At 43.0% G+C, this 144,179-nt stretch overlaps 4 protein-coding genes across 6 annotated transcripts; 2 read left to right on the forward strand and 2 right to left on the reverse strand.

Moving 5' to 3' along the window:
* Window positions 1–14,907: 14,907 nt before the first annotated feature.
* BIRC2 (baculoviral IAP repeat containing 2) lies at window positions 14,908–30,206 on the forward strand. Of its 2 annotated transcripts, none has more exons than XM_048843835.2 (9): window positions 14,908–15,044; window positions 19,245–21,343; window positions 21,455–21,554; window positions 22,573–22,651; window positions 23,558–23,606; window positions 24,760–25,002; window positions 26,884–27,138; window positions 27,677–27,718; window positions 29,432–30,206. In XM_048843835.2, exons 2-9 carry the CDS (start codon window positions 20,470–20,472, stop codon window positions 29,623–29,625), a joined length of 1,836 nt encoding a protein of 611 aa, XP_048699792.1. In that variant the 5' UTR covers window positions 14,908–15,044; window positions 19,245–20,469; the 3' UTR covers window positions 29,626–30,206. The 2 variants fall into 2 exon arrangements, with proteins under 2 accessions (XP_048699792.1, XP_048699800.1); XM_048843843.2 differs by lacking the exon at window positions 14,908–15,044 and adding an exon at window positions 15,275–15,404.
* A 21,292-nt stretch (window positions 30,207–51,498) lies between these two features.
* TMEM123 (transmembrane protein 123) lies at window positions 51,499–84,571 on the reverse strand. 2 transcript variants are annotated; one of them, XM_048844000.2, is made up of 6 exons: window positions 84,282–84,568; window positions 74,496–74,558; window positions 70,148–70,177; window positions 62,841–62,987; window positions 60,054–60,207; window positions 51,499–54,294 (listed from the first exon to the last, which is right to left on the reverse strand). In XM_048844000.2, the coding sequence occupies exons 1-6, from the start codon at window positions 84,358–84,360 to the stop codon at window positions 54,270–54,272; spliced, it is 498 nt and encodes a 165-aa protein (XP_048699957.2). In that variant the 5' UTR covers window positions 84,361–84,568; the 3' UTR covers window positions 51,499–54,269. The 2 variants fall into 2 exon arrangements, with proteins under 2 accessions (XP_048699957.2, XP_048699967.1); XM_048844010.2 differs by lacking the exon at window positions 74,496–74,558 and having other exon boundaries at window positions 84,282–84,571.
* Window positions 84,572–109,622: 25,051 nt separating this feature from the next.
* Window positions 109,623–122,796, forward strand: LOC125625499 (maestro heat-like repeat-containing protein family member 2B). Its single transcript, XM_075118661.1, has 7 exons — window positions 109,623–109,671; window positions 111,160–111,373; window positions 111,583–111,694; window positions 114,747–114,929; window positions 118,453–118,587; window positions 120,966–121,184; window positions 122,687–122,796. The coding sequence occupies exons 1-6, from the start codon at window positions 109,623–109,625 to the stop codon at window positions 121,026–121,028; spliced, it is 756 nt and encodes a 251-aa protein (XP_074974762.1). The 3' UTR covers window positions 121,029–121,184; window positions 122,687–122,796.
* Window positions 122,797–128,030: 5,234 nt separating this feature from the next.
* Window positions 128,031–134,441, reverse strand: MMP7 (matrix metallopeptidase 7). The gene is made up of 6 exons (XM_048816961.2): window positions 134,301–134,441; window positions 132,028–132,251; window positions 131,778–131,926; window positions 129,512–129,637; window positions 128,896–129,057; window positions 128,031–128,235 (listed from the first exon to the last, which is right to left on the reverse strand). The coding sequence occupies exons 1-6, from the start codon at window positions 134,406–134,408 to the stop codon at window positions 128,213–128,215; spliced, it is 792 nt and encodes a 263-aa protein (XP_048672918.1). The 5' UTR covers window positions 134,409–134,441; the 3' UTR covers window positions 128,031–128,212.
* Window positions 134,442–144,179: the final 9,738 nt, after the last annotated feature.

Genomic DNA, 144,179 nt, shown 5'->3' on the forward strand with positions numbered 1-144,179 from the left:
CTGATACATGTACCTATCAAGAATAGGCCTGCTGAGGATGGTGCTGATCTGTGCTAAGAAGGCCTGGCCCAAATCTTCTAAGGCTAATGTTTGAAGGCCCCTGCTCAGGCATTCTTGACTTCTCTTTTAATATTGTTGTCATCCACGCTGTATAATTTTGCCAACAAATCAATGACCTGGACAGGATGTAATGATGAATATCTAAACAGAAGATCAAATAGGATGAAGAACCAGAAAGAGAAAGCAACAGCTCATCAGTTCTGAATTTCTTTTTTAGATGTGGAAAGTTTGCATCGTAGTAGTTGGTTTTATTTCACTGCAGTGCTGCATAATCCTGCCCTGTGTGAAATGAAAGTGAAAATGAATAGAGATTATACAAGGCAAATATAGCACACAGGATCAGCAAACTTTCCTTGGGGGCAGGTTATTCCATAACAGCCTTTTGCAAGGTTTCTTCCCCTTTCTCTGAAGCAGCTGGCAACTGTCAGAGAAAAGATATTGGATTAGACAGGCCACTGGTCTAATGCAGCATACCAATTGCTAGGTTTCTCATTTTCTTTTAATCATCCTGAGAAGTAAACTGTATATTCAAAAGCATTTAGAGTCTTTATTAGACTTTATCCTAACATATAAAGAGGAATTGATCATACAACTGAAAAACAGTGGTCGCTTAAAGTATAGGTGATTGTGACTTGATCATAATCATAATGTACAAGTAAAATAAAGTCCATGCAAATAATATATGTAGTTGGTACTTTATTTCACAAAGCTGAAAATAATTATAAGCCAAATCAGCTGGGAGGAAGAATTTTATCACGAAAAAATGTGAATGATAATTGGGGATCACTTAAGAATATCTTAGCAGATGCCCAGAAAACCACAATTGAGAAAAGGCCATCCTGCTTTAAAAAAAAAAAAAAAAAGGAGCTGGTGTGGGGAAGAAAAGGCAGTTATAAAAATATATATAAACAAATGGAAGAAAGGGGAAATTGATAGTAATGAATAAAAATCAGAAGTTGGGTTTTATAGAAAATTGTTAAGGGAAGCAAAGGGACACAAAGAAAAACATATGGCCAGCAGAATTAAGGATGATAAGGAGGAGTTTTTTAAGTATATTAGGAACAAAAAGAATCTTGACAATGATATTGATCCATTACTGGATGGAATTGGTAGAATAAACAATAACACAGAAAAGGTAGATGTGTTCAATAAATATTTCTGTTTTGCATTTGAGAAAAAACAGATGATGTATTCCTATCATTTGATAACACACTTTCTTTTCCAGTATTATCTCAGGAGGATGAGAAACAGCAGCTACTAAAAATCAGACATTTTAAAATCAGCAGATCCAGATAACTTGCGTCCAAGAGTTTTAAAAGAGCTGGCGTAGGAGCTCACTGGACCATAAATGCTGATTTTCAATAAGTCTTGGAAAACTGGGGAACTTCCATAAGAATGAAAGAAAGCTAATATTGTGCTAATATTTTAAAAGGGCAATCTGGATGACCCTGGTAGTTATAGGCCTGTGGTCTAACATTGATCCTGGGCAAAATAATGGAGCATCTGAAATGGGACTAGATTAATAAAAAAAGTAAAGGAGGGTAATTTAAGTAATGTCAATCAACATGGGTTTATGCTAAATAGAGCCTGTCAAACTAACCTGTTATTTTTTTTATGCGATTACAAGTTTGGTTGATAAAAGGTTATAACGTAGACGTAATATATTCAGACTCAGAAAAAAAAAAAAAGAGGGTGCCCAGCACCCATCAACCACAGCTGTTCAGCAGCACCCCGGATCAGGTGATTGGTGGTGCTGCCAAGCAGCTGATCGGTGCTCGGAGAGGGGTTTGGGGGAGGGTGATTAGCAGTGAGAGGGCCGGGGGCCTTGGGGGAAAGGGTGGAGTGGGGGTGGAGCATCCCCAGGGACAAATAAAAGTCAGTGCCTATGTTTAGACTTCCATAAGGCATTTGATTTGGTATCACATGACATTTTGTTTAAAAAACTAGACTGATATAAAATTAGTGTGACACTCATTTAATAGATTAAAAAAAATGACAGGCCTCAAAACAATTGTAAACAGAGAATCATCAGCAAGTGGGCATGGTTGCGGTGAGGTCCTGCAGGGATCGGTTCTTGGCCCTACACTATTTAACATTTTTAGCAATGACCTGGAAAAAAACAAAATCATCACTGGTACAGTTTGCAGATGACACACAAATTGGGGGAGTGGTAAATAATGAAAAGGACAGGTTACTAATTCAAAGTGCTCTGGATCTCTTAGTAAACTGGGCGCAAGCAAACAATACACTTTTCAATGTGGCTAATTGTAAATGTACACATCTAGGAACAAAAAATGGAGTCCATACTTCAGGGGCGCCAGAACAGGGAAGCCAGGAGGCCATGGTCCCGTCACTTTTAAGGGCCAGCGACGGGGGGCGGAGCTACTATTTGGGCACCCGTGGCTCTCCCCACTTTTAGCAAGCTTCTGTCACTCCTGCCATATTTACAGGATAAGGGACATGAGCTTCCCAGTGTGATGCTGTAGTCAAAAGAACTAATACAATCCTGGGGTGGATAACCAGGTAAATCTTGACAGGTTTCAGAGTAGCAGGTAAAACTTGTGCAGGTGTAGAGAGATTATTGTACCTCTGTATTTGGCACTGGTGCAACTGCAGCTGGAATACTGTGTCTAGTTCTGGGGCCACAATTTAAGAAGGATATTCATAAACTGGAGAGAGTTGAGAGAAGAACCATGAGAATGGTTGAAAGATTAGAAAATCTGCCTTAAAGTGATAAGCTAAACATATTGTGCTCCTTGATTCTAACAAAGAGAAGGTTAAGGTGTTACTTGATTACAGTCTATAAGTATCTACATGGTGAACGAATATTTAATAACGAGTTCTTCGGTTGAGCAGAGAAAGTTAACATGATCCAATGGCTAGAAATTGAAGCTACACAAATTCAGACTGGAAATAAGGTATACTTTTTTGACAGTGGGGGTAATTAACCATTGGAAAAATCTACCAACGATCATGGTGGATTCTGCATTACTGACAATTTTTAAATCAAGATTGGATCTGCTCTTGGAATTATGTTAGGAAAGTTCTAGGGCCTGTGTAATACAGGCTATCCAACCAGGTGATCACAATGATCCTTTCTGGCCTTGGAGTCTGTGACTATACAGATCATACAGCCGGAAGGGACCATTCTGATCACCTAGTCCAGAGGTGGGCAAAGTATGGCCCGTTGTCCTCCTCCCCCCAACCCCCCGCAGCCACGTTGGCAGCGTGGCTTGCATCCGCCCACCTCCCAAGCTTTCCAGTAAGCCTGTCCTGCTGCTCTGAGCAGCATGGTGAGGGGGTGGGGGGAGGGGGGTTGGATAAGGGGCAGGAGGTCGTGGGGGGCAGACAGGGGGCAGTTGGATGGGGTGGAGGTTTGGGTGGGGGACGATCAGGAGACAGGGAGCAGGGGGGGTTGGATAGGGGGTGGGGTGTCAGGGAGTTCTGGGAGGGGACAGGGAGCAGGGGGGGTTGGATAGGGGGTGGGGTCCTGGGGGGGCAGTTAGGGACGGGGGTCCTGGGAGGGGGTGGTCAGGGGACAAGGAGTGGGGGCGGGGTTGGATGGGTTGGGGGTCCCGGGGGGCCTGTCAGGGGGCAGGGGTGTGGATAGGGGTCAGGGCAGTCAGGGAGCAGGGGGGGTTGGATAGGGGGGTGGTTGGGGCTGGGGGTCCCGGGAGGGGGCGGTCAGGGGACAAGAAGCAGGAGGGGATTGGACAGGTCAGGGGTTCTGAGGGGGGCTGTTAGGGGGCAGATAGTGGGAGGGGGCAGGGGCCAGGCTGTTTGGGGAGGCACAGCCTTCCCTACCCGGCCCTTCATACCGTTTTGCAATCCCGATGTGGCCCTTGGGCCAAAAAGCTTGCCCACCCCTGATCTAGTCTGACCTCCTGGATAACACAGGCCCTAGGACTTCCTTGAATTAATTCCCATTTAAACCAGAGCACAGCTTTTAGAAAACATTTACAGGTGCTGGTTATATAGCATCAGTTTATTTTTTCTTTGCCCTATTAACTACCTCACATTATGTTTGCATGTGTACAATTACAGGGCCCAATCCTGGAACAGCCCAGGCTAAAATCTTTTCTATTGAGTGCTTTGCTATTTGAACTGACTTTTCTGTTGAACCCATCTGAATGTGCCTAACCGTAGTTTGACAGATTGTGTTGAACAGATATCCCAGAGAGCTTTTCAAATGAGATACTTGCTGACCAGGGATGACTGTTAACTCATCATTCTGCTACATATAACTCGAAACTGCTATGCCTCTGTTTTCTGTGTGTTAGCCAGTTTCCTAAGAACTCTGCTGGTCAGCAGAGACAGCAGGGTTTTTTTCCCTCCCAGAGTTGCGGCACCACTTTGCTGTCCAGCCTAGGTTTTTCTATAGCACTCATCATCATAGAAACACACTGAGTTCTCATGGAGACTGTATTTCTGTTCTTTCTTATTCTTATGTAAACCATTTTAGACCAAGAGTATGTGGGTCTTCTTTGTCTATGGGAAAACATAAGGATTCTGGGGTTTGGGCAAATTTGTATGGGGATTAGTGAGATCTTGAAATTTGTCAGCTGGAGACTACCTTTGTATTACAGCAAGCGGGGGGAAAAACAGGCAATGTTGAAGGAAGGATATTGCCTACAGCTGCTAGGATGGTTTTCTGAGTAGTGTACAAACGGTTAACGGTGGATACAAGCTCAAGTTTCAAAGGAAGGAATGAGGGGAAAGTGCAGGACAGAGAAGCAAGGACATAATGCTTTCAAGCTATATCTATCACAGTCTGCACTGCCAAGGCAAGCTCACTCCTATTTTGGGTGTATTAGGAGCATGCTGCTTGATGTGTGCAGCATTTCATCTTCAAAATATTTTGAGTACTAATCCATAAGGGTTAGTCTCTTCCCCTGAACTAATTCTCGAGCTACATCAATGTTATACCAAAGACATTTAGGAATCTCACGCAGCTGGAGTTCCTCTTGTGTATTCTATTTTCTGTGGCTATAGTTGCCATTTTCTCACTTGGATTCAATTGTAGCATTCATGTCAAGCCAGACCATGAGACTGCTGGCTCTGAGTATGCATTTCTCAAAACCCAGATGCGTGCACTATAAGTTTTGTATAGCATTTCAGACCTCAGGATATTTAATACCATGACACCAGTGTATCCTTTGTACATATCTTACATATTGCAATTTCATCATTATCCACAGATGATTGAATTCATTGCAATACCTTGGATTTTTCTCTTAGCCATCATGCTAGTTTCTTAAGATGATATAGTTTTATTTCAGAGCAGGATAGTACTTGAACCGTCTTCATTTCAAATGTTTTCTTCCTTTCACTCTCTATAAACATCATTTATTTGCATTACCAGAAAGCCTAACAGGCCAAGTCATAGACATGAATCCAATTGCACTAGAAGCTCTACAAACAGGACAAAAACACTCCTTGCCCCAAACAGCTTACATTCTATAAATAAGATAAGAGACAACAGATGGATAGTACAAATGGACAATGAAACAATACAGATCAGCATGACAGACTGTGGACCAGCAGCTTAACTGTTGCCAATTTCTTTTCTAAGCAGCATGTTGTAGGAGAGCGAGCGAGCGAGCCTGGAGCACTGGGCTGATGTGAGACCTGAACCATAGTCAGCGAAGTCAGGCCATGTATTCAAGCAGATGCTCACAGGCTTATTGTCCAATACATGACCTTGGCAAAGGTACTGCTGGTGGTGCTAAAACACAGGCACTCCTAAGACGCAGCAGAAAGTGAGTATGTGTGTGAATACGCTCCAAAAGATTAGCCCAGGTACATCCTGACCTAACACAAGATAAGAGGGTTTGAAAAAGTGAACAGGGATGTTTTCCTAAAGCCACCTTGAGCAAGACACAAGGGGAGGTAACAAACGGATGTCATGAAACACGTAAGGTGGTACGCAAGTTGTTTCTCAGTCTATAAATGTCAGGATACCTCGCCTTTAACTTTTTTCTGGCTGAGAGGGCAGGGGAAAGTCCAGCTGCTGAATGAACTGGTCCATTATAATGGGCATACATGTGTTAGTGTCCCTGTAGAGTCTGTGGGGTGCTAGCACCAGGCTTCATGGACAATAAACCTGGCTGAGCATCTTCACTACTGAACTGAGCCTGTGGTCTTTCTGGGCAGTAGTATCGAGATCTGCAGGGCTGGTACAGCATTTACAGAGAGAGCACAAATGCACGCCAGTTGACAACGCATAGCAAAGCAGAGTTTTGAGCAGGGTTTTGAAGGAGGATAATGAATTCGTTTTGTGACTGTTTATGGGGAGCTTCTCCAGGGCATGAGGGACAGCAAGGGAGAAAGCGTAAAGGTGCTTTTTCAAAATTTAACACAGTGGAGATGGAGGAAGACCTCATGGGCTGACTGAGGGAAGACATCCTCTGTTTGTGTCTTCCAACCAGAGTTTCATGCCTTCCTCTTGGGGAAGTTGATTAGTCTGAGACTTCCAGTCATGCCCTCTTCTCTTCCTTGTGGCCCTGTGTAGAGGACGGGGCAACCAAACTGCAAGTTAACCTTCTGTTTGCCAGTGGTGGTGGTGGTGTCCCTGCCACACAAAGTTGTTTAAGCAGGGAACAGATCTAGTTAAAGAAGTTTAAGATTCAAGTTGTAGGTAATGGATTTTTAGAAAGTAAAGAACCCCCCCCCCCATCTCTGAACAGCAAGCACCTACTAAAATTGTACTAAAAATAATTAGGGGACATCCTTCTCCCCCCCCCCACCCCATTAATGCTATTGGGGGGTGGGGGAAATCAAGAGCAAGAGATTCCATTACTTTTTCAAATGGAAAAAGTATTTGCTGTGCCAGCATTCAAGACTGTAAGGACTAGTTATACATTTAACAAGATATTAGATTGTTTTAGGAGTCCAAGGATCAAGCCCTTTAGCCACACTAGGTATGACTGCACTGTACTTTACCCCGTGAGCATTATTGCTATAACGATTTTAAAAGACCATTCCTTCATACAAAAGTTTCTTGTTTATCACATTTCAGGTAGGGGGTAAAGTTTTCAAAAGTGGCTAATGTCCCATTTTCAAAGGTGACAATGGCAATATTACAAACCTAAGTCACATTGACTTTCAATGAGATTTAGGCTCTTAAGGCCCCAGATTCTCAAAGGGTATTTAGGCACTTAATTCTCATTGCAATCAATAGGAATTAGGCAACTACATACCTTTGAAAATCTGGGCCCTAAATGCCCAAGTCATTTTTGAAAGTGGGACTTAAGTAACATATCAGCCTAGAAACTTACAAAAATGTTACCCAGTGTCTTAGGTCACTTACTCTGTTGCATTTGCATTAGCAGAAAGGTAACTTAACTCAGCAGCAGTGACAGCAATCTTCACACACTCCACCATAGGTTTACCCCAGGGTACTTTATCTACAATGTCTTATTCAATTTCATTGCCCACCAATTTAAGGCATTTCCCAAGCTTCAACTTATACCTTAGGCACCAGGGGAGGGAAATCTTACTTCTCTGAAAGCCTGAGCTTTTTAGTCCTTCCTTCCAGCCTTCCCCTCTCTCCCTTCCTGTCTCCCATTTTACAGTCCTCAGCTGATGACCTGACTCCCTTTACTAACTAGTTAATCACCCAGTTCTAATAAATTATCCCCCAATGTGGCTCATGCAGGGATGGGGTGGGGGGAGAAGCTTATATATTAAGAGCATTCTTGATTCTTCCCCAGGGCTGGCCTAAGGGAAAATGGTGCCCTGGCCACTGTGTATGCCCCCCATTACCCCAATCCTTGCACTCCCACCTTTGCCCCTAACTACTGCACTGTGCCCTCTTGGCCCCTACCCCTGCACTCCCTTCCTGTGCCCCAACCCCTGAACTCTCCTCTTCACCCCTGCACCCCCCTTCTGTGCCTTCAACCCCTGCACATTCCTCCTGGGCCCCACTCTCTGCCCCCTCCTGTGCCCCAACCCCTGCACTGTGCTTCCTTTGCCCCAGCCCTTGCACTCCCCCTTCATCCTTACACCGCCCTCCTGTGCCCCCAACCCCTGCCCCCTCCTGTGCCCCTAATCCTTGCACTGAGCCCCCTACACCTCCCCTCTTGCACCCATGTGGGAAAACTGACCTGGATTCATGGAGCAGCTGGCATTGCTGCTCACTCTCACCCTCCAACACTGCTCCTCTGGGCACCCCTAGGGAGGAGCGACATCAGAGCTCCCTTCATCCAGGTCACTTTCCCCCCCTGGGTTGCATAAGGGTAGGGCAGGAGAGCAGCAGCTGCTGATGCTCACCTCACAGCACAGCCCAGTGGGGGAAAGTGACCTGGATGCATAGAGCACTTGGTGTTGCTCCTTGCTCCCCCGGCTTACAGCCCCCAAGGGGGACATGGAGGAATGTTGGGGGGGCCAGCAGTATCTGTGTGCCACTGCTCTCCCCATCTCCCTTTCCTCTGCCAGGAGGAAGCAGGGAGAAATCTGAGTGCCCCCCCATGTCAACAGTTTGACACTTCACCTGCAGCGCACACCTCTGTGCTGCCGCACAGTGCCCCCTTGACCATTGGGCGCCCTGGGTGGCCACCAGGTGGCCCACCCCTAAGGTTGGCCCTGTTCCCCAAAACAAGCATGCATTAATGCTCCAATACTGGTGAGATGTCATGCAGTCAAACTAGTCCCATGAGCACTGTGCTCCCACATACCACAGGCAATCAGATCCTACAGTCACAACCACAGTTTAAGTAAATACATAGACAACAGACACAGAGCTGCTTGACTGATACCCCAGTACATGCAGATGCTTCCCTTTGTGCTGCTGCCAGGATCTTGCCAGTCCCTCTCCCTGCACTGAGGTCAGGCAGGAGACATGGGTAAGTGCCCCCCACTCCCTTCTCTACTGGCCCAAACCTGCTCTCGCTGAAGTCAGTGGAAAGATTTACACTGTCAGTGAGAGTTGGAGCAGGCCTTAGGGCAGCACAAGGATAGATGTTGGTGCACAGAAGTAGGTGACTGGTAGACAGTCAGCTCTGTGGGAGGGACCAAGAGCCTGGAACTCAGTTTTGAAACAAGCTGATTTAATTGAATACCAGTCTCCTCAGGGACACACTCCGTGCCTCCTTCCATCCAACTTTGGCCCTTTTTTGAGGAGAGAAGGGTGCTCGTCTCTTTGCTGCATTGGCCCCCGATTTAGCAATAGAGCTTTCTTCTTGCTGCCTTTACTGCTTATGATATCATCAGCAGAGTGAAGATTGTGGTCTTAGAAACAGGGAAACAGAAAAACTATTAGCAGATTGGCAAGTTACCAAATCTATTAAAGGAATTAAAATAAAAATAGGCCAAGATTGGTCTGTAACTCATTCTAGCCCCTTTTTCAAAGTGAGTATTTGTGAGTGAGGCTAGTCTCTGACAAAACAGCCTCAGCTCGTCCTTGTGATGTGATATGTTTTCGATTCTAATCTAACTACTGCTCTTAACATTTGGAGCAATTCCCCCACAAGCAATGAGGGGAGGAAAAAACCAGCCAACAACAAAACCCACAAGATTTACTTAAACTTTAACATTTGTCCCTGTGGCTCGTTTGTGTAGGCAGATAGGTAAAACTGAGTTTCATCTGGCTTGCAAAGACAGTGGAAATTCTACGGACTTTGCGTTTTCTGACCTTCATCACAGAATTGTAAAACACACCTTTCTGCTTACGTATTTGTGAGGTTATGCAATATGACTCGTGTGGAATCTTTTTTTTCTAATGATGGGTCAAGAGTGCTTGTCTTCTGTGGACCATGTATGTCATGGTCCCAAATGCCACAACAAATAGGATAATTAAAAATAATTAAATTAATAGAGATACTCTGATACTCTCTGATCAGACACAAATGAATCAGCTTGAATTCACAGAGACTTTTGGGTCACAGTCCATCAAATTTCCCCACATGATATAAGAGGTCATTTCCCTCCTTTCTGGGACTGGTAATACAAACATGACAGCTTAAGCTAAGCTTTATATTCTTTCTCTCTAAATGTACCTGCCCCTAAATCTTCCCTCAAAATCTCTCTATTTCCCATTATCTGTGGCCAACAGGTCTTCCATTTTATATTATGGTGGAGTTAACAAACCACATCTGCCAGAATCAGTCACCAGAATTTACTCATCAGCTTTATGCATGATTCCAACTTTTGCCTCAAGGTAGATCAACAGAAGAGACCTACACTCTTATGTGAGGTTGTAGATCCAGCCAGTGTGCTGAGTGGCTACTATTATTCAATAATTCAAGGTGGGTTGCATCAGCATGACTCCTAGACCATGCCAGTTAGAAATGTTTTAATGCCCTCTTTCCCCTTCTCTAAACCTGATAAATGTGGGAACCAGGAAATGATCTTTGTTCTTATGGGGATGTAGGTGATAAATGGGCATCAGTCTTAACTAGCCTTTTTATCAAGCAGGCTATAGGTCCACTATGATTAACCATCTCGGGAGTACTTTATCTTTATGGGACTGAATGTTTGTAGAAAATAACAAATGAATTTGGGAGTTCTGTTGTTCATTAAAATTATGGATAGAAAAAACATTTTAAATTGCATAGGGTATTTGTATCTAGTTATATACAATACAGGCACACTAATGAATTGCTACATATATACAGTGAAATATGTGCAGGTACAGTTAAATCTACAGAAACCATTAGAGTTAAAAGTCACTGATAATCTTCATGCATGGCAAGACTGGGTTTTGTTAAGATTGAACCCTAACTAAATATTGAAACTGATCATTTCTAGCTGAGTGGAAGTGGAAAAAAGGGTTTCCTCCAAGATTTCACAGAGGAGGGGGTTTAAAGAAGGCACACCAGTGTGCACCCTTATGACTGGGAGATATTTGGAAATGTATTGCAAAGAGAAACAATTTATGCTGTATATTTTACCACTATGGACTAAGGGAACCTAGGGAGGGGGGAAGGCCTTCAGAGATGGGACAGCATGAGGAAAGAAAATTAAAGTGTAGTGGAGCTGACATGCTTAGATCTTTTGGGAAAGTCCTTAGAAACTCACAATTATTTCTGTAATTTACTTTTGTTTGAGGTAGGAGAAGGGAAATCTAAATTCTAAAACTGGGTCCGTCCATCTGTCTGTCAGCGCATGGTATTTTTCATGTATTTCCCCTGTAGTAAAGTGGTTCTCAAACTTTAATACCTAGCATACTACATTTAAACCTCAAAAGTGTTTGGTGTGCTACTTTTGTAATTTGAATTCGGATAGTTAAAATGAATATTTACTCTGCCAAATCAACCATTCACCATCTGATGGGGTCAGCATAAAGACATGTTGTCAACTTGTGTGATTTTATCGCAAGACTTGTGATGTGAGGTGTTAACTGGGGAGTTGGGGACAAGTTGGAAATTTGGTGGCACTTTGTAAAAATTGTGCAATTTGACCTCTGTTGGGTCTTCCAGTGAGAACTCCTGCAGTGGGTGACAAAATCACCTTACTCTATAAATTTGGGATTGGACAACTCTGTAATTAACTCAGACATGCACTAGAGGTGGGCTAGAGCAGTTCAAAAATCAAAAGATAGGCAAAAATGAGTAAATATATACACATATACATATATATTTAAAAAAAATCTCATGATTTTTGGGCTAATTTTGATGTGGGGGTTGATAGATTATTTTTAAACTTTGTGGGCTGGCAATATTGCTAACCACACTTTTTCAATATTCAATAACTCCACTACCTCTTTTTAATTCTTAAATTAATAAATTGATTGGGGTTTTTTTCGCCTTTGTTTCCACCTCCGGAATTCTGCTCCTGCTGCCTCTACCTAGAATTGGACACAGAGAGGAAGAACTCAGGATCCCAGGAGGAGGCTAATTTGGAACAGTCCAATTGCATATGTGCCTGATCCTGCAAAAAGTTGAAAGCCTCCTGGGAGGTTCCAATTACTGTACGCACAGCTAATAGAGAGATGGGCAGCATTATAAAACAATAAGGTAGATAAAAAAAACCCAACTGAAGTCTATAGTTTTCAATGGTGCTCAGCACCTGGCAGGATTGGCCCAAAGTATTAAATATTTCTGCTTCTCTGCCAGGATCCAACTTGGGGATGCTGAGAGGAGTTGCCTGGCCTGGCTTGCAGGCTAGGGGACTTTGCAGGGAAGCATGTGATCTGGGCCTAGCAAGTCAGTCAACATACAGACAGCCTACAGTAGGTTGGAGTGAGTTAGGCCTCTATGCCCACAGGGAGCAGCCTGTTTTATCTTTCCCTGTTTTGGGGCTTTTATGTGTTATCATTCTGAATTCTAAGAAATAAAGCAGTGTTGTGTTGCAATCTTCCAGCAAGCGTATGTATTTTATTTTATTTCTCTTTGTGTGTGCCATGAACCATAATATGTGAAAAGCTGGAGACATAGCACTAAATGTAATGACAAAGAAGCTGACCAAATCTGGCATGTTTCCTTTTAACACTGATGACAAATTACATTCTACCTTAACAGGAAATGTCAGAGAGAGATTGAGTAAACGGGCTGATAGGGTCTTTTATAAATGCATTTTACTGGAACCTCTTGCTATAAAAAGTTAGCCATGGTGTCATAATATACAATTCAGTTTTGCTTCCTATATTGCACACCTTCAGTTCCTAATTGCAAAAACACCCCCACCCCTCATCCCTCCTTGAAAAAAAAAAAACCCATAGTGGGGCTTTTTCATCTTGTATTTATTCTGTCCCAGGAAAGAGAAGGTAATACCATGATTGTGTTGGGAGATTTTGAACCTCAATAGTCAGTGTTGGGGGGGGGTCTCTTGTGGAATTTTTTCAAATTCCTGTGTGGAGATTCAATCTGAAACCAGTCTGATAGAAATTTGACTGCATTCCATTCTGTATCCTCTTTCTGTTTCTCTTTTCCCCCCTGACATTTTACAGTCTTTTCTTTAAAGTTTTGAAAGTTTGATGAACACAATTGCCCCCTTCTTATACCTCCTGCTATAGGTCCACTCTATAGATGTTCTGGTGATATCTGTCCCAGCACCAGTAAGAGAGAAGGAAATTTCACAACACTGCCAGAAAGAAGCTCGTCCTCCTCCCCAGCTCAGGGAGACAGAGTCAGTATTGCCAACTCCCAATGTTCAAAAATCATGAATCCGATTCACCAAAAATCATGAGACTGGCTTTAAATGAAATTATGTAATGAGATTTACATGATTATGTAAAAAATAATAGATTTGGTATTCTTATTTGCCTTCTGCTTTTTGAGCCTTTAGGGTGCACTGGGGTCACATTTTGAAGCTTTCTACACAGCCACAAGGGCTAGAAACTTACTTTTTGTTTAACTGAGGCTGAAATAATCACATATGCACTCGACTCCAGGAGCTGGGGCTTTAAGGAAAACAATAATTATCATGAGACTCATGACAAAATCGTGAGAGCAGGCAACATTGCGAGGGCCGGAGAAATGGGGCTGATTGTTAGTGACAGATCTCAGAAGGGGGGATGGTGGTGGCACATAATGAGGAGCTGCTGACAAGAGACCAGAAGATTGCTAAAACCCTCATGTGTTAGGGCAGTTTACTCTGTCTACTTATTCTGTTTCCCTTTTTCTCTGTGGCATTTCCCCTTAAGGAGTGATGCATGGCTGTGATCAGGATAAAAGGGAGGGATCAAAATCACACCCACACATAAAAGCAGGAAGTAGTTCAGGCCTTTGGAATTCCCCCAGCAGTGGGGGGTAGGGGAAACACACACACACAGACACACACACAGACACACATATTTCTGCAGGGTTTCCCCTAGAAAGAGGAAAGTACCTAATGTTCCTCTTAACTTTGGTGGGAACAGGAGCAGGCCCTTATTCAGTGTGATTATGTGAATAAGCAAGAGGCAAAGGGGTAGGGGGGGGAAACCCAGAAGGAAAGTCTCAGGCATTTGGGTCCTGATCCTGGACCATTTGAGTCAGTGGGAGTTTTGGCACTGACTTTAGTGGAAGTGGGATTGGACCCTTAGAGAGAAATATGCTTTTAGTTTGGATTTACCCACAAAAAGGGTGTTTTGTTGTTTTTTCTTAACTGGGCATTTGTGAAGAAGGATTTTCCTGTTAATTTCCAAGGAGATATTTAAAATTGCCCTAAAGGAGATTACAGGTTCCATTTTTCATCCATTGATATGGACAGGAGTTTTGATCAAAGGGCCTGATTCTGCTCTTTAATCCCTCCCTCCCCTTTTCCTTCCCTTCCTTGCTTACTGAGAAAGCAACATTTCATTCAGAAGCCCTGGGGGCCCTGAAGAGCTGTTATGTGGTCAGCCCCCTAAGCATTTCCCTAAAAGCTGGCTCTACCTGATTCCTTACCATTTTGATCCCAAGTCCCCAAATTGTACATCAAACTAGAGAGCAAGTCTAGCTGTTCCTACTGCACTGACCAACCCAAACCCCAATTTATATGCTTGAGCACCACATAAACCTGGATCTGGTAAGCAGGTATCTAGTGGATCCTGCTATTTTTTGGCCCCACTCCCAATAATGTACTGCCAAAATAGAGAATGCAGGGGGCTGCTCCTACTTGACCCCTGATCTGGGGCTCAAGATGCCAAAGGTCCAGGTTTGGTCAGGGCTTGAACACTGGGCTGCAGGGGGAGCTGAAGTGTTTGGGGGCAGTTGTAATGAGTTTGCTCGTTCTCTCCTCATGCCATAGACCGCGGGTTGGATGGGGGCAGGATTCAGGCTGTGAGGGCGTCTCGAGATCGCCCTGGCGCGCAGCCCGGCAGAGGGAGGGGGCCGGCTCCGGGACCCGAGCGCCAGCCACACACTGGCAGCCCCGTTCGCGCATGCGCAGTAAGTCCGGCCGGGGACTTTCCCCAGCGCGGGGCCCCAGACTTTGTCTGACAGGATAGGCGGGGCGGGGGGCGGAGGTAGGAGTTTCCGCTAGGCGGGGATGGCGCCCTCGGCGGAACCCGGGCCGGCGGGCCGTGCTATATATAGCGTGTGACAGCGGCGCGGCAGTTGAGCACTGCGTGCGGTCCAGCCCTGGTGAGTATCGCCGCTGGGGGGCAATTCTGGCGCTCAGCAGTGGGGGCTGGGGACGGGCGGCTCGACCCTCAGCCGAGAGGCTGGGAGCGCGCGGACGCCGCGGTGGGTACGTGCCGGGGTGACCGCTGTGTGCGGGCGCTGCCTGCGTCGATGCAAATCTCGCGATAACGGGGAACGGCGTTCGCCCGCGAGGCGGGGCGCGTGCGGTGAGCGTTGCGGCGGTGGGCCCGCGGGAGGGCTGTGCGCGGGAGCTGCGGGCAGAGGGTGGGATTGAGCGGAGCAGGCCGGGGCCCGGCACGTCGTCCTCCGTCAACCGGCCGTGTGTGGCGGTGGGGAGGTCGCGCCAGCCCCGAGCGTGAGGTGAGGCCCTCAAAATGTGATGGGTTTTAAAAATAACTATTCGGGTTTGTCTGAGGTGACGTTTGGATTGCCCCCCCCCCCCCCCGCCCCGCTTGCAGGCTGCACCGAGGTCACCATGTCTCCAAGTTTCAGAGTAGCCGCCGTGTTAGTTTCAGAGTAGCCGCAAAAAGAACAGGAGGACTTGTGGCATCTTAGAGACTGACTAATTTATTAGAGTATAAGCTTTCGTGGGCTACAGCCCACTTCATCGGATGCATAGAATGGAACCTATAGTAAGATGATTTTTTTATATATATATATAAATTGGAAGTTGCAAACTGTGAGAGGCAAATTAGTTAAGATGAGCTATTATCCGCAGGAGAAAAAAACGTTTGTAGTGGTAATCAAGATGGCCCATTTAGACAGTTCACAAGCAGGTGTGAGGATACTTAACTTAGGGAAGGTTTCAGAGTAGCAGCCCTGTTAGTCTGTATTCGCAAAAAGAAAAGGAGGACTTGTGGCATCTTAGAGACTAACAAATTTATTTGAGCATTGAATAGTGGAATGAAACAATGGGTGTTACCATACACACTGTAAGGAGAGTGATCACTTAAGATGAGCTGTTACTGTTCCTGAGATGTTCTTGTCAATTACTGGAAACGGCCCACCTTGATTATCACTACAAAAGGTCTCCACCCCACCCCACCCCCCAATAGCTCATCTTAAGTGATCACTCTCCTTAGTGTGTATGGTAACACCCATTGTTTCATGTTCTCTGTGTATATAAATCTCTCCACTGTATTTTCCACTGAATGCATCCGATGAAGTGAGCTGTAGCTCACGAAAGCTTATGCTCAAATAAATTGGTTAGCCTCTAAGGTGCCACAAGTCTTCCTTTTCTTTTAACTTAGGGAAATAGATCCAAGCTGTCTGTGACCCTGAGGGCCAGGAACGGTTATTTTAAAAATGGAAGCTGAGGTTCTTATGTAACTGCTGGTCTTCAAGAGTAAATAGTATGAAACTTGGGATCAAGTTGTGATAACTGGCAACATTACTTCAGCCAACCAGGGGTATGGCTATGGCTAGGCTTGCCTAGTGTGGCTGGTGCTGCATGAAACTTGAGTTTAAGGAGGGTGGGTGGATGAATAAGTATGGGGTGACTGTGTGTGGGAGCTGGTGGTGAATTGTTTGCTCTGATTACCCCTTTCTTGCTTTAACTGAAAAGAAGGCTTAACATTTCAGAAACTGCAAGAGGGATTACAAATTAGTTTAAGCATACGGTTAATTTTAAGCTTTATGAAAAGCAAAAAGCTAGGTTATGGGAATATGCACATTTGAGATGCGCTTAACTTTACACACTGCAAGTAGGTCCCATTGAAGTAAATGAGACCATTCACTGTGGAAAGTTAAGCATGTGCGGTCATTGTAGGATATGATAGACTAATGTTTGTACAGTACAAACTGCAAAAAATCATAAATGCAAAAGCTGAGGTCTTTTCAGTGTAAGTAAAGCTATAATGGGCCCATTGAAGTACTAAGGTTAGTCAAGTCTAGAGATGACTGAGGAACTTAAGGGGGACTTAACCAAACTTGGTGAATGGACAAGATGTTGCTTGATGAAAGCAAAGTAATGCTTACTGGAGGGGAAAACTCAAATTATTTATGTACCGTCGAGTACCTTCCATTAAATTTATGATCTCAACTCATTTATATGCCATAATATAAATTGATGGTATGGCCTCATCTGGAATACTGTGTGCACCACTGGTCACCCCATCTCAAAGGGATACTACAGAAGTAGAGGGGATTCAGAGAGGGGCAGTGGGAATGATCAAGGGCCTGGAAAAATACATGAAGAGAGATTGACCCCCTGTAGACATGTCCTAAAATAAACAATCCCAGTCTTGTCACTCAGGAAAGTTAAGGCAAATCAACTGCAAGTGTGACGTCAATGCGCCTAAATTAAAGTGTGTGAAACCCCTATGTGATATTCTTCAACGAGGATTTGGTAACAGGGAACTAAGACCACTTCATTCCTGAATGAAAGCATCCACATGATGAATTAACCCACTTATGCACATTGTCTTCATACCTAACTTTCCTGATTGCTCCTGTGTGTGTAGGCATGCCCTTAGAAGGGAGATGAATAAGAAGTGATGTTGAAGTTAGACTGAGGCATCTGTTCTCTATTTCACAGCACAAGAACAAGGGAATATTTAAAAAAAAAATTGGTGGCAAATTGAAAATTGATTAAAGGAAATACTTTTTTTACTCAGTGTGTGATTAGACTGTGGAACTCACTGCCACAGCATACTATGGAGACCAAAAATTTAACATGATTCAAAGATTGGATGATTATATGGATTACAAGGATATCCGGAGTTAAAATAATAGTTAATGCTAAATGAAAAGATTTGGAAGAGATATAAAACCTCATGCTCTGGGCATAAACCAGCCTCCAAATATTAGAGATTAGGATTTGACCCTTATGAGAGGCGTACTGTCCCACATCTGTATACTGTGGGGTTTCATGTACTTCCTCTGAGGCATCTGGTGTTGGCAGCTATCAGAGACTGAATACTGGACTAGCTGGACCATAGTTCTGATCTAGTGTGGCAATTCCTGTTTTCCTAGAAGCAGTATTTAACACTTGAATTACTTGACTTCTTATTGTGTAACCTTGCAAAACTTTTTGTTGTTGCATTTAATATCCTTCATTAAGAAACTAGCCAGAGTTAGCATGACCATCTGAGGCACAACCAGAATTTTGCTGAAGTGGGAACCCAGATTAATAGTCTGGTTGCACTCATATTTGAATGGCGTTGCAGCCATGTGGTCCAAGTCAAAATGCCACTCACTCAAACTTGGCCCAGCTGCCCACTTGACACATGGAGTTGCAGTGCCACTAAAATTTGGCCTAGCTTCCCTGTCCCCTCCCATCATGTTGAAGGGGCAGCTGGGTTACTCCACCCAGCTATGATTAGGAGCTGGGGGGACAGGACAAAAGGGAGAAGAGAAGGCTGGTCTCCTGCTTCCCCCACTCACTGTGCCTAATGATCATTTAAATACCATGGTATCAATGAGCCATCACGAATCTGAAATGAGTGGAGAGTACTCTGCTGCTGCTGTTTGCTTGGAGACCCTTTCTGTAGGGGGTGTATGCCACCCTGGCAGCAGCATATTTGTGTTGACTGTATTTTCAATAGGAAGAAGTGTTGTGTGTATTTTAATGAAAGCGTGGAACACTTCAGAAAACTTGAAACACAGCAAAAAAAAAAAAAAAAAAGATTTGGTTGATTTCTATCCCCTGCTCTCACCTGGAATTTTTGGTTGTTTTTTGTGGGCTTGGGATTTTTCCTTTTGTCTAGAAGTCATTGGACAACTCCTGAGTTTAAACAAGTCCTTGTTTAACTTAAATTGGTTTAGGTTAATTGGTGCAACTTTTGTGTATGCTGTTCTATACCGGTTTAAACCTGGCTTGTATGTTTAGGTTGCACCTCTAGACTAAATCTATGTAAAATAACACTGTTAGTCATATCAGTACAACTTTGTATGTAGACCAGGCCACTAATCTATTGTCTGTATCTGCCAAATATTTGACAATTTGTGAAATGAAATCATTCACTTTTCCAAATTTTTCGGTACAGATTAACAAGGTGGGAATAGGATTTGATGTCAGTGTTTATGGAAGTGACCTTTATTAACTATCCTGAAACCTGCTGGCCAACAATTAAAAAAACTAGCTTTGAGATTCTAGTGTTCAACAGGTTTATAATTTGAGCAATACTGTAGGTGACAGCTACAACAAATACGCCTAATTTATCTTGTTTTATAAGAAAAATGTCTTTTTCTTCTTTACAGGTTTTGGCAGCACAAAGGAATTGGATGTTTCAGACTATAGATATCTAGAATTTCTTCTTGTGAACTACAAATCTCAGTATGGAGGCCTAAGCCCTTTAAAAGGGACTTCAGTCTGAAATCTGGGAGGTAGTTTTGTGCACAAATAAAGAAACTAAAGTTAACAAAATATATTTCTGTATTGACCAGTGTAAGTTCTGTTTGCTTTCTGAACATGGCCTACAGAGATCTTTTAATTAATCCATATAAAATACTAGACTATTCTGACATAAAGCCATATATTTGTATTAAATGTTATAAGAGTGCAATTGTACCCAAGCAACCTGGCTAAGTTTATGATGCCTAGTGTTGAAAGTGTCATGGAAGAAAACACACTGGGTCTGTTCCAAGTCAGTGGGTATATGTGACAAGTTGTCACTGCTATAGGCAAGAATCATTCTTTCCAGAACTATAGCTCTGCTATATGTAAGGCAGTTGAGTATAACCTTAAATTTTGTTTGTAGTGTCTTGCATATCTTTTGGTGAGGATTGCTAAAACAAAGGGTATTTTGTTTTGGCAGTCTAATGACATACAAATACACCTTCAGAAGTTTTGGGGCTGTTCTGTTTGTGCCTCTAAATGTCTCAGGTTAGAATTTCAACATAAGCATGCGAAACTCTTATCAAAACAATCTTTACAGATGTATAAAAGCTGCATTCGTATTGGCTATGTAGGATGAAATAAACACTTAATTTTATATTGGAGCATGATATTAAGATGCAGTGTCTTCAATTTTACCCATTTTAGTTTCTTTATTGGGGTGGATTTTGATCACCCTTACATGTTTTTCTGTACCTCTTCCACCCAACCCCCATCTGCACCAAAGTGCCATTCTCTGTAAGATGAGAAGTGTAGTATACTAAGGAAAATGTGATGTATTGTGACAGGAAAGTCCAGTTGACATCCTTTCTGTACCTCCTAGAGTGTTGAGGTTGTGTAACTTCTCCATTGATGAAGAATGATTAATCCATTGTGCAGATTAAAATAAAAGAAGGACTTCCCATATATATCAAGTCTGTTTATGAATCATAATTCATTCCTTTCACATGCATTCAGTGTTACAAACCAAAATGTTTCACTTTCAGGTCCTTACTTTTTTATATGGCCTGGGAGTTATTCAAAATCACCTCCATGCACAAAACTACCTCCCAGAGAAAGACTTGTCCCATTTGTCCATAATATTTCATTATGAACATAGTGGAAAGCAGCTCGTTCCTGGCTAATCTGATGAATAACAGCACTGTGTGTGAACTGAAGTACGATTTGTCATGTGAACTCTACCGAATGTCTACCTTTTCTACTTTCCCTCTCAACGTGCCAGTGTCTGAAAGGAGTCTTGCTCGAGCTGGGTTTTATTACACTGGTATGAAAGATAAAGTTAGATGCTTCAGTTGTGGCTTGATGTTGGATAACTGGAAACAAGGCGACAGTGCTCTGGAAAAACATAAACAGCTCTATCCTAGCTGCAGCTTTATTCAGAATTTGCTTTCAGTTAGTAATCTTGGATCATCCTCTCATTCAGCCTTTTCACCTCCAGCCACAATAAACAATTTTTCACAATCTTTGCATTCCATAACTGTTGCTCCGAGCTTGGAACAAATTGGCTTTTTCAGTGCTAATTTCTCCAGTTTTCCTCAAGCACCAGTAACTTCTAGGGCAGTTGAGGACCCATCGCGCCTGCGACTTAACTATTATAATCCTGCAATGAGCACAGAAGATGCTAGACTATGTACTTTTGAGACATGGCCCCTGACATTTCTATCACCAGCAGATGTGGCAAAAGCTGGATTTTACTATACTGGGCCAGGAGACAAAGTTGCTTGCTTTACCTGTGGGGGGCAACTAAGCAACTGGGAACCGAAGGATAATGCCATGTCAGAGCATCGGAGATACTTTCCTAACTGCCCTTTTGTGGAAAATAAAACTAGAGACCAACCAATATTCAGCATTTCTAACCAGAGCATGCAAACCCACATGGCTCGTGTTAAAACATTCATAAACTGGCCAACAAGAATTCCAGTTCGACCTGAACAACTTGCAAATGCTGGGTTTTATTATGTAGGTAAGGAAAGTTAGCCTATCTAATGTCTTCATTTATATTTATATATTAGAATTTGCTAAGCAATGGCTTGTGTGAACACTTGTTGAATACTTTGTAAACTTGCTTTTAAAGGTCGTAATGATGATGTCAAATGTTTTTGCTGTGATGGTGGATTAAGGTGTTGGGAGTCTGGAGATGATCCATGGATTGAGCATGCTAAATGGTTTCCAAGGTAACTATATTTAAAAAGCTCTAAGTGGAAGAATTAGGCCAGTGCAGAGCACTTTCAGACCTTCCCCTATAATTTTTACCTTGAAATTTCTAAGTGGGAGCAGAGTTAGGCCAATCTGAGTGCTTTTGAAATTGTCACTGTACAAGAGGTTTTTTCTGTTCCAGATGGAAAGAATTGAGTGAACATCTCTACTGCTGAATAATAAAATGTGATTACTTCCTAATGGGGAAATAATGATGCTAATAACTGGGGGAGATTTTCAAAGACGTCAGTAAGACACGTAACTGCTATTTGTACCTTTGAAAATCTCCCCTTACAGTAATGATTTTTAAATAGCTTTCATGAAGTTTCAGAACAGTACAGGAAAAATAGCTCTTCAAATTGGACAGTTTTGTATGCTAATCTTTGACACATCGTTTAATAGGTGATGGTAAACTAAGTTCAACATCCAACTTTTGCTTAGCTTCTTGTTCATCTACCCCATTAACTTTATCAGTGGAATTTTTATCTTGAGTAAAGTTTAAATTGCTTTACTAATGCAAAGTGTAGACTAATTTAAACCTTTAATTTTTTTATATCCATTTCATTGTGGGGTTTTGTTTTGTTTTTTAAATTAGACTAGTTTGTAGACACTGAGCGATTTGGTGCGGGCTGAGGAGTATTGGCTGAGTTTAAAAGCTGTTGAGGCTATACACTAAAAGGTATCCATTACTGAATGCTTTGGTATTGATGAGATCACATTTATATCTGATACATACAGGAATTAGGCCATATTAAGATGATTCAGCAAAGCATCCCTCTTCAGTAAGGATACTTAAGTGTGTGCTAAAGTTCCATTGAAGTCACTGGGACTTACTTAAAAGTTAAGCACATGATTATGTGTGTAAGTGCATCCCTGAATTGGGGTCTAACTGAGCACAGTATTGTAGGCTTCTTATTCTGCATGGCTCTTAACTAGTCATATATGAGAAACAAATATTGTAACTTGACAAACATTTATATTCTGTTAATATTTTAGATGCGAGTATCTGCTGCGAATAAAAGGGCGAGAGTTTGTCAATCAAATTCAGGCAAGATTCCCACATCTCCTTGAACAGGTAAACTAGAATTTTTATATAACTTTATGTACCATCTAATGCTGATATTAGCAACCAGAAAGTACATAACTTTTTTTCCATACCCACTTTCCAGTTGTTCTAAGTTTGACAGGTATGCGTTTTAAGTTTGATAGTTCATGAATGGACAGCTTTACATGAAAATGAGATGAATCAATTCTAATGGATGGTCTTCAAAACTGACTCTTTGCACAGCTTCCATGAGCAGTTTTTGTATTGTATGAGAATTTATATTGAAAATAGATCTGGTAGCATTGGGACTTGAGTATTTGAGGAGCACCACAGCCATTTACAGTCAAACCTTGTGACACTTGGTGTGAGGCAGTGAGAGCTCTAGACTTTGAATATTAAGAAGTGAAGTTCTGATTTCACAAGGCTTAGTGACTAATTCAGATTAGTAAATGCTAGTACGGAAACTGGTTCTGGGTGCCTCACTTGTGGGACTTTTTTTTATTTAAACTAAGCTGTTTGTAACAAGATATTTTTGCATAAACAAAAGGCATAGTGAATAACTTCATTTAGAAGAGAAGTTAGTGTTGGGGTAAATCCAGGCAGTTTATACCAATAAACATTTGCAATACGAATTGTTGTAAGACTTCTATAATCCTATCTACAAAGATAGTCACTTGGCTATCTGAGTTAAAATTCTTAATTGCAGGTCTTTGGGTGGGGTGTGGCTGGACAATGACTAGCACAATGGGGTCCTGGCCCATGATTAGGGCTCTTAAATGCTACAATAACTTCTTTATTTGTACCAAGTTCTTCCTTTAGTCTTTTGTGGAAAAGAATGCACTGGAATTATCAGTGTTGTATGCAAAGAGAAAAGATGCTGACTTTGGTTTTTTGTTGTGTTTGTTTTTTTACATGCTGTTCCTTTGCATTTCATAGCTCTTGTCAACTTCAGATACCCCTGTGGATGAAAGTGCCAATCCACCAAGTATGTACATTTTAGTTTTTCAAGCTACATAGTAATAAGACTTTCAGCACACATACAAACTTAATGTAAATATAAATAGAACTTTTGTATGGATGCTTTCCAAAATTCGCTTGCTAAGCAATTCATAGCATTTTAGAAAGCAGCAGCATTGGAATGCTTCCCAGCAAGTCAGTTTTTTTTTTCTTTTTGACAGTTGTATAGTGTACTTAAAATGTCAGTTAGGTGTCTGTGAAATTTTATACTACAATATTCCCTTCAAGTTTGTTAGAAGAAATTTCTCATCCCTTCATAATTTCCCCAATACTAGGGATTTGTATACATACTGTATATTGTTTCTGAAGAGTTTGCCTTTGCTTGTTCTCCAGCTGGACTCAGTGGGCTCATTGTTGGTCACACCAGCTTCTGCTAGAGTAACGCAGGCTATAGACCACCCTGATATCAGAGCTCGTTAGAGGGTGTTGTTATTACACAAGATACCTACAGCCCTACCCTGCTGGGGGCCTGCAGCTATGTCAGTACCTTCAAAAGTGGGTAGTCATATCCAGCTTGGGGACATACTGAAGTGCAGCCTTCCAGACAAGAGGCTGTAAAGCTGCTCTTCAGTGGAATACCCAAGTATGATGACAATGCTGCCTGACTTCTCTGGGGGTGAATTCCCCATAGTGGCAGTGGCCCCTGCTGATGCAGTGAGATGAGTCAGATTTCCAACTATTATGCTTAGTTAGCTAAGTGCCAGGAAAAGGATGACCAATAGTAGAACTGTAACCATTCTATTAACGCAGATGGGACTCAAGAACTTGGTATACTATATGAAAGGGAGGTATTTCCATAACTAACTTTTTACCATTCTTTTTCACTTCTAATCTAATGACGCTATTCAACAATGGAGTGACCTCTGGGTTTTCCCTGCTTTTGCTGCTTTAATTTGGATCTTTGTTACTGTAACACAGCTTTTCTTGTTTAAATCCAGTCTAATAAAATTCTAAACAAGAGTTCTAAATAAAAATATTTTGGTTTTAAAAAGTGAGGCCCATGTCATTAAATTTTTTTACCCCAAACCTCATTTATATGCCAAAGATGCTAAAAATATCTAAAGTTTTCAAATCTAAAGTATCTTCTATTTTTTTTCCCCCTCCCCTTTTTTTATGAATAGCTATTCATTCTGAACCTGGAGAAAGCCATTCAGAAGATGCAATCATGATGAACACCCCTGTGATTAAAGCAGCTTTGGAGATGGGATTTAGTAGAAGACTAATAAAGCAGACAGTTCAGAGTAAAATCTTAGCAACTGAGGAAAATTACAAGACCGTTAATGATCTTGTGTCTGATCTGCTTACTGCAGAAGATGAAAAGAGGGAAGAGGAGAAGGAGAGACAATCTGAAGAAGTGGCATCAGGTATGCATAAGGCACTAGTAATACACTTATCTTTGTTCCATTGTAATGTGTTTGCTTTTTGGTCTAATTCTGGGGACACTGGTATTCATGAGCTTTGGTAATGTGTGTGTGTGTGCTTTTTTTTTTTTTTAAAAAAGGTAAATATAAAGGATTAACGCTGTATCATCTGGATATCAGTGTGGAGTTTAGGCCTCAATCCTGGAATTGTCCTTACAGTGATGCATCCCATACTTCATTGGGGCTTGCTATGCTCTGAATCCACCTCCACAATACTCTGCAGCGTCAAGACCATATTTTTGTCCATATGCCTATATGCATTGATAGGTCCATCATATAAACCAAAGAACTGACTTCTCTATATAGTAAAACGTCTACCACATAGAAATGATTATAAATATAATTTTGGTCTCCTGAAGTTACTACTGGTCAGCTCTGTTTCTTCTGTGATTTCTCAGCAATAATAAAAACATGGAGATTAATGTACTAGAGATCAGATTTTTTTTTAATTGATATTCCTTAAAGTTAGATGTAGTTAAGTAAGCAGGGTCTGACAAAATTCACCCCTTGGGTGCTTCAGCTAATTCCTTATGCTAATCTTAAAACTATTAGTTCTCTTCAAGAGCTCATGGTGGACAGAGGAGCAAAGAAGAAAACTACTATGTTTGCCCACCTTAGGACCTGGGGAATTATAGACCGGTGGGCCTAACTTCAATACCTGGAAAGATACTGGAACAAGTTAAACAATCATTTTGTAAGCTCCTAGAGGATAATAGGGTGATAAGTAATAGTCAACATGGTTTTGTCAAGAACAAATCATGCCAAACCAACCTAATTTCCTTCTTTGGTAGGGTTATTGGCCCAGTGGCTTGGGGTGGGAGGGGTAGATATGGTAGATTTGGTTGGTTGGTTTTTAAAGTAAGGCTTTTGACACAATGCCATATGACATTCTTATCAGGAAACTAGGGAGATGTGGTCTAGGTTAGTGACTTTCAACCTTTGTTCATTTGTGGGCCCTTAAACTTCAAATGGGGGTACAGACCCCTTTGGAAATCCTAGATGTAATCTGTGGACCCCAGGGGTCTGCAGACCACAGGTTGAAAACCATTGCTCTAGGTGAAATGACTATAAGGCAGGTGGACTGGCTGAAAGACCATATTCAGCGTAGTTATCAGTGATTTGCTATCAAATTGAGAGGATGTATCTAGTGAGGTCCCACAGGGGTCAGTCCTGGGTCCAGTGCTAGTCAATATTTTCATCAATGACTTGGATAATGGACTGGAGAGTATACTTATAAAATTTGCAGGTGACACCAAGCTGGGAAGGATTGCAAGCACTTTTGGAGGATATTAGAAGTCAAAATGACCTTAACAGACTGGAGAACAGATCTAAAAATCTACAAAATGAAGTATAATAAAGACGTGTGCACTTAGGAAGGAAAAAGTGAAATTCCCAATTATGAAATGGGAAATAAGTAGCTAAGTAGAAAAACTGCAGAAAAGGATCTGGGGGTTAGAGGGTCACAGATTGAATGAGTCAACAATGTGGTGCAGTTGTGAAAAAGGCTAATAGAATTTTAGTTTTGTTTTTTTTTAAACTTGATTAATGAGGAAAGTCGGGAAACAATGTATAAGGTGGCCTCACTGCTCTGGAGGAGAAGGGGGACTGTGTAAAACTTCACAATACTCAAACTACTTATCTGCCTCTCATGTGATATGTGAGGTCTGTAGTAATTATTTAATAGTGTGTATTACTGATATGGAGTGGGAAGTGAAATGAAGAATGAAAAGAATCAAGGCATCTCTTATAATAGCACACATCAGTTCCTAGTAACAATGCAACTTAAAATCTTGTAACTTACTGAATTTTCCCCTTGAATTTAAGATGACCTGTCTTTAATCCGGAAGAATCGAATGGCTTTGTTTCAGCATTTGACATGTGTGCGTCCTATCCTGGAGAGTTTACTGTCAGCCAAAGCGATAACTGAACTTGAACGTGATGTTATTAAACAAAAAACACAAACGCCATTGCAAGCAAGGGAACTGATTGATACAATTTTAGTGAAAGGAAATGCAGCAGCCCACATATTCCGAAACTGCCTGCGAGAGTATGATCCTATGTTGTACAAAGATTTATTTGGTGAGTTTGACTGACAGATGTACTCCTTTTTTTTCCTTTTCCCCAAAAGATTGATAAATTGATTTTCTAAGTGTAACCATCTTTATTTTCTTGGTAATACAAATTTTGTATCCGCGCAGGGCTCTGTAGAGCTGCAGGGTTCTATCAGGAACCACAATGGTGAAAGCTGCAGCATGTCGGGCCGCCGCTCCTAGGAGCGAGCTTCTCCAGCGTGGCTGTACCTCCCCCAGCCTTACCCACTGGGGTGGGCACCAGCAGCTGTCCCTGATTGCACTAGTTTGTGCAAGTGGCTCACACGCTCCCAGACAAGAGTCCCTTTCATGCAGCGATCTGCCACTCCTGGGTTCTGCGAGCAGCAGCCTGACATTCTGCTGCTTTCACCACGGTGGTTCCTAGTAGAGCTCTGCAGATATAAATTTTGTATCCACACAGGGCTCTAGTAATACAGTCTGAGGTATAGTAGTAAACCAGTAGTTAAAAATTCTACTGGAATATAGATAATTCCAATGACTAAAATGTTCCTTTTTTGTCATTTTAGTTGAAAAAAACGTGAAGTATGTCCCCACAGAAGACACTTCAGGTACATTTTCAGTTTTATTCATTTGAGTGGTCTGGCCAATAACTGAGGTTCTCAAAACAAATTTTTCTCTGACACTGTCACGTTCTGGGGTGTAATCCAAACTAGTGAAGTGTTGTCATCCCCTGCCCTGTGACCTTGAGTGCCTCCGAATGCTTTGCTGTTGTAGCTCCTAACTTGTGCTGCTCATAAACAGCCTACCAGCATGCAAGTTACTGAGTGTGTATAGCTACAGTCCTGGTTTGGTGGCTCTGACTCCAGCAGCCTGTTAGCAACACTCCTGTCACACTTTGGCTTCCACCAGCCTTGGTTACTACTTGCAGAGTGACCTCAACACAATCTCAGTCCCAGATTTTCCACAAACTGTGTGTGCTGCATTGTGCAGCCCTTTCCTGGGCAGTTGAGATATTAAAGTTTCGTTGCCCCTGCAAAGGGTCAATATTTAACAGTTTGCTACTTTAACTAGTTACCAAATAGTTCAGTTTAAACAACACTGTTTTATTCTTTAATTCAAACTAAACCAAGTGTATTTAACTAAAGAGATCTTAAGGGACTACAACTATAAGGCATTAAAGTCAGAAATAGTTACAAGAGAAATAAAAATACTCACTTTCTAGTAGCTAAAACTTAACAAGCTAGACTGGATTCAAAGTAAAATCCTTACACATGATCCCAGCAACATGGCTGACCAAATTCTCAGGTCAGGGTCTCCCCCCACTAAAGTCAAAAGGGTGGTTCCTTTCTCTTAGAATGAGATTGGTGTGTTTTTTGTCCCTCACTTTTGTAGTTCAGTCACCCTTTGAATTGCATTTTCCTGAAGGTTACCCCTAGATAAAGTTCATTCCAGCTCTGAGATGGAGACCTGAGATCTCCTAGTGAAAACGGTTCCATGTTGTTGCTTGCTGAAATGCAGATAAGTTTGTTCCTGCACCCCTTCATTGTCAAATGACCATTCTTTGGCAGGTGTTTGTCCGTCAACTTTTACCTCTGGCACAAGGCATCAGCTTGTCCTTTGTCTATCAGAAACTGGTTTACCCCCTCCCCAGACTTATGTGGTAAACACATTTTAGTAATTGATTTCTGTAACTCCTAATATGCACTTCTGACATACATTACACGAGAATATTAATGATCAGTATGGTGTTCATTTTTAAATGATCTCACAAGGCATATTTTGTACAAAGATTATTCATACCCTGCACACTATTGTAATTACAGGGGCACTTTTGGTCACAGACACCTATTAGTTATATATGCTTTCTAAATCAAAATTAGGTATGAGGGACACATTCTGTTTGTAGTCAGTTAACGTAAACCACTTCCCTCGTGCTTGAGTACTGAAAATGGCTACCACCAACTACAGGATGTCCCAAGTGCAGTGTGCTTCTAAAATCCATACTGTATAATCACTTTGAGGCATAAACATTGGACAAACTCGAACTATAGCTTTCCATCTCTGCTGGCTACTCATTGCCTGCCTGTGCTTCCCACTTCTGTCTTGCCAGTCATTTCACTGTATCTCCCAACTTCCTGGCTTGGGAAAATGTACTTCCTTTTCTGTCTCTCCATCTATCTCTCTATGTAGTGATCTTATAGACTGGAAATACTGGGTGGCAGTCATACTGAATTTTTTTGCTTTCCCACCTCTAATCAGTTCTGCCATTTGAAGATCTCTTTGTGGTGTTAAGTTTGTTTGTTTGTTTTCTCTCTTGTTAGGGTTACCCATGGAAGAACAACTTAGAAGATTACAGGAGGAAAGAACCTGTAAAGTTTGCATGGACAAAGAAGTTTCTATTGTATTTATTCCATGTGGTCACTTAGTGGTGTGCAAAGAGTGTGCACCATCTCTAAGAAAATGCCCTATTTGCAGGGGGACAATAAAGGGTACCGTTCGTACATTTCTTTCATGAGGAGAGGAAACCTGCAAACTCCTGCTCCTGTGTATCCTAGTTGTGCTCGAGACTAACCCAGTGATTTGATAAGAATGGAAAACTATAGTAAAGAAGATAATGGATAAATTACTTGCCTAATGTGGCTTATGGGGTAATCGTGGACTGTTGTGTGACCATGCTAGACCTTAAGCTGCCAAAGATCTTTTTTTGAAACCTGTGTTAGTAATTAGTAAAAAATGATGGAAAAATAAGACCTATCATTTTTTTGGTGAAGTAACTTTTTCAGAAAGTCTTAATAAATGAGGAAGAGATCGCATAAACATGCCTTACCTTAATTTGAAAAGAAATCATTTACTAGTGAAACCTGTTTTAATACGTTTAATTTTAAAGCTGAATCTTAAATAACTAAAGCATTTTCATGAGACTTGCCTAGAAATGACACTTATAAGACTACAGGATCCTCTACTTCAGCTGTTCTGGTTGCATCCAGACTAAAAAAAGACTACAAAAAGACCTTATAAAAGTCTGACGTTCTGTTACTTGTGTATAATTGATATTTAATTACATGAAAACAGCATTAAAATGTTTTCAGTAAACTATTTTAGAAGTGAAAATTTTTATTTAATACAAAATGTTCCCAAAGTTAGCTTAAATTTTTGTATAGGTTGCAGTGACAATGGAGAAGTGTGTGTTAGCTGTATTAGTCTATACTGTGTGTGTTGCTGATTTTCCTCTTAGCACAGCCCTTTTTTAATAACACTTTTCCTAGCAAAATTAATCTGCTTTAGTTTCCTCCTTATTCAGAGTAGATAGGGTGACTGACTACTGCATTAGAGGTAGACAAATAATGCAGGTATTACACACACACACACACACACCCCATAATAGTGACCAGTGGAACTTAAGCAGAGGGAATATTGGTGAATGTATTGTGATTCACACTGCTCCTGGAACAAAGTGCCATCTGAGCAGCCTCCCATGAAAACAAAAGGGACATCCATTCAACTTCATCCCTTCTGTCTGCCTCTCCCTCATGAAGAAGAAAATGCTCCTAACAGAGGAGCAGCCCCTAGTACTCACTGCTGTGTTGGCCTTGGGAAGGAATCCAAGTCCTGGTGTAGGACTTGCACTCATGACCTTAGAAACCAGGTAGCTGGATAGTAGTGGTAGTAGCCTTTTAAGATGACGAAATCAGTTAAGGTAAGTAAAGGTTCTTCAAGATGTGTGGTCCCTATCTATATTCCACAGAGGACTATATGCATGTGCCTGGTGCCAGGGCTTTTGAAAGTAGTACTGTTGGGTAGTCCATGCATGCTCCCTTGTCCAGCCTTGTGGTCTTGCCCCAGGTGATAAAGGGTGCGTTGGGCTGCCAGCGTTTCCAGTTCCTTCTCTACCACAGAGCAGTAGAGGGGAAGGAGGGTGAGTTTGGAATACAGATAGGGATCACACATTCCCTAAGAACCTTCAGTTACAGGTAAGCAACCTCTTTTTTTCTTCGAGTGATGGTCCTTATTAGCCATCTTGGTCCCTATTCCAGGGAGGGTGATTAACATGCAGTACCTATGTGGGAGGATGGTGCAAGGAGACTGGAATGGAGGTCTGCTGCTCCAAACAAAGCATCTGTCATGGAATTATGAAAAAGGCGTGTACCAAACTCCACATGGCTGCCTTGCATATGTCTGCAAGGGCACATTGTGGAGTATGGCTGTAGTAGATGATTGTGCTCTCGTGGAATGGGCCCAAATCCCTTCTGGCAGGGATCATCCCGATAATTGATAAAAGTACATAATGTACTGAGATCCACTTGAAGATTATCTGGATTAAAATGATTTGTTCTTTCATTCTCTCTGCTATGGCAACAAAGCCTGGGAGATTTCTGAAAGGGCTTTGTTCTGTCAAGATAAAAAGCCAGTGCCCTTCAAACATCTGACTGAAGCCTTCTTTCCTCATTTGAGGTTTGGGGAAGAAGGTAGGTAAATGTATGGGTGGAATTGGGAAACCACCTTGGATAGGAACTTGGGGTGGAATTTGTTGTATTCTTGGGGCAGCAGTTTTAGGAAGAAATCATTTGAGACAGAGTTGTAAACCTTAAAAGCAGCCATTTAATACCACACACTGAAGTAACCAAAACCAGCCAAAACTGGCTCGGCTGTCCCCTAATAATCTAACTCAGTTGCCATAGCAGCAACAAGGGTCTATTACTTTGACAACCAAATACAAAACATATTCCTCCCTCCTTAATAAGAACATCCTCTAAATAAAACAAACACTAAACTAGATAGTTCCTGTGACTTGGTAGAACCACCATATGGAAGTAGGCATCTTGAAAGGTCCAGAGCAGCCAATCAGTCATTCTGGGACAAAGCAGGGATGATAGCTGACAGTGACCATGCAGAACCTCATGTATTTGATGAACTTGTTGAGTCTGTGGAGGTTGAGTATGAGCCCTCATCCCACCCTTGGATTTCTGTATCAGGAAATAACTGGAGTAGAACCCAAGACCACGGTGTTCTTGCAGAACCACCTCCTCCTTCTCCACCACTTCCAGTACTATCAGAGAACTGACCTGCTTGAAGAGTAGTATCTCATGAGAGGGGTCCCTGAAGAGGGATGAGGAGGGGGCATTCAGAGGAACTGGATGGCATAGCCCAATCTGACAGTGTCTAGGGCCCAGCTGTCAGACATCTTAGAAATCCATGCATTGTAAAAGCAAGCCAGCCTGTCCCCAAAGGAATAGGGAATGATGGAGGAAGAACAACAACTGGCTCAGTGCTGTGGTTCAGTGAGGCAAAATGAGCACTTAGTAGGCGTCAAAGGAGGGTGTGCCGAGTGGCTAGGCCCTGAGCTCAAGTGCTTCTTCCTGGGATAGTCGTGCTGTCTTGGGGGGATGGGGTGCTGTGGCTGAGCCCCATAATAGCGTATCTGTGCCGGTGACATATACACCCCCCAGAGACCATAAGGTAGCCCTCAAATCCTTGAAGGAATGGAGGGTTTCCTCATTCTTGTCTGAAAACATCGAATGGCAAGTCCTCAATAGCTTGCTGAGCATCCAGAGCAATCCATGAGTTTTGGAGCCAGCAAGTCCTCATAGTAATTGCCAGGGCCATCACCCTGGCCAAAGTGTATGCAATCTGCCCTGGATGCGGCAAAGACGTTTCTTCCACCAAGCAGCTCTCAGAGACAAATGAGTGGGTGGGTGAGATTCTGTGGCCTGCATTGTGAAGGAGGTCAGACTAGATGATCCTAATGGTCCCTTCTGACCTTAATATCTATGAATCTATAGAGAAGGTGGGTAGACTGCCTCCATTCCCAGCTAAACTCTGGGGATTTTTTGCCCCGTAACTGTGGGTTCGTCCTAGCTAAAGATCCAGCCATGGAGGAGGCCTTCCGCCTCCAGGCGGACTTCTGGTGGTGTTGCACCCGAAAGTGTCTTGGGAGCAGGCCTGACGATGGGCTCAGTGTTCATAGTGCGAATGGGTGAGAATGTATCCGCTCCATCCAGGCAGGGGGCTAGCTCAGCTGTCAGCAGTAATGGAGGGGGACAGTCAGGAACAGGTGACTCTTGATTTGGTGTCTTGCCAGAAGTGGTGAAGTCGGGTAGCTCAACTGAAGATGTGTCTGAGGACTGGTATGACCTGGCAACAGCTGATCTACATGTTGCCACCAAGTGAGATCCTCTGCAGTCCGGACTGTGTAGGAAATGGGTTCTGTTCGAGCGATGACAGTAGCAGGGACCCATTTAGCTCCAGAAGTATAATTCAGAGCCAAAACTGGCTGTCCTGGGCTAAAGGTTTGGTCTTTAGCTCTGGGTGCACACCTGATGACTTGATCTTGCTGCTGACGTTGCACAATTTGTCAGGGTTCAGAAGGTTTCAGCAGGTCAAAGCAAGTGCTCAGCTGTGGTTGTCCTGTCATTAGAAAGGCCGGCGATGCCTTGGTTGTAGCATGAGGTGTGTTTCTGTAGGCTAGTAAAAAGGTGTCCAGATGCTTTTGAATGGGTAATTGTCCCCTTGCTGATTTCAAAGCTTGTTTCATTGTCTGCACAAATCTTTCAGCTAATCCAGTGGTGGATGGATGATATGGTGCTTAAGTGATGTGGTGTATCCCATTTGCCTTCATAAAATTTTGAAACTCCTGAGAGACTAACTGTGGTCCGTTGTCACTCTCAAATTGTTCTGGCAGACCGAAATGACTAAAGAATCCTGTAGTTTTTGGATAGGGGTGCCCACTGGGGTGCATTTCTCACACCCTGACATGACATACAAGCTCTTACCTTCTCTTCAATAGCACTGTCCAATCCAGGCCACCAAAAATAGCGTTGTACGATTTCCTTCATGGTCACTATTCCACAGTGACCGGAATATAGCTGTTCTAACATCTGTGATCTCAGTGGTGGTGGGATAATGACATGACATGTCTCCCCCACAACAACCAACCAGATTGGATCGATAACTCCATCCTTCTGGACATTGTAAGTAACAAGGTCGGGTGAGACGGGAGAGGTTCGTCGAGATGTTCCATGCATCACCAGGTCCATAACTTGGGACAGTACTGGGTCAACGCAAATTGCCTTCTTTACCTGAGTAGCAGTGATGGGTGTATTCTCTACCTGTTCAAAGTAAAAGATTTCCTTCTGGGCAATATCTTGATGTTTGACTGGTAAAGGCAACCTTGAGAGACTATCTGCATCGCCATGCAGAGTGGATTTCCAGTATTTGATTTCATGTGTGTGCGCTGAAAGCAACAATGCCCAACGTTGCATTCGACTAGCAGCTATTGGGGGAATGCTTGTGTGGGGTACAAAAATTGAAGTCAGAGGTGGATGGTCTGTGAGAAGAGTAAATTTCCACCTGAACAGGTACTGATGAAACTTCTGAATTCTGAAATCTATTCCCAATGCCTCATGTTCAATCTGGGCATAGCTAGTTTCAGCTTTGCTTAGAGTGTGAAGCAAAAGCAATAGGTCTCCCTTCCCCCAAAGGCATAATGTGTGATATGACCGCTCCCACTCCATAAGGGGAGGCATCGCAGGCCAACTGTAGGGGTAAGGATGGACCAAAGTGCATCAGAACTTCAGAATTTAGCAATGCACCCTTAGCTTTGTTAAATGCAACATCACAGGCTTCAGTCCACTTCCAGGCCTTGTTCTGCCCAAGGAGTTCGTGAAGTGGTTTTAGCAGTATGGCTAACAGATGAACTTTCCATAATAGTTCAATAGTCCTAGAAACGAGCGAACCTGGCTAACATTTTGAGGAGGGGGAGCCTCCACAATAGCCTTAACTTTTGCAGGGGCTTTATGAAGACCCGTAGCATCAATGATGTGTCCCAAATATTAAACAGAGGGCTGGAAGAATTCACACTTGTCTTTGCGGACTCCTAGGCCATACTCTTCCAGTCTTTGTAGGGTAGTCTCTAAATTCTTTAGGTGATCCTCCTCATTCTTTCCAGTGACCAGGATGTCATCCAGATTGCACTGGACTCCTGGCAAGCCACACAAGATCTGGTCCATAGCCCTCTGGAACAGGGCAGGAGTAGATTTTATTCTAAAAAGTAGGCGACAGTATAAATAAAGCCCTTTATGCATCACAATAGTCAACAGCTCTTGGGACTTTTCATCAACATGCATCTGTAAATACGCTTCACTCAGATCAATCTTACTGAACTCTTGTCCCCCAGCCAGGTCCGCAAAGAGGTCATCGATGCGGGGAAGCGGGTATTGCTCTGCACACAACACCGGGTTGACAGTAACTTTAAAATCACCGCAAATCCAGAGGGAGCCATCTTTCTTCACTATTGGAATGATAGGAGTTGCCCATGGGCTATAGGTAACTGGTATTAGGACTCCATTGTGACCAGGCGCTCCAGGTCCGCTTCAACTTTCAGCCTGATGGCATATGGCACAGTTCTGGCTTTCAGATATTTTGGTTGACTGTCAAGTTTAATGTTCAATGTCACAATGATTCCCTTCATACTTCCCAGATCCTCTCCAAAAACAGCAGCATGTTTCCTTAGTTTTGCGGTCAGACTGGTTTCTTCTTTAGTTATTCGGTGCACTTCTGCCCAGTTCACCTGAATCTTCCGAAGCCAAGACCTACCTATTAAGACTGGGTAATTACCTTTCACCACAAACAGTGGCAATTTAGCAGCCTGTCCATTGAGCTCCACCTTAACATCAATAGTACCCAACATGGGCACAGCTTCTCTCGTATACGTCTTCAGAACAGTTTTTGTTGCCTTAAGCGGAAGATGCTGTAGCTTTTCTTTATACACAGTCTCGGAGACAAGTGAGACGGCTGCACCGGTGTCCAGTTCTATGCATATAGGTTTGCCGTCCAACAACCGGGTTACCCAGTATTCATGGGAGCCCACTGCCAAAGACAAAATGTGCAGTGGCACATCTTACGATGAGGTGTCTCCTTGGTCATCCTGGGTCTGCAGGTTTCCCTTTTTGGTTGGCCAGACCACAGGCCTCTTTCTTCTGTTTACAGGCACACTCAGTGTGTCCCTTGTTGACACACCAGGTCCTTACCCCAGCATTCTGATGCCTGGTGACCCGGCTTACCACAACGGTAACATTCTTGACTCTCCACAGTTTTTTGTGGGTAGATTCTTATGCACCCTAGGGGCTGCACCGATGTATTGCACCTCCTCTGTAGCCAGTGCCATGGAGACTGCAATATCAACTGCCTTCTTTAAGGTAAACTGAGCCTCTATCAATAGGCGCTTCTGTATAGCTTCACTGTGCAGGCCACACACTAACCTGTCGCGCAGGGCATCATTTAACATCTCCTTAAACTCAGTGTTCCACAAGCCTTTTCAAAGTTGCTGCAAATTGTACAACTGTTTCATTTTCTCTTTGGTCTCTTTTGTGGAACCTATATCTTTCAGCTTTTACTAGTGGTTTTGGAGAAAAATGGGACCCTAGGATTTCCACAATGTCATTGTAAGATTTGGTCTCAAGCTTAAGCTTAACAGGGTGTAAGTAAGACTGCTCCCTGCTACGCAGCTTAGCCCCTACAACACTTAAGAGTACTGGCACCTTCTTCTCTTCTGTAATGTCATTTGCAATAACAAAAAGCTCAAAACTCTCAGTATATACATGCTATTGCACTAGAGTCTCCTCAAAAAGTTCCAGCGGCCCTGTAAGTGTAGCCATGGTTTTAGTTTCAGGTTGCACAGTCAGTGCAAACAAGCCAGTTCTCACCGCCTTCCAACAGCAAAAAGGTTTTGTTTTTGTACCTTGACTTCTACTTCTACTTTCTGTTGCTGGGGCAGCACAAGAATCCTACCCACATCACCACTTTGTTGTATCCTTGGAGGCAGCAGTTTTAGGAAGAAATCACTTGAGACACAGAGAGCTGTAAACCTTAAAAGCAGCCATTTATTGTCACACGCTGAACTAACCAAAACCAGATAAAACTGGCTAGGCTATAATCTAACTCAGTTGCCATAGCAACAACAAAGTTCTATTACCATGACAACCAAATACACAACAGAATTGTTAAGGGACCTTGTCTCTATAGAAAGGGGGGGGTTAGCCATCATGGCCCCAATTTCACCAACCCTCCTAACCAATGTAATGGTGACAAGGAAGGCAACTTTCATGGAAAGGAGAGATAGTGAGCATGAGACCATAGGTCATCAGTGAGGTGAAGACTAAGTTAAGGTCAGTTGAATAGGAGGTTTATTTTTGAAGGAGGCAAAACTGCAGAGTTAACAGGTGGATAAAAATTGAATGACTATCCAGCAGTGGGTGGAAGGTGCTAATGGCAGCTGCATGCACCTCAGTGGAACTGAGGGTCAGCAATGCATCCTTCAGATTAAAGGAAACATTCAAGGAGTACCAGGATGTGCATGGCTTCAGGGACAAGGTTCTGTCTGGTAGCCTAGAAAGTGAAATGTTTTTACTTGGCTTGATATGAGCATCTTGTAAACGCTTTCCTGCTGTTTGAGGCCATCCTCTACTGTCGGAGACTATTCTTGCACTAGTGTAGGTGTCCATCCAATAATCAAGCTGTCAGGTGAAGAGAGTGTGGGGTTGGGGTACCTGAGTCCGCTGTTGTGTTGGGCCAGCACCTCTGGGAATGTTTTTGAAGCGTGATTCTGGGGGAAAGGGGGGTACTTCAACATGCAGAGGAGGAGCAGAATACAAGATTGGTGAGGCCAGAATGCGACTATGAGGATGGTTGTTGCCTTCTCCCATCTGATCGTGTGGATCACTCGAGGTAAGTGGGGGAGGGTGAAAGCATAACTTGTCCAGTCTGACCAATTGAGGATTAGGGCATCCCCGTATGATTGAGTTCCAGCTCCCCCCCTCAAACAATATTAGGGTGCATTTGGTATTGGTGTGGGATGCAAAAAGATCTGTCACTGAGGGTCCCCATTGGCCAAAATTGTCTGCAATTAGTCATGCAACTCCCATTCATGGTCAGTTGCAAAGTTTCTACTGAGAGCATAGGCAATCATGGGTTCTAGGTTCCTGGTAGGTAGGCTGCTGTCTAAAGAATATAGTGTGTGATGCACCATTCCCACCCATAGGTCTTGGGGTTTTGTTTATGTAGAAGATGGTGGTGGTGTCTGACATGAAAAACGTGTTGGTTTTGGATAGTTGCCAGGAAGGCCTGGTAAGCTTTTTGTACTGCCTGCAGTTCCAATATGTTTGTGCATCCTGGACTTATCTTGCTGTCTTAATTGAAGAAGAAATAAATGGGCTCAACAAGATCTGTGAAGAGCGTCTATAGACATAGGGTTATTCAGTGGCCAGCCCATAGGCTGGACAAGTTGACAAGGATGGGTCTGTGACTTAATGCATGCTGTACTGTTGATCTATAAACCCAGAACAGGACCCATAATTGTACAGCACCACACATACACTCCTTAACAAACCAGTTCTATGCAGATAGACAACATCAGTACATTGTAGGCATCTAAAATGCCAGTTGACCTTAAGTCCTATGAAGATGGGACCTTGAAGTGAGGTGTGGAATCAACTGTACTAGTATAGCTTAAACCACGGGTCTCAAAGTCCCGGCCTGAGGCCCATCTGCGTCCCGAGAACCTCCCCACTGTGGCCCACGGAGGAGAGATGCATGCAGCCATGCTGCTGGCTCTGTCTCCTGCAGGCGCTGCCCCCCACAGTTCCCATTGGTTGGGGGAGAGGGACAGAGATACCATCACTAGTTGGTGGGCAGTGTCAGCCATGGGGGCAGAGTCACTGTTTTCCACAATGAATATAAGCAAGTCAAAATACCAAACACAACTAGCTGATGCCCACCTTGGTGCAATCCTGAAGGTTTCAACTGCTCAGTCACTGAGGCCAAACATCAACAAACTGACAGACCTGAAGTGTTGCCAGGTGTCTGGTAAACACTAAAAACTCTCCGGCAGGCGAAGAATTGTATAAAGTTGTATGACAGTTTTATTATTTCTAAGAAATTCAAAATAAATACAATAGAAACATTTTCTTTTCTGAACACCATCTTCAGTGACTTTATTGGCCCGCTGGGAGGATTTGGGGACTGGCACTGACCCAAAAGTAAATTGAGCACGAGAGCGCTCGATTAAACTCAGCCGTGGCTAAACCAGGTTATAGTATTGTTTGGTTGCCTAACACAGAAACACGACTTCAAATGAGGCTGTTTACCTGGCCTAAAAGGAGATTTATAACCTGACTTTAGCTTTCTCATCCCTAGTTAAGTAGATGTATAAACCAATTTGACTACAACTGAGATTAAGCCATGGATAAATACATGGCTGCCTAACTTGGTGGGAGCTCAGCTTGGGCAAGTGGCCTGGAGCTGGGGCATTTTGGCCGGGGCTCCTCTGGCTGCGAGAGGGCTCAGAGCGCTGGTGGGCCAGGGCCTCCAGCAGAAGGGCCGCCACCGGGGGGGGCTAGCCTTCCCAAGGGGGTGTTTACATGTTGGCCATGAGCATAAGAGTTACCATACGTCCGGTTTTCCCAGCCATTTCCTCTTGTTTGATCCGCCACACTCTAGGTTGATTTTTCAAAAAAAGAGGAACCGTTGGGGATTTTTACAGAGCAGATGTTGTATTTCAGAAAGAGCTGGCCCAGAGGCCTGATCAGTCCCTTCCCTGCAGCCCCAGGGCTCAGATCCTGCCTGTGTAATGCAGGGGGTGAGACTAAAAAGAAAAGGAGTTCTTGTGGCATCTTAGAGACTAACCAATTTATTTGAGCATAAGCTTTTGTGAGTTACAGCTCACTTCATCAGATGCATACTGTGGAAAGTGTAGAAGATCTTTTTATACACACAAAGCATGAAAAAATACCTCTCCCCACCCCACTCTCCTGCTGGTAATAGCTTATCTAAAGTGATCACTCTCCTTACAATGTGTATGATAATCAAGGTGGGCCATTTCCAGCACAAATCCAGGGTTTAACAAGAACGTCTGGGGGGGGGGGGGGGGAGTAGGAAAAAACAAGGGGAAATAGGTTACCTTGCATAATGACTTAGCCACTCCCAGTCTCTATTCAAGCCTAAGTTGATTGTATCCAATTTGCAAATGAATTCCAATTCAGCAGTCTCTCGCTGGAGTCTGGATTTGAAGTTTTTTTGTTGTAATATCGCAACTTCCATGTCTGTAATCGCGTGACCAGAGAGATTGAAGTGTTCTCTGACTGTTTTATGAATGTTATAATTCTTGACATCTGATTTGTGTCCATTTACTCTTTTACGTAGAGACTGTCCAGTTTGACCAATGTACATGGCAGAGGGGCATTGCTGGCACATGATGGCATATATCACATTGGTGGATGTGCAGGTGAACGAGCCTCTGATAGTGTGGCTGATGTTATTAGGCCCTGTGATGGTGTCCCCTAAATAGATATGTGGGCACAGTTGGCAACGGGCTTTGTTGCAAGGATAGGTTCCTGGGTTAGTGGTTCTGTTGTGTGATATGTGGTTGCTGGTGAGTATTTGCTTCAGGTTGGGGGGCTGTCTGTAAGCAAGGACTGGCCTGTCTCCCAAGATCTGTGAGAGTGATGGGTCGTCCTTCAGGATAGGTTGTAAATCCTTAATAATGCATTGGAGGGGTTTTAGTTGGGGGCTGAAGGTGACAGCTAGTGGCATTCTGTTATTTTCTTTGTTAGGCCTGTCCTGGAGTAGGTGACTTCTGGGAACTCTTCTGGCTCTATCAATGTTTCTTCACTTCCGCAGGTGGGTATTGTAGTTATAAGAATGCTTGATAGAGATCTTGTAGGTGTTTGTCTCTGTCTGAGGGGTTGGAGCAAATGCGGTTGTATCGCAGAGCTTGGCTTTAGACAATGGATCGTGTGGTGTGGTCAGGGTGAGAGCTGGAGGCATGTAGGTAGGAATAGCGGTCAGTAGGTTTCCGGTATAGGGTGGTGTTTATGTGACCATCGTTTATTAGCACTGTAGTGTCCAGGAAGTGGATCTCTTGTGTGGACTGGACCAGGCTAAGGTTGATGGTGGGATGGAAATTGTTGAAATCATGGTGGAATTCCTCAAGGGCTTCTTTTCCATGGGTCCAGATGATGATGTCATCAATATAGTGCAAGTAGAGTACGGGTGTTAGGGGACAAGAGCTGAGGAAGCGTTGTTCTAAGTCAGCCATAAAAATGTTGGCATACTGTGGGGCCATGCGGGTACCCATAGCAGTGCCGCTGATTTGAAGGTATACATTGTCCCCAAATGTGAAATAGTTATGGGTGAGGACAAAGTCACAAAGTTCAGCCACCAGGTTAGCCGTGACATTATCGGGGATAGTGTTCTTGATGGCTTGTAGTCCATCTTTGTGTGGAATGTTGGTGTAGAGGGCTTCCACATCCATAGTGGCCAGGATGATATCAGGAAGATCACCGATGGATTGTAGTTTTCTCAGGAAGTCAGTGGTGTCTCGAAGGTAGCTGGGAGTGCTGGTAGCGTAGGGCCTGAGGATGGAGTCTACATGGAGTCTACATGCTGTCACGGTGCCAATGCCTGAGATGATAGGGCGCCCAGGATTTCCAGGTTTATGGATCTTGGGTAGTAGATAGAATATCCCAGGTCGGGGTTCCAGGGGTGTGTCTGTGCGGATTTGATCTTGTGCTTTTTCAGGGAGTTTCTTGAGCAAATGCTGTAGTTTCTTTTGGTAACTCTCAGTGGGACCAGAGGATAATGGCTTGTAGAAAGTAGTGTTGGAGAGCTGCCGAGCAGCCTCTTGTTCATATTCCGACCTATTCATGATGACAACAGCACCTCCTTTGTCAGTCTTTTTGATTATGATGTCAGAGTTGTTTCTGAGCTGTGGATGGCATTGTGTTCCGCACGGCTGAGGTTATGGGGCAAGTGATGCTGCTTTTCCACAATTTCAGCTCGTGCACGTCGGCGGAAGCACTCTATGTGGAAGTCCCAGTCTGTTGTTTCGACCTTCAGGAGGAGTCCACCTAGAATCCTTCTTTTTGTAGTGTTGGTAGGGAGGTCTCTGTGGATTAGTATGTTGTTCAGAGGTATGTTGGAAATATTCCTTGCGTCGGAGACGTCGAAAATAGGATTCTAGGTCACCACAGAACTGTATCATGTTCGTGGGGGTGGAGGGGCAGAAGGAGAGGCCCCGAGATAGGACAGCTGCTTCTGCTGGGCTAAGAGTATAGTTGGATAGGTTAACAATATTGCTGGGTGGGTTGAGGGAACCATTGCTGTGGCCCCTTGTGGCATGTAGTAGTTTAGAAAGTTTAGTGTCCTTTTTCTTTTGTAGAGAAGCAAAGTGTGTGTTGTAAATGGCTTGTCTAGTTGCTCATAATGGTCCCTTTTGGTCTTGGTCTAGGAATCAAGTGCAGCTTGACAAGTGTTCAAGGGCTTGGGCTAGACAACAGTTGGTGGCAAGCGGGGGTGTCACTGTACCCTGTAGTAACCTGCTGTGCACTGTGTGTGCATGTGGACCTTGCTGCTGCACACTAAACGTTTCCCAGTGTGCTTGGATCTACTCCCATTCCAATGCAGCATAGCTCCAAGTGCACTGGGGGGCTTTTAGTGCATGCCCACAGGTTCCACCCAGGCTCTTAATGTGCGGCATATTTGTGCAAGGTAGATTTACACCCCAGCTTGCTGTGAACTAAAGGTTGGTGTAGATGATTGTCTGTGCCAGTTCCAGGTCCTACTGCTGTGAAAAGCAGTTAGCACTTAGGCAGATATGTGCCTCATGGTGACACTGTTGGCAAGCCAAGTGGTGTAAAATGAAACCAAAAGAGGGGGTGGCTGAAGTCCAGTGCACATCGAGCCCTACAAGACTTTCAATGTGAAGGCAGAGGGAGTGAGGCATAATGACATTAATCTCTGTATAGGGGAAAGTATTGGTCTGTGGGCTGAGCGGTTTCTGTTCTTTTTATAAACCAAGTAACTATTGTTCTTATTTCACGCTGTTGGGGACACTGGGGCATGGCCACTAGGTAACTCGAGGGGATGGAAGACCACGAGTGTTGATGAAGCCCCCTCACACTAGGTCCAGGTGTCCTTGGCCCCCCCCCCCCCCCCCGCCTGGAGGCACTCGCAGCAGCTCTGTGTACTAGGCCCAAGTGTCCTTGGCCCCCCAGCCCGAAGGCACACACAGCAGTTATGCTGAGGATCTGCAACAATATGCTGCAGAGTCAGACTGCCTGAAACTTAGCAAGGCCAAACAGGGCAGATATGGAAGAACAATGCTGAATAAAGCAGCTTTATGTATAGTTTAACAAATGATACAGAGAACAAGGGAACTAGCTGGGAACTGGATTGGCTGGCTATATGGATACTTGGGGTAGCTTGCTATTGGATAAGTAGGCTGGGAAAAAGGATGTATAAAAGCCTGTGTAACTAACTTCCTGCTCTGTGCACAGGATTTGAGATTCAAATCTCCCTGTACCTCTTTGAAGCTTCAAATAAACTTTTCTGCTTCTCCACCCCGTTGTGATTACTGGGTGTAGCACACCGGGTAACGAACCACTCAAGCTGTTGTTCAGCCTCTTGGCACTGGGTGCCGGCAACAACTCTGTACCCGAAGCCTTGTTTGAAAGTTACCAGTCAGCTTTGAAAATGTTTGAGTGCTGTCTCTTGGCAGAGCTTCAGTTGCTGATACAATAATAGAAAAGAACAGTTTCTTCTCAGCATTGAACTTCCTTCGACCCTTTGTGCAAGAGGTTTGCCGCCGCCAGTGGTAAACAAAAAAGGGACTATAAACACCGACTTCCTATGTAACGCTGCTGCCCAAGAGACTCAAGGCTGTTGTAAAATGTCAACATTCCAAACCCACTGCCCTTCGTGTACTGGCAAGAGATGTGTTCAGGCTTTTGGGAAATTTTAAAATGATGTCAAACAGCAGCCGTTGAACCTGATGATCTGATTTGTCATCAGCTGAAGTCAGAGGGCAAGAGGGAGAGAGTCCAGCGAAGGGCAACAAAAATGATTAGGGGTCTGGAACACATGACTTATGAGGAGAGGCTGAGGGAGCTGGGATTGTTCAGCCTGCAGAAGAGAAGAGTGAGGGGGGATTTGATAGCTGCTTTCAACTACCTGAAAGGGGGTTCCAAAGAGGATGGCTCTAGACTGTTCTCAATGGTAGCAGATGACAGAACGAGGAGTAATGGTCTCAAGTTGCAGTGGGGGAGGTTTAGATTGGATATTAGGAAAAACTTTTTCACTAAGAGGGTGGTGAAACACTGGAATGCGTTACCTAGGGAGGTGGTAGAATCTCCTTCCTTAGAGGTTTTTAAGGTCAGGCTTGACAAAGCCCTGGCTGGGATGATTTAACTGGGAATTGGTCCTGCTTTGAGCAGGGGGTTGGTTTAGATGACCTTCTGGGGTCCCTTCCAACCCTGATATTCTATGATTCTAAGTTGTTTTGTGGTTGTATTGAATGTGCTGTCTCCCCTTCCTCATTTCGCCTGTGAGTGCTGAACAAACAAGCCCTTGGCTCATAATGTTCCATGCTGCCGTCCATGCGGCACCAGCGTCCCTGTACGCAGTAGGCCTGAGACCAGGGACCATGAGTGAGGTACCACTCTGACCAGCAGAATCCAAGAAACCTGCTCACACAAACTGAGCATGCTCAGTAACACTACTGAAACCGACTGCTTTCACTCCACCCCCTCCTTGCCCCTCCCTCCCCTACTATCTGCAGGCACAGATCATCGCTGTAAGTACAACCCTGGAATCACTGTATGATTTGATTGATTTAGAGGAATTCTATAAAATATGACCCCCTGAACTTAATATGCGTCTTGTGGATTGAGCACCTAAGCATCCATGTGTTGCCGGCTGACTGGCAGATCAGTTTGTGGACAGTAGGTCCAGATATGAAGAGACCACCAAGGGCACTAGCCTAACCATGGGTCCTGAAAAAGAGAACCAATGGAGGCACCCCAGATATGGGATTCTGATAAACCCCTGGCGGTGGGTGTGTGGGGGTGGGGGAACAGCTGACCGGGTCGGTCCTGGGCCCGGTTTTGTTCAATATCTTCATAAATGATCTGGAGGATGGAGTGGATTGCACTCTCAGCAAATTTGCGGATGATACTAAACTGGGAGGAGTGGTAGATACGCTGGAGGGGAGGGATAGGATACAGAAAGACCTAGACAAATTGGAGGATTGGGCCAAAAGAAATCTGATGAGGTTCAATAAGGATAAGTGCAGGGTCCTGCACTTAGGACGGAAGAACCCAATGCACAGCTACAGACTAGGGACCGAATGGCTAGGCAGCAGTTCTGCGGAAAAGGACCTAGGGGTGACAGTGGACGAGAAGCTGGATATGAGTCAGCAGTGTGCCCTTGTTGCCAAGAAGGCCAATGGCATTTTGGGATGTATAAGTAGGGGCATAGCGAGCAGATCGAGGGACGTGATCGTTCCCCTCTATTCGACATTGGTGAGGCCTCATCTGGAGTACTGTGTCCAGTTTTGGGCCCCACACTTCAAGAAGGATGTGGATAAATTGGAGAGAGTCCAGCGAAGGGCAACAAAAATGATTAGAACACATGAGTTATGAGGAGAGGCTGAGGGAGCTGGGATTGTTTAGCCTGCAGAAGAGAAGAATGAGGGGGGATTTGATAGCTGCTTTCAACTACCTGAAAGGGGGTTCCAAAGAGGATGGCTCTAGACTGTTCTCAATGGTGGTAGATGACAGAACGAGGAGTAATGGTCTCAAGTTGCAGTGGGGGAGGTTTAGATTGGATATTAGGAAAAACTTTTTCACTAAGAGGGTGGTGAAACACTGGAATGCGTTACCTAGGGAGGTGGTAGAATCTCCTTCCTTAGAGGTTTTTAAGGTCAGGCTTGACAAAGCCCTGGCTGGGATGATTTAACTGGGAATTGGTCCTGCTTTGAGCAGGGGGTTGGACTAGATGACCTTCTGGGGTCCCTTCCAACCCTGATATTCTATGATTCTATGACCCCAGTAGGCCCCCCAAGGGAGCTCAAGCACCTGAGGTGTAGTATCTGTAGATGAACAAGGATAGAGCAGCCATGAGGCTGTGGCTGGTAACAGAGCCACCTTGCCTGAGGGGGCTGCCAATGAGGGGGAGGACCCTGCATCCCTGCCACTCCAGACCTTAGGACACCAGAGATATGGCTAGGTTAACAACAACTTTGCAGGGGGACAAACCTACACCAATTCCCCCCAAATGCTCAAAGGGTCACTTCTAGGCAACCACCCATCCCTAATTGGGTGGAACAATCCTGAAAGATACTTTTTCCCAGATTCCCTGCAGCACTGCTCTGAGCCTGCCCAAGGCTCAGTGTGGCACCAGCCTCTTCCTGGTGTGTGTGGGGGGAGCTGAGGTAGGTCTTAGCTCCCCACCCCCTTACCATGAGGCCCCACTCCTCCTCTCCCCCACCCACAAGGCCCCACCCCTGGCCAAGCCAGAGCCAGGCAGTAGTAAGAGCTGCCCAGGGAGCCTGGAACATTGTAGGGAGCCCTGGAGTCCTGGACCCACCCCCTGCCCTGGATGGCATGCCCCAGCAGGCAGAGCCAGAGGCTGTTCTTGGATTGGTTTTACTACTGTCTGGTTCCAGCTTCTGGCCAGGGGGCATGGTCTCAAGAGGACAAGGAGCAGGGGGACAGGGCCCTGGAGGGGGAAGAATGTGTCCCATTTTTGCATTTTGAAAAGGTGGTCACCCTAGTCACTTCCTACCCCAGCCTAGGGTAAGGATACCCCAGGCTGCAGTCAAGAAGGCTGACACATGGCAGAATATGGGTTCACTGGTCTCCTTGCTCCCTGGCAGATGAGTGGGAGGAGATAATTCTACAATCCATATCAGTTTCAAACCCCAAATTTTGGGTTAAAAGGGCTCAGGAGACTGCATGGAAACTCCCCATGTGCATCCTGTTAGTGTGAGCTAACAGACAAGACCGAAGAGAGGATGTGAAACTACTCTATCTTGTGTTATGAAAAGTCAGATTGATTGATTAGAAACTGTGCTGTAAGAATCATGAAAGTACCTGCTATGTCAGTGTGACAAACTGGGACTGTTCTTAATGTTTCCTCTGAATAGTGTGGGGGGTGCCTCAGTTTCCCCTATGCAGTTCTTAAGTATCTAGGTGGTGGGATAAGGGTGTATGATCGTTGCAGAACCCTAGAGGGCAGGTGTGTGCAGGGGTCTGGACACACAGAATGGCCAACATCCTGTTTCCTGGCAACTGATGGCCTCAGCCCTTCCCCCCTGCAGGTGAGAGCTAAAGGGATTGGAGAACAAAGGAATCAGGTGACCTCCTGGCCCAGGAAAGGGACAAAGCCGAGAGGAGGAGGGGCTGGATAGAGTTTCAGTTTGAGGCTGGCTGGGGAGTGAAGTGCAGAAGTTGTCTGGCTCACTGCCCCCCAAAATGGACCCAGCTGAGCAGTCCTATTCTCTGCACCTACAAGCTGTTTTAGACCATGTTCCTGTCATCTAATAAACCTCTGTTTTACTGGCTGGCTGAGAGTCCCGTCCGACTGTGGAGTTGGGGGGCAGGACCCTCTGGCTTCCCCAGGACCCCGCCTGGCTGGACTCTCTGTGGGAAGCGCACGGAGGGGCAGAGGATGCTGAATGCTCCGAGTTCAGACCCAGGAAGGTGGAAGCCGTGTGAACTGTGTGTCTTGAAGACAGGCTGCTCACAGAAAGGAGACTTCCCCCAAGTCCTGACTGGCTTCAGGGGGAGCAGTTCCAGAGCATCACCTGGGGACTCCGTGACAGTCAGCTACCAAGGAGATGGGAAATATGCTGTGGCATCCATGCAGGGGCATGCAAAGGAATAAAAATATGACTGGTTCTGGAGGGGCATGTTCTGTACCCCTGCCACAGCACCAGGGCCTGAGGAGCTATCAGCTCCCCCTGTGGCTGGAGGAACTCACTCTCCCCCTGCTGCCCTGAGGCCAGAGTTCTGTGTCCCCACTGATTATTTGGGGGCTCATGCCCCTGCTTGCCCCCCCTTGTCCATACCCCTCCATCTATGGATAACAATTGTGGGTTCAGACATCCCCAGGACACTGGTTAAAGTGACCCTGCTCAATTCATCCTTGATCAGGGAAGACATGACATGGGAATTTTTTGTAATATTGTTATGAATCCTATGCATGCTTCCATTTCTCCCCCTACTGAGCATTGCCAACCAATGGCCTGGGGTGGCGGGGGGGGCGGGGGCGAGAAACAGAATTAAGTTTGCTCTCAGGGTAGACTAAAAGATGGTGTAGGAGTGTCACCTCCCTGCCCTGCCTGGGTGGAATGAATAGTGTCATTAAAGAACTGGGCTGACACCTACTCAGTTCAGCAGGGGATCCAGAGAGACAATGCAAACTCCAGTGACTCATGCATCAACTCTCAACAGCACTGCCTGGAGAACAAAAGCCTGAGCTGGGGCCAAGAGTGGATATACAGTTGGCTTCTAGAAGAGGCTGGAAGCTCTGGTCTAAGGACAGAGGGCCAGAAATGGAATCCATTACAGCTTGGCCGGCTGATGGCACTGGCTTGGCCTCTCTTTGCTAACCTAAGGACTTTCAGTTTCCGCAGTCACGTGACCTATAAATTGTTACCTGATTGAAAAGGCTGGCTGTTGTCTCTGCAAATACTCACTGAGAGCTTTGTCCTTAATAGGGTACAGTATGAGCCTTCCACAGGAATCTGGCGTGGCTGGATTCTCTGCAGGGAGCCATGGAAAGAGAAAGGGATTGCTGGTACTGAAGGCCCTATCCCAGAGTCTTGGATGCCACAAGGCTGCCCCTAGTGGAACTGTGTGGGCCCTTGGGACCCAGCCCATTAAAGCAGTCACTCCCAAGAGACTGGTGACAGGCTGGGGCATAGATCAGACCCTCTGAATCTGTGACAGCCTCTAGAATTACTTATTCTCCAGGGGTGTGACTCCACTCAGGTACTATGTTTTGAGAAGGGAAAAGTTATGGACCTGTAATTCTGTTTCCTTTGAAACTGTTCTGACAGGCTTTTCACTCACCTGCCTTCCTCCCCACTAGTGATGGGGGTTGGGGGTGTTATATTTATAGAGAAAATACTAGTTGGTTTTCATTTTTTTTTTTTAAAGAAGATCTTCAAGCCTTTGCTGCTTGCCTTACTTCCTTTGGGAGTTCTGCCCCTGCCCAATAAGAAACCACCTGGAAAGCTCCAAGGTCAGAGGTTAAGCTGAGCAGGAGGTGTGCAACTGCTACATAACTAGGCTCTTGCACCCTACTCTTACAGTGGTTTAGGGGCTCATCTTAACAGTTTGGGGATATGCTTCAGATTTTGCCCTAGGAAGCTGAAACACAGAAGTGAGAATCCTGTTACACTATCTTCAGAGAAGTAAAGTTACAAGTCAGTAATTTTCCATTTCCAGAAGATAAAAATAGAGCAACAGGGTGAAACAGCTATGCAAGTACATGCCTCAAAAAGCAGGAACAGCACTGAAATGCAAGATTAAATAGAGGCCTACAAGAACACTTGCAGTCAGAGGAAAAAAATCACAGCAGCTAGCTTCAGCTTAAGTGTTGGCCTGGTGGATTTCATTACGATAAAGCTGGAGAATGAAAATTGCAAACGGTTTCTAAAAATCACATAATTCAAATTAGAAGGGACAGACTTTTGTTTTGAGGAAAGATGTCCTCTGAAACCTACAGAATATAATTCGGTTGAGATTCTGTTCTCCTGCGAGGTGTGGAAAATGGGAATGCTGTGTATATAAGGGAGAGCAGAATTTTCAGGCTATGATTTGGCCACTGGGTCTGACAAAAGGTGAATTTAGTTTAAGTGAAGCATAAACACTTTACAAAAGAAAAAATAAGGCAAACATACAGGGGTTAAAAAAACCCTGGAATAACAAACTCTAGCCCTGCCTGTTTTTTGTTGTTGGCTTTGAAAATTCTTTGCATTATTATAACATCCACAGAGACCCATAATTCTCAGATTCCTTTTGTGGTCCAATTTTGCACTTTTGGTCTCAGTCCAAATTTTTCTTTTCTTTTTTTTACTAAATGGAAGTTTGAGCAAAAACAGATTGCCCTTTTATAAGTTACCAGTGTGGGAAAAAACCCAAAATGTTGTTTTTTCCCCATATATACATTTTGATTAGAAATTTTGCATACAAGTAATTTGAATAATGTCTGAAGGTAGACCATAGGCTCATTTTGTACATCACATTAAGATCAAAAGCTCAAGCCAAAACTGAAGGAAGTCACTTGAATAGCTATGAGCATTTAAAATTTCATATCTGATGTGATGCCTGCACTTTAGTTTTCTTTCTCCCCCCCCCCCCCTTTTTAAAACACATTGGATGCAAGGCAGCACTTAACTTTCAAGGCAACTTATTTTAGATTCTGAAAGGAAAGAGTATTTGATGACAAATGGAAGAACATCTTTCAACTTATTATTCTCCTTCCAGGGGGAGGGAGGTGCCAAAATAATTGTGCAGAGAGATTGAGCCACTGTTTATTCTAGTTTTCTTAGACACTGATTCAATAATGCATGTAAATATATGCATAAGTCCCACTGATGTTAATGGTTGTTAAGCATGTGCTTAAGTGTTTTGCTGAATTGAGGCTTTAACATCTTGTATTTCATTATAAGGCAACCAGTTTTACAACTCAGAGACTACCTGCATACTCTGTATAACATTTCCAGAATGGATGCATTGTGAGATCTTGGGAACTTTCTATTGTATGTTCCCACAATGCAGCTATAACATTTCCAGAGTAGATAAGTTCAAACAGCTTTACAATAAGGCAACACAGCCTAGAGGGCTGAGCACAGGGCTGGGATGTAATCCCCTTTTTGCCACAGATCAGCTGCGTGTCCATAGGATAGGCATAGAGGGTTAACAATGTTCAGACAATCAGGTTAGTTAAACAGCTGTGCATTTTAAGCTGTTCTTAATTCTTCAAGTTACTCCATATGGGTAGACCCCTGCATCTACATGGCGTCCCAATGAATTCAAGTTCACCTGCATCTGGGTACAAGTGACCACAAACATGGAGCAACTTGCAGGACTGAGGTCTATGTACATACTTTACACATATTATGGTACAGCAAAGAGTTCTGTCATTATCTGACTAGTATTATTAACAGTCAACTGACCATAAGGCTGAAGTCCATTTCCCTTTCATTAGAATGTAAATTCTGAACCTTAATGGTGAGTAGGACTCAATTTTCACTTCCTACAGTATACACACACCTAAAGGAATTTAACTTTCCTTTGCATCATTTACTGCTACATCTTAACTGCAGACATTAATATTGTTTTCTACACACAAACTCCAAACAATAAAATAAAATGTATTTCAAACTGCAGAAGTTCTGGCAAAAAATTAAACTCTTGTGTTCTGTCATCTAAAAAGCAGATCATTAAACACCTGTATATTGTAAATTGACATTTTCATCCAACATTTTTAAGGAATTAAAACACTGTTTAATAAAATCAAAAATACACTGGACCTGACATTCTGGTAATAAAGGCAAACATTTCATTTTAATATTTATCTGCACAACAGAGGTCAGAGGATCTCAGTAACTCTACTGAGTAGCACTTAATACAGTAAAACTCTGGGTAACTACAAAAAAAATTCTGTAGAACAACGATTTGCAAACTGGTAAAGTTTAGCTATAGTCTTTATATATACATATAAAAAGAAAAAGGCAAGGTTTTCCCCCAAAACAGTGAAATTAATAATCACTTAAAATACTTCAATTTTTTTTAAACAAGAGAAAAAAAAGTTTAATGGCATAGCCCTGCAAACCCTTCCTCCTGGGAGTACGCAAACAAGTAACTCTACTGATTGCAAAGGGAGTGCGTGAGTAAGGACTGCCCACAGCAGGAAAGGTTTGCAGGCCTAGATCTTATCATATACAGAAAGAATTTTGTATTTAGGACAGATTTTTTTTTTTTTTAAATAAAATCCTATGAAAGTGCAAGACTTACAAGAGTGAAACATTTCTAAACAAAATAGTAACTGGTATAAGACCTGTTTCTACCAAAGTGCTGCATCACACACTAATGGCCACCTTGCATGCAAAAATGCACCTGGGCAAACTTTCCAATAGCTGTCTAATACATACGTGGTTGTGTCTTGGATGGTGAATTATCATTAGTAGTACCCACCAAAGCAGCTCTCCATCAGAGGCACTTTTCCATACAGGGTCAGCTGCAAAGGGAAACTGATTGGGATTGAACATTAGCTCACTGCTGCTGAAATATTCTAAATATCCAAATTTGCAGTCTTTGAGCCTCACACGAATCTTCTTATATCAGTGTAAATCAGGATTACATCCACTGAGGTCAATACAATTATACCAGTGTAAACGGGAAGGGAATTAGAAATCAGTGTCAGGCCCCTTCTTTATGACTCCCTATGAAATAAAGATCTGATTCAAAGTCTGTTGATATCACCCAATGGGAGTCTTTTCATTGACTTCAATGGACTTTGGACTAGATGAGGGGTGACCAACCTGAGCCTGAGATGGAGCCAGAATTTATCAATGTACATTGCCAAAGAGCCACAATAATATGTCAGCAGCCCTCCATAGGCTCCCCCACCCCCGTTCCCAGCGCCTCTCACCCTCCGGCAGCCCCACCGATCAGCACCTCCCTCCCCGCACCTCCCAATCAGCTGTTTTGTGGTATGCAGGAGGCTCTGGGGGCGAGGAGCGAGGGCACAGTAGGCTGAGGGGAGGCGGCAGGAAGGGGTGGAGTGGGGGCAGGACTTGTGGCAGAGCCAGGGGTTGAGCAGTGAGTACCCTCCGGCACACTGGAAAGTTGGCTCCTGTAGCTCCAGCCTCAGAGTCAGTGCCTATACAAGGAGCTGCATATTAACTTCTGAAGAGCCACAGGTTGGCCACCCCGGACTAGATCATAATGTGTAAGTACAGCAGCACCAGGTCCTGCAAACAATTTTAAGAATGTAGGGCATAGATATATATTTTAAATGCTATCCTACATATTATATTTTACCACTCGCATTTGGAAAGTTACTCCCAACTCTTCCTAAAATCCTACTAGAAACCCTGTATAAAGCTTCCAAATAAAACAAAGCAGGGATTTTAAATTACATCCAAGCTAGAATAATTTTCAGTGGAAATCTTCATATTCACAGTAGGAGACAAGCCTTTTTTTTAAAAAAATACAATTTTATCTCAATCATACCATTGTGATTTGCTGGATATGAATCACTAATTTAATTCTAAATAAAACCTGTGTATTATAATGATCATCTAGCCCATTTCAACTTGTAGACCACTTCATAAGAGACAAGTACTGTCATGGACTGTATCTCCTCCCCCTCCCAGTTCCCCACAGATTGATTCTCACTATATTTTATTCTGCAGACCCAGAGGTAATGTGGTGGAAGGAGCACACAGGGTCACATGCCCCTTCAGATTTCTGCCAGGATTTATGTGCTCTGCTCTGAACCCCGCTGCATACCACCAGAACCTTTACATTGTGTCCCCCCACTATCAACAGTTACGAGTAGTCTCTGGTAATATATCCACAGATCACTGATCATTGGTAGACTATATTTTAAGTACGTTTTCTATCATCCTGTTCTGGATAGTTTACGACATTATGAATCATAATTTGATAAATTGGAATAATCTCACATCCCTTTACTAGCATCAGCACTGAACTGAAATATTTTCGTTAAAAAACAAAGTCTGAGGTTCCCAAATCATTAACAGAAGTTCACCCCAAGTTTCAAGTTACAAATAAATACATTTTAATACAAAATAGTAGCAAAGTCACTTCCTCTTGTAGTTTACCTGCCAAGCCTATTGCATTTTTCCCTAACTGCGACTAGTATTTTTTCAGCCTGTTGTACCCAAAGTAGAACCACCCGCATTTATGTAGTATGTAGGCAATAATCCAATGTATTCACAATTTTAATGTCACGTGGTATGTTATGGTAATGATTTGGTATCTCAAAGTTTGTATGCATTTATTTTAAAAAGCATTTCAGTTCATCATTAGGTAATGAACGTTAAAGATTTTTTTTTTAAATTGCATCAACAACAGGGCATGTTTCTGCAAAGTGCTAACTTCCTCCAGCTCCCATTGCAATAAATGGGAGCTCAGGGTGCTTGGGAAGATCTTGACACTGTGCAGGATCAGATCTATAGATGCATTAGAGATTGGGACTATCTTTATGAAAGGAAAAAAAAATTTTCAAATAGATGTTCTTAAAGCAGTGATCGGGTGGAATTTCCCCACTGTCTTCTCAGAAGTATCTTTAAATGATAGCATCATGTTCATCACTGTAACAGAAACACGGTAATTAATCATTTGCAAAAGCATCAATGGTCTACAATACAATATCAAAAGTTTCAGAATGTCATGACCCACTTTACTGCTCTCAAGGGTTATTTGCTAATAAAGGCACTCATCCTGGAAAGTGCTGAGCACCCACAATGCCTGTATGGGATTTTCTGTTAGTGCTTCTCAGAACCAGGCCTGATGTTAAAACACTTACCTTTCACCACATGCCTTAAGCCTTGCTCAACATATAAGACATTGCAGTGTTTTCATATTTCATTCGTCTAGCTAACTAACTACCAAAGTTCACAATGGGTACATTTTATTCTGTCTTCCCTCGCCTATATTAGTGATTGAAGCTATTCACCCTATTTCTTTCTCTTCATTTTTACTCTCAAAAATGAAATTATTTAAAAACAAACAAGACGATTTTCTGGTGTTAATCCTACATGAATTTATCTACTGGATTGCATTTTTTTAAATAATGGTTTCTGAAAACACCAATCAAATGCAGATATCCTTTTTGGGGCAGGTAAACATTTTGAACAAATGGCTAACAGTGTATTATTTGGACAAACAAAACACTTGGATTCTGCATGTCTTGTTCACCCAACACTCCTGTGACTTCAATTGCTATTACACATCAAATGTTTTACTTAGTGTTTTATTTACTACCCATAGACATGACCCCAGGAGCTACACAAACTAAGAGAAACAACAAGTATGTCATCAGAACACAAAGAGAACATTTTTTCTTGCTGCACACAGCCAAAGAATATAGGATGGGACCTATCTGATACTCCCTTTTTAAGTACATTGGCTTTAGAAAAAGAATGCCTCCACTGACCCACGGATTGTACACTCTTCAGAGCAGAGATCATCTCTTTGTTACGTTTGTATTGTGCTGAGTACAACTGGGGTGAGATCTATAGGTCTTACTGCAATAAAAATAATTATTAATAAATAACAGGATTTTAATATAGGGCATTCTGATAATAAATTTCTTGATGTGTAATAACTGCCTGGATTAGCTGCTTTGCTCATGATGGAGAACTTGTAATCAAAATAAACTGTCTGATGTATAATAATAGTTGACGGCATTGAGAGTTTTGGTGGCAGATCGTCATCTACCTTCTCTTTAATCAATAATTTTGAAATGTTATCAGAAAAAAACAATTAAGTTTATTTAGCCTGGTTTGTTGCTATAAACCTGCACTGCTTCTTGCTTACAGTTGTGTTATCCTTTTCAGCCTTCACTTTGGGAAGTGCTGAGCATCCAAAACTCCAACTGAAGTCCAGGAGGGATCTCCTGGTGCTCAGTTGCGCTGAAAATAAGGCCCTTGATATCTGTTCTTTATATTTTCTCCAATTTCTTCTAGATTTTCCTAGCATTTGGCCTTAAAGATGCCAAATGGCAACTACCAGGACACCACTTCTGAGGAACACTTGTTTTTTTTCTCCTACTTGTCTAATACTTCTCCAGTTACTCACACCCCTTTCAAAACAGATTTTACTCATTTGATAGGTTCATTAACCAGCCCTTAACTTCCAGGGTGCATTTCACTCACTAATTGGTATATCATATGTTCCAATCGATCAAATACCTCATTTTACCTGCTTTTTATCAATAGCTTTTTTGACAATGGGGTCATTATTTCCTAAATGTCCACACAGGTCTAACAAGAAAAATAAAGACAAGACCGTTTTTAAAAACAGAGGAGAGTAAAATCAGAGAGGAGTATTCCGTCGAGCGATTCTTGTGAAAGGACAGGGGCAACTAATGCTACAGTGCTTTGAAAAGCAGTGTTGCCAATTCCCAATTTCATGATGACTTCCACAAGATATGATGTTATTCTCAAAGCCCACCCCCTGGAGTCATGTGAGTTCATGAGGCATCTCAACTTTCATTTAAAACAAAGATGTTTCTAGTCCTCATTGTTGTGGAGAAAAGGTTAAAATGCACTAATCAAAAGACTCAAAAAACAAAAGGCACATAAAAAGAATGCCCATTTTTTAACATCATGATTTTTAAGCTAATCTTATGATCTTGGGGCTGGGGGGGGGAAGAAGGGGCTGAAACATGATTTTTGAATGCTTAGGATTGGCAATACTGGGAAAGGAATAGATGAAAATAAGAGCTAGTTGAGGATTCTTGCATGTGCTTCTTTGTTTGGAGATGGTTGGTGGAGGCTGGCTGAACAGTGGGGTGTTGGAAGAGTCACTGATGATAAGGAGGGGGTGGAGCCGTGACTCAATGGATCCTGTGACCAGCAAACAGAATTCAAAAGAGGGAGATGTACCAGAATCCCTTGACACTATCAGAGTAACAGCCGTGTTAGTCTGTATTCGCAAAAAGAAAAGGAGTACTTGTGGCACCTTAGAGACTAACCAATTTATTTGAGCATAAGCTTTCGTGAGCTACAGCTCACTTCATCGGATGCATACTGTGGAAAGTATAGAAGATCTTTTTATACACACAAAGCATGAAAAAATGGATGTTTACCACTACAAAAGGTTTTCTCTCCCCCCACCCCACTCTCCCGCTGGTAATAGCTTATGTTGAATTGGAATTCATTTGCAAATTGGATACAAAATAACTTAGGCTTGAATAGAGACTGGGAGTGGCTAAGTCATTATGCAAGGTAACCTATTTCCCCTTGTTTTTTCCTACCCCCCCCCCCCCCCGAAGTTCTTGTTAAACCCTGGATTTGTGCTGGAAATGGCCCACCTTGATTATCATACACATTGTAAGGAGAGTGATCACTTTAGATAAGCTATTACCAACAGGAGAGTGGGTTTGTGGGGGGGAGGGGGGAGGAGAAAACCTTTTGTAGTGGTAAACACCCATTTTTTCATGCTTTGTGTGTATAAAAAGATCTTCTATACTTTCCACAGTACGCATCCGATGAAGTGAGCTGTAGCTCACAAAAGCTTATGCTCAAATAAATTGGTTAGCCTCTAAGCTGCCACAAGTACTCCTTTTCTTTTGACACTATCAAGTTCCAACAATTCACTGCAAGTAAAACAAACACCTTCAACTGACATGGAGAATGGAAACCATAGGGAGTAAGGCAATCCAGTGTAAAGATGTTCCAGCTTCTGACCAAGAGGGTCTAACTCCCCAGGGTGAGATTACAGTTTGGGCAGTAGTGCACAATGAAAAAAAGAGAGAAGGCAGCTTAGCAAGAAAAGCAAAAGACATTCTCTGAACCGATACAGTTCAAATATGTCCTGACAAAATAGCTGTTGTTCCCCTACAAGAAGGAGTAACATAGCTCTAATAAACCAAAAATATGCAGTAGCCTGATCAGTGACTAAGAAACAAGTACTGCATGGGATTAAAAAAGAAAGCAGAGGCAAGTGATTCTAATTAGTGACTCTACAGCAGGGGAGGGCAAACTTTTTGGCCTGAGGGCCACATCTGGGAGGGGAAATTGCTTTCAGGGCCAGGGCAGGGGCTTGGGGTGCGGGGGTGGAGTGCGGGGGTGCGGTGTGCAGGAAGGGGCTCAGGGCAAGGGGTTGGGGCAGAGGAGGGTTGCGGGGTTTATGAGGGGGCTCAGGAAAGGGGGTTAGGGTGCAGGAGGGATGTGGAGTGCAGGAGGGGGCTCAGGTCAGGGGGTTGGGGTGAAGGAGGGGTATGGGATGTGGCAGGGGGCTCAGGGCAGGGAGTTGGGGTGCGGGGTGCAGGAGGGGTTCAGGCTCCGGCCCGGCACTGCTTACCTAGAGCGGCTCCGGGGTGGCAGCAGCACGCACTGGGGCCAGGGCAGGCTCCCTGCCTGCCCTGGCCCTGCGCCACGCCACTCCGGGAAGTGGCGGGCACCACGTCCCTGCGCGGCCCCTGGGGGGGGGGCGCAGAGGGCTCTGCATGTTTCCCTCACCCATTGATACCTCCTGCGAAGCTCCCACTGGCCGCGGTAACCTGTTCCTGGCCAATGGGAGCTTTGGGGGAGGTACCCACAGGCAAGAGCAGTGTGCGGAGCTCTGTGCTCCCCCAGCCCCACCCTCAGGGGCTGCAGGGAAAAACTGCTTCCTGGAGTGGCGTGGTATGACAGCGGTGGCAATCCCGCAGGCCGGATCCAAAGCCCCTAGGGGCCGGATCCAGCCCATGGGCTGTAGTTTGCCCACCCCTGCTCTACAGCAAGGAACCCAGCCCAAGATGTGACCCATATAAAGAAACAGGTACCAGGATGAAGGATCCTAATACTTAGTCCTGCCATGTGTGCAGGGGACTGGACTAGATGACCTCTCAAGGTCCCTTCCAAGCCTATGATTCTATGATCTGATAATGCATGTGATGAGAAACCTGGAAAATGATAGGGCCATTTCCACTAACTCTAACCCATATAGGAACAAGCGAAGGGAGTGTTAGGTAAGACAAACAAAAGACCAAGTTATTTGACTTCAGGGATTTGGGAAGAGACCTGAAGGCAGACTCAATACATGTGATCTCTTGGAGAGCCAAGAATAAGATAGGAGACAAACCAGTGGATGTGCCTATATTGTAGAGGGGAGGATTTGAGGTTCATTTCAACATTTTCAAACACGAGTGCCCAAAGTTAGGCGTAAGTTTGTAAATGTTGGCTATAGATCATTGGAATGCTTTCTGTGATGACAGATGACTGATTTAGACAGTCTCTGCTTAAGCAGGTGGGGTAACAAACCCTGGATTCAAAACTGGCTTGTTAGCCAGTCTGTAAATTATGGTAGACTGTAAGGGGGAAAGAGGGATAGTCATTTAATTCCAAGAATCTGGCATGTGCATCCAATACATCCAGGAGAACATAGAAGATAGAAATACTCTACTACAGAAAACGAAGAATAAGAAAAAATACCGTCAAAAGCGTCTATATGCAGATGGAAAGGAATGAGAAACTAGGAAGAAGAAATAAAAGTGTTGACAAATGATTATTTATTGAACATTCAGCTAGTGGGAATGTCACCACAGATAGGTTGCAATAAGTACAGGAGGGATAGAGAGGAAAGTAGAGGAAGAGTAGCTATACGCATAATACGAAGAAATGATAGGACTGGTGAGTGTGCGGGTGTGAGGGAGAGAAAAGGGTGTTGGTGAGAGAGAGAATTCTTCAGGCATCAGAGTTCATGGAAGAAATATTCAGCAGTGAAGAATTCTAGTAAATATTAACATGCAAAATTCTGGAAGAGGGCTGGAGGTTCTAAAAGGCAGCACAATTACAGCGTAATAGCACTACACAAAAGAAGAATGCAGAGAACAAGAGATGATCAATATATCTTTCTGAGGAACTTCTCAAAAGAAGTATCTTAGGGGTAACCCCTCCACCCCCAAAAAAACCCAACCCTAACCCTATAGTGGAAATGGAGAAGGAAACGGGAACAAGATTAGAATCCGTCAGAACTTTCAGGGACATAAATAAGGACAACAAAAAACCAGAATGAATGAATTTAGATTAGCTAAAGGGCAGGGGAGTAAGAAAGGAATTTATAGAACAGATTAGAATGATTATTTGTATTATTGCAGTGCCTAGCATAATGGTGATTGTGCTTGACACTGTACAAACAAGTAGCGTAAAATCTAAGCAAGAAAATCCCTAATAAAAAATAGGCCCCATGAATAAATGAGGATCAGTTGAGGTGAAACTGATGAAGGCTCTAAGCGGCTGAGATACTGGCCTGCCTTTTTAAAAAAAATCTGCATTGAACAAGAAAGTAGAGCATTTTCTTCTCTTCATTTCCAACAAGAAACCAACAAATTAACAGGGGAACACACCTCCAAAAAACTTACATGGTTCTGTACTGAACACCTCTTCTCGAGTGATATGTTTTACACCCAACATAGAGAATGGCTAGCATTCCAAGTGTCAGCACAATGCCACCGAAAAAACTGCCCACATCAAATCTGGAGGTTCTGGATAGCACAGCTGCAGATTTTGGCGTGGCTAAGAAGAAAACAAAAAGAAAGTTTTTATGACGCTTGTAACTTTTGCTGTAATGTACTGTGACTCCAGTTCTCTCTGTCTAGGTTCTTATATACCCTCTGCCCAATCATAACATCATCTCAGGACCTCAGGTGACGACTTTATACTGTGCTGCTGGTAAAATATCAACCAACTCCACTGGAACCCAGAGCCACATTCTTAAGTGCCAGATTCTGGCCAGCTTCAGCACACACAGTGAGTGAGGAGGATGGCACTAGGAGCCACTCTGCTCCCTTATACACTTGCAAAGGGGCTGGCAAGAGTCCAATTGGCAGGCAACTCCCTCTACCTCAACACCTCTTTCTGCCCCAGTCAGTGGAGCTTGCCAGGCATGGAGTGGAAAGCACGACAAACTCTCTTCAAGGTTGGTGCTTTCCAGAGATCTACAGGAAGGCTGGAATTTTGGAACAGCAAACACAAACTGATCAATCATAATTGAATATTCATTTCCATAGATTCTTGAGCTATGATATATTCTTACCATACACTTTTCCTTAAAAATTACTAGTCTACCTGAATCAAGACTCAGCCTTAACTCCTAACTCAGTGGGTTAGGAAAACTGGGTTTCCCACCTGTAGATACAGCTATTCGTCCCAACAGAAAACTGCACAATCACCATCCACCTATGACAGATTCCTGTCCCAGAGATCATGCACCTGGGTAACCCACCCCACACCTTCGCCCAGGCAGATTCCAATCCCAGAGTGGTTTAACCAATCGAACATCCCAATCAAAAGATGCAATTTAAGCTGATGTGGCCAACCAAATGTGTGATGGCACTTGCTGAGGTTAACAGGCACTTCCCATGTTAAAAGACTTCACCTAACTTGAAGCACATTGATCTGCTTATAAGTGTCAATGTGACAATGGTGAAAGTGGTTTGGGTCAGCAGCTGCCTGCTAGGAAACATTGACACTGACAGCTTTATGTTCACATTTGACAACGTGTACTCATATAAAGTGTAACTCACTCAGTGTGGCACACTGTCCCCCTCTACTGGTGCCTGGCCACACATAAGGGTTCATGAGTCTGTCACAGTCTTGGCTAACAGAGCTAGGTCTTTCAGCTCAGGGAGTAGAGGCTCATGTGTTTAGATCTAGCAGTCCCAAATTCAACCCCTGCCACCAATAACCCATCCAGGTATGTGGTATTAAATAAGCTCATTAGGGCCTATACTTCCTAAGTGGAACTGTTATGCATAGGAGCTGTATTGGGCGAAAACAGGTTATTTGGAATATTAGTTGAGTTCAACTGGAAATTTAGATTTGGCACTATTGATGAAATCCTCTCCCAAACTGAATTATTGCCTTTAGATAAAACAGAACTGAAGGAATGACAGAAATACAGAAACTGAGTTCTTTAGCCTCCTGCGGAGTTCCTGCTATCTTCTATAACAGGCTTTCACCCAACATGGCTCTCATTTATGAGAGAGAATGGCCCTTCTTTTTAGCAAACAAGTAGAGCCTTTCTTGGCTTCACTGCCAGCACACTAACAGAATGGTAACTGTATAACTGTTGTCAGATGGTAAGATGGTGTTGTCATTACAGCTTTTCCCTGTTATTGGCACAGAGATAATTCTTGGAAATTCTTCTCCAGCATCTGGAGGTTGTAAGTCATCAACTAATTGAACTCAACAAGTGTGACTGGCTTAGCTGGTATCAACAAAGAATACTAGAAGCTAGAGATAAGAGAGACTTATGTGTGTCACCTTTCCAATGCATAGTTGTTACTTACTATGTTTGTACTAATGTTTTTGTTGATTTCAATTTCAATTTTCATAGCAGTAGAGAAAGGATATATTTTGGTCATATGAAGGTCTGATAAACAGCTGCTAAAAAAGTACCCTGCTGGTAGGTCAGTATAAACGATCTAATCCAGCATGAACAATCAAGCCATCATATTAGTTAACTGTTCTTGTAAAACACAAGTGCCTCTGAACTCAAAATATTGAGTCACCACTAACACAGTATATGAGATATAATTCCACCCCCTAATACCTCAACAAAAAAAAACCAAAACAGTCAAATCTTACATTAACCTTTAAGTACACTGTCCTTACTTTAGCTTGAGGATTGGATTTTCAAAATGTCTTCAAGGAGTGGGATGCCCATTTCAAAGTCCCAGGTAACATTTTCAAAACTGACTCAGAGTCCTAAGTTCTTAAGTCATCCTAACAAAACTTCCTTCTTATTTAAGTGTTGACAGGTCAGAATCTGACCTCAATTATACCTGTGTAAATCTTTCTGTGGAGTTACTCAAGATTTACACCAATAACTCAGTAGATTCTTCATTCTTTTAAGGAAATTTTGAATGCTACAGTTCGTAAACAATGGAAAAACATGTCTAAAATGCCCAATCAGATAAAACTACAATTAACTGTAAGTCTGGCATGTTTATTTCCTGAATATGAATTCACCAACAGGTTGTGCCATTTAAAAACTTCAAATGCACATTGGGTCAAATGGCCTTTTCCTAATGCTAAAGTAACTGGAGATACTTAGAGCAAGCTTTCAAGACGGCAGAGTGATGTAGATAACAGAAGAATGTAAGTTAGCATACTGTGGGAAACAGGCAGCAGTCTATAGTATATACCTGTTACGGAGCTGGAAGGAGACATAGTCTTGGAAGTGGTCACTGTGACACTGGCTGTTGATTGTATGGTTGTTGTGGGTTTCGAGATGGTGGTTGATGTAGTTGTCTGGGTGGTGGTTGTCTGGGTGGTGATTGTTTTGGTAGAACCTATAAACAGTGTACAATAATGATATCACATGGAAAATTATATTTAAAAAGATTATGCTAATTGTGAATGAAATCGCAGCTTTTGATTAACACTATTTTGAAAGATTCCCTATGTCAAAAAATAGCTATTTTTGCTCCCTTACAAAATGGCAGATTATCCCTTCAGAAAGGAGGGATCACGTTAATCGCTTTGGGTATTGTTCTGCTCCCGCAGGCACCTATGCTCCAGCACATTGTTATTGGGTTTCAGAGGCCATCTACCCACATGCACTTCCTAAACTGCTAGTCCCCAGTGCTGACCTCCAGAAGTGGGTGACAGGGTCCTCTGCTGTGTAATCTGCTCTGTCTTGTGCCTAGCTAGAGCCCACATTTGGGAGTTCATTACACATGATGCATTTCTTCATCCTGCTTTTTCTTTTTCTTAACTTGAGCTCAGAGCCATAACAGTGGTTTGGAGGTAGTAGGAAGAGAGGTGGGTTTGACTTCTGCAAATTGTTAGCAACAATTGTTCACTTTCATCTGTGTCCCTTTAACATCTGAATTCCAAAGTGCTTGTGAATTCAATTCTGCTCATGTCCATTAGGTGAGAATATTGTAAATAAGAATATTATGGTTGTAAGGCCCCCCCAACCCAAAAAAATAGGAAAAATTCTGATCAATTTCACAAGTGTATTTCAGTGACTCTGCTGAATTCAACAGAATTAATTTGGATTTACACTGATCTAAATGCGATAGGAATCTGGCTTTGAAAAACAATTTTGCTATAAAATACCAGTATATTTACATTGTTCCAATTAAAGTCTATGGCAAAACTCCAACAGGCTTCAGTGATTATTCCTAAATTCATAAGTTCCTCTTGAAGTGGTGTGTCAAACCCTATTTATATCAAGAGATTTCTGTGCCCAACCCTACTCCTAATTATGACCTCAATTTAGGAAAGTAACCCCAATCAGGAAAGCCCTTCAGCACATGCTTTCCTGCGGAAGTTACGCAGGTGCTTACGTGCTTTCCTGAATCAGGGCTCTGCGTGACTGATTGCAGGACTGAGATCTTTTAGAGTTTTCAACATGACAAATCTTAATTAATCCTAGAATCATAGGACTGGAAGGGACCTTGAGAGGTCATCTAGTCCAGTCCCCCTCACTCATGGCAGGACTAAGTATTATCTAGAGCAATGGTTCTCAACCTATTTACCATTGTGGGTCCCATATGAAGCTCTCTGTGTTATGTGGGCCGCAGCCACACAATATATATACTGTCTGTACAGCTACCATTAAAAAAAAAAAAAGGTTTAATATTTGCTATATGAGAGCAATACGATTCAAATCGATATATAGCTTTCATTTCAACACTGGCAAACGTCTACCAAGAGCATTTTAAATCAGCAAAATGAGTCAAAACATTAACTGTTAAAATTAATTAATTTTAATTTGTAAGGGTGGCATTCCATGGTATATTACCACCCTCACTTCTGTGGGGTTCTGGCAGCGGGGCTGCACTGAGCGCCCAGAGAGCACGGTTGCAGAGCCTGTTTGCAAAGATGGGGAACCCTGGCTGGTGTCGGGCACCCTACAGCCAGGGACTCTCCTCCATATACTCAGCCCCCCCTCCACCCAGGGGCTGCCCTCACCCATCACCCAACCCCAGCATCCAGACCCTACCAACGCTGGGCTGGCACACATGCCTTTCCTGCAGAGCCAGGGTGCCCTGTCCAGGGCAAAACGCCCCTCCTCATAGGGACTGCTCCCTCCAGCATCACGTCTCCCTCCCAGGAACTCCCCCCAAGCCTCCCCAAAGACTGCCCCTCAGCTCTCAACCCTCCCATCCAGGGACTGTTGCCAGTCCACCAGTCCTACACCTAGAGTCTGCCCCAAGGACCCAGCTGCACCCCCCCCCCCCGTGATCCTAGCCCCCTGCATCCTCCTCCCTGCTTTCCACACTCTACTCCCTACACCCCCGTGACCACTGGTCTCCTACCTCGGCAGCAGGTAGCTCAGCCATGCAGCCTGCCAGCTGCTGCTGTCCTAGGGCTGGGGAGCCTACTCCAGCCGGTGTCACTGAACCCGTGATCCTGCAGCGTGTGGGGGAGCTGATTACCCTGGCCTCCTGCTAATGCTGCTGTGCCCAATCCTGCCAGGATGGGGGGGCTGATGCCACTGGGCCTGATACTGCATCACCCCATTTTTACACCCTCTCCGCTAGCTCTGCACATGGGGCAGGTGCCCCTCATGCCCTACCTCTTTTCAGCTCTGATGACATCACATTGACTGCAGTTGTGTGCTGACTGGGCCGTAAGTGGGCCACGGGTTGAGAACCACTGATCTAGATCATCCCTGACAGGTTTTTTTCTGATCTACTCTTTAAAATCTTCAATGATGGAGATTCCACAACCTCCCTAGGCAATTTATTCCAGTGCTTAACTATCCTAACAGTCAGAAACTTTTTCCTAATGTCCAACCTAAACCGCCCTGGCTGTAATTTAAGACCATTGCTTTTTGTCCTCTCCTCAGAGGTTAAAGAGAACAATTTTTCTCCCTCCTCCTTGCAACAACTTTTTATTTACTTGATAACTGTTATCATGTTCCCCAATTTTTTCTATCTTCCCTCATACATCATGTTTTCTAGACCTTTAATCATTTTTGTTGCTCTTCTCTGGACTCTCCAATTTGTCTACATCTTTCCCAAAATATGGCACCCAGAACCGGACACAATACTCCAGTTGAGGCCTAATCAGCACAGAGTAGAGCGGAATAATTACTTCTTGTGTCTTGCTTACAACACTCCTGCTAATACATCCCAGAATGATCTTTGCTTTTTTGCAAAAGTGATACACTGTTGACTAATATTTAGCTTGTGAGCCACAATGACCCCCAGATCCCTTTCCGCAGTACTCCTTCCTAGGCAGTCATTTCCCATTTTGTATGTGTGCAACTGATTGTCCCTTTCTAAGCGGAGTACTTTGCATTTGTCCTTATTGAATTTCATCCTATTTACTTCAGACCACTTCTCCAGTTTGTCCAGATCATTTTGAATGTTGATCCTATCCTCCAAAGCACTTACAATCCCTCCCAGCTTGGTATCATCTGCAAACTTTATAAGTGTACTCTCTATGCCATTATCTAAAACATTCATGAAGATATTGAACTGAATCAAACCCAGAACTGATCCCCGCAGAACCCCATTTCATATGCCCTTCCAGCTTGACTGTGAACCACTGATAACTACTCTCTGGGAATGGTTTTCCAACCAGTTATGCACCCACCTTATAGTAGCTCCATCTAGGTTGCATCTTCTTGGTTTGTTTATGAGAAGGTCATGTGAGACAGTATCAAAAGTCTTACTAAAGTCAAGAGATACCATATCTGCCTCTTCCCCCTATCCACAAGACTTGTTTTTTGTATCACTTCTGAAACTACAGCACAAAAGAATAGCTATTGGACATATATTAGACCCAGGATTCCTTATGGTCTTCCCTGTTATGGTGAAAATTAAACTAAAGTAATACTGCATAAAGAACAGCTATTTATACTGTCTCCTCAGAAACGGATGGTCTTGTGGAACTTCAAACAAAGAATAGAACGCTGTTTCACAAGTTCTGACTGACACGTGCTCTCTCTAACTTTAATTTCACTTTCACCAAACACTCTCACTCTTAAGAAAGTGACAGTGACGTGTTCAGAATAAAAATACCATAGGGAAACATATAAAAATAGAGGAGAGTAATATGCTATATCTGATATAATGAAATCCTGAATACTGAAGTAGAAGAGCAGAAAAATCTTGAGAAAAGGTCATTCCTAAAATAAAGCACTAACATTAGTAAAACACTAAAACATTATATAACTAACATTTCCCCAAACAGATAATATTGGTCAAAAGAGTTTTCCACTTTTCTTCCCAAATTACTATATGCAAAGTTCTATTCATAGCTGGCTACTTTTGCATTATTTATATAACCATATAGCATCTAAGGTTCATCCAGATAAAATGAAACATTTATACTTATCTGGATTAATATTTTAGATTATTCAATTTTACAGTAATACTAATATTTTCTTGAATTGACTAACAATAAAGTTAATGAAGAAAAATAAACTGGTTTCATTTTAGTTACACACATAAACTGGCACCCAGTTTCCATTCCTTGTTCAGCACCATATAGCCTCTTACAGAATGTTGTTCTTACAGAGAAGTTTTATTTAAAACTTGAGAAGCCACATTTTGATTTTAGGAATGAAGTTCTCCCAAAGATTGAGTAGCACTGCTTCAAATGCAGCTGAGAACAAGAAAAAGAAACGAGAGGCTGCAGTACAGATCTACCAGACTGTGAAATAAACTTTAAAAGGGAAGTGGTAGAAACCTTACTCCTTGAGAAAGTTAAAACTGGACTTGTCAAAACGTTAGAAAATATATGGTAGAGAACACTACACCATCCCCATAATGCATCTTATTTATCACTCTCCTTTGATATTACGAGATGGCACATAATATCCCTCATGTGCAGTTCAAAGGCAACATTCATTCAGATTAAATATCTGGCGCTGTTCCATTCATGTGCTTACCTTGTAGCAATTAGGAAATTCAGCTCCTCTCTGAAGCATGTGTAAAACACATTAAGTAAAATACAGAACACATTTTAAAAATGATATGCAAACCCTCCAAATGGCATAATCATCTGTAAATATCAAAACAGCCCTTACCATCGGTGGTATTTAAGATTTCACTTAGGGCTTGAACTTGCAGGGGAGGGTACAAGCGTTGACAAAATGTAGTGCTGAGCTACCAGAAAGGTTGCTGAGTTTTGTTCCTTATAATCAGTACAGTGGAGTAAACTGGGATGAGGCTCATACTGCTGGTAGGTGGACTGGCCAGGACCACTGTTGCCAGTGTATGCTAGAGATAGATACCTTTGGGACCCTCAAGACTTTTTGGTCACCAGCTGGCTTTGCTGGAGCTGGCTTTGCTGGCATTGTCTTTGAAGAGAAGGTCTTAAACACACTTGACAGAGCCACAGTTACTGGGTGGTAGCATGATTAAAACAACTGGTGACCACACAAACGTGCATTCACTGGATTGTCACCCATGTCCTGGACATGCCCTTTCTCCTCACCACATTACACCCTGGGCTCTGACAGTTGAGCTCGGTTCTTACCCAGCTCTTATATAGCACTTTTCATCATCAAATCCCAAAGCACTTTACAAATGAAGGCAATATCATTATCCCCATTTTTCAGATGGGGAAACTGAGGCACGGGACGGGGAAGTGATTTTCTCAAGATCATCCAGCAGGCCAGTGGCAGAGCCAGGAACAGATCCCAGGTCTCCAGAATCCTAGTCCAGTGCTCTCTCCACTACATGACACTGCCTCCAGGTGCTTACATGGCTTCCATCACCATAGTATCTGAATGATACTGTGAATTTATTCTCATAACATGTATGGTACAGAAGTTGCACTGTCCCAATTTTACAGATGTGAAACCAAGGCACTGGTTGGAAATTGACTTGCCTGGGGCTATACAGGCAATCTGTCACAGAGCCTCAATTTAATGTAGATCTCGAGTCAAAATCCAGAGTCAAACAAGAGCCCATCATTACCAGTAATAGATGGTCTGCAGAGCAAATTATCCCCTGGTAACAACTACACCTGCCTTCATATCATCAGTCTAGAGTGCACAAATGCCACTGAAGCTGGAGTTCCTAGGCATGAGCCAATAGTGCTTACGCATAATAGCCTGCAACAAATTCAGTATGGCTATAAGCAAGGTAACCCTTCCCTCTGAATCAGTACAGACCCAATGCCCTAACCCAGTGATGGGGACGCAGTGCTTCTGAAGATGCTGCCTTGTAAATGAGATGTGTCCAACTGTGGTCACTGAGGAGCGACATGGGGCAATAGTCTTCAATGCAGCTACCTAAATTTTGCCTAAATTCCCCGAAAAGGTATAACTGGCTACAATATTCTTCAGCTCATGACCTAGTGTTCCTATGCAACAATAAATAACGGTGATGTCTCACCCCATAGGTGTCTGAATTTCAGTGGTGGGTGAAGTGATTCTTGTGTTTTAAAAGTGTTCTGAAGTCATTTGGAATAAAAAATACAACAATATAAAGGATGGATTTCTTATACTAATGTTCACTGTACTTTTCTATACGATGTTCACTGTACTTTTCACCACAGAGAAAACAGAAATGGAAATATTAATTATGGCAGTTATTCAGTCATGAAAAAGACAAAATTAACATATATTCCATACAACCATCTTGGGTCACCGCTACAACGCTCAGGTTGATAAATCAAACACCGAATTTCATGAAATGGTAAAGTTGAAACCTAACTGTAACTCTGTTCTCTTATGCATATGCCCATACTCCTTAAAATATGGTCTCTCTTTACATATCTGTTAAATAATACTCTATAGTATATAAACTAGAATTCTATATGCAGATTAACACAAAGCAAATTCGAGCACATGCAGCTAAATTCTAAAATGCAAGAAATCTCTAATGTTAATTTTTAAAATTATTCAACCGCTTTCTTGAAACTTGGCTTATTCCTTGGTTTCAGTGAGCTCCAAAGATACAAAAGAGAGCAACCCTGAACTTTGTAGCTCCAGTCGTTTGAGTAATCACTGTACAAAATGTTTCATCAGAACATATAGGGAGAAGCACGTAAGGTTTTTTCCCCATTAAAAACTCAAAAATAACTCAGCTGTTTCTATTCAGTGTTCCCCCACTCACACACAAGAAATTTGTTTGAGAAAATCATGAGCAACTGAAGGAGGTACGTATAGAAGCTAGAGACCAATCTAGACAATAGCGTGCTCAACTTGCAGCCATTCTAGCAATACCATATGCTCTTTCACCTGTAAGATAATGAATCCTGTCATGGAATCAGGGTCATATGCAATAAACTGTATTTCACAGATTAATCCAAAACAGTAAGTGGTTCAACCAATCAAATATTATATAAACAAAAATAGAAAATCATAGCACTATTTATACGTAATTTAAAGGGCATAATATATGAACTCCAACCAGATCAACTGTAGGATTTTTTTTAACAACAGCAAAATTAGTAATGATTAAGAACTTGACTGCACCATTAAAAGCTTAAAGCGTAATTAAAAAGGGTTATCACACAATTTAGAAATTTAACTCACCTGAAATAGTTGTGAGAGTGACATTTTTATCTAAAAGGAAGAAAAAAATACCAATAAATCCAAGTATGCTTAGACGTAAAAATCAAGGTTTTTTTGGCATTAAAATGCATTACAAAACCTCAGTTACCTATTGCTTACATCTTGTTTTGACTTGCAGATGGCAGAGTGCCTGGCTGCAGCTCCTTCTGCCACATAATTAATACATGGTGAAACACTGGTTTATAATCTACACTTGATGTCTTTGTGCAAGTCCCATTAACAGAAATTGGAGCTGTTGGTGTGTCCTAATGTCCTGATCCAAAGCTCACTGTATCAACAGAAGGACTCCCACTGATTCCAATGGGCTTTGGATCACCCCACAGATGCTGATTTTTCTTCAATACCCACAAATAAACCTCTCCCCAACACGTGCCACCCCAACAACTCCACTCTGGCTATGTCTCCTATACGATGTGCAGGCTGTACTCTTGAACCCCAACCACGGGGAGAGCAAAGACGACGCTGGCTGGCAATGCAGATTGTCTTTCTTTGAAGGAGCCATGTAGCTTCTTTTCAAATGAACGACATGTTCTTTACTGAATTCTGGGGCTGAACTGGAGCAGTGTCTCCTAACTGGCTCCTTGTTACAGGAAGGTTTCAGACATCCTCCTAGGAAGATCTTCAGACATATAGAGTTCTATCATACAGCAGTGCTAACTGCTCTCCTACTCCAAAAGATAAAACAAAACAGGAGTCATAGGCTTTTATTTTTTAAAAGTCCATCACTTCCAAACATGCCAAATTGAATAATGTGTAGTAATATATATATGTGGTTCAGTGTGTCTGCTCATGGCCTATATATATATATATATATATATATATATATATAGAGGATTATACAGATGTGGTTCCTAGGCCATGAGCAGACACACTGAACCACAATACACAAACCTTGAGTCACCCCCCAAAAATGTCTGTGCTCTTATTCAAAGGGATTTTGATAAAGTCCCTTGGCACGTTTGCACTCTCGGTCCCATTCTGAACGTTTTTTCTCATTGTACCAAGACGATAGTGCTCAGTGACACAGTAAGCCTTTTCTTTGCAGAAAAGAGGTATATTTTTATACGCCAGCCTCTTGCAGTTTATTTAGTTTCAATCATTTCCAGACGTGAACGGTGAGCTTTTCAGAGGCACAAAAGGGAATTAGTGAAAGTCAATCTGAGCTGGGCACCCAACTCTTCTTTTGTGTTTTGGAAAAAAAAAAAAAAAATCTTACCCGTAGTATTTTACCAACCAATCCAAGATGAAAGAACATCAGAGAGCAACAGAAGAAAAACATCTGTCCTTTTATCTTTCTACTTTGCCTGTTCATTTTCCCCTAAAAGTCCAGCTGTACTCTGATATGCATAATGATAAACATACCTAGATTGCATTATTTCATATTTATTACTTAAAAAGGGAAAACAACTAATAATGCAATTAAATGTCATATGATTTTGTTTTATTTTTAAAAGATGAATCACAATTCATAAGCATGACAGGTTACCTGCATTTAAAGATATATTGGACACTTTCAGTCAAATATTTAGGGTGAATAAAGAAGGTATCAATTCTGAATACTAATTTTTAGTGCATATTCCGACTCACCACAAGTGTGTAAAGATCTAGTGATACATCCAGATGCATCCATAATTTTAAGCACCACAGTATGACATGTTTAATAATTATCACTGTGATTGCCTCTTAAAATAAAACCAGTCCTATTTTCTCTCAAGGAAACAGGATTCTTCTATTCACTGCTAGCAAGTAGAAAAATTTTTCAACACTGTAAAAAACTTATTCTAACAAAAAACTAAATGACAAGATTTGGAGTTGAATCACTAATTAATTCAGGGAAATTCTGTTATGCAGGAGGTCAGACCAGAGGATGACAGTGGTCCCTTCTGTCCTTAAAATCTACGAATCTGTTTCAAACGGGGTGTGTGTGTGTGTGTGTTAGGGCAGGTCTACACTACAGGGCTCAGCTGACCTAAGTTACGCAACTCCAGCTACGTGAATAACATAGCTGGAGTTGATGTAGATTAGGTCAACCTTTTGCGGCATCTACACTGTGCTGGGTTGATGGGAGAAACTCTCCTGACGATTTACCTTATGTTTCTCATTCCGGTGGAGTACCGGAGTTGACGGGAGAGTGATCAGCAATTGATTTAGTGCGTCTTCACTAGACCAGATAAATCGACCCCCAGTCATGCATCGATCCTCTGGTAAGTGGAGACAAGCTCTTAAAGCTTACCTAGATTGTAAACTGTTTGAGCAGAAATGGTCTTTTTGTTAGGTTTGTACAGTGCCTAGCACAATAGGACTTTGGCCTTTACTTTACTTGCTACCACAATACAAATAATAATAAAGCTAGTACCTCTGCAGGAAACCTGGATTTAAGAACCATCTAGAGTGTGAACACAATCCACATTTGACAATGGTTTCATATGTGATGTCAAGCTCTGTTGCAGACAGGATACCTGTAAGATACTAATCTCTCTGTTTCCCCTTTCATTCATGCCTATGCTTGCATGCCTGAGTAGGGATTCTGCAAACAATGAAATTAAAACATGCACCATTTCCACCACTACCCAAGGCTACCAGGCTTTGGTAAAATTATGTTCTGTTCTCTCTTTTTTTGTACCCACTACTGAATCCCTAAGTCAAAATGCTAACAGCTATGGAGAGTGCAGATGGAGTTTTATCTGTATGAATCACCACATTCTTCAGGACAATATTCAAGACCCAACAGGAATTTCTAGTAATGAGCCAAGTGAGAATGTTCACAGCCCACTGCTCACCTCCCTGATTGCTGCAGGTCTCAGGGCTACTTGGTAATCACCAAGATCCACAGAAATAGGAGTACTTGGAACTTGTTAACTGATTTAGAAGTAGCTCTTAACAAAGATATAACAACTCCTTGATTTACAGAGCTCCTTGAGGCAGAGACTGTTTTTTTCTTCCATGTTGGTACAGCACCTAGCTCACAAAGGGGTCCTAGTCCATGACTGAGGCCCCTACATGCTACCACAATCCAAATAATAAATAAGTAGTAATCTACTTGTGATATTAAAGCAAATAAGTGACAAAAATAGACATAGAGTAGAAGAAACTAGACTTCCTTCTCTTCCCTCTTTCAAGTGTAAAATTTCAGAGGGCCATGACAACAGATTATTTTCTAATGCTTCTTCAACACACAGTGGAAAGTGGTATGATGTGCTAGCTTTCAACCAACCTTTTACTGACATGGTGAAACATGTCTGTGCCAAGCTCCCACAAGAAACGACTTTTGAGTTTCTCAGTTCTCTTGCCACGATTTGTTCTCTTTTAATAATGTCACGCTGCAACAACCCAAGGCTGGAATGTTGCAGATCAAATGAGATGGATAATTTGTTTCAGTAGCAGATTAAAAATTGCATAGAAAATTCATACCTTCAGCTCTGCTAAGGATGGGGCAGGGGTCTAGGGTAGGGAAGCATAGTTTTACAAGTTTCAGAGTAGTAGCCGTGTTAGTCTGTATAAGGTTCTATGTCTACAGCTCCCACCCATTAATTATACACATTGACTTATTTTACCATAATACACCTGGCAATATGAAGCCTCTTGCTCCCTCTAACGATAAAGCATTAAAGTCTGAATAACTTTATTATAAATAAGGATTTGGGGGCCTCCAAGTATGAAGGCTCTTTCCCCAAGGAATGGGATACGGAAGCTGGTGGTATATCTTTAACAGAGTTGCTCGCTCCTACTGCCAATATCTTGTTTGAACGGCAGTGTTTTGTGATATAGGCTCCATGGAGACAGCGCACGTTTCCATGGCGCATCTACCCTGGAGCCTCATCCTAACAGAAATTTCTCTCTCTTTCCCTGCCCCATGACACGTGGATTCCCACCTGTTGGTTACATTCACAGGCTACTACAGAGTAGGAAAATTCAAACAAATATCCACTGCTTGCAAGACAGCCTATTCACTGTTCTACTGCACTAAAATGGAGTGTGTTTGCTAAAGTTCAGAACGACCAAGAAGAAAACTAATCAAGGAGCTTTAGATTTTGTTTTCTTGATTCTTCTCTTCCTATGGCATTGGGGAGCTCATGGCTTGTGGCCAGCAAGTTACCTAGAATGGTGTCACCTTTAATTTTACCAATAAAATAAAAATCTATCTTGGGAGGTCTCTTAGTTGTGCCATCCCATTGCAAAAATGTTAATACCCCCATAAAATGCACTGTTTCAATCGCGGTCTATGGAGTGTTGTCTAATTTTTCTGTTTGGGTATTTTTTGGTGCTTGCCTATATAGTACCAGCAGGAAAAGGGTTATCAGACACTTACCACATTCTGAAGTATTTGAAGTGGATTGTGCGATTGTGGTAGGAATGGATGTATTTGTAGTCTCTTCAAAGAAAAAAGAAAATAGTGAAAGAATGAACTCTTCTAGCATTAAAAACAAGCCACTTCTGCGCAACCATAATGTACTGCAATTGAATGAGCAAGTCCCAAGGGCATGCACATCTTTTCTTCATGACATCCAACTGCAGGCCACGACTGGGGTCAGGGCAGAAAGCACAGTCACACAAAGGGTGGGTCTTGTCCTATTGCAATTTTGCCATTGATTTCCCTTCCAGCAGGATCAGGGCCACTTTCCTTAAGTCCAGTGATCCCTGTCCTTCATGGGTTGGAGTCCTGCTCACCTGCCTTTTTACTAATTGCCTCTTTTTTCTCCCTTTCCCCCTTCACTTCATGCTCTGTCACAGCTGCTGCATGTGGCCACGTTCTGACTGCCTGGGTTTACATTTTTGCATTTTGGATTTTTCCCTGTTTTGTTTTTTTTCCTAGTTTTGGTTCTGAATATTTTGGTTTTGTTTTCTCTCATGGCCCCCATCACATTCTCTCCTCTCCTGCATTTGATTTAGGCAAAGTCTACAGTCAAAATAGTAATGTCAGTTAGGGGTACAATTTCTAATGAAACTTCTATATTGGCAAAAGCCCTAGTGTAAACAGTGATACTGGCATAAAAGTATTTTTGCAAGTAGGGTTTATTTTGCTCAGAGAACTGGTATACAGTAGTTTATCACTTTTTGGCCATCAGAAGCTTCGTCTACATTGGAAAGGTTTGCTGTGGTAGCGGTGCAAACCTTTTCTGATGCAGATTTGGCCTTACGTCTCCATTTTCTCCTTACTTTCTTAGTCCCATTTTTTAAATTTATTTATTGTTTGTATTACTCTAGCATCTAGGAGCCCACTGTGCTAGGCGCTAAACACAGAACAAAAAGACAGTCCTATTCTTTCAGTTTTTCACTTCCTCTCTCCCAACTCTCTCTGTTTATCCCTTCTGTCTTTTCAGGTCTCCCGCTCTCTACATGCTCTTTCCCGTGGTCCCTCCAGCTCCCATTTTGGTGTGTCCCCTCTCCAGTCCTTATGTCTTAATGGGGCTGTTACTCCCCACCTATGTTTGGGGCTGTTCCTTCCCTCTCTTTCCCGCCACCAGTTTTGGGCTGTGTCCCTCTCCTCATTTAAGGATCTCTGAAGCTGTGGCTACCACATGTTCTTTCTCTCTTCTCTCATGTTGCTGGTGCTACATAACCACTGCCCTCCACCTCCTTCCATAATGATTGCAGTGAGAGAGAATACTGTAAAGAGCTGCCTGGGGGGAGGGAGGGCTAGAGGTGGCAGGAGCAGGACAAAGAACCAAGCATATCCCCCTTAAACGGTCCTGATGTTCCTAAGGTTTGGAATCTCTGCTCTAAACCTCTCCCTTCCAAGTGATTCTGTAACAGCTGCACACAGGCAATTAGTGTGTTAAGGTTTAAAAACAGATTAAGCAAATTACACATAAGCAAGCACACATGCACACACAGTTTACTGTGTAATTTTTATAAGACTGACTTCCAGGCATCCTGTTTGGCACATATAGAGCAATAAACAATGCTACAGAAATGCGACACGGGTATCTAATACTCAGAAAAGTGATATTAATTACTGTACTGTACTGTCTAGCCTACTGCATTTGAGAAATAGTGTGTGATCATTAATAATTAAACATACAGGGCCTGATTCTTCTTTTGGCTACAATGATTTTACACTTGTGCAATTCCACTGACACTAGTGAAGCCACCCCTCACTATCACAGGCCCTGTACTGGGGGCCCGAAAAATGGGTGAGCATGCATGCTCACTTGTGGAATTTCTTGACTTCTGAATGATTAACCTGTGCCACCTTGGTACTATGTTCTGACATGGGTTACACGCCCATGCGTGGGAGTGAGAATCACCAACACCACACTATGTGGCCTGCCTGGAACGGGGACCTGGGAGAGCCGCTGTAACTAGAGTAGCTGGGAAGGAAGTGGTTGGGAAGAGCAAGGAAAAGGGCAAAGCCTTGGCTACACAACCTCCTTGTTGGCCAGTAACAAGTTACAGCAGCAAGGAAACAGGGGAGGAACTGATTTTGGAGTGTGCCTCTGAGTCAAAATGCTGTGTGGAGTGGTGCTGCACATATACCACCCATTAGGGTGGATAAAAATCAATGCTCTAGAAACAAACACAAAAAAACCAAGCAAGCGAAGAATGTTATTTAATTTGGATTTTTTAAATTTAAATTAAATATAGGTTTATTTAAAAAATATTTATTTAAAATTATCTTCAAGTTAACAACTTATGTTAAGGGTTACATTTATTACAATCTATTCAAATTATTTAATTAAATAAAAAAGAATATTAAGCAGCACAGTACACTTCTGTTTATCCAGAACCCTATTATCCAAACCTCTGCATTATCTGAACCCCTTCCTGGTCCCCCAGCATGAGAGACATACTCTCTATAGCATGTCTCTCATGCTGGGGGACCAGGAAGGGATACAGATAACATGGGTTTTCGGATAATAGAGCAGAGACCCCTATCCAGGATTGCGAGGAGGAGCAGGACAATGAGTCCCTGGCGGCAGCATGGCTCCTGCCCTCTCAATTATCTAAACTCCCAGTTAGTCAAATGAAACCCATGTTCCCCATGCGACTCAGATAATTGGGAATATACTGTACACTTTTGCTGCCAAGTTTTAAAGGAAGTCAGACCACTGAATTGGTGGAAGTCACTGGCTAAGCACCTGAAACCAGGATCTGTTGATGTGCTAAACCAGCTTTTGACTGCAGTAGCCTCGTCTACAAGTGCAGAGAGAATATTTTCTTCATTTCAGTTTATTTAACCAGTTCTGTTCAATGACTAATTCCATCAAAGTTAAGAAACCAACTGCTCAGGAAAGTTAAGACAAATCAACTAGAGCTGTGAAGTTAATGAGCATAAATTAAATCCTAAAGAGGATTAAGCTATAGCGAGCTAAAACCATTTCTGAATCAGAGCACCCACACAAGAGTTTAATTCACTTTAACTTCACAGCTTTCATTGATTCATTTTAACTTTTCTGAGCCTGCTCTCTGCAGCAGGGTCAGCCTAGTGCTAGCACATGGGCTACATACAACTGTTAAGAGAAAAGAGGTGAGAGAAAACAAACATGCACACAATAGAAAATGCTAAATTTGCACAAGTGATTAGGAGACTTCTGGTGGTTACTGATTTTTGTGACTTAGCAAGAAAACAAGGACAATTGAGGAGATCAGTGATCCTGCATGGCAAAACATACCGTTTATTACTCTGACAAGGATAGTTTAGTTCTGATTATATGTGACAATACACCATAAAATATACATCAATGTCCTGTAATCCACTTCAGAAATACAATACAGGCTTAGTAATAATGAAATCTCCATTCTTACTTCCCAGTAAAGATCTCAGAATGATCAGGCTTGCAAATCAGTGAGGTGAACTAGTTCCAACTATATTTTAAACCTAAGGTACCCATTCAAAGTGCAGGGTAGCAAGGCACTTTGATATTATGATGGGACTGATGTAGTGGGTAGAATACTTATTTACAACAACAGTGAAATTTCCCAGACTGGTTACGTGAACAGCAGCATAGGAGCAGAGTTAAATTTTTTTCCCCTAGAAAGGACCCAATCCTGGAGTTCTTACTCAGAGTGTAAGGGGGTGGGGAGTTTGTCTGAGAGAGGCCAGCAGGGTCAAGCTTCAGTTTCCCTGACAGTCCAAAGAATGGATTTTAATTCTGTTAAAAGTTAATTTATTGCAATAGTTGTATCTCTGCTAATGTAATAACCACAATTTATAAGTTCTAGTGATGACATTTTATATGCAAGTTCAATCATCTGCTTTTTGAATGACCTACTTTTAATTCTATTAAAAGTGTATTCATTATCTGATCTACCAGCTATTTTATCAGTCACTCTGCTGTTTCCCTTTGCTAGTGTCATCTGTAGATATATCTTGAAACATGACTGTTTGTGGTCTGCTCTGCTGAAGTGGATCAGCTGCATCAAGCTGGCCTAGCCTGAACGAAAGAATGTTTCCTGTGGGGATCTAAGATAGTGTCTGTCACGATGATTTATTCCCATCTCCTGAAAACACTTGTAGTCTATACCACATGCAGTTTCAAATCTCTGACACAAGCTAACTTGGATAGACCAGAAACAAAAACTTTCATACACAGAGAATCAGTCAGTTGTTCCAATTTTATGTGGAAAGGCTCTCCGAGTAATTTCCAACGGCTATTTCTATGAGTGTATCGATGAAATTGAGTGTGATAGCGTATATATAGAAAGTGGAAACCTTCATGTGTGTTAAACCTATGCATAACTAGAGAGTTGTGCACTTTGTTGCTTCTGTAGGCTAAGCTCACAGCACACACCTGGCTCCTTGCATTCTTCCATCCCCGCCACAACCTCCCTGTATCTCAACCTGCCATCCCCCTCTATTTCAGGGACTCTCTGTAACCCCAACATTCCTCCCTTATACAGTAGAATCTTCGAGTTACACCACCAGAGTTTCGAACTGACCAAGCAATCAACCACACGCCTCATTGGGAACCAGAAGTACACAACAGCACACAGCAAGTACAGTACAGTACTGTGTTAAACATAAACTACTAAAAAATAAAGGAAAAGTTTAAAAAAAGATTTGACAGGTAAGGAAACAGTTTCTTTGCTTGTTTCTTTTAAATTAAGACAGATAAAAGCAGCATTTTTCTTCTGCATAGTAAAGTTTCAAAGCCGCATTAAGTCAATGTTCAATTTTAAACTTTTGAAAGAATAACCATACCATTTTTTCAGAGTTACAAACATTTCTGAGTTATGAACAACCTTCATTACTGAGATGTTTGCAACTCTGAGGTTCTACTGTACCACAGGCTCTGGTAGACAGACAGACAAAATGCAACGGAATTGCTTCACTGGGCCAAAAATGTCTGAGATATGCACAGTTCTGTCACTTGCATAAAACGAAGAGGAGAAAAATTTACAATGTGTTTTATTCTGCATATTAAAGAAGGCCCTGATCCTAAACTGTGACGGCCACTCAAACTGAGAGTGTGCTAAAGCTCTGCAGTTGGGGCTATAATAGACTCTTTTCCTCTGCAGATCACTCACCAGCACTTTGTGATTGAAGTTATGATTGAAATGATGACTGAAGGATTACTCCTGCGCTTAAAGTTAAGCATATGTGGAAGCATTTGCAGGATCAGGGCATGATCCTGTAGGAGTCTGTAGGAGTAATCCAAGTGTTGCATAGAGCTGGTGCTATATATAATCTCACATTATGGGTAGTGAGGATGAAGTTAGTTTTCATCAGAATCCCAATCTAACTTTACCAAAACTGAAGCAACTGGTAGGAGACAATGACAAAATAGGCTAGATTCAGCCCTGAGTCACTCAACTTCTACCAACATAACTCAGAATGCAAGGACCCTGGTACTCCAAAGTTTAACCAGAACAATTTCTGATACTGTGACACCATGTTACAACAGAAAAAAAGATATATTAGAATTGGAAAAAGTACAGAGAAGGACAAAAAAATGATTAGGGGAATGGAACAGCTTCTGTATGAAAAAAGATTTAAAAGACTGGGACTTTTCAGCTTGGAAAAAAGACGACTAAGGGGGAATATGAAAGAAGTCTATAAAATCTTGACTGGTGTGGAGAAAGTGAGTAATGAAGTGTTATTCACTCCTTCACCTAACACAAGAACCAGAGGACACCCAATGAAATTAATAGGCAACAGGTTTAAAACAAACTAAAGGAAGTACTTCTTCACACAACACACAGTCAACCTGTGGAACTTGTTGCCAAGGAATGTTGTGAAGGCCAAAACTATAACAGTGTTCAAAAAAGAAATAGACAAGTTCATGGAGGATAGGTCCATCAATGGCTTTTAAGTCAAGATGGTCAGGGGTGCAACCCCATGCTCTGGGTGTCCCTAGCCTCTGTTTGCCAGAAGCTGGGAGTGGATAACAGGGGATGGATCATGAGGTAATTGCACTGCTGTGTTCATTCCCTCTGAAGCACCTGGCACTAGCCACTTTCAGAAGACAAGATACTGGGCTAGATGGACCATTGGTCCGACTCAGTATGGCCACTCTTAGGTATAAAAACACTGGGGACAGGGACACTCTTTCTCATTCCCATCTAGAGATAAAGAAAGGGAAGGTGGCTGTGACCACTCTGGGGCCCTAAGCTCCCAAGTTGAGAATCCATGATCACAGGAGCAATCACAGGGCTTGGTACCAGCAACTCACAAGCAAGTGCACATGTGCATATGTCAAGCATAGCATTGTACAGTAGGGGTATGTGGCTGGTTTTGCCAATGTTGAACGTTTATAATGTGTCAATGTTCAGTTATCTATCTTTGGATGTAGGGCGGATGAGGACTCAAACACAGAGCAGAATTTTGTCTGATATAACTTAACTCTGCATTTCCACTTTTTTATTTTTAAATGCAACCATAACTCTGAATCTCTGGGATTTTACACATTCATAAATTGATTTTTTTTTATTTTTAAACCATAATTTTCTAATAAAGTTTTCCCCTTAAATATTTGACGCATATTCATAACTTAGTAGCAGATTAAAAAAACACGATCAACTTGAAATCACAATTCTGTCTGAAAACCTATTTCTCTCTATTTTCTCATGGCCCATTTACTTTGTGTATTTGACAGCATTTTGAGTACTGTCAGTTTCACACTTTCCAGTGTACTGTCAACTAGTCAATCATTTTCATCCTTCCTGAAATAGACAAACATCAACAGGAAAGCAGAAAAACCCGCACAACATTTTTGAACAGAATTTAGATTTTTAAAAAGTCAGAACATAATATTTAAGGGGTACTCTATTAGCAACTGACAATGTTTTAAAATTACGTAATATAAAAAACGGTCTTTACATTGACAGTGTTCCTTTATGTTACTCGTCTTGGAATAGAACTTGTAATTTCATCACTATATCATAGTAACGGCCTGATCCAAAGCCCACTGAAGTCATCTGAATCTTTCCAATGTCTTTGGATCAGGCGCTAATAGCTTATTTTTCTACACAGTCAGTTAAGCACAGCTCATAAATATCACATTTCTCAAAAAAGAAAATGCTACTTTACAGTTCATGGAAAATACAGATAATAAAAACAGAACTATCTTCTTTCAACATTCAACCAATATTTGCCAGTCAGCTTGCTTACCAGGGTTTTATATTGGTTTACAAAGACAAATCATGCTGTTCCTTAGGTAAAACAGAACCTCCTGCAGTGTTTCATTGTATGACAGGGTCATAATGCATTAAAAAAAGACAATAGACAGGATACGGCATATGTTCCTTCAGAAGAGCATTTTTTATCCAAGGGAGAGTTGTTTTCTACTGAAATGGAGACTTGAAAGCCTGTCATATTCCTCCACCTGCTTTTTTAATTCTATTTTTCATTGCAGTTTCACCAAAGTAAACTCAGTGTAAAAACTTTTACTAACTGTTTCAGAGTGGTAGCCATGTTAGTCTGTATCAGCAAAACAAAACAAAAAACACACCGAGGAGTACTTGTGGCACCTTAGAGACTAACAAATTTATCTGAGCATAAGTTTTATGCCCAAATAAATTTGTTAGTTAGTCTCTAAGGTGCCACAAGTACTCCTCGGTTTTTTTTTTTGGTTTGTTTTTTTTAACTGACTGTGTATCTGTAAGACGAGAAACAATTCAGGATTGCTAGACCAAGTGATATTTCACTTTAGTTTCTGATGTCAGGTTGCTTTTTTGCGGATTATTTTGGTTACTTATTTAAACAAAATTGTTGTGTTTGTGTGGGACTCCTTGAAAGTAATTTTCTGGGATTCTATCTGTCTAGCTTTTTACAGCCATCCTTATGGTAAGTGTTTTCAGAGGGTTATTATCAGTGTGGACTGAATCTGGTGCTTTCACAACTTGAGTTAAAGAACTCATCTGATGTGAGACGGCAGCAATCTGTATACTTGCAGGGATCAGCCACTTGAAGGAAACATTATTATAAGCACCAGACCAGTGCAAGACAAAAAAGGGCCCTTCCTTACATAGAAGAGTAATCCCACAACTGCAGAAAGAGCAGCAGATACCAGTCTTGCCATAAATGTAGCACCGCCTTAGGGCATTTGCTGATCTTCAGCTGGGATCGGGAAAACTATTTCCTCCCTCCCCAAATTTATGACACTATACTACACAACCAGCCAGGAATATTATGGCTCCCTCCTCTCCTTTCTCTGACATCTAGTGTAGGCCCCTAGGATAGTTCACTAGAAGGACCTTGATCTAGGCACCTTGTTCCATTGTTCCAGTTGCTTCTGTCAGCTATGGTTTTGATTGTACTGATCTCCTATATGAGTATCTTCTCTCCCTATTTTGTGTCCACATAAATTAGTATTTTTCTTTGTTGAAGGGAAAAGGGGATAGTGGAATTCAAAGCTGAACAAGAAAACAAAATCCAGGGGAGTTGTTTCCTTTTCTGCTTTCTTGCAATATACAAGAAGGTTTATGGGAATTTTTTTTAAGGAAAGAAAGGGAAGGGGTTCCACTTGTTTTTTCACTTTAGCAGTATCAAAAATGTCAAATCTTGTCTCCCGCTTTGTTGGAGGTCTCCTTTAGAGGAATCAGAGTTATGGATTGAGAGCATAAGCTCAATTTATTTGAGCATAAGCTTTCGTGAGCTACAGCTCACTTCATCGGATGCATTCCGATGAAGTGAGCTGTAGTTCACGAAAGCTTATGCTCAAATAAATTGGTTAGTCTCTAAGGTGCCACTAGTACTCCTTTTCTTTTTGTACTTTAGCTAATCCATCTGAAGTGGGCATTGCCTGAGGGTAAAGGCAAACCTGGTCCATTCCCTCCCTCCCTAAGGGAGTAAAACTTCTATTTGGACATAGCTTAGCATGTCTTCACTTACAGAGTGGATAAGATGTGCACAACTGAGCCAATAAATATGATACCATCACTCAGTAAATGCAGATCATAAATCTTTCTGCACACTGTAAAACTGTAATACTGATTGCAAAGTGTGATTTTGACATAAAGTAGCCATCTACGCCTTAGATTAGATCATCCTAGAATGGTGAAAAGCATCTTTTGCAAGTGTCTTTGAAAGGCACAACGCACTTCTGCTATACCTGTATTTGATCCCTTATCTTAAAAAGCCCCAGTGTGCAAAACAAACTAAGATGATGACTGCTCTAGTTAGAGACTAACACCCCATTAGTATCCGTGTGGTATGAAAACATGCTTTTATAAGCCTGCATGACCAGAGGCTCCCGGGACTCTAATGAAAGCTGGATTTACATCTCTCCAGGCTATCCCAGGCTTCGGAATTACAAGACCGTTTTAACTGGGACCTCAGTACAGCGATACCCGAACAGCGGCGAGGCAGCTGTGCCAGGACGAAGGGCTAGGTTTCTGAGCAACCGGTCCTTGGCATCTCTCGGACACAGTTTAGGAAGGCAGCAAGCCGGTCCCTGCTTTCAGAAAAGGTTGAGGAACACTGAGCTAGGTGAGCTAAGGCCACTTCCAATGTCCGGGCAGCCCCTCCAAGGGGCACTCGCCAGACCGCTAGGTCTCCCCGGCGATTTGCTCTGCCAGGGGCCCTTCGCCCACGTGGGAGGGGAACAGCCGTCGGGGCCCAGCAGGGGGCGGTTCGGGTCCCACTCGGGGCACGGCGCCGGCACGCAGGGCAAAGCCCCTTCTGGGCGCACCGTTACCCACGGCTCTGACTTACCGAGCGCGGCGAGACAGGAGGCGGCGAGCAGCAGCGCCGCAGCGTGCAAAAGGCTGGCAGCCCCCGCGGAGCGTCTCATGGTCCTGGGAGGGAAAGGGGGGAGGGGGTCTGCCCCGTGCCTAGCCCTAGACAGCCCCCAGGGCAGGAGGCGAGGGCCGAGCGCTGCTGCTGCCTGACGCTGACCGGCTGCGCCCGCCCCAACTCCGCGCCTCTCTGCGAGCAGCCGGGCGGAGAGCGGGGCCCCGCGGCAGGCAGCTCACGGGGTGGAGCTGGCGGGAGCGGAGGGGCGCGGCGCGGCCCGGCGGGGCGGGACAGGCTGAAGCGGCCGCTGCCTTGGCGGCAGGGGGCGGAGGAAGCGGTTCCCGCCCCGCTGCGGGGAGCCGGGCCCAGGCCTGTGGACTAGGGACCGAGCCTGGGAGAGAGGCCGCCGGTGGCCTTCCCACGTGCGGCGCGTCCCCTTGGGGCTGGGGGCTGCGTTCCCGCTCTGCTCCCCCCTGATGTGCCCCAGCCGCGTTAGGGACGTGGCCACAGGCAGGTGGGCACGGGGCCGGGGGTGCAGAATTCATTCCCTCGGGGCAGGATTCAGGGTGAATGCAGCCCCTCTCCTTGGAAACTTCCTCTCCGCTCTGCCTGGCGGGAGCCAGCCTTCCCTCCCTCCACCACCGTCCCGCCCGACCAGCCCCGGTGGAGGCTTGTCAATCCCCTCCACACCTCAGAAAGAAAAGGAGGACTTGTGGCACCTTAGAGACTAACAGATTTATTACAGCATAAGCTTTCGTGAGCTACAGCTCATGCTCAAATAAATTGGTTAGTCTCTAAGGTGCCACAAGTCCTCCTTTTTCTTTTTGCGAATACAGACTAACAGGCCTGCTACTCTGAAACCACCCCACCTCAGTCCTTGATTTCCACCCCCATGAAGTCAGCCAACCCTGGAAGGCAGCTGGCCAGCGAGGATCAGCTGAGTGCTGCCTGCTACTCGGCCTTTGCGGGTGTGTCTACACAGCGTTCTGGAGCCAGCCTCTCAGGGTGCCAGGTCTCTCAAAATAGCTGTGTTATAGCTAGTACTTTTGGTGTGGGCTGGGCTCCAGCTCTGAAGTCTCTGTCCGCTGGGTTTCAGAGCCCCATCTCCAGCCCAAGCCACAACTTCAAAGCGCTGGCTGTGTACAGCTCTTTGTAGAGCACTAGGCCTGATTCCTGCTAGCCGAAGTCTGTTGACGAGGCTGAGAGGGTGGCTGCAAACTGCTGTGTAGCCCAGTAGGTCTAAAAGTTTTTTACTGGTGACCCCTTTCACATTGCAAGCCTCTGAGTGCGACCCCCCCCCCCCATTAAGTTAAACACCATTATAAATGCTGGAGGCAAGCAGGGTTTGGGGTGGAGGTTGATAACTCCCCTCCCCCCCCAGGGGTCCCAACCTGGTGAGAACCCCTGGTGTAGACATACCCTGTCTGCCTGCTCCATTCAGGTTCTCTCTCAATATGGGAACTTGATCCCACAGGTCCTTCTGTCCAGTCTGAAGGCAATATTTCTTGTGGGATAGCACTGATCAGGCCTTTTAATGCACTGCAAGGGCTCAGCATATAATTGCATCTACCATGTTAGCAGTATTTCCAAACCCAAGCATTACAAAAATCACAGGTCAGGCCTCAAAAAAATCATTAGTTTGGCTTAAAAATCATGAGATTTTAAAGAAATAATTTAATTTTGGACTCTTTAATTTTTAAATTTTGAGCCTTTCAGGTGACCTCAGGTCATATTTTCAAGCTTTTCTCTGAAATCATGAGGGCTAGAAACTTACTTTTTAAAGGCAAAAACTGAGTCACACATAATCATGAATCCAAGAGCTAGGGCTTTGAGCAACAACAACAAAAACTGAAAAAGTTGGCCACACTGGTTGGTAATCACATGGAACCTTGTCCTGAGAAATTCTCAGCATCTACAACTGAAGACAGTGGAAGTTGATGACACTCAGCCTTTTGCTCATTGCTTAGCATCTCGCATGCCGGCCTTGGGAGTTTATGGATATAGAATGTAGATTGAGAGCAACAGATCAGCAAGTGTGTGAGTACATTTCAAAATGCTAGCTACTCCCTGCCTCAGTGTACACCACAAACATCAGGAATGTTAGGAAATAAAACTATTTTAGGTTGTATTTCCCAATGATTATATTCCTACAATTTGACTCTCTAGGCATGTATTACTACACATTTTTATGGCTTGCGTCTAGGATGGGTCCCTTCCTTTGAGTAAGCTTTGTGTGTGTTACATCATTTCTTTAAAAGAACAAACAAACTCTCTGGGTACTTTGTATGCATGCATGTGTGTGTCTGATCCACCTGGGTGGAGCTCTCTTGATTCCTTCTATCTGTGCAGAGTACCACTGAAACAAATATAGACACACAGATCTACGTGTGTGGATCATTTTTCAGGATTAGGGCCCAGATCCATAAAGGTATTTAGGCTTCTAACATCCACTGAATTTTCATTCTGGGCCTAAGGCCCTAAGTCTTGGTGTCTGCCATCTCGGCCTGAGTTGGGTTTCCTCCATTGCAAGTATACTAAGAAAGACATCGCATTTTCCCCCCTACTTCTACCATTTTCTCCTGTTTTTTGTTTTGTTGCTGAAACTTTGAATTCTCTCTTTTCTTTTTTAAATATTGTTTTGAGTTTGAGAATGCCGCCTGCCATTCTCTTTTGTTCTACTCTTCCTTCACCTGGCCTGACTGCCATTGCATTGAGTCAGCTCTTCCTAGTCTTGCCTATTTACATGAGATGTTGCATTAAATGATGCAATACAGGAGGCAGTTTGTGTTGGCCTACATGAGATAGTGTTATATGAATGAATTTTTTAAAATGTGTCACAGATTAAGAAAATAGTTAAGGGAGCCAGTGCCATGTTAGAGAAGATTTATCTGCAAATTGTGTTTTCCCATGGGTGCTGATTGATTTTAGGAAAGCCAGTGTTTATGAAAGATATGGGGAAATATATTACAGAGTATTTTTCTTTTCTCTACTACTACTACTACCAGCAGCAAAGAGATTATTTATCTTGGAAAGTTCTAGGCCAGTAGTCACCAACCAGTAGATCGCGATTGACTGGTTGATCGCAGAGCCTCTGCCAGTCAATAGCAGTCTCCGGTTGCTAAAAGTCCAGTGTGGCAGCAGGGCTAAGGCAGGCTCCAGGCCTGCCCTGGCCCCACTCTGCTCCCGAATTGGCCGGCACATCCCTCCGTGGGGAGGAGGGGGTCTCCGTGTGCTGCTCCCGCCTGTAGGCACTGCCTCTGTAGCTCCCATTGACCTGTAGGGAGGGGCAGCGCCCAGAGCCACGTGCCCCCCTTTCCCCAGGGGCTGCAGGGACATGCCAGCAGCTTCTGGGAGTGGTGCGGGGCTGGGGCAGGCAGGAAACTTGCCTTAGCCCTGCTGTGCCGCTGCCCAAGGTAAGTGCCGCCCAGTGGGAGCCTGCACCCCTTCCATACCACAACCCCCTGCCCCAGCCCTCAGCCCCCTCCTGGAGCCTACACCCCAACCCCTCTTGCACACCCCAACCCTCTGTCCCATCCCAGAGACTCCTCGTGCATCCAAACTCCCTCCCAGAGCTTGCACCCCTCACTACCTCCTACACCCCAACTCCCTGTCCCTGGCTCAGCCCAGAGTCGTCCCCCCCACTCTGAACCCCTTGGCCTCAGCCCAGAGTCCACACCCCCTCCTGCACACCAGCCCCCTGCCTCAGGGAAGGGAAGGGGTAGATCCTGGGTTGCATTTAAATTCAAAAAGTGATCTTGTGCTTAAAAAGGTTGGAGGCCACTTTCTAGGCCTTGATCCTACAATGAGCTGCACATGGGGGCAAGGGTCCTCCTGCCCAAGCTTAATACAGGATTGGGGCCATGTTATGTTTGAGTATGCTCTATGTAGTAGTGTTATAGAAGACTGGAGAAAATATTGGGTGGCTAAGAGGTGTGTGAAGGGGATATTGTCATATCATAGTGATATACAGAGAGACTAGCTAGGTTGTACATAAAAGGAACCTATGTTGTAGCTGTAAACATTTGAAGAGAATGCTGGAACAACTAGCGCGTGCATTTGTGTGTGTATGCATGTACCCATGGAAATGAGGGTGTAACTGAAAGTGTTAAGAGTTGTCAAGGTTCCTTCCCCACTCTGAACTAGGGTACAGATGTGGGGACCTGCATGAAAGACCCCCTAAGCTTATTTTGACCAGCTTAGGTTAAAAACTTCCCCAAGGTACAGACTTTGCCTTGTCCTTGAACCCTATGCTGCCACCACCAAGCGTGTTAAACAAAGAACAGGGAAAGAGCCCACTTGGAGACGTCTTTCCCCCCCCCTCCAAATATCCCCCCAAGCCCTACACCCCCTTTCCTGGGGAAGGCTTGATAAAAATCCTCACCAATTTGTACAGGTGAACACAGATCCAAACCCTTGGATCTTAAGAACAAGGAAAAAGCAATCAGGTTCTTAAAAGAAGAATTTTAATTAAAGAAAAGGTAAAAGAATCACCTCTGTAAAATCAGGATGGTAAATACCTTACAGAGTAATCAGATTCAAAACAGAGAATCCCTCTAGGCAAAACCTTAAGTTACAAAAAGGCACAAAACCAGGAATATACATTCCATTCAGCACAGCTATTTTACCAGCCATTAAACAAAAGAAAATCTCACGCATTTCTAGCTAGATTACTTACTAATTTAACAGAAGTTCTGAAGAGCATTCCTGACCTGGTCCCAGCAAAAGCATCACACAGACAGACGGACCCTTTGTTCCCCCCCTCCAGCTTTGAAAGTAACTTGTCTCCTCATTGGTCATTTTGGTCAGGTGCCAGTGAGGTTATCCTAGCTTCTTAACCCTTTACAGGTGAAAGGGTTTTGCCTCTGGTCAGGAGGGATTTTATAGTTCTGTATACAGAAAGGTGGTTACCCTTCCCTTTATGTTTATGACAAGAGTGGATAAAGGCTGCTAAGGACAGAAGCAAACAAAACTGTATATAAGCAAATCTTATTGGAATCATTAAATAAGTAACCTTTTCTCAATAACAGTTTCAAGTGGGTCACTTAGGCCTCAGTAACGAAATGTAAGTTTGTTCTCCTCATCAATAGGGCAATATATTGTTGATCGAGAACAATAGTTAGGTGCAAATACCCTCTTTCTTCATCCTTCTTAAGAATATTTTGAACCAGGATTGCAGTTTTCATACTTTGCACACCCTGTTTAAATTGGCATTGGTTCTTCAGACTATTGTAGTCTGTTGTTGTTGTTTCATGCCATTAAGCAATCAGAACAAAAGATGTGCAACGCGAAAGGATTGTGAAATTTCTCTGCGTACTTGAGAGCATTGTACATCACTCGCTATTATACTATATGACTGAATTGTAGTCATTCTTCTGTCTTCTGTAGAGCTAAATATACTGTATAACAGGTTCTCAAACTTCATTACATTGTGACCCCCTTCTGACAATGAAAATTACTACACAGCCCCAGGAGGGGGGACCAAAGCCTGAACTCTCCTGCCCCGAGCTGGGGATGGGGCGAAAGCTGAAGCCCAAGGGCTTCAGCCTAAGGTGGAAGGCCTGTAACCTGAGTCTCGCCACTCAGGGCTGAAGCCCTCAGGCTTTGACTCCATCCCTGGGCGGTGGGTCTTGGGCTTTGGCCCTGGGGCCCAGCAAGTCTTACACCAGCCCTGACAACCCCATTAAAATGGGGTTGCAACCCACAGTTTGAGAATGGCTGCTTTATAAGAATAGCAGAGAAAAAAAATCTTTAGAAGTCCTTCCGTGACTAATTTTGCAAGAGTATTTCTTCAGAGTTTTTTCATGATACCTATAAAGTTAAAGATGATGTTAACATTTTTGTGGAGGAAAAATATAAAAGTTAAGGAAAGCATGCCTTATTTTAAAGAGTGGAATGTGTGTAGGACTTTTATAGACTAGAAAGCATGAAAAAGTGTCATTCCTTGCTAGCAAACTCATGAATTAGAGGAGAATAATTTCTATTTATGTAGGTCATTGTATAGCTCCATCAAAGTGACAGCTGACTGCATCACAAATAATGAATATTTTGTCACAGCACCACTGTGCTGTGTTATCTCAGTTTTGAAGATGGGGAGTTGAAGCACAGAGAGATTAAGTAATTTATCCAAGATCATACAGACAGTTTGTGGCAGAGCTGGGAGCTGAATTCAGATTCCTGAGTCCCATGCCAGTGCTTTAACCACAAAACCATCCTATCTTCTTTTCACTCATTTTTGTTCTCTGTGACCAAGCCTCATCAAGAGCCTCTAGTAAATTAAAATGTTAAAATAAAATTACATTTTTGTTATGAGGTAGTTTGGCTATATAACATGCACCAAGTCAAAATAGTTTACAGTTTTATATTTCTGGCATTCTGTTATTTCTCTGATCTGCTCTGGTTCTTGTACAGCTTTCATAATTGTACTGAGTACCTTCCAGAAATGCATCTCCCCTGTGTTTTTATTGATCAGCTGAGAAGACAGCAAAACAAAGCTCTTCTCTGTAATTTAGATAAAAATAGTACCTGAAACTACATTGGCTAGGCTAAAAATTAAAAACACTAATAATCTCTTAGTTTCTCAGTGTCACAAGGTGACTGGCCTTTTAAGAGGAGATGGACCCAGCCTCACCAGAGAGTAATTAGCTGCCTCCCAGCTGAAGCTGTAGGGCCTGATGAAGAGCACCTGGCATATGTAAAACAAAAGCTCAGCTGAGGAGGACAGCTAGAATGGGGATGCATTACAAGGAGCAGGAGGTCTCTAACAGATGCCCCTGATGTAGGGGAGAGGACTAAGGTGGCCAACTTTCCAATCTGTGAAAACCGGACACTGAGCGAACCTCCCCTGCTCTACCTCTTCCCACCTAAGGCCCTGCCCTGCTTTGCCTCTTCCCTCGTGGTTCTGTCCCCCGCTTCTCTTCCCACCCCCATCGGTCGAAAACCAGACGCCTGGAAACCCTAGAGAAGAACCAGGCTGGGGAGGGATTCCAGAGAGAGTATAAAACGACATAAACTGAACAGCCCCCAAGAGGGGTTGTCAAGGTTTCTTCCCCACTCTGAACTCTAAGGTACAGATGTGGGGACCTGCATGAAAGACCCCCTAAGCTTATTCTGACCAGTTTAGGTTAAAAACTTCCCCAAGGTACAAACTTTGCCTTGTCCTTGAACCCTATGCTGCCACCACCAAGCGTGTTAAACAAAGAACAGGGAAAGAGCCCACTTGGAGACATCTTTCCCCAAAATATCCCCCCAAACCCTACACCCCCTTTCCTGGGGAAGGCTTGATAAAAATCCTCACCAATTTGTACAGGTGAGCACAGACCCAAACCCTTGGATCTTAAGAACAAGGAAAAAGCAATCAGGTTCTTGAAAGAAGAATCTTAATTAAAAAAAAGGTAAAAGAATCACCTCTGTAAAATCAGGATGGTAAATACCTTACAGGGTAATCAGATTCAAAACATAGAGAATCCCTCTAGGCAAAATCTTAAGTTACAAAAAGACACAAAAACAGGAATATACATTCCATCCAGCACAGCTTATTTTACCAGCCATTAAACAGAAGGAAATCTAACGAATTTCTAGCTAGATTACTTACTAACTAACAGAAGTTCTGAGACTGCATTCCTGATCCGTTCCCGGCAAAAGCATCATGGCAAAGACGAACCCTTTGTTTCCCCCCACTCCAGAGTTGAAAGTATCTTGTCTCCTCATTGGTCATTTTGGTCAGGTGCCAGCAAGGTTATCTTAGCTTCTTAACCCTTTACAGGTGAAAGGGTTTTGCCTCTTGCCAGGAGGGATTTTATAGCACTGTATACAGAAAAGTGGTTTGTCATAAATATAAAGGGAAGGGTAAACCCCTTTGAAACCCCTCCTGGCCAGGGGAAAGCTCCTCTCACCTGTAAAGGGTTAAGAAGCTAAAGGTAACCTCGCTGGCACCTGACCAAAATGACCAATGAGGAGACAAGATACTTTCAAAAGCTGGGAGGAGGGCGAGAAACAAAGGGTCTGTGTCTGTCTGTATGCTGTTTTTGCCAGGGACAGAACAGGAATGGAGTCTTAGAACTTTTAGTAAGTAATCTAGCTAGGCATGTGTTAGATTATGATTTCTTAAAATGGCTGAGAAAAGAATTGTGCTGAATAGAATAACTACTTCTGTCTGTGTATCTTTTTTGTAACTTAAGGTTTTGCCTAGAGGGGTTCTCTATGTTTTTTGAATCTAATTACCCTGTAAGATATCTACCATCCTGATTTTACAGGGGGGATTTCTTTATTTCTATTTACTTCTATTTTTTATTAAAAGTCTTCTTGTAAAAAACTGAATGCTTTTTCATTGTTCTCAGATCCAAGGGTTTGGGTCTGTGGTCACCTATGCAAATTGGTGAGGCTTTTTATCCAACATTTCCCAGGAAAGGGGGGGGTGCAAGTGTTGGGAGGATTGTTCATTGTTCTTAAGATCCAAGGGTCTGGGTCTGTAGTCACCTAGGCTTTTTACCAAACCTTGTCCAGGAAGTGGGGTGCAAGGTTTTGGGAAGTATTTTGGGGGGAAGGATGCGTCCAAACAGCTCTTCCCCAGTAACCAGTATTAGTTTGGTGGTGGTAGCGGCCAGTCCAAGGACAACGGGGGGAATATTTTGTACCTTGGGGAAGTTTTGACCTAAGCTGGTAAAGATAAGCTTAGGAGGTTTTTCATGCAGGTCCCCACATCTGTACCCTAGAGTTCAGAGTGGGGGAGGAACCTTGACATGGTTACTCTTCCCTTTATTTTTATGACAGGGCTGGATTGCTTAGCTCAAGAGGAGCAGAAGATTTTATTTTTGGTTTGTTTGGACTTTAATCCCCCGGAAGGGTTGACTCTTATGTGACTTAGTACAGGGCTAAAGTCACCTCAGTAGCTGAGTGTGCTGAAAGATGTGTGGGATGGTGAAGACAAAGGAGAGGAACGGAGGAAAGGTGTCTGCAGGAGCATGTTTCACCACAGGGGGGAAGGTTCAGAGACTGCACCCTGCTACCCTGGACTTAAAGGCCCTGATTCCAAAAAGCACTTCTAGTCAGGAAAGTGCTTGGGTCCCACTGAAGTCCTGAGGAGGGGCGCCTTGAGTGCATGCTTGACTTCTGTAGAATCGTGACTTAGGTGAGATCAGAATCTGGTCAAATTTTAACCCATTTCATTAATGTGTTGTGTGTGTGTGCTCACACCCACACACGGAAATTGCTCTCTAATTCCACTGACAATAATAGGATTGAGGTGCTTTTGTGATTTCTTCACTGCTTTGTGCAATGCTTTTACTTCTTCCACTTTCTCAGCAGTCTTAGCTTGTTTACATTTTTTCTTTAGTATTCTTCTTTCACAGACTTGACCAGCTTTCCTCTATTTGCTTACAATTTCCAGTTACTTCCTCCACTGCATTTTGTGTTGTGTCCTTGAATAGTTCCCATCCATTCTGTAGTGAGATTTCTTCACTGCAGAGTAATGGCCTGAAATACCCCCAAGTACTACTTTGTATGCCTCCCTCATAAGTTATCCTTTAATTTATCAAGATCAAATTTGGCTCCAGTTGCACCCATCATTTTCTTGGACTTTAACTTAATTGTAACCTTTCCCACTAGTAGTTTATGATCACTACCACATCGGAAGTTAGTGCCAGTTGTGATTGTCTGTGCTTTTTACTGATAACAATGTGGTGTCAGGAGTAAGGCCCTCAGCTGCGCCATATTCTTGGCACCCTAACAAGCCAGCTAGGCAGCTTGATGGACCACCCTGCCTAATTGGCTGAAGAAGTTAGCAGGCTGGTTCTTAAACTCAGCAGCAGCAGTAGCTTGCTGGGTGCTCAGTGCCCATGGATTCTCTGCCTCCCTGTGCTCAGCTCTCACTAAGCCCTGCTTTTGCTCTGCTCCTCCACAGCTTCAGCCCAGATCCATCCTACACCCAGCCTTGCTCCTGCCTCAGAACCGGCCCACTCCTGTCTTCCATGCCCCTGATGATCTGGTTCTGACCCTCAGCTCTGATTCCTGACTCTGACTCTGTCTTGATTCTTGGCTCTGGCATTTGGATTCTGACTCTAGTTCTGATCTTTGGACCTGCTTCTTGGTTTTGGCCCTGTCTCAATCCCTGGTTCTGGCATTTGGACTCTCACCACTAGGCATGACTCCCCACTCTGACCACGATGCCTGACTGCCTACAACCTGGTCTCCTGACATGTGGTCAGTCTGGTTTGTGGTTTAACCGTCTTCTGCTGAGTTCCATGTAACCTTGTGCATGTCTTTGTGAGGAAACCAAGTATCACCAATAATCAGTGCATGTTATAGCACAGTGGTTCTCAAACTGTGGGTCAGGACCCCTTTTTGATGGGGTCACCAGGGCTGGCGTTAGACTTGTTGGGGCCCTGGGGCTGAAGCCCAAGTCTGAGACCTGCACAGGGCTCAGGCTTGGGCTTAGGTTACAGGCCCCTCCCATCCAGGCCTGAAGCCCTTGGGTTTCAACTTTGGCCCCTTTTGGCCCGGGGGAGCCAGGTCTTGGGTGGGCTGAAGCTTCGGCCCCCCTCCTGGGGTCGCATAGTAATTTTTGTTGTCAGAAGGGAGTCGTGGTGCAATGAAGTTTTTGAGAACCCCTGTTATAGCAAGTTCTTACCTTTCTCTATTATTGTTTGCTATCCTAATGCCATGTGGTCCAGCTCTGTTCATTTGCTTACCATATCTGCCACAAATCTTTGCATTCATATCTCCCGTTATTAGGATCATAGCTTGATCAGGAATCTCATCTACAATGCTATCTAGCTGTTGATAAATCTGTCCTTCTCTTCCTCTTCTCCTGCTTTTGTTTGTGTATGTAACAGCAGATCACAGTTTTGCATAGTTTATTGTAGGTAGTAGTAAACCTTGCTATGACAATCTGCTCAGACACCAGTTTTCAGCTGTTCGATGAAGTTGCTGTTCTCTTGCCCACTGCTCTAGCAACCTTATCTCTATGCTTCACTTGCCCACTTGAATGTCCAGAGTAAAGGACAGTGTAATTTCCAAGTGTCGATTTTCCTGTACCTAGGCAATGCATCTCCTGTGTGGCAGCAAGGGAAACTTGTGACAAGTATCAGGGGATAGCCATGTTAGACTGTATCCACAAAAACAACAAGGAGTCCGGTGGCACCTTAAAGACTAACAGATTATTTCAGCATAGGCTTTCGTGGGTCTGAAGTGCATCTGAAGAAGTGGGGTTTTTACCCACAAAAGCTTATGCTCAAATAAATCTGTTAGTTTTTAAGGTGCCACCAGACTCCTTGTTGTTTTTAAGGGAAACTTGTAACTTCCTTAACTCCTCTGTTACTAGCTGAGCCTGGCCTGACGCAAATAGAGTTCTATCATTCCCGCTCGCAATATGTGTAATGTGTTTAGCCGTTATCTGAAATCTATGACCATTTCTATTTGCTAGTGGATCAGAATCCATATAAATCTGTTTGGTTCGCAGTACTGTTACTATAACAAGTGAGTTTCAGATGTAATGTCTTGTTGGGCCAGTCTGCCCTGTCCAGGTCATGGGAATGCCATGTCATAGCCTACTGGCATGCTAGGAACAGGTATCAGCAGTTCCACCCTCTTCAGCTTGCCTTCCAAAAGCATTGCACAAAGCAGTGAATAAATCACAACGATTGGACAAGCAAAAGTTTTGGAAGGAAGGGGCTCAAAAACTAGAGGAGGCATGAAGAAAACAATATACAAAAAGGTTAAATTGCATGGAAACACAATCAGGCCAATGATGAATGCAGTAAAAAAGACTACCGGTGAACTGAGAACAAATGCCAAATAGATGCTGAGAGTATGGAAGGAGCATTTTGACAAAGTGCTGAACCCTGTCACTGATCCAGATGCAAGCATTTTAGACATCCTAGAAAACAGAGCAACTTGCAAGGCAGTGTGGATATCAGCACTGAACTGTAATCAGAAGAAGAAATAGGAAGAGCAGTGAAGCAATTAGAAAATGAGAGCTGCAGGAATATACAATATAACTGCTGAGCTGCTAAAAGCTGGTGGGACGAGTGCTATCAGAGCATTAGAAAAAATATTCAAGAAGGTATGGGAGCAAGAAGAGATACTAGCTGAATGGTACAACTATTGCCTTTAGACAATCATGAAGAAAGGAGTTACTGATGATCCCCATTAATTATAGTGATGTCAGTACCGGGAAAAATCATGATGAAAGCAGTTATTAACAGATTAAGGCCAATTTTAGAGGAAATAGGCAAGGAACAGCGTGGGTTTAGACCAGGCCAAAGTTGCATTAATCAGATATTCATGCTCAGATAGTTGATGGTGGGGGAAAATGAAAATGGGTTTTAAAGATGTTTGCAGTTTTCATTGACTTCACAAGCATTTGATTCAGTTTGGAGGGAAGCATTATGGAAAGTAGCAAAGTCATATGGAGTTCCAGATAACATAACTGCAATTATAAAAGCTAAGTACTAAAAGTTATAAGAATTGGTGGAAAATTGAAGCAACTGGCTCAAGTCAAATGGTGTAAGATATTCTCTTCTCTACTTTGGAGAATTGGTGTAGTCAACTAGGACTTACAATTAATGCCAAGAAGATCAAGTGGTTGCATGTTGGAAAAGGAACAACAGATAGTGTTGAAATATATCAGTCCTGAAGTCATAGAACCTGTAAAATCTTGTATGTACCCAGGAAGCTTGATTAGTGCCAATGGAAGTTAAAAGGAGGTGTGTCTTAGCTATGAGTGTTGCACAGAAACAGATGAAATTATGGACTGATAAAAACATTGTTTGGTACCAAAGTGAAAATTTATCAAAGCAGTGTACTAACAACATTACTCTATGGTCTGGGAGCAGCTGCATTAAATGAAACAGACCTCAGAAGGCTGGAGGAAGTAGAGATCAGAGTTCTTTGAAAGATGATAGGTGTAAAGTAGAAGGAGCTTAAGAAAAATGATGTTAGGAGAGCGGGATGTGAAATCAGGGTACAGGTTTGGCTAGAACCAAAAAGATTGCAACGATGGGGACGCTGTCAGTGGTATAGTCCTGAATGAGCTGTACACTACTGGAACACCCCCACTGGAGTGACCTCACACAAATGTGTGGAGGATGCCATTTGGCTCTCCAAAATGGTATCTTCCAGGTGGTGTGACCTTGCACGTATGGTAAGTGTGAGATGACGCTGTGCGGAGGGTGCCATTTTGAAAGAAAAATAGCATCCTCTGTGCAGCAAAAGTGGCAGAATGATGTTCCGGCTCTGCTACACCTCGGGACACTGCAGAAGACAAACAGATGGTAGGATGCCAAAGAAAGTGTACACAACCAAGCTCAGTCCAAACTAGATCTGACCATCAGCTAGATGTCAGGACATCATATGCAGAGACATGACCAGGCTGGGCTTAATGAAGGAACAAGCCATGGACAGGAATTAATGACAATGCTGAACTGCTCCCTTTGTCTGTAAAGATGTTTAGGGATGAAAAGAAGGTTTTGTGACTTAGCACTTCAGATACCAAGAACTAAAACAGTATAAATGCTTACGTGCAGCTGTGTGCATTTTGCCTCTGGCCTTCAAGTGAACAAGTTATGATGAAAATCTGACCATAATCCCAGATATTCCAGTTGTAAAGAGTCTTGGAATTTATCTTGTAAAAGTCCTTTAAGTCTTTGAACTTTTTGTTCCTTACTGGCTTTGTACATTGTCTATTCAATCTGTACATCATTATTTATTGCTACATGGTACTTACTCCTGTGTGACTGTGGATAGGCTATATTGAAATCTTTGTGACCAAATATATCCTACTGAATAGTGTGGCTGGGGCCCATTCTTTTATGCTGCAGTTGTATGGAATATTCTGATTGTCACCTGAATACTGGTGAGAGGTGCCAGACCAACAGCCCTAGAGTCTTTTTATTCAGAGAACAGGTACAGCCTGGAAGTTGTAGCACAAACTTTCCTCTGCCAACCATGAAACGGAGGGGCCTCATCTAAGTAAAACAGTTGCTGCATCCCATCTCAGAACTGGCTGAATTTTAGTGGCCAGCAAATGACCCCTTATCTACATCACCAGGGTGTTGTGATACTTAAGCGTTCTATATATGATAGGGTTTTTATGTCAATCTCCATGCTCATTTTGTCCTCAGCCTCTTTGTTTTATCATCTGTTGACGAGGAAATGGAGCCACCATCTTATTTAATATATTCCATTGGTCATCAGAAGGTAACAACTTTTAGTCACTGTTCACCTGACATGTACCAGTAACACAAAGGTGAAAGGAGGAGTGCTGGAACAATTTGTATAGTGGAGGTGCTGTTTGAACCATTGAACCAAACTGTAAACCCTGTGTATGATGGAAATCACTTCAAGCCAGGGGATCTGGCAGCACTCCCAGCATCCCTAGTTCTAGCACCTGTGGGTAAAAGGCTCCATAAAACCACAGTCGCTAGAGCTACCCAGTTCACTGTGATGCCTCTTGATTTGGTATTTTAAAAATATAACCCTTTGTTCTTATGTAGCAATTTTTATCCAAATATCAAAACACTTTACAAAAGTTAAGACCACTAGGGACTCTGTTACTGATCACGTGTAGATGCTCTGGTGATGGGGGGGGGGGGGGGGGAGGCAACATAAAAACCCTATCATATATAGAACGCTTAAGTATCACAACACCCTGGTGATGTAGATAAGGGGTCATTTGCTGGCCACTAAAATGTGGCCAGTTCTGAGATGGGATGCAGCAACCGTTTTATAGCGCAGCAGTTCAGAGTAGGAAGCGATGAAGAATACATTGTCTAATTGCAAGTGCAGGAACACTTAGATTAAAATGTAATTAGCTGATCTGGAGCCTGGCCAGATCACTGGAGTTAAACGCCTACTTTTACAAAATTCACCACGGGATCCTTACTGATCACACAAGTGTCAGTTTTACCGCTCATGTGAAAGATGACGCATTTAGCAGCACTGTGCCCCTGACACATTGTTGGGCATCGATTCCATATTGACCTAGACAGGTGGAATTCTTCATACCAGTGCTATATTCTACAGCACTTGGAGATGTCCTGTCTAGGTATTGACTGAACCGGCTATAGCTTCTGAGATCTGACAGGTTCACAATACAATGCAGGATGCTGCTATCTTTTCATTATCTGTTGTTTTACAAGAGGTCATTAAGACTGAGACTAATGTGGTGATCCTTTTTGGGAAATACTTATGTAGACATTGGAGAGAGATCTGATAGCAATGGAATTATTATAAAACTATTAAACTACTTAATTTTGAACCGTCAATAAAATAAAATAACAAATCAAAAGTCAAAACAGCCCATTTATTACTGTAATGTTCTTAAATAAGCATGGGAATAGTTTTTTCAGGATGGAAATGCATGTTTTCAGGTATTAACTCAATTAATATTGCACTTCAAACAGTTAACTCATCTTCAAAGACACTGCACCAAAACATTGGTAGCTGGATACAATGTAGATTGCTCGCTGCACAGGATGTGCAGCACAGCATGCTTTAAACATCAGAGACCAGAAGTTTTTTGGTTACGAAATCTTCTGTTAGTCAAATCAGAAAACAATAATTACTTTCAGTTTGGAGAAATAAATACACTTTGCAATGCAAACCACCTTCTTCCTTCTTTTTGTTTTTGTTTCTTAATAGAGACTTCTGCAAATTGAATGGCTATAGTTATTCCAAAAATGTGTTTGCAGTAAGGCTAGGGTTTTAAAAAACGGATACCTATTGTTTAATATGGATCTAGGAGCCTAATTTTAGCTGCCAATTGTTGAAAACCTTGGACTGGAAGTTGACAAGGCCTGCTTTTCAAAGATGCTGAGCACCTGCAGCTCCCATTGACTTGAACTGGAGGTCTGAGAACTTGGCATATCCGAAAATCAGACTCTTAATGAGCCAATTGGAAAACAATGCAGGTCTCCACTTGATGCACCAATGTATTTTTTCATAGCTTCATAAGTTTAAATGAGTTATATTTTCTAGTCCCAGAGGGAGACTTTTTCTTTGAAAACAAAAATGTTTTGTATACTGGTCCTTGAAAAAGTCAACAGAAAAGAGAATTACACATTTTATTGCACTAATGTTTAAATTACACCAGCTTTTAGACAAAAATGTTTTGGTGTAAGATACTTTAGATTAGAACACAGAATGTAAACTTCAGATAAAGGTGTTATCTATTATCAATAATATTTGTCAAATTTTGCTCTAAACTGGTGTGAATCAGGATTGGCAGAAGCTGCCCCAAAAAATCTTAGTTGTTTTCTCAGCCTACTTCCCTAGCACATACATCATTTGAGTTGAAATGCACTTTCAATCAGCTTTGCCTGTTTCCCTGCAGGATTTAGTGTTATGCAATATTTGGCCAGAGATTAATGCATTCAAACAGTTTTCCTTCTAATTCTAGTATTTGGAATCCTATGCCAGAAATGATTACCTTTGTGTCGCAGAACATCAAGGACTCAATGCCTTTAGAACGTACAGCCATGTATATAGGGTGTTGAGGGGTACCGCATCAGAACTAGTCCTCAATGAGTCCTGACTGAGGTAAGCACATGCTTAAGTTGAACCTGATTCAGCTAGACCACCTAAGCACATGCTTAGAGAGACAAAGAGGGTAAGGTAATATCTTTTATTGGACCAACTTTGGCTGGTGAGAGTGACAAGCCTGTCATTCTCACCAATAAAAGAAAAGGAGTACTAGTGGCACCTTAGAGACTAACCAATTTATTTGAGCATAAGCTTTCGTGAGCTACAGCTCACTTCATCGGAGAAGCACGAAAGCTTATGCTCAAATAAATTGGTTAGTCTCTAAGGTGCCACAAGTCCTCCTTTTCTTTTTGCGAATACAGACTAACACGGCTGCTACTCTGAAACCTGTCATTCTCACCAATAAGAAGTTGGTCCAGTAAAATATATTACTTCATCCATCTTGTCTCTCTAATATCCTGGGATGGACACAGCTACAACTACATTGCATAAGCATATGTTTAACTTTCAGCATGTGCTTACATCCTGTTTACTTTAGTGGGATTCAAGCAAAAACTTGTGAAGCATAATGCTTTGCTGAATAGGGGTAGCTTGCTGCATCAGGGCCTCTAGTGGTGGAGCACACACCGGTTCTGGCTGGAAGTTCAGTTGTGGCTCCTGCATTTCCTTTTTAGAGTTATAGGGCTGGCTATGTTGGCTACACCCAACGGCCTGTGCAGAAAGGCATCAGGCCTAATTCTGGCCCCTTTGGATTTTGTATTGGTACCGGTGCTGCTAGCACTCCTTCAGCCCTTGCGTTTGAGGACTAAGTTCTTGGCTGTTTCAGCTGTGCTGGTAGGTACATGAGAAAGAAGAAGGGCTTTTTGTATCCTTTGTTTCCGTTGCACAACCACACAGCCAGTCATGGGGCCAGATTTTCCCACCCTTCTGTAACCCACCAGTGAGTGTGTGTTACAGGTCCTACTCTCTACTGAGCCACAGAGCATATGGGCTGTGACAGTCCCCAGCTACAGAGCCTTGTTTCTTTAGCTTAAGTTGTAGCATCTCGTGCTCTTAATTCTGGAGGTCCCCAGTGCATCGGCCAAGATGGTGGCCATCACACTTACGTGGAATTATCTTACTACATGAGCACTACTCATGAAATAAACTACTAGTTGATGTAAATGAGCGTGGCAGAATCAGGCCTCTAATTATTAACAGCATCGGGATTGAAATAATTTAAGTATTGTCAAATTTCCGTTCTGATCACTGTTCCAGAAAGACACTGCCAGCCTCCTTTTCCCAGAAGTTTTGTAACAGACTGACCACTCTGTACTTGTTCTACTGCTCTGTACTGAATCAAATACTGATCTTCAGACCTGCTTGTATGTATGCAATTTCCATCTCCTGGCTAAAGCACCAACTCAGCAAAGCAATTAAGCACTTGCTTATGTACCATTCAGTGCTGAAGAGGGATGAAATTAAGCATGTGTTTAAAGTTAATGGTTGCATAAGACATGCTGGTGTTTTGCTCAGTAAGAGCCTTAAAAGGTGGAGGTACTCATTTGACTTACTAGATAGAGACCTATTTTTTGGAGGCAAAGGTCATGAGTTATTTTCCTGAGGCTTTTTTTTGTTGGGTTGGTATCTGATGTACATGGTGTTTGCATGTATATGGCCATGCCATTGATTATTATCCAACCTCAAAATCTGGATACTACAGAGATAGGATCGAATCACTTTACAATGAATCCTGTCCCTTACAAATACTGCTCTCTTCTGAAATCTCTCAAGTGTCGTCAGAGAGACAGATGTTTATCGTCAACTTATTGCCTTGAACCACTGGTTGAGGCAAGGGTGGAGAATAACTATTTAATGGAACATGCAATTGATATGGAAGATATCCGTGTAGGAATAGCTTTACTGATACCTGCAAACATGCTCTATTTGACTTGTTGAATCCAAATCTGTTGAAATGAAGTGCTGTAGAAACAGCCTCCCCATCACTTTAATACCATATGATTTTCTTTCTACTAAATTCCAGGAACTGCAGTTTTACTAGAGTCTGCCCTTCTGAATGCCCTTTAGGTTTTTTGGCTATAAACATTACTTGTTGGGCTGGTTAGAAAATGGGGGGAAAAATGCACAAAATGTTTAATTTTCATCATCATTTTCCAACCAAAAATGATTATCTCAGTTCTCTGGCTTGTGATAAGTCTGTTATAACAATTATCAAAACGTTTAATGTTTTCTCTAGTGACTTGCTAACATATTTTGCCACCAGGATAAATATGGAATAATTCTAATGAATTACTACAGATTTACGTTGGTGTAACTGAAATTATGCATTCAATATCCTGTTTCAGGTTAGTAAAAATAAAAGCATGCTGTAGGTTTTGTGGAAGTGTACAAGATTTAAAAAAACATGAAAACAGGTTGTTATGCTGGGGGGAGGTGAAGCCTTATTGAACCTGGTGGGCATACTAGTTGTCCTTTGTTTTTACATTTATCCTGAATAATCAAGCTCCTTTGTGGAATAGATGGCTGACATAATAGAAGCCACCACAATGTAAAGTTGGAATAGGAGTTCAGCCATGCAGTCCAAGGGGTTTTCACTGGGGTCTGAATGCAAATGCAGGGGGATGGGGATGGTCGGGGGGGGGGGGGAGGGGAAGGGGGGGAAGGAGTGTGACACTGCAGAAGCACAAAGGAGCCGCAGAGAAGTATTTGTAGTGTGATCTCTCAGAAAAAGCTGAGAGAGAGAGAGAGCAAATTTTATTTTCTGTCTTCCAGCAGATGGTGTTGCAAGTCAATAGTATTGTTCATGCTGTAGCTGTATTACATTTCCTTGACTTTGGCTTGCTCTAAGATAATTTTATATTTGTTATCAGAGTCAAACCCTGAGCTAATGTAAATCACATCGTTTCATTAAAGTCAAGAAACTTTGCCAATTTACCCCACCTGAGAATCTGATCTTTGCAGTTTAATACTAATTAAGCCCCTTCTAATTTTGGGTAGACTGCTGGATAGAAAGAGCTTTGGAAGTGTGAGCAAAGAAACTGGTTCCTGCTGTCCTTAGGGAAATAGAACTTTGTGTACATTCTTTGTAAATAAACAGCATTGCATCAAAGAAATACCTGACTCCATCATCAATTTCTCCCCCTAGTGGAAACAACTCACAAGTCCCCCATATATTCACTACTTGCTCAGATCAAAAGGGATAACAATATTATGAATTCTTTGGTTTGCTTGTTCTTAGATAAAGAATAGATCTGCTGGAGTAAAGAACCATAAAGGCTGAAAATACTGTTTTGTTGGCTCAGAGCTAGCTATCAGTAGATCTAGAAAATAAGAGTGTTTGTTGTTACACAGGTTTCAGAGTAGCAGCCGTGTTAGTCTGTATTTGCAAAAAGAAAAGGAGTACTTGTGGCACCTTAGAGACTAACCAATTTATTTGAGCATAAGCTTTCGTGAGCTACAGCTCACTTCATCAGATGCATCACTTCACTGGATGTAGCTCACGAAAGCTTATGCTCAAATAAATTGGTTAGTCTCTAAGGTGCCACAAGTACTCCTTTTCTTTTTATTGTTACACATTACTTAGAATTCAGTTATTTGCACAAATCATTTTAATTTTTCTCTGATTAGGATTTAAAAATAAGCAATTAGATATTCTGTAAGGTGCTTAGGAAATTTTTATGATTAAAATCAGCATTTACTCTGTATACATGCAACCTCACATCTATACTTGTAAGAGGACCATGTTTCCTGAAGCAGTTTCAAACCACTTCAAGCTAGAACAGTTTTAAGCTACTTTATGTTTCAAATGTGGATGGTGTCCAGCTGTGTCAATGAATTTTTTTAATTATGGCCATGAGCCAAGATCCAAATTTTAAGAACTTGCTTACATCATTCATATGCTATGGTGAATAGGGCTGCTTTCCTGAACTGTGGTCCGTATTTGGAAATATCTTTAAAATTTAGACTCAACCACCCGTCTTAAACAGTTTTAACATATCTGGCCCCCCAGGTATGTTAACTTGAACCAGTTAATTTTTGTTAAACACATTTAAACTTGAAATGATTTGACATCAGATTTAAAACCATTTGAGGAAAATGATTCCCTTATAAATATAGAAGGGGCTTAATTAGTATTAAACTGCAAAGATCAGATTCTCAGGTGGGGTAAATTGGCAAAGTTTCTTGACTTTAATGAAACGATGTGATTTACATTAGCTCAGGGTTTGACTCTGATAACAAATATAAAATTATCTTAGAGCAAGCCAAAGTCAAGGAAATGTAATACAGCTACAGCATGAACAATACTATTGACTTGCAACACCATCTGCTGGAAGACAGAAAATAAAAACAATTGCAAGTTGTTTTATGCTCCCTTGGGACCAGGTTTACTCTTGTTTACACAGATTTGGGCCCTAGTCAGTGGGTGACATATTCATGTAACTGAGGAGCAGAATTTGGCCCTAATATGGGTTCAATCTCTCAGTCAGGCCTGTCTTTTTATCTTATCTATTGATATGGCATCCATCCCTATAGTCGAAGAGCAGCTGTCCCATTTCATACAAGATGCATCAATATCTAGATTGTTTATTCACAATGGTTTTATCTTTATTGTACTGTTCCTTTTGAGAAATAAGAAAACAGAGTCAAAGTAAAATATACTTTTTATCCCAAATCTATGTGCCATTCCCGATCTTGATTTAACAGGACATAGCGACTTTCCTCTGGGTTAAGGATCCAGCTGAGACAGCTACCCCAGTGCCACACATTCTACGAGGGAATCCAAAGTCAGAGCAGTGGCATTCAGTGAAGTGTAGCTAAGGTGACCAGATGTCCTGACTTTATAGGGACAGTCCCGATACTTGGGGATTTTTCTTATATAGGTGCCTGTTACCCCCCATACTCTGTCCCAATTTTTCATACTTGCTATCTGGTCACCCTAACTATAGCTGTTCTCTTTGAACATTCTGATAGATGAAATAAAGGACTGGGTGGGGAGGGGGTCATCTTTAAAGGTATCTTAAATGGGAGCTCAATCCCCAGAGCTATGATTTCTGAATCGGGAAAAAACAAGAAAGTATGTCCTCACAGGGATTGACATATTCAGTTTACAAGAGAGGTGATAAAGACGGGCCATGACGTAGAAAAATCAAATTCCAAGTTTGCCAGTAAGAAAAGAGCCTGAGTAGTAGTCAACTAAAGAATGAAAGGGAACAGTTTACCTAGGAAGTTACAAGAGCCTATATTAAAATGGAGAGCTACTTTTACCCTTTTGTCTGCTTGCTTCTGGCAAAGGCTGACTCAGGAATAGAGGGGGAATTTCTTGGGGTGCAGCAACTCTGCTGGCTTGGAAAAGTGTGCACTACATCACCTGTTCCTCTCTGTGTTAGACAATTCCTGTGTCTCTGTTTCTACAGTTTAAAACCTTTAAAAATATCTTTCTTTACAGCTGAATATAGAAATTGCCAGAATCTAGTCCTGTACTTTTTTATTTAAAAGCAAACAAACAGCGAATTGGGGATGTTTGCACTAAAATGATATGAATCAGTGTCTGTATTTCTTCATATTTATATGCCAAAAAATGTATAAAAATCTGCATTAAAATAACGATTAGTAAGTGTGCAAAATTGAGCAATGGAAAGTTAGGAAATGCCAGGATTCAGGTAGTTTGAACACTGTGCACATGCATTTTGACACAGTCTTTAATTACACAATTGCACTGTTTTTTTTTCCACAGGCCCCCTCATTCAGTGGTAATTGAAGTTTTGTTTGTTGTTTGCCTTCAGGCACTGTGCAGCTGTGTACATACTTTGCAACATGAACATACCAAGTTAGGTTCCAGGTCTCGGTCCTTATTTTCAAGGTGCTCAATGGCCAGGGCCCAGTATCTCTAAAGTACCAGGCTGACAGGTCCTATTTCTCAGGCACCATGAAGTTTTCTACGATAAGGGTGAGGTTTGTTTGTGCAGGAGATAGATCTTTCTCGGGGACAGTCTGTGACAGTGGAACAAACTCCCAAAGGAACTAAGAATCATGACAAACCTCCCCACCTTTCCCAGTGCAAAGTGCATTTCTTCAACCTGACTTCTCTAATATAAATACATGAGCAATGTGTACACTTAACCTCACTCCCAAATAAACCAGAAATCAAAGCCCTACCAAAACAAAACAATCCACTGCACACACAATTCTCCCCATGAGAAGAGGATGAGAGAGAATGAACTGGACATGACAAATGTTATTTGCAATCATGATGTAGCCATGTCGGTCTCAGGATATTAGACAAGGTGGGTAAGGTATAGGGTGACCAGATAGTAAGTATGAAAAATCGGGATGAGGGGAGGGGTTTAATAGGCACCTAAACCCTGAATATTGGGACTGTGCCTATAAAATTAGGACATCTGGTCACCCCAGCTGAAGTAATATCTTCTATTGGACCAACTTCTGTTGGTGAAAGAAACAATCTTTCAAGGACCTGAAGAAGAACTCTGTGGAGTTCTTTCATCAACAGAAGTTAGTCCAATAAAAGATATTACCATGACAGATGTTAGTCATATTATTAATGTACTAGGGGAAGCTGCTCAGATACTGCACTGATGATAGTATAAGAACCTATATAGAATAGAGTGAAGGAGAAAGAGAGAGCCGCTTCTTGGGATTATCCTTTCCCTTGTCCCTAATGATCCTATTTGCTAACAAATATATACATTCTTAGTGCTGTTGTAGCTTTGTGCAAAAGTGTGAATTGTCTCAGTAGATTCTGATGTATTTTATCCTGTAGGCAAAGATATCTAAAACAGGGAATATAAATAACACAGGTTATGCAAACCCACACCACTAGGTGGAAGCAGATATTTTGAATTGTCATTTATTGAGAAACTGTTTCAAAAAGCGAAGTAATGTTCTTGGAATTCTGCTTTAAGCCATAAGGCACACAGCTAAGCAGAGTCATCTATAGAGTGCTGGATCTTTAATTTTTTTCCATGAAAGAACATGCTTAAAATCCCTTTAATAAATTGTGTTATCTTCACTCTCCTATTTGTCTGTGCTGTGACGGAAAAATATAATTGTCTGTTAATAATGGCTTTTATTTGAAGCAGAGAGTTAGAAAACATGTTTGTAAAATGCTTTGAAGAAGAAAATCTCTCTAGAAACGCAAATTATTATTATTGTTGTTATTGGGTCAAATTCTACAGTCCTTTCTCAGATCCTCAGAGGTATTGAGGCTCTTAGCTCCCATCGATTTCAGTGGAAGTTAGGAGTCTAAATACCCTTAAGGATCTGGGTCTCATACCCTACTAAGACAAAACTTTGACTGACTTTAATTCAACCTAGCACTGAGTTGGGTTAAGCCCTATATCTTACTGTACGTTATAGAGAACCTTTTAGCTAGCAGGAGTAAATCTGCTAACTATTTTTGTAGTAATGCATTTTCTCCATTTACCACATTTGTTTTCTTGCTTCCTCAGGCATTTTGGGCCTTGTACATAATGTGTATAAATGGTATATTTATCATCCTCTCTGACTGTAATGTGTTTTAAGTGATGGTGTGTTGTAAAGCTGCATTCAGTATGGGCTGATCCGTTGATCCTCATTAGTGAGACAAGTGTATGAATTGCAACCCCAAGACCTGCTATGGGCTAGCTGCAGTGAACAAGCATTATTAAAATTACCTGTGCTCCTACAAGATGCTGCATTTTTGAAAGGCCTGACTTTATGGAGCCAGGTGTAGACAGTGAGGGGTGCATAACAGCACAGACAGGCAAACTCTCTGTGATGACCATGCCCATAGCTTCTTGTGGAAGTGGTCTCCTGTTTATGTACTAAAAATGGAGTAGGCCTCAACTGTGTGCCACTGCATACTTTCCATCTTGTTTCAGAGTAGCAGCGATGTTAGTCTGTATCCGCAAAAAGAACAGGAGTACTTGTGGCTCCTTAGAGACTAACCAATTTATTTGAGCATAAGCTTTCATGGGCTACAGCCCACTTCATCGGATGCATAGACTGAAACATACGGTAAGAAGATATATTTGAATCATTTTGAATCTATTTTCCCCATGTTAAGTATCCTCACACCTTCTTGTCAACTGTCTAAAAGGGCCATCTTGATTATCAGTACAAAAGTTTTTTTCTCCTGCTGATAATAGCTCATCTTAATTAATTAGCCTCATACAGTTGGTATGGCTACTTCCACCTTTCATGTTCTCTATATGTATATATATATATCTTCTTACTATATGTTCCATTCTATGCAGTCGATGATGTGGGCTGTAGCCCACAAAACTTTATGCTCAAATAAATTTGTTAGTCTCTATGGTGCCGCAAGTACTCCTGTTCTTTTTCCATCTTGTGCAATTGTACAAGTTCCCAGTTTACACAATGGTATGGAACAGAGGCTTAGTCACATCAGACCCTGAATCAGGGAGAAAGTTCCCTAAATATGTAGCATTACATTAGTTATATACTGGTACCTGGTCAAAGGGGCCTTTTTTGCTTACTTTATTATTCTCTTGTCTGTTTGTTGTGCTGTTAATAGGTGTTAATTAATGACAGTTAAGGACCATCTTGTTCTGTGTCTGTATAGCCTAGTACAATGGGATCCTGGTCTATGACTGGGACTATGAGGCAGTACTGCAATACAAATAATCACATGCTGATCTACCGAAATACTTTTGTACCTTGACGGTCCCCACTGGCTTAAGAGAGCGAGTTGTATTAGTCATTGAAAATGGAAGTATGTGAACTGCGGTTTAACTCAGTCCCCTTATTTCCTGCACTGAGTGTTCTTTCTGCTCAATACACTCAATGGTAGGCATGTCCACATAATAGGGTTATGAAGATGGGTCGATGGGAGAGTTTGACTTCCTTAACCATGGGATGCTGTTGCAGGAAGGAGGTTTGCTGGGAAAAGATGGGGTCCGTCTGACCAAGAAGGGGAAGAACATTTTCATGCACTGACCAACCTTATAAGATGGGCTTTAAACTAAGTTCAGAGAGAGGCAAGTGACAAAAGCCACCAGGTAAAAAAAGGTGATCTTAATAGAGGACTAGATATTTGGGGAGAAGTAGATGTGGAAAATTACAGTAGAGTTATCAGAAAAGGAGGACTTGTGGCACCTTAGAGACTAACAAATTTATTTGAGCATAAGCTTTCGTGATGCATCCGATGAAGTGAGCTGTAGCTCACGAAAGCTTATGCTCAAATAAATTTGTTAGTCTCTAATGTGCCACGAGTCCTCCTTGTCTTTTTGCAGATACAGACTAACACGGCTGCTACTCTGAAACCAGTAGAGTTATAGGAGCAACAAGAGGGAAATCCATAGGGGCATCTGCTTAACATCTTAGAAGTCGATACACAAATGCTAGGAGTAATAATAATGGGGAATAAACAGTAAGAACTGGGAGTTTTAGTTCATAAGTCATAACTGAGCTTAACTGGCATCACAGATACTTGATGGGATAAATCTCATGACTGGAATATTGGTACAGAGGGGTATAGCACAGATAATAGGGAAATCCCTGATGAGCCCCCAGCTGTGAGAGGGAGGGATGTTGCACCCCCACGTCTTCCACAAACACAGACCGCTTTGAGACTTTCTTGCTTGTAAACACCAACATGTAGTCTATTTAATCCCCCTACCAATAGATAGCACCTTTACATTGTATCTCAACTTTCTAACCTCTTCTCCAAAAGTGGGGGGAGGGAGGGTATGGTGTTTCCACTCAGAGAACTCACTTTCTCAGGCTCTCCTAGCTTTTTGTCTTTCTTTTTCTCTTAGGGTGACCAGACAGCAAGTGTAAAAAATCAGGACAGGGGGTGGGAGGTAATAGGCACCTGTATAAGATAAAGCCCCAAATATTGGGACATCTGGTCACCCTAGTTTCTCTCTCTGTCTGTTCCCCTCAAAGGGCTCCTGCCTGTGTCCTTTTATACAGTTTCCCTGTTAATGGGATAATTGGTTCCTTGACTCACTAGCCCCAATCTGGCCTGGTAATCAGGGTACACCTCTGTCCAATTAGGCCTTCTGTGGGGAACCAAATTAGTACTAATAGTGACCAGAGTGCTGACTCAAGTGCAAGCCCACAGCACTCTGTCACATCATATCTGGAGATATTACCCAAAATGTCCATTAGTGATCACCACACTCTATGCCCCTAGTTTTTCGGTCCTGATCATGTATTTTTTCCATATCACTGTACTTTGCTAGTGCCCATACTCCTTGCAGAGAGAGAAAAATGACTGCAAAATGTTGTCCCTAGCAAAACTAGTCATATGAGATGTATGAGACTGAAACTTACCTCCTGGCATCAAGTCCTTCCAGGGACACTGGTCTCCAGGCTATTGTCAATGGATGAACTGTCGATGAACAGCAGACCTGACAAGTAACCGGGGTTTCCGGACTCTGTTCAGGCTGCACCTTCCTTCTGATTGCTGCAGTTCTGTGCCTCTCTTTCCCCAGGCTTTCTATCGAAGCATTAGATTCTGTGCTTTTCAAGGGTGTGAATGAGAGACTGGTGAGAGCACTCAGGAAGCAGAGAACTTGGATTCTTCTTGAAAACCCCAAGACTCACCATGAGGGGGTGTGTCTGCTGGTGAGGTAAGAGATCTAGGAGGCATCATTTCATGCTTGGGGATCAGTAACCGATAGAGTGGCTGAGAGGGAACTTCCAGTTTATAGCTTTGTGGGGGGTGCCCTGGGTGGGAAACACACAGCTCCCACTCCTAGATATCAGCGCTGTATGGTCAGAGCAGCTGAGTTTTCGAAGTGTGCAATCTACCCCAAAAGCGGTTTCTTTTGTCTTCCAGTCTTCTGCTAAGATCGGGACTAATAACACCTGAGATCATACAGAGCCTCCTTCCCTGGGTGAATTCCCCAACAGAAAACCACCGAGTCACCAGCACAGCTTTCCTTGCCCGGGTAAGACACAGGGCTCTAAAGAGCAGTTTCACCATTAGGCTGTTGTCTGTTGTGTGCCTTTCTTTCAGGAGTTGTTCAGTTCATAGGAGTAATTGTCATTTAGATAGTAAGATGGATCCTCCTTTATATGGAAACCTCACAAGGAACTTCATTACACCTTTCTGAGTCCTTCTCTCTGTGTTATTTTTATCGCTGTCACTGCCTATACTAGCTACACAGCCACTGGTGCTGGCTGAGAGAGAGTGAGAGAGATACAGACAGAGTTTGGATGACTGGACCTCTTCTGCCAAGTCCTAGTGCTGATCCTAACCAACAGCTCCTGATTTTGGTTTAGCTCAGCAGATCTTCTGAATGAACCTAGTGTCCTAATACTATGAAACAAGCAACATACAAATACATTAACATCTATCTTAGGTTCTCATTACTGTAGTATCTGAATACCTCAAAACTCTTTTTAATGTATGTATCCCCACAACACTCCTGTGAGGTAGGGAAGCACTATTATCCCCATTTTACAGCCAGGGAACTGAGGCACAGAAGGGCTAAGTGACTTGCCCAAGGTCACACAGGAAGTCTTTGAGGGAGCAGGAAATTGAACCTGGGTTTCCTAAGTCCTAGGCTAGTGTGATACCTGCTGGAGCACCCTCCCTTTCCACAGCCTTCCTCCAACATCTGCATCATATTTCCCACTTACGCTAAGCAACTATCTTCGGGGCTCATCTGGTTCTCAGAAAAATAATCTATCTGTGCCTGTGATGGGCTGTACCTGGGCTTTGAGGCGCCTTACAAGAGGCCCCGTGGTCCTACTACACCCTGCCCCAGGAAAAGAGCCACAAAGGTGGGTCCTCCAGGTCTGTCTAGAGAGGCCTCGTGAAAGCAGCCAATTAGAGCCCATCAGGCTCAGATAAAAGGAGCTGCAGGGTCTTAGCAGGTCAGTTCCTGGCAGGAACTGGAGGGGCAAGAAGGGGTGCTGCTCGCTGGCCACAGAAATTCAGGGGATAGCCAGAGTTTGATTCTGGCAACATTTGCTTAAGCTTGGTTTGCAGGAAAAGAGTCCCTAAGAACTTTAACCCTGAGGTGAAAGTGGCTGGTAGGAAGAAGCCCGGAGAAGAAGCAACAGTGAACTGAAATCAAGCAGTGCCTAGCTACTGTTTATAGGTCCATGGGTTGGAACCCATAGTAATGGGCAGGCCCAGGTTCCCCTACCATCCACCATGGCAAAAGCCCCACGAAGGGGACAATTCTTATGGAGAGCTTGAACAAAGGGCAAGATTTAAAGGGCCCAGAGTTGGGGCTGAAGACCCTAGTGAGGGAAATGGGACTATTCTTTACTTCCCCAGAAGGGGTTCATTTGGACTTTGGGACTCGGACAGAGGGCTGACCCACAGAAGACTCACTGAGGTCGACTGGCAGGGTGCACCAGGGGTGAGAAAAGGACTGTGGTACTATACCCAGCCACTAAGAGGCTCTCAGAAGGTGAGTGGACCCCTATTACAGTGCCCAAAAGGAAAGCTCCATGTTTTTAAGACTTTTCTCATTTGTGTGGAATAATAAAGTTACAATGTATTATGTGCCAAGTATCAGAGGGGTAGCCATGTTAGTCTGTATCCACAAGACTGTGGCTGTAGGAGGGCTCCTTGTTGTTTTAGTATATTACATGTCTGCTCAAATTATATTCCCAGTCTTAATGAACATATTGGGTTTAACGGACATGTTGATTTTATTTCAGCTAATGAGTGATCCAATGCTCAGGGAGAAGAAGTTCCTTAAGTCTGTCTTACACATCTTGGAAGAAAGGTCACATGATAGAAACAGCATTGTCCATCAGATGCCTGTAAGAGGCCTGGGAAATTTAGTCTATGGGGTGCTTGAGGCGGTAAGAGAGAATACTGAATAGAATGCAGCATAACTAGAGAAACCAAGGAAAACAGTTGTTCAGAGTTTACAGAGGCTGCACACAATGCACTAGGCCAAAATCTGCTCTCTCACCCTAGTAACCTCTTTGCAGTCAATACAGAGCAAGCTGGATCCTTTGGTAAACTGGGCATAAGTCAACAATGTGCACTTTAATATGACCGTATGTAGATGTATACATCTAGGAACAAAGAGTGCAGGCCATACTTACAGGATGGGAGACTCTATCCCAGGAAGCAATGATGCTGAAAAAAACTTAAGTCATGGTAGATAATCAGTTGAACATAATCTCCCAGTATGAAGTTGTGGCCAAAAGGGTTGAGATGATCCTTGGAGGCATAAACAGAGGGATCTTGAATAAGAGTAAGGAAGTTATTTTCCCTCTGAATATGGCACTCATATGAGCACTGCTGGAATACTGTGACCAGATCAGGTGTCCACAATTCAAGAAGGATGCTGATAAATTAGAGAGGATTCAGAGAAGAGTCACAAGAATTATCAAAGGATTGGAAAATATGCCTTTAGTGATAGACTCAAGGAGGTCAATCTACTTAGCTTTACAAAGAGAAGGTTAAGGGGTGCTTGAGGACAGTCTATAACTACGCACATGGGGAATAAATTTTGATAATGGGCTCTTCACATTAACAAACAAAGATATAACAAGATTCAATGGGGAAAGATGAAACTAGACTAATCCAGACTGGTAATAAAGCTTACATTTTTAATGGTAATTTTAATTAACCATTGGAACAGTTTACCAAGGGTTATGGTGAATTCTGTCACTAGCAATTTTAAAATCAAGTTTGGAAGTTTTTCTAAAAGATACACTCTAGCTCAAATAGAGACTATTTCGGGGAAGTTCTGTGTTATGCAGGAGAATAGGAATGGAAGGCCTATTTCACTGGATCATCACAATGGTCCCTTTTGGCCTTGGAATCTAAGTAGCTAGGAATCTAATAGGATTACACAGGTGTAATATGGCACCGAGTTTGGCTCATTGTAGCTAGCACCCGGTCTGAAATATAGCTATAGGTCTCAGGGGTGTAGATGAAATTCCCACAGCTTCATAATTGCTAAAGAAAACTTATTAGAAGTGTGATCAGTGATAAGTGGTTTTTAATGTCATATATTTGTACAGGTGAAAAAGCACAAGAAGTTTCTTCTGGACATACTGATCAGGGCCTTAAATGACACTTTCAGTTCTGAAGTCATTGGTGAGAGCATGAAGGCACTGGCCAAAGTCCTGAAGGAGCTGACGGAGAAGGACATAGCTTCTTCCTTCAGAGACCTCACCCCACAGATCTGGACTTGCTTTGACAATGTATGTGAACAGAACTGGTAACTGGATTGGTAACTGGTTAAAAGATGGGAAACAGAGGGTAGGAATAAATGGTCAGTTTTCAGAATGGAGAGAGGTAAATAGTCGTGTCCCCCAGGGGTCTGTACTGGGCCCAGTCCTATTTAACATATTCATAAATGATCTGGAAAAAGGGGTAAACAGTGAGGTGGCAAAATTTGCAGATGATACAAAACTACTCAAGATAGTTAAGTCCCAGGCAGACTACGAAGGACTACAAAAGGATCTCACAAAACTAGATGACTGGGCAACAAAATGGCAGATGAAATTTAATGTTGATAAATGCAAAGTAACGCACATTGGAAAAAATAATCCTAACTATACATATACAATGATAGGGTCTAAATGAGCTGTTACCACTCAAAGAGATGTTTGAGTCATTGCGGATAGTTCTCTGAAATCATCCACTCAATGTGCAGCAGCAGTCAAAAAAGCGAACAGAATGTTGGGAATCATCAAGAAAGGGATAGATAATAAGACAGAAAATATCATATTGCCTCTATATAAATCCACGATACGCCCACACCTTGAATACTGCGTGCAGATGTGGTTGCCCCATCTCAAAAAAGATAATTGGAAAAGGTTCAGAAAAGGGCAACAAAAATGATTAGGGGTATAGAACGGCTTCCGTATGAGGAATGATTAATAAGACTGGGACTTTTCAAGCTTGGAAAAGAGGCAACTAGGGGGGATATGATAGAGGTCTATAAAATCATGAGTGGTATAGAGAAAGTAAATAAGGAAATGTTATTTACTCCTTCTCATAATACAAGAACAAGGGGCCACCAAATGAAATTAATAGGTAGCAGGTTTAAAACAAACTCAAGAAAGTATTTTTTCACGCAACACACTGTCAACCTCTGGAACTCCTTGTGAGAGGGTGTTGTGAAGGCCAATACTATAACGGGGTTCAAAAGGGAGCTAGATAGATTCATGGAAGATAGGTCCATCAATGGCTATTAGCCAAGATGGGCAGGAATGGTGTCCCTAGCCTCTGTTTGCTGGGATTGGGTGACAGGACATGGATCACTTGATGATAACCTGTCTGTTCATTCTCTTTGGGGCACCTGCCATTGGCCACTGTCAGAGGACAGGATACTGGGCTTGATGGACCTTTGGTCTGACCCAGTATAGCCGTTCTTATGAACTCTCCAACCCCGTTCAACTGATCTTGATTAGACTCCATTTACAATGTGTGATGTGAAAAGAAATTTGATGAGGTTCAATAAGGATAAGTGCAGGGTCCTGCACTTAGGACGGAAGAACCCAATGCACAGCTACAGACTAGGGACCGAATGGCTAGGCAGCAGTTCTGCGGAAAAGGACCTAGGGGTGACAGTGGACGAGAAGCTGGATATGAGTCAGCAGTGTGCCCTTGTTGCCAAGAAGGCCAATGGCATTTGGGGATGTATAAGTAGGGGCATAGCGAGCAGATCGAGGGACGTGATCGTTCCCCTCTATTCAACATTGGTGAGGCCTCATCTGGAGTACTGTGTCCAATTTTGGGCCCCACACTTCAAGAAGGATGTGGATAAATTGGAGAGAGTCCAGCGAAGGGCAACAAAAATGATTAGGGGTCTGGAACACATGACTTATGAGGAGAGGCTGAGGGAGCTGGGATTGTTTAGCCTGCAGAAGAGAAGAATGAGGGGGGATTTGATAGCTGCTTTCAACTACCTGAAAGGGGGTTCCAAAGAGGATGGCTCTAGACTGTTCTCAATGATAGCAGATGACAGAACGAGGAGTAATGGTCTCAAGTTGCAGTGGGGGAGGTTTAGATTGGATATTAGGAAAAACTTTTTCACTAAGAGGGTGGTGAAACACTGGAATGCGTTACCTAGGGAGGTGGTAGAATCTCCTTCCTTAGAGGTTTTTAAGGTCAGGCTTGACAAAGCCCTGGCTGGGATGATTTAACTGGGAATTGGTCCTGCTTCGAGCAGGGGTTGGACTAGATGACCTTCAGGGGTCCCTTCCAACCCTTATATTCTATGACTCCCTGGGCATTGCTCATGTCAGAGTGAAGAGATTTTAGGCCTCAGGGAAGAGAAGTGTTTTACGGAGGAGGAGAGCATTAGGAGGATGGGGATGACATCCCTGCTCCCAGAGTCTCACCCTTCTGTTCATCTTTATTTCCACAGAGAATGGCAAAGAAAGTCTGAATACTGGATTAGGTAGCTAGATAACCATGAAGAGGGGGTTACAGAGAACAATAGAGTGCTGGGCCTGCTCTATACCATTTTTACTTGAGAGGGTGGGAATGATAATTCCATTTTGCAGAGAATTTTGAGATTTCAAATTTTGGTTTTGTTCCTATTTGGGGGAACCTCCCTCCCCAAATTTCAAAACTCTTTGTGAAATGGAATTACTACTCCCAACCGAGCTCCTCTGGAAGCCTTGGCCCAGGGCAGTCTGCTGCCAGACTATCCCAGAGCTGGGGACCCGGGAAACTCTGGGAGCTGGAGGTGCCAGGGAGTTGCAAATTTGAGAGCCAGGACTCCCAGAGTTCCTGGCTCCCTGTCAGCCTGCCAGATAGGCTGTTCAGAAGCCGGGGGCCTAGAAGCCCATGATCTGCCAAGGAGCTGGGTGGGTGCACTGGCAGGACAACAAACAGGTTTCTAAGGATCCCTGCCTGGCTTCTGGAGAAATTTCATCAAAATTGAACTGTCTCTAAAATATTTTGACGAATCAGCAAACTTGGACGAAAAATTGGTTAATTCAAGTTCTTCCAACCAGCTGTAGTTGGAATCACTCTGCTTTAGCATAGAAGAGATGGCTGTGCTAGGTGCATGATGTGATTGTCCCTTAGTTACCAACTTGCAGGGCTTTCTTGGCTGTAGGAGGATGATGGCCTCTTCGTTCATTGGCCTTTGTCCTATTTGGCATCCTGGCCCACTTGACAAAGAGAAAATGGAAGGCCTATTTCACTGATCAGGTTAGACAGAGCTGGGTCACACTTCTGCTGCACCTGCAAGACCCAAACCCCGAGGTTTCAATGGTAAGACCGACAGTGACTTATTTACTAAGGAAAAGGAATCTTCCTCCCAATGCCAGGGGAGCTCTGCTATTCCTGACTGCTGTGGAGGCCCAAATTCTCCCCTCAGTTTATTACCTGCCCACTGAGTCAATTCCAGCCAGACTGGTCTATGGCTGCCTCACCAGAGTCCAGGATAGGTCATGGGTCTGACCCCGACAGGTCTCTGTTCCTGTCTCTCTGCACCCTGCCTCTCTAGAACAGAGGAGAGACCACAGCTATGCCTGGTGAAGCAGCTTTCATAGATATATCTGTTCCAAAAAGACATTGATGCTACTTCCAGGTTTCAGTGGAAGCTCTCCCCCATATTAGACATTCCTGCATGTTTTCTGCCAATTACATCCAGGTGAATCCCTTTTTATCCTGGACTAGATGAGCAGTCAAGGAGATTCATTCCATTTGAATGAACATAGCACTCGATAGGGAACAATTAAATGGTGCGACACTCTTTTTCAGGAATGCAGAGCTACGTTTCACCTCTGTGCCCCGTTTTTGGGACTGAAGAGGCTCCAAGCTGCAGTTAATGAGCACCTTGGTGGCACAGCCGAGCTGAAGCCTGAAGGGCTCCAGGTGGACATTTGCAGACACCTCGTGAGTGAGCTGTAGAACTGTATGCGATATTGACTGCAGTGGCTTGTTGTGGTGTAGAGGTGTGGGGGGATGTGTGATCGGTAATGTAAGTAACGTAAGAGTAGGATATATGACTGAGGGTGATGGGAAATGTAAATCTGCCACAGATTCCCACTTTTCCCACTTCTATCCAGCCACCCGTTCTTTTTCTTATTTACCTGTGGTTCGTAAAAGCATGTGTTGGCCGTCAAAGCACACTTCTAGCTGGAGAGAGCTCATGTGTCCCTGATTTCCTCTGAGCCAAAGAGAATGCAGAGCTGCTGGAGAACTTATACAAAACCACCATCACGTACTTCTATAGCAGCTGGGAAGAGATCCGGGCAGTTGTAGCCAAGTTAGCTGGTGAGAGATGATGCCCAGTGTTCCTTTTGGTATTCCTATTGAAGGAGACAGAAAAAATCCCACTGTGCATCCCTGAGCTGCCATTAATCTCTCTGTGCCTCAGCTTCTCACGCATAAATGGAGATATTAATATCCCTACCTCTCCAGCGTGGTGGTAGGAGGAATTCATTGGTTGCTATAAAGTGCTTCGGGATTGTTGCAGGGAAAGCATGGTGCAATCATTTAGTAGTAGAGGCTGAGAAACTGTCACATAGGGTATGTTTACACTTTGAGCTGCGGGTATAATTCCCAGCTTGATGAGACATACCTGCACTAGCCCTGAGTGCTAAAATTAGAGAGTAGCCACGATGGCGGGAGCAGCAGGAGGGGCTAACCACCCCAAGTATGATCCCATCCAAACCCCAAAGTCTATTCTCAAGGTGGTTAGCTCCTCCCACTGCTCGTGCTGCCTTAGCTACATTCTATTTTTAGCATGCTAGCTCAGTCAGAGCTAGTGTGGGCGTGTCCCATTGAGCTGGGAATGATACCCCTACCTCAAAGTGCAGACCTACCGACAGCATTGTTCAGTGCTCCTTACTGCTACTTCATCATTCATGCAGCCCGCCTCCCCATAGTGCCTGCTGTTTCAGGTTCCTGGCCACACCACCTTGTCAAGGAAGCATTAGGTTCCTCCTCTTTGGCCCTGTGCCCTCTTCTCCGTAGCACACCCATGTGAGACAGGCAGGCATTGTGACCTAAGTCATCTATCAGTCACCTTGTGAGATCCCCGTTTAGAACTCACTTATTCCTGGCCCCAGTCCTTTGCTCAGACCACTAGACCAGGACACTGTCCTAGTATGTCTCCAATAACTGACAGCAGTGGCAAGAGGAACACAGACTGTTTAAAGCAAATGGGTTTTATGTAAACATTCTTTTTAAAAAGTGTCTCTTTTATTCTCTTCAGTGTGGACTCTAAACTGCTCTAGCATCCTCTTGTCCGCAGCTCATCCTTAGGCCCACAGTAGGAGAAGCCAAAGACCTGTCTAGGAGCTGCTATTATCACCGTGCACTCAGCAAGGGAAGGTGGTGTTGTTGTTGTTTGTTTTACATTGTGTATTTAGGCATCATCCTGGAACACACGGACACCCAGCATATGAAATGGCTGGACCTAGAACAACTGTTGATCTGTAAGTAATAAATACAGCTGAAGTCCTGTTCATTAGTGAGTTATAAAGGAATTTAGCTGACAAGCAGCAGTAACCGATACCACTGGTGCAAAGTGCATCAGCCACACATTAAAGGACAGATTCACTCTTGCCCAGGAGAAGTCAGCTTTAGTTTTCCTTGAAGGAGGAAGCTGCAGCAGGTGTGATATGAGTCAGTGGATCTCCTGGCTGTCCTGGCAATGCCCCCTCCCCAACCAATGCTATCCACTCTTTGGGCTTCATTGGCTCCCTGTGGACTCCCCAGGTGAGAAGAAGTTGTAGCCACTTTCTGCTACCCCAAATTTCCCACCAGCAAATTTTCTTCCAGTAGGTGCCCTGTATCACGCATAAACCAGCTTGGACCTGGCCTCTGTTTAATTCCAGGTTTATTTGAGCTCAAGCAGCGGCTCCTGAATAGAGATGGAAAATAACTTAAAAGTGGAAGCTATTGAAACAATGGATCTTCTTCCATTTACAGCAAAGTGGATGAGTTTCTGGTAGAGTCAGGGTCTCCCCACAGTTTGGAGCATGGAAGAAGGGTCCCAGTGGAGGAACCTAAAGCTTTGTTTGTCTTGGAGAGCTTCTGTAGCATGGTATTCAGAGGTAATAAGACTCCAGCTATTTCAGGCACAGGTGACTATGAAAAGTGAGCCATATTCATCTCTCATCTATTTTCCATCCCAGTATGAGGACTGAGACCAGTTTCACATTTTTGCATGTGATCATTCTGCTCAGGTACTTCAAGGTTCTGTGATTACTCTTTGCTGTGATTTGACAGTCTATTCACTAACACGTTGTCCTCTGTAATTTCAGCTCTCCAGGTCCTACAGAAAGACCCGAGTCCCACTGTCCAGCTGGTGGCAACTCCGGTCCTAAGTGACATCTGTCCTGGCAGAATGCTTGGGGAATGAAGCGGAAAGGAGACAAAGAGAACAAGGCTTTCCCGCTACCCAAAATTGGAACAAGAGAGAGGGAGAGAGAGGCAACTATAATACTGGCCAGTATTTGCCGTTGTCATACTGCTCAGATGCTGTAAGTGAGAGAAGAATCAGGCCCTGTAAAGTAAAAATTTGATTTTATTACTCAAATTATTAGACATCAGAACATCTAGTCATTCTGATGGACATGCAGCCTCTGGACAAGCTCAGTGATAAGCATGTACTATTATATTGCTTGCTCAAGGGTTATTACTATAGTAACAGCCAAGTACTGGCCCAGATCCTCAAATACACCTGAGCTGTAGATACTGGGGTGTTCTAAATTATGCTGTCTTGTTACAGACATTGCTGCACTGTAGCTTGCTGGAGCACACTGCACTCTGTCTGTGCCATCTTCTGTTTCCAGCTCACACCCCATATACTTGGGAGGGAAGCTAGGAGTTGGTGACATACAGCCAGCTTCACTGGCTGCACACTATGTATGCTAGCTCTCCATGTGTTAGGGATTTGCACATGCTGGGGGAATTCCTAGCTGCCCTCTTAGGACAGCTTCATGGCTACTTTGCCCTGCTCCACTGCAACATAGGGCAGCATGGCCCACTATATGCAAAAAGGTGACTTTACAACTAACCCCTCCCCTATTTATGCACCTACACGTGATTGTTAGGAGTCTAAGTTTAGGTATTCAGGTTTGGAAGTTTCAGTCACTTGGCATAAAGTTGTCTCATGTCAACCAAAGGACAAATATGCCTTTAAACATCATTCCCCTTGGTTTTTAAACCCTGCACCTCATTTTTATTCAGTCGGGGCTGGTCATGGGGATAAATATGACTAACTCAAGCTCAGTTTTCAAACTTGAGTGCCTAAAGTTAGACACTGGAAGCCATAATTGGGAATTCAAATATCTATTTTAGGCACCTCAGTGCTGATAGAGATTTAAGTGCCTTAATCAACACTTCTGCAGGTGGCTATAATGGGTATTTAGGCATCTAACTGCAGATTTTGGTGCTTAACTTTAGTCACCCAGGGCCTTTGTACTTGTATTGCCCAATCCTATGAGTTGCTGAGTGTCCTCAAACTCCCACTGATGTTATAAGGATGCTCTGCCCTTCAGAGAAGGTGCTCAGCAGATATAACTCATCCTCCAAAGTTAGCTACTATGAACCTCCACCTCATATAAAAAGGTCACTGAATGGTCAGGTTTCTAGTCTCCATCACCACGTCATTCTCCAGTTTATTGTCCCCCTGAGTTCAGGGCCTGTGAGGATTCACCAGGCAGCAGTTAGCAGAGGAGGGCGAAAGGCAGAGGGCATCTGGGATGTCATTGCTCATAATTCTCAATGGGGAGACAATGTTCCTGTAACAGTTGAATATTGGAAGGAGATCAATAGAGACCCCTGTTGAATTGACACATTCTGCTAATTCAAAAGCAACTATATTAAGTAATATGGGTTCTTGTAGGGTTTCCTGTTTTGGTGATTGCAGCTTATTCCCAGTCCATGTGATCATATTGTTGTTCCCTAGTATTCTCCACTCTGTTTATGTGTATTAAGGGGCACTGTACAATACTGATGACTCTTCACATTTCTTTTTCAGGTGCTGGCCGTGTATCTCACAAACAAGGTGCTATGCAGATAACCCATCCCCAGCTTTTGTATTTACTGTGCACACATTTCCTACTAAACTGTTTGAAGTATCTGTTTCAATTGCTCAGAGGCCTGATTTCTTCTTCCATTGTGGGGCTTCCTGCATGTCCACTGTAACCATGATGTAGGTGCTTCCTCCCTTGCCCTTTCTCCATGGAGATGGACGAAGACTTCAGCCCAGTGCCTCTTCCGGGATCCACACAAAGCTAGATCTAATCCCTATAGTTAGTGATCTGGGGTCTGGTTCTTAATCATATCCTCTTCTTTGTCTTTCTGGGAATTCAGTATTGCTGATGAATTCTGGGTTGTAAGTGGAATAGACTGTGTTCTGGTGAGTTACCCTCCACCCTGTCTAGCCTATTTCTGGGTCAGAAGGCTATCTGTGAACGTTTGTCTGTTTACTTACAGATTTAGGATAGGTTTCAGAGTGGTAGCCATGTTAGTCTATATCAGCAAAAAGAACGAGGAGTACTTGTGGCACCTTAGAGACTAACAAATATATTTGAGCATAAGCTTTTGTGGGCTAAAACCCACTTCATCGGATGCATGCAGTGGAAAATACAGTAGGAAGATGTGTATATACACAGAGAACATGAAAAAATGGGTGTTGCCATACCAACTGTAACAAGACTAATTAATTAAGGTGGGCTATTATCAGCAGGAGGAAAAAAAACTTTTGTAGTGATAATCAGGATGGCCTATTTCAAACAGTTCACAAGAAGGTGTGAGTAACAATAGGGGAAAAGATAGGTTTCAGAGTAACAGCCGTGTTAGTCTGTATTTGCAAAAAGAAAAGGAGTACTTGTGGCACCTTAGAGACTAACCAATTTATTTGATCATAAGCTGTAGCTCACGAAAGCTTATGCTCAAATAAATTGGTTAGTCTCTAAGGTGCCACAAGTACTCCTTTTCTTTTTGCGAATAGGGGAAAAATTAGCATGGGGAAATAGTTTTACTTTGTGTAATGTCCCATCCACTCCCAGTCTTTATTCAAGCCTAATTTAATGGAATAGGTGCCTGTAATAGTGAGGGAAGGCATCTCTGCTTTTCTAAGCCAAGTCCCTGTTTGTGCACTGCAAGACTTTATCAGAGAGGAACCATTGGATTTCCTAGCTTCCCACACTGCACTACAAGAGAATGACTGTCATTGGATATCTCTGATAGGGTATGTCCTGCTGTGCTCACTGGTCTTGTGACTTCTCCGTATCAAGGACCAGCTCATAATTCACATTGGACTAGACCTGGGTGAAGGCTGGAGGGTCAATTCATTGTGAGGCTCACCAGTTAAACTCCACAGTTTAGAGAATCATAGAAATGTAGGGCTGGAAAAGACCTAGAACGATCATCTAGTCCAGCACTATACTGAGACCATCTATGGCAGCTTTTTGTCTAATGGGTTCTTAAAAAAACCCTCCAATGATGGGGATTCCACAACCTCCCTTTGAAGCCTATTCCAGAGTTTAACAATCTTTATAGTTAGTTAGAAAGTTTTTCCTAATATCTAACCTAAATCTCCCTTCCTGCAGATTAAGCTGATTCCTACTTCTCCTACTTTCAGTGCACATGGAGAACAGTTGATCAGGGTCCTCTTTATAACAGTCCTTAACATATTTGAACATATTTGAGGGTTTGGCCATATGAGGGTTTGGCTAAGATAAAGAGGCACCTGGAGGAGGGAAAGGAGATTACAGAGGTATGTGTGTAGCTTTCTTGGGGTGCCAGGGCTCTGAGTCACCTTTTTACCCATCCAGCAAGAGGAAGATTTTCTCATGCTTGGCTAGATATCTGCTCCCTAACACCACCAGTCTGTTAGCCATCCTATCAGTTTCCTTAGGGCTCTGCTAGCCCTTGCTTTGCCTTGTATGGTAACAGTAGGTGCACCACAGCCCCCAAGTCCCGCTGAAAGTGTCCCCCTGTAGCAGCAGGTTCCTGTCACAGGACACTCACAGAAATTACCAGGTTAGCTGTCCCCAAGGGAACAGAATCCAAACGGCTTGATTGGTACAGCTTGGGATCAGATCTTTTATAACATCACAGCACTGAGAATCATAGAATATCAGGGTTGGAAGGGACCCCTGAAGGTCATCTAGTCCAACCCCCTGCTCGAAGCAGGACCAATTCCCAGTTAAATCATCCCAGCCAGGGCTTTGTCAAGCCTGACCTTAAAAACCTCTAAGGAAGGAGATTCTACCACCTCCCTAGGTAATGCATTCCAGTGTTTCACCACCCTCTTAGTGAAAAAGTTTTTCCTAATATCCAATCTAAACCTCCCCCACTGCAACTTGAGACCATTACTCCTCGTTCTGTCATCTGCTATCATTGAGAACAGTCTAGAGCCATCCTCTTTGGAACCCCCTTTCAGGTAGTTGAAAGCAGCTATCAAATCCCCCCTCATTCTTTTCTGCAGGCTAAACAATCCCAGATCCCTCAGCCTCTCCTCATAAGTCATGTGTTCTAGACCCCTAATCATTTTTGTTGCCCTTTGCTGGACTCTCTCCAATTTATCCACATCCTTCTTGTAGTGTGGGGCCCCAAACTGGACATAGTACTCCAGATGAGGCCTCACCAATGTTGAATAGAGGGGAACGATCACGTCCCTCGATCTGCTCGCTATGCCCCTACTTATACATCCCAAAATGCCATTGGCCTTCTTGGCAACAAGGGCACACTGCTGACTCATATCCAGCTTCTCGTCCACTGTCACCCCTAGGTCCTTTTCCGCAGAACTGCTGCCTAGCCATTTGGTCCCTAGTCTGTAGCGGTGCATTGGATTCTTCCATCCTAAGTGCAGGACCCTGCACTTATCCTTATTGAACCTCATCAGATTTCTTTTGGCCCAATCCTCCAATTTGTCTAGGTCCTTCTGTATCCTATCCCTCCCCTCCAGCGTATCTACCACTCCTCCCAGTTTAGTATCATCCGCAAATTTGCTGAGAGTGCAATCCACACCATCCTCCAGATCATTTATGAAGATATTGAACAAAACCGGCCCCAGGACCGACCCTTGGGGCACTCCACTAGATACCGGCTGCCAACTAGACATGGAGCCATTGATCACTACCCGTTGAGCCCAACAATCTAGCCAGCTTTCTACCCACCTTATAGTGCATTCATCCAGCCCATACTTCCTTAACTTGCTGACAAGAATACTGTAGGAGACCGTGTCAAAAGCTTTGCTAAAGTCAAGAAACAATACATCCACTGCTTTCCCTTCATCCACAGAACCAGTAATCTCATCATAAAAGGTGATTAGATTAGTCAGGCATGACCTTCCCTTGGTGAATCCATGCTGGCTGTTCCTGATCACTTTCCTCTCATGCAAGTGCATCAGGATTGATTCTTTGAGGACCTGCTCCATGATTTTTCCGGGGACTGAAGTGAGGCTGACTGGCCTGTAGTTCCCAGGATCCTCCTTCTTCCCTTTTTTGAGATATATGTATAGTGAAATAATCCTAAATTTGTTATCAAAGGTTAAGATTTAAGAGATACTGAGTCAGGATAATGGAAACAGAACTGGTTACATATAAAATGAAAATCATAACATGCTTCTTAGAGTCTAAATTTAACAACAGGCTAAAATCCATGATTACAGCAGTTTCTCATCTAAAGCAATCTCCCAGCATCATTAACCAACATGCCTGGAATCCAACTTTCATGAGGAAGGAAAAAGGCTTTTTGCATGCAGGGGAGGATAAACAAGGTGATTTTTGCCTCCATTGATTTTGTCCTCAGAGTCAGGGTGACCCTTGTGGAGTCTTTCCTTGAGTGCTGGCTCCAAACTATCTTCACTTACTCCTGTTGTCTGTTTTGCATGTGGAGTCTTCCATTGTGTGGGCTTACAAAGCTTCTTTTACATGTGAACTTAAGCAGATAGGTGAATCCACATCCCTTTGTGTGGCAACACCTGTTTGACAACCCTGCCTGGGCCACAGTCTCTAAGACATATTTTCAGTACATATACGTAACGCCTTAAATTTCATCCGTACATACATCTCACAAGAATTAGGAGGATCGGTATGACGTAAGCTTTTACTAGACATGTCACATGTCCCTTGTGGGACATGAAAGCAGCATCTTAGTTGTAGTGAGCTTGTCAGGCCTGATAGGAGTTGATAACATACAGTAGTGAAACCGTTGCCAGCTGGCACCAATGGGCCTGTTAGAAGTCAGGACCTGCAGCTGTGCCTGCCCAGTCACCAGGCAGCCAATGAGCACAGCAGAACCACCTGATTGGCTAAAGCAGTCAGGTGGCTTGCTTTTAAGTCCAGCAGCTGCAGAGGATCAATGTACATGCCCACAAATTCTGTTCCTCCCTATGCTCACCTCACTCCAAGCCATGCTCCTGACTTGCTTTGGAACTGCTCCAACCTAGACCCTATCCTGCACCCAGCCTCGCTCCAGGCTAGACCCTGCCCTGCGCCTTGTTCCTGTCTTGTCCCAATCTTGCTCCTGCCTTGGTACCCTGCTCCTGCCTTCCCTGACTCCATTGAATCTGGTTCTGATGCTCAGTCCTGGTTCTGGTTCTGACTCAACCCTTGGCAATGGCATTTGGACTCTACCTTCAGTTCTGACCTTTGGCTCTGATCCCTGGCTCTGACTCCACCGTGGGCTCTGGCATTTGGACTCTAACTAGGACTGACTCCTGCTCTGACCACTAGGCCTGACTGCCTATGACCCAGTCTCTGTGTTACAATGTGTGATTACTTTCCTTTTCCTGAAGGGTGACTCAGCTTTCAAACATTTGGGATTGCTGCCATAGGCTATTTCCTGAGGCCTTTACTCTTTTTTTATCTTGTCCTGACTTCCACAGGAGCCTGACTGAGTAAGGAGGAGATAAAAATGGAGTGGGTGGGGTACCATAATTTTGATCTCCATATTTAAATACTTGAGAAGCATTCAAGTTCTGCAGTGAGTGAGGCCATATCCCCTAAGTGCCTAAACAGAACTTGCCTCTCAGATCTCCATGGGATTTGGGGGTGGAGGGAGAGACCCTCTGTGTGGGGATCCAACCCTTCTGGTGCTGAAGCGGGGATTGATTGTGTACACTGCATCATCTTACATCCTTCTGCGGGGCCCTTTGGAGGGTACTCTGAGTCTGGGTATGTACAGGGCAGGGAGCGGAAGAAGGGAGTGGGCTGGGAACAAGGAGCCTAAACTATGGAGTTAGATGCACTTCAAGCACCCAACTGAGAATTTTGTCCTGTGTATATGTATTGTACATACAGGAGTCACTGAACCCATCAGTGAAATGCAGCCCACCTGAGTTTAGGACAGAATGTAGGATGGCAGAATAGTGCTGAGAGAATTTTTATTTTCACAGAAACTACTGAATAAATTTAAAGAGGTTTTCAAATCTCAGGAAATGTAATGGAGCAGAAATTGCCCTTCAAACATTTGCCATTTTAATTCACGGAAGAAATAAAACGAAACATTTCTGGTGTGAGTTCTTCATTCTTTTTAAACACACCAGGGTTCTTTAGAAGTTTTCACGTTTGCGGCCTGTGGAATAGAAATATGGAAACATTAAGGTATTTGTTTAAGAGACAAAATACAGAGAAATATGTACCACGATCGGTGTCCCTTTGTGAAGTATTCCATAGAAGGGAATGTCCACACACAGGTGCTGCAGGCAAGATTTGCTCATTGGTTTAGGGCACAGTTTTGCCACTGTAACACACAGTGAGTAGTACCTGACTCCATGAGCAGTGAAGTGAGGGCCAGATTCTGCCATACTTACATTGAGCAATCTTTCATTCAGCAAGTAGTCCTACTGACTTCAATGGCCTGTTTGGCAAAGCAAGGTACTACTCAGTAGTAGAAGGTTAGCAGAATGTCATCCTCATTGATTTCTGCAAGGCACTGGTGTGTAGGGAACCCATAGTCTGCCAGGATCTCCAACTCCATTAGCTTTTGTTGCAATATGGAGACTCCATTGCTCTCAGACTCCAGAAAGGGTAGGTGGGAGGTATAAAGTGAATTATGTTGTCTTGGTCTAAATTTTGATACCCTTACATTGAATAGTACCTTACGCTGAGAGTAGGCCATTCAAATCAGTGGGCTGTTTGCTGAGTAAGGTACTTCTCAGTGTAAAGTGTGGCAAAATCTGTCCCTTTGTTGGTAATTTTTTATATCAAAATTAACATCTCACACTGAAATTACCATATAATTTCTGAATTCCTTGTCTGTCATCAGCTGGAAGGCTGAAGGTGTTTGGGTCCCAATAGCGATAGATAGGATACATCAGAGCACCTTGAACATTTGAATGACCCAGTCCCAAAGAATGACCAAATTCATGTGCAGCAACAAGGAACAAATTTGTTCCTAAAATATAGAAAAAAGGAAAAAATAGTTAACATATAATGGAATAGAGCATCACAAGCAGGGCAATTCGCATCTTTCTTTCCACTGTGATGAAATCCAATAAGTTTAATTTATTTTTACCTGCTCTCCCATTTAATTACAATATGTATGTCCACATGTTTTAGGAAGAATATTGCAGAGCCCAGGAAAGGGAGTCAGGAAACCTGAAATCTGTTTCCGACTCACCTTTTGGCAATTGTTTTGGGCTCACCTTTTGATCATGAGCAAATCACTTAAACCTTCTGTGCCTCATCTACAAAAAGAGGATAATATTGCTTGCCCACCTTTGTAAAGTGCTTTGAGCTCCTCAGGCCCTATATGCCTATTATGGTAGGTAAATATAAGTATGTTGCAAAGATCAGCGTTTTGTTTAGAAGGAGCTGAAATTGTTGTGATGGTACATGGAATACTTTACCTATATGATCTTGTGACCACTTCTCACTCTCATCAAAGTGAGCATCTCCTCCTAACCCTGAGCCAGGTGCAAATGCATGGGCCAGTATTCCCCCTCTTCCATCAAAGGGGAATGAGTCGCCATGTGCTGCGTGTGAAAAGAAATGAATATGTCATCAATTGGCAGAATGATGCATTTTAAACATTGAATTCTACATCTTGAAGTTTAGAGTTTGCTTTTATTAATTGTAGATTACATTACATTATAAATTACTCTAAAACAATGTTAAGGTTGCAAAGTCAAGCACTCAAAAGGTAGGAAATGCCATACTTAAGATTGCCTGTGCAATGAATTCAGCTCCTGTGTGTACATTATGGTACCGTTTTTAATTACATGATTGTATACTATTTTTTCCCCACAGGACCTCTGTGTTATTGAGGACATGTCCTCAGAAATGGCTGAATCAGCTTATCGAAACTTTACAAAAAAGTTCAGCCTGAGGCTGACACCCAGCAAAAAAATGTCTGAATGGTTTAAGTTTTGCAAAGTTATAAGCATCTGAAGGTCCTATAATGGACAGTTTCGGGCAATGATAATTATAGATAATGCCATCTGCACCACTTGTAATACATGAAGTGAATGATATCAGTAACCACAGCTTTGAAAAACTGAGCATCTCGCTTGGTACACTGGTTTGGTGTATCTTTTGTTAGATTCTCCTGTAACAGTGTGTGGGATGTCCAGACCCTTATCCAGAGGTTGGCTGGAAAAGGTTGACTCTCCTCCTCTGCCTATAAGAAGGGCTACAATTTCTTGCGGGAGTGCAAGGATTTTCAGGATAGTTGTGAAAAATTCATCACCCGGAAGACACTGTAAGATTACTGTGTTACTGGATGTTTGGGGATGAATCTCTAAGGGGTTGGCTACACTTAGAATGCTGCAGCTGTGCCACTGTAGAGCTTCAGTGGAGACGCGACCGATGCCGATGGAAGAGGTTCTCCCATCAGCGTAGGTACTCTGCCTCCCCAAGAGGCAGTAGCAAGAGCTCTGCATGGTACAAATTTATATCTGCTGATGCGGCTATTTGCGGATACAAATCGGTATCCGCGGAAGGGCAGGGCTCTCCCGGGAACTGCAGTGGCGAAAGGAGCAGAACATGGGGCCTCTGTTATGGCTCTACTGCCCCTGCCTCGCCCACTGGGGTGGACACCAGCAGCTGGTTGCACTCTTGTGTTCAAGTGGCACCCTCCCCTCCTCCCCGAGACAGGAGACGCAGAGAGCGGCGTGGAAGGGACAGAGGCAGGGCTGGGGGTGGTACAGCCACGCTGGAGGAGCTGCCGGTGTGGGGCGCTGGCTCCTGGGAACAGCAGCCCCACGTTCTGCTCCTTTCACCGCTGCGGTTCCTGGGAGAGCCATGCGGTTCCGCAGATGCCCGATTTATATCCACAGATATAAATTTGTATCCACACAGGGCTCTAGCGGTAGCTAGGTCAATCGGAGAATTCTCCTAACACTGGTCTACAATGGTCAGAATAGCTGCCTCTCACACCACTGAGGGACATAGCTATACCAAAGCAAGTACCTAGTGTAGACAAGGCCTAAGAGGAGAATTAGCACTGAGATGGGAACCAGGGTGCGTGTGTGTTTGTGTGGGTGTGCATTCGTTCTTCCTCTTTCAGACTTCTTGGAAGTGAGACACTCTTTAGACCTGTGCCTTGGGCATGGCCAAAACACACCACACCCTGTGCCTTTGCTTTGGACTACAGTGGAAAGAAGCCTTGCTGTATTTGTGTTTGGCTCTAAAAAGGCAAAAAATCTATGTTTCTGTTTTACAATGAGGCATGTGACCAAGATGTCTAAACCCCACACAGGCATGCAGAATCCTTGCTTGCTCACAAATAGGAGTAATGTTCATGGCAGAGGAGTATGTTTACAATCAAATAAGAAGATATTATTTTCCTCATTTTACAGTTCAAATTCCCAAGGGATTTTTGTGATGGTTGGTCAGTTAACATTGATACCAATATAATATAAAATAATATTGATAGCAAATATAATATAAATATTTATATTTGTTATCAATGTTATATATAAAATCAATGCCTCCCTTGAGAGGCTGCTATACTGACCATATATTTTATCTCACAGAACAAGATAAAAATTGGATAAACTGAGAATGAAAATGTTCACTCTTCAATCTTTGGCTACGAAAATGTGTAAGCTTTCAAAGCATAGCTTTAAATAAAATGTAATTCATGGATTCTTAAAAATCCAGCAGCAGCCTCACCACCATGTGCAAAACGAATCAGGATATCTGCTTCTCTCCCGGCAACTTTTTGAAACTTCAGTGGAGTCACATCACTCCACACCTTAAAAGCCTTTTGTATTGCTTTCTCCACCATAAAACGAGGCAGATCAGGTGTATAGTTAAGGATCCTTTTGGCAACACAAGAAAATAAAATATTGTCATTTTAAAGTATGGAATAATATGGCATCATTAAAAGAACAAAATACACAAAAAGTGAAATATAACCAACCTGTAAGTCAACAAATTCTTCCTCCATCTTGGATTTCCTGGAAATGTGCTGTAATCTAATACATCGGGGATGCCACACCTTGGCTGATCCATCATTTCCTCCGTTTCTGAATTAAATTTTCCTGTTACAGTCAGGTGGAAAAATTTCTGCATCTCTTTAATTTTCTCTTCTAAGGTACGGCCACCTGCTTTATTAATGGATGGAAAGAACCTGTCAAGGTAATTCTGAAAATAAAAAGAAACATTAGACTCAGGGTGTATCTCCAGTTGTGTTTTTCTTATACCTTTAAGAATCAACTTGTCAACCAGTATAAGACCCAGATGATCCTTGGGTATACTTATACTACTGCACCCAGAGAAACCCACTGTGATCTGTCATAACAGGGAAACAATTTAGACGGATATGAGGGCACTTTTCCAATATATGTGAACAAAATAAAAATGTAGATTGATGTTAAAATATTCACTACCTTTCTCCTTTGAGAATTGTGTACTTACTTCATCTTACTTCACATCCGTATGCTTCAGGGCTCTATTCTGGTTTCTCTTATGAAATACACGAAGGGGTTCTGTGCGGCTATCGGTTATGGTATTACTTGTAAATGTCCAGGGGGTCTGATTCTCATTTACACTAAGGACCTTTCATAATACCAGACTGGCAGTGTAAAGGGACATTAAAATGAGTGTAAATTTATACCCATTTTCAGATCCCTTTACATTACAAAGTGGTGTAAAAAGGCATGGGTGTAAAAAGGTGTAAATGAGAAATGCATGCCTAGGTTCTTATGCCTGGAAAGGTTCATGCACAAGCAGTTACTCAAATGCAGGGCTTATGATTCCTTACAAATGAACATCATAAGATGTCACTTGCAACTAGGTTCTCAATGAACTTCTTAAAAAGGAACAATTAGATGATCAATCATTAATGTGCAAAGAGGGAGAGTTTTAATTAAAAAAAAAAGCACTATACACTTGACCTGGGATATATGGACTTCCCAGAAAATTATCGGGAACCAAGCAGTATTTTTGGCTTGAAAATAGATAAGAGTAAGAGGAGGTGGACGGTAGGATCAAAGGATCATATTGTTTGTACTTAATAAAAAATAATAATAAATCATCATTCATTGTGACAATTTTTAATAAACATTACTGTGAAATCATCCTGTACCTTTTTATATGATGGGTCTTACCAGAAGGAGAGGGTTTGTGAGAACTGTGGACTCCTCAAGGATATTTTTTAGCATAAATTTTACTCCACAATAAATTGAAATCACCTATCCTAAAACTCCCCCAACATTTTATTTGTGGTGGTGGTGTTACTTTATACTCTAATCATGGATAATTATAACATCTTTTTTTCACACTTCAGTCTACCACTTTCAAGTGCTCTGAAACAGCCTTTCATCTCTCCATAATACAGATTAAATACACAGAGGAAGCCTTGCCCAATAATAGCAAGACACTGAAGCAAGTGGTCCTGTTTATTTTAATGGGAGTTCACTGGGCATTAGAATCTAGAGAATAATCCAACCAGTGTGGTGTATATAATTAGTCTTGCCTCTTCTCAAAGAAATGTGAGCACTGGATACAACTATAGTAAGATGCATCTAAAATAGTTTAGTCCATTATTATTAAAATATTTTTATCTTTCTGAAATATTATATATATGTATAATACACACCCACACGTACATCAAATTAATCCTTAATTTGGCCCATTGGTTTTAGAGACTTCATTTTCTTAGAATTTATATATATATAATTATTGTAAGCTCCTTTGAAAGTCCCACTAGATGACTGTCCGTATCTTTAGATACCTAAATATCTTTAATACTTGGCCCTAATTCACTTTTGCAATTTCACTTAGGGGCTTTCAAAATTTTTACTTTATGCCTTCTAGTTTTTGTGAACTGACTTGTAACAACTACATAACACCAAGGTAAAAATAAAATGATGTCACATGCTCTCTGGAAAGAAATATTATAATTAGGATTCAGAGTAGCAGCCGTGTTAGTCTGTATTTGGAAAAAGAAAAGGAGTACTTGTGGCACCTTAGAGACTAACAAATTTATTTGAGCATAAGTTTTCATGAGCTACAGTTCACTTCATCGGATGCATTCAGCTGTAGCTCACGAAAGTTTATGTTCAAATAAATTTGTTAGTCTCTAAGGTGCCACAAGTACTCCTTTTCTTTTTGCGAATAATTAGGATGTAAACTTAAAATGGAAATGCAGCATATTCACAGTTCACCCTTACAGCCCCACTCATGACATACCTGTAAACGCTTCAGGTCTTTGGAGCTCGGTGGCACTGTCTTAAGCGGAACCGGGAGAGCAAGACTTCCAGGCAGGAACAGTGCAGCACAGAGTAGGATGTATCTCATAGTGTTATCAAATGATCTCTGCTAAAAAGAGAAAATCTTAGGTCTTCTGTGTCTAATGATCACAGCTATAATGCTTATATATAGGCCCTTACTGCCACGTGTGGTAATAGATTGCTTGAGTCATTTTTAGGCTTCCTCTGTGGTTTTGTTATTTTTGGTAACAATTCTAGGGTGTCTTTATTCCAAAATGTAAATGAAGAAACATTAACTAAATCTTTTTGTTGACAGCACAGCTGATGTCACACTGACAGAGCAGGCAGCCAACTTTCTTTATCTCCCCGTTCATGGGATTCAGGTGCTAAAACCACAGGGGCACAGGGAAGTTAGCTTTCTTAACGTCAGTCAATAAATATGCTTAGTGTACAATCTCAGCTTCCCAAAATTTCCTTCGTGCCATTAACACACATTGCAACACTCTTCTGGCTTGATACTCTGCATGTATTGATGGACTGTGGAGGACGTGACTAAATGAGTGTTAGTGCCATGTGAGTGAAATCACTTAAAACTACATACTTTGTGATACCCGCCACTGTAAAAGTTTCTGTTTAAGTTTTCTGGCCCAAATTCTGATGTCAGTTACCTTGAAGTTATTGAAAATCCAGAATAAATTTACTGAAGTTAGTGAGGTGTTTCCAGATTTGAGATCAGAATCTGACCCCTTCTATACGTAGGAAGGTTATGGGGCATCTCAATGTTTTTTTACTTCAAATCTGGTGGGCTCTGATGAGCCAATGTCTATAATGGATTATAAAATAAAGGGGCTAGAACTATCCTCTGGTATGCATGTGAAAAAACCAGATGCTTATATGAAAGAGTAAGGATCCATACTCAGTTACGCAGGTGCAGCCTTGTGGATTTCAGTGAGGTAGCAGTAGTGTAAATGAGAGCAGAGCTGGGCAAAAGCCGTTTTATCTGGTCTACGGAGCCACATTCTGGCCTCATTTGCACTCCATGGAATTCTACAGAAAACAATGGATTTATTGCACAGGGTACTTCTGTGTTTCACAGTGGGACTACTCACATGCATAAAGTTAAGTATGTATAACTGTAGGAGGGAGGCCTTAGGGCCCAGTTCTACTCTGACTGAAGTTAATAGAAAGACTCCTGGGCCTGAGCTGTGCTTTGGCACAATTGAGAAAGGGATGATAGGTAAAAGATGGAAGTCCACCGCTTTGTGTTCTGCCAATCTTGGACTATCAGGGGCATGATCTGGTTCCTCATATAAATCAGAGAAATTCCAAGGTCATTATCAGCTAACACTAGATAGAGCAGCCCCCAGGCTGCTCTAACCTGGGCAAGGGACAAAGCTGAACCAGAGAATCAGGGAACCATAACCAGCTCACTAACACCCCCTCACTCTGCTGCACTCAACAGAAACTGGGCACAGCAGAAAGTCTGGCCCCAAATCAGGAAATTTCAACCTCAGAGGAGAAAGTTATTGAAATATTGAAAACTATAGGATGTTAGACTAAAAGTTCTTGTGTAATATTAATTATTGTGGCTTCTCCCTCCACACAATGAAGCAGCATAATACTATATAAAGAAAGTCTCACGATCTTACCATCTAAAGGTTCATACCTAGGACCTTTACTCAGGTAAGTAATCGTTCTGTGAAAAACAATGCTTAGTTAGCTCTTGTAGAATAATCCCATGGACTGAGAGGGGAATTTTTGTGCTGTGGGCAAAAGTGCCTCTCAGTAAAACTAGGAACTATGTATCATATCTGATATGACGACTTCTGTATTTTGCCTTTCAGTGTTTTTAACATTCAGTCGGGTGAAAAAGTGAAGTAGAACCAAGTGATTCATTGTTGAATGGTCACTGGTCATTGCTCTTGTAAGGGAAGATTGAGCTAGTTTCTAAATAAATTTATTTTAGGCAACACTTGAGCCTGTCCTTACATGAAGAGTTCAAGATTCACTTAAGTGTGTTGGCTGATGCCCAGAAGAGAGAATTACCATATAAAGTCATGAAATCATGAGAAAAGTTTTCTTTGGCCCACTTATGAACTTTATTATACTGTACATCTGCTATTACAACAAGACTCTTTTAGTTTCTTTTGATAGATAAGACATTCAATCCCTTTTGCTGAGTATTTAGCCTGATTTAAATATTTTTTCATATCTGTGTTTATTAAGTTCACCAGGAAAAGCTACTGTTCAAATTTTTATTTATGAAAAGAATGGCAATTTATGAAGGATATATGCAGAATCTGCTCCTACATTCTGATGCTTCAGGAAGTTTTGCATTGAGCAAAACCTCCATTCACCTTCCAGCCTCACTTCCATACCTCTCAAATGACAAATTTGTTGTCCCCTCACTTTTATTGCTGAAGATCACTTACATTAGAAATGAAAAGGAGGTTAGAAGAAGAGTTGATTACACTAATCACATAGCATTTTAAGTGTCCAGCATGAATAATATTTTTGTGTCCCTCATTTTGGTCTTTGTCACGTATTTGGGCCTTGGTAAGTGGAGAGGTAGGATCACTTACAATTAGATAATGGTGCTGGAAAATCATCTTAAGGGCTAGCTTGTGCAGTATGGTCCAGATTCACTAATTAGGCATGTACCTAACTTTAAGAACAGGAGTAGATTCATTGAATGCTAGGATTTTTGCTGAAGCGGGGCCAATACACATTATGGGCCTGATCCAAAGTCCACTGAAGTCAACAGAAAAACTTCCATTGTCTTCAGTAAGCTCTAGAGCAGGCCTTATACACAGTAGGTGCCACATGGAGCTGTACCACCATGGGCAGCAGGTACTGAAGGCATGGGGAGGCTGTGTCCCCCCAAACAGCCTTGTGTGGCCCTGCCCACACTCCACCCCCAGACTCCTTCCTGCTTCCCGGGCTGTGCTGCGGGGGGCTCTTCCCCGCCAGGGCCCCAGCCTGCTCTCTGGAGGTGGGGGAGGGAGGCTGCGCCACTCGCCCAGTGTGCTAGGGTAGGGCCATGCTGCCTGCCCTCTTGGTGCTCTGGGGATGGGGGGAGGCTGTGCCAGCCGCTCACCCATCCGGTGCTCTGGGGCTGATGGTGCTTGCTCACCTGCTTGGCGCTCCAGGTCTGGGGGTGCTCGGTAGGCCTGGGGTGTGTGCAGGGGGGATGGCTGCTGCGCCGGGAGAGGGGGGACTCTGGGCTCTGGCAGGAGGGGTGGGCCCTCAGGCAGAAAGGATGGTCTAAGCCGGGCACTAGCCTCTCTGAGCCTGGGGTTCACCCGCCGCCCAAGTGCACCACCTCAGAGGAAGCTCTGACAACACTAATGTACTGCTCCCTGTTAAGAGGTGCAGCATCTTTGCCCTGCAGTGCTGGCTCTACTTGCTGGTTCATGCAGGGAGTAGGGAAGCATGGCTCCACTTTCTCCCTATCCCTGCTCTGCTGAGTTTCTCCCTGAGGTTTGTGGGGAAATTGTCTTTGCAATAGCCCTTGCACTTCCCTCAGCACAGGGGCTGCAATTCTAGGTAGCCCTTTCATTGGCCATTTGAGACTAGACAAGTCTTACTTTCTCTTGTATGTTCACATAAGGGCAGGGCAAAAACTAGCCTTAAATTGGACCCTGTATGGTTTCCAGAACAGGTTCATTGTGAGAGGCAAGCCAGAATGTGAAGCCAGATCCCAGAAGGATTGCCAGTGGGTCCCTTTCTCCCCCAGCACCCACACAGAAAGTCCTAGGTAACATTTGAAGAACTTGCCCCTCAACCCAGAGGGGCAAAGTACATGTAGTCCTCCCACTGCCAGGAGAGTGCTTTCCCTGTGCTGTGCAGACTGAAGTGGAAGAGATCACATCTGCACCATCAAGAGGGGGCCATTTCTCTGGTGAGTACTCAGGCAGGAGCAAAGAGGAAGTTACATACAGGCCCCAGGAAGAGACTTCCTCTAACCCGTACACCAGCCCTGGTGAGGACAGAAGCTGCTGTTAGTTCCAAGACAATATTTTATTTCAGAAGCAGAAGAAAGCTACTAGGGGAGAGGCTGTTCTAGATTTGTTTTTGACACATAGGGAGGAACTGGTTGAGAATTTGAAAGTGGAAGGCAGCTTAGGCGAAAGTGATCATGAAATGATAAGAGTTCATGATTCTAAGGAATGGCAGGAGGGAGAACAGCAAAATAAAGACAATGGATTTCAAGAAGGCAGACTTTAGCAAACTCAGGGAGTTGATAGGTAAGATCCCCTGAGAAGCAAGTCTAAGGAGAAAAACAACTGAAGTCAGTTGGCAGTTTTTCAAAGAGACATTATTAAGGGCACAAGAGCAAACAATCCCACTGCATAGGAAAGATAGGAAGTATGGCAAGAGACCACCCTGGCTTAACCAGTTCTTAATGATCTAAAAATAAAAAAGAGTCCAACCAAAATTACAAAGGATGAATATAAACAAATAACACAAGTATGTAGGAGAAAATTAGAAAGGCCAAGGCACAAAACAAGATCAAACTAGTTAGAGACCTCTTAAAGGGTAACAAGAAAACATTCTACAAATACATTAGAAGCAAGAGGCAGACCAAGGACAGGGTAGGCCCATTACTCAATTGAGGGGGAAAAATAATAACAGAAAATGTGGAAATGGCAGAGGTGTTTAGTGATATCTTTGTTTTGGTTTTCACCAAGAAGGGTGGTAGTGGTTGGATGTCTAATATAGTGAATGTCAGTGAAAATGAGGTAGGCTCAGAGGCTAAAATAGGAAAAGAACAAGTTAAACATTACTTAGACAAGTTAGATGTGGTCAAGTCACCAGGGCCTGATGAACTGCATCCTAGAATACACAAGGAGCTGACTGAGGAGATATCTGAGCCATTAGCAATTATCTTTGAAAAGTCATGGAAGATGGGAGAGATTCCGGAAGACTGGAAAAGGGCAAATATAGTGCCCATCTATAAAAAGGGAAATAAGGACAACCCAGGGAATTACAGACCAGTCAGCTTAACTTCTGTACCCAGAAAAATAATGGAGCAAATAATTAAGCAATCAATTTGCAAACATTTAGAAGATAGTAACAGTCAGCATGGTTTTGTCAAGAACAAACTGTGTCAAACCAACCTGATAGCTTTCTTTGACAGGGTAACAAGCTTTGTGGATGTGGGGAAGTGGTAGACATGATATACCTTGACTTTAGTAAAGCTTTTGATACTGTCTCACATGACCTTCTCATAAATAAACTAGGAAAATGCAACCTAGATGGAGCATCCAAGGTGGGTTCAAAACTCGTTGGAAAAACGTTCCCAGAGAGTAGTTATCAGTGATTCACAGTCATGCTGGAAGGGCATAATGAGTGGGGTCCCACAGGGATCATTTCTGGGTCCAGTTCTGTTCAATATCTTCATCAGTGATTTAGATAATGGCATACAGAGTACACTTATAAATTCTGTGGTAATACCAAGCTGGGAGGTGTTGCAAGTGCTTTGGAAGTTAGGATTAAAATTCAAAATGCTCTGGACAAACTGGAGAAATGGTCTGAAGCAAATACGATAAAATTCAGTAAGGACAAATGCAAAGTACTCCACTTAGGAAGGAACATTCGGTTGCACACATACAAAATGGGAAATAACTGTCTAGGAATGAGTACTGTGGAAAGGGATCTGGGGGCCATAGTGGACTATAAGCTAAATATGAGTCAACAGTGTAACATTGTTGCAAAAAAAGTGAAAATCATTCTGGGATGTATTAGCAGGAGTGTTGTAAGCAAGACATGAGAAGTAATTCTTCCGCTCTAATTCGTGTGGATTAGTCCTCAACTGGAATATTGTGTCCCATTCTGGGCGTCATATTTCAGGAAAGATGTAGACAAATTGGGGAAAATCCAGAGAAGAGCAACAAAATTGATTACAGGTCAAGAAAACATGACCTATGAGGGAAGATTGAAAAAAATGGGTTTGTTTAATTTGGAAAAGAGAAGACTGAGAGGTGACATGATAACAGTTTTCAAGTACATAAAAGGTTGTTACAAGGAAGAGGGAGAAAAATTGTTCTTGGACAATGGGAGCGGTGGGAAGCGGCGTGGGCTGAGGGACATGCTAGTCACCAGTTCCTGCAGCTCCCATTGTCCAGGAATGGCAAACCACAGCCAGTGGGAGCTGCGGGGCTCCGTGCCTGCAGACGCTCCAGATAAACAAACCAATCCGGCCCACCAGCATCTTTACCCTGACAGGCTGGGTGCCAAAGGTTGCCAACTCCTGGTCTAGATAATACTTAGTCCTGTCGTGACTGCAGGGGACTGGACTAGATGACCTCTCAAGGTCCCTTCCAGTCCTATGATTCTACTTGCTACCTTACTGCACCTTTTACACCTGTCAGTGTAGAGGTTAGTTAGAAAGACCCTGGTGTTGGAGCTTTATCTGAACACCTACAGTAGGCTCAAGTGTCTGCTATTTATTTGACACAGAGGCAGAAGTACAGTTTAACTCAAGAGTCCTCTAAGACTGCTTAGTTAAAGTGCCGTATTTTCAGAACTTCCTCCACAGGTTGAAATGAAGAACTCATTCTGTTAATTTTTGACTTACTCTCTCTTTTGTGCTCTATAAATATGCTTAACCAAGTTTATTTCAGCAGATGCAACCCCCACATGATTTCCCATACATTAACTTAACACTGTGTACCACTTATCCACCTCTCTGGCTGCTTACATAATCCTTATCACTGCAGTATCTGAGAGCCTTCCAAGTATTTAAAATGAAGTGTTACAATGTTTCTCTCTCTTCCTTTTCAGGTGAAAAGGTTTGGTTGGCTTATCAGTTGTTTGTGCCTATTGTGTCTCTGGGGAACAGCTCAGTCAAATAAAGGAGTTTGCATTTCTTTCTGCAAGTGGAGAAGTCTGTGGTCAAACTTATGTCTTGCAAGAATGAATTCCATAATTTAGGTTTAGCTTCTATGGAAACTGCCTCCCTTAGTTGCAAACATCCCCACTACACTGAACTGCTACAGCAGCCCTGCCGCAGAGGCACCACTATAGTGTTTAAGTGTAGACAAGCTCTATGTAAAAATGCTCTAACTAAATAAGGCTCAAGACTGATTTTAATCCTTTACTTAAGACATAGTGCAATGCTGGTATTTCACAGCCATTATTTACTACATTAGATGCCTTATCTTCTAGAAAGGAGTTTGGTAGCCACCTTCCCTCCAGAAGCCTTGGAGACAGTGGCCATCCTCATCTAAGATATTTAGGTGCCAAACTCCCATTGACTTCAATGGGAATTAGGTGCCTAAATACTTTGAGGATCTGGGCCAGTGTGCTTCTCCCTCCCTCTCCAGTTTGGGGACTAGCCAGCAGACCACCTCCTCTGCTAAATCTTCCAGCCTGCACATTCTATAACAACGAGACCCTAAAGTCTCCTCTGGTTCCACTCCTGCTTCTATGACAATGGAGAAATACTTGAGCCCCCACTAATTAAGCAACAGGGCAGAATATTTCTCATCCTATGGGTTCATGACCTTCTTATCATATTTGCAGTCATTGGGTATTAATGGACATAGATCCGTGCAAGCGAGTATGTTTTTGCAATAATCAAATTAAGCAATAACCCACAACAGGATGTGCATTCATGAAAACATTACCTACCTTATACCTAGATCTGACATCTTATACATTTTATTTTTCACTTCCTTGATAATCTACATAGACATCTAGTCTCTTTATTTCGTGGTGACACACACACCTGGGTTATATGAGAATTTCTTTTTGATATGCAATTTTTGCTTTATTAAATTTGAATTGGACAGAAAGAATAACCACATGAAAAAGGAAGTTTAGGAGGAATGATCAGCCCCCCAACCTGAAGCAAATACTCACCAGCAACCACATACCACACAACAGAACCACTAACCCAGGAACCTATCCTTGCAACAAAGCCCATTGCCAACTGTGCCCACATGTCTATTCAGGGGACACCATCACAGGGCCTAATAACATCAGCCACACTATCAGAGGCTCGTTCACCTGCACATCCACCAATGTGATATATGCCATCATGTGCCAGCAATGCCCCTCTGCCATGTACATTGGTCAAACTGGACAGTCTCTACGTAAAAGAGTAAATGGACACAAATCAGATGTCAAGAATTATAACATTCATAAACCAGTCGGAGAACACTTCAATCTCTCTGGTCACGCGATTACAGACATGAAAGTTGCTATTTTACAACAAAAAAAACTTCAAATCCAGACTCCAACGAGAAACTGCTGAATTGGAATTCATTTGCAAATTGGATACAATTAACTTAGGCTTGAATAGAGACTGGGAGTGGCTTAGTCATTATGCAAGGTAGCCTATTTCCCTTTGTTTTTTCCTACCCCCCCAGACGTTCTTGTGAAACCCTGGATTTGTGCTGGAAATGGCCCACCTTGATTATCATACACAATGTAAGGAGAGTGTTCACTTTGGATAAGCTATTACCAGCAGGAGAGTGATTTTGTGTGTGTGTGTGCGCGGGGGGGGGGTTGAGAAAACCTGGATTTGTGTTGGAAATGGCCCACCTTGATTATCATACACATTGTAAGGAGAGTCGTCACTTTAGATAAGCTATTACCAGCAGGAGAGTGAGTTTGTGTGTGTGTGTGTGGGGGGGGGGGGGTGTGAGAAAATCTGGATTTGTGCTGGAAATGGCCCAACTTGATTATCGTACACATTGTAAGGAGAGTGATCACTTTAGATAAGCTATTACCAGCAGGAGAGTGGGGTGGGAGGAGGTATTTTTTCATGCTTTGTGTGTATATAATAAGATCTTCTACACTTTCCACAGTATGCATCCGATGAAGTGAGCTGTAGCTCATGAAAGCTTATGCTCAAATAAATTGGTTAGTCTCTAAGGTGCCACAAGTACTCCTTTTCTTTTTGCCATCAAGAATGTATAATTCTATGTTTATTTGTCTGTTAACCTATTCTTAGATTGTATATATCTACCGTGCAGTAGCCTGCCATGCACTAAGTGCCTATGTGGATGCTGCTTCCATGCACAAAAAGTTCTGTAATGTACATTGATCCACTGCTGTTTAGTGTGCAGCAGCAGGATCCATGTGGCCACTTAGCATGTACTAAGCTGGTGCACTGTCTATTCATGCCCTGCCTACTCACGCACTAAAGCCTTGTCTACACTACAGAGTTTCGTCAAAAAAAAAGTTATGCCGCTTTAATTAAAACCACTGTTGCATGTCCACACTATGCTCCTTGTGTTGGCAGAGCACGTTCACACTAGCAGTTCTTACGTCGACACAGAGAGCAGTGCACCAGGGGTAGCTATCCCACTGTGCAACTGGCCACAGGGTGCTTTGGGAATGGTTTGCAGTGCCTCATGGGGCAGGTACAGCATCACATGATGCAGATTTCTCAATCCAATTATTCCATGGGCATCCCACTAGATTGTCAGCCGCTTTTCAACTGAAGTGTATGTGGGGGGGAGGGAGACAAAGTGTGTGACAGGGAGTGTGTGTGTGGGAGAAAGACAGAAAGAAAGTGTGTGTTGGGAAGTGTGTGTGTTGAGGGAGATTGTGTCAGCATACTGTCGCTTTAAGTGCAGACAGCAGCCTGAGCAACTAATCCTGGGGGAGGGAGACACCCCCCCTTTGCATCAGCCCCCAGATCTGCACAGCACAGCACAGCAGTCTGTCCCCCTTCTCCCTACCTGCGGCAGCCCATTCTGTCTGGCTGCTAGTTCCACATTAATGGTTGTGTGATTCCCTCCAAATTCTGCCCCAGCCTCAGCTACCAGGAGCGGCATCCTTAGCAGCTCTGCGAGCTCTCCACGCTGAGGAATGTCAAAGCTTCTCAGAGGAAAGGGGAGAGGAG

This window comes from Caretta caretta, chromosome 1 (genome assembly GCF_965140235.1).
Source record: "Caretta caretta isolate rCarCar2 chromosome 1, rCarCar1.hap1, whole genome shotgun sequence".
Classification (NCBI taxonomy): Eukaryota; Metazoa; Chordata; order Testudines; family Cheloniidae; genus Caretta; species Caretta caretta.

Bases quoted from the DNA above. Each gene is read 5' to 3' on its own strand.
- BIRC2 (XM_048843835.2), top strand. From the start codon at position 20,470: ATGAACATAGTGGAAAGCAGCTCGTTCCTGGCTAATCTGATGAATAAC. The intron at 27,139-27,676 runs GTGAGTTTGACT...TTGTCATTTTAG, and splicing joins GTTGTACAAAGATTTATTTG to TTGAAAAAAACGTGAAGTAT. The intron at 27,719-29,431 runs GTACATTTTCAG...CTCTCTTGTTAG, and splicing joins CCCCACAGAAGACACTTCAG to GGTTACCCATGGAAGAACAA.
- TMEM123 (XM_048844000.2), bottom strand. From the start codon at position 84,360: ATGAGACGCTCCGCGGGGGCTGCCAGCCTTTTGCACGCTGCGGCGCTG. The intron at 74,559-84,281 runs GTAAGTCAGAGC...TTTTCTTTGAAG, and splicing joins CTCCTGTCTCGCCGCGCTCG to AGACTACAAATACATCCATT. The intron at 70,178-74,495 runs GTAAGTGTCTGA...TCTTCCTTTTAG, and splicing joins TTCAAATACTTCAGAATGTG to ATAAAAATGTCACTCTCACA.
- LOC125625499 (XM_075118661.1), top strand. From the start codon at position 109,623: ATGGGAGAGTTTGACTTCCTTAACCATGGGATGCTGTTGCAGGAAGGA. The intron at 111,374-111,582 runs GTAAGAGATCTA...TTTGTCTTCCAG, and splicing joins GGGGTGTGTCTGCTGGTGAG to TCTTCTGCTAAGATCGGGAC. The intron at 114,930-118,452 runs GTATGTGAACAG...ACTCTTTTTCAG, and splicing joins TCTGGACTTGCTTTGACAAT to GAATGCAGAGCTACGTTTCA.
- MMP7 (XM_048816961.2), bottom strand. From the start codon at position 134,408: ATGAGATACATCCTACTCTGTGCTGCACTGTTCCTGCCTGGAAGTCTT. The intron at 129,638-131,777 runs GTGAGGCTGCTG...TTTCACACGCAG, and splicing joins GATTCGTTTTGCACATGGTG to CACATGGCGACTCATTCCCC. The intron at 129,058-129,511 runs GTAAAGTATTCC...TCTATATTTTAG, and splicing joins GTGGTCACAAGATCATATAG to GAACAAATTTGTTCCTTGTT.